The sequence below is a fragment of the Microchirus variegatus genome (assembly GCF_963457635.1).
Source record: "Microchirus variegatus genome assembly, chromosome: 2".
Classification (NCBI taxonomy): domain Eukaryota; kingdom Metazoa; phylum Chordata; class Actinopteri; order Pleuronectiformes; family Soleidae; genus Microchirus; species Microchirus variegatus.
Genome location: NC_139803.1, coordinates 16,219,317 through 16,363,495, shown reverse-complemented (window position 1 = coordinate 16,363,495; position 144,179 = coordinate 16,219,317). Strand labels below are relative to the sequence as shown.

Below are 144,179 nucleotides of genomic sequence, written 5' to 3'. Positions count from 1 at the left end.
TTCTATCGGCTCGTTTATAGCAACTAGGAGGTTTTTGACCATAAAAACAAGGTAATATATGTAAGTAGACCTCCATAACTAACATATATGTGCAACAGGACCACTCTATGTGAGCTTTAATAATAGATAACAAAAATGTATTCAGACATTATCTTCCACTTTGTCCTTTGAGGGACACTGGGTGGTTACACCCTGGACAGGATACCAGTCCATCACGGGACCAACCGTTCACGCTCACATTCACACCTTTAGTCGAGTCACAGGCTCTGCTGCTCAGCTGGACAGAAAACCCTCACAAGGCTTCTGAGCTGCCTGCTGATGCGCTGAGAAACCAGTTCACCGCACATATTAATTCACATGATTGGTTTGTTTTCATGATTTAAGTCGAGTTGCGTGTTGCGCCGCACATACAAGAGGGAGGCATAAGGCAGCCTCATTAAAAACACACTACTCCCGCTGTCTCTCGCCCTCATCTCGCCCCTCCTTTCACAATAGGCGATACGTCAACCTGTACAGTGCAGACTGTCAGTGGCCACATACAGTACAGCTGGAGCGGCGGTTCTACAACAACAGAGCCAACCTGCTTAAATAATTGAAACCTCGGGGTAGCATCAAACCCTCACGCAGCTCTCCATATGGAGCCCGAGTCAAGAAAGAATACATGATCACGCCACACTCTAAGAATTACTGTTCTATTGTTGTTTTTGTTGTCGGTCTTCTGGTACGAGAAGGCGAAAGAAGAGAGAAGAAACAGGGTTTCGCGCACAATAACGGCGGCAGCCACCGAGAGAGAGGTTGGCTCTGACTTGACCACCTACTGTACATGCTTTTTAAAATGCAGCTGTGTGCACAGTGTGGTTAATGATAGTGCTGTTCAGATCAGGAGACACTGCAATTAAGGATAAAATGGTATACTATAGTGATGTACCAGCTCAAAACATGGGAAAATGTTGGTTGACAGACTCCAGCAAATGTTTTATATATGTAAACAGCCAATGACCAATATGTTAATATGTCAACAACAGGTGGTGGTATTCTGTACTTAAAAATTAATCAGTGGCAGCACGTATTAATATTAACTTCAGCGTTTGTTTATCTTGTCACTCAGTCATCACACGGACGCTCGCTCTCGACGACCATGTCATAATTTAATTAAGTTTGAGATTGTGTTTGCCATTTGTACACACATAGTTATAGTAAAAGTGCCTATGATTTTTTTTTCACGTGCAGGTGCAGCGGTAATAAACTGAATAAATAACAAGGAAACAAAGAAAGCAGTTAAGTACGTTATTATACAATAAAATAAAATACACTTGTACACACTGCAGCATTTACGGGAGTATATTGCTCATTTTATAGTTATATCGCACTTGTTTAGATGTATTGCACTCCGCACGTCTTTATTATCGTCCAAATGACCAAACTAAATCAGGAAAGTATGGAAGACGGTTCATTTAAATGAGCCCCTTGTGGACTAAGACATTTGCTTGCTTCTTCTTTATTGCGTCTGAACCAGAAGTCTGGAGATTTGCGATTTGGCTGTTCGCCTGGGTTTTTTGAAAAAACCAACAAATTGTGTATCATTTTTCTTTCAAACTGGAAAGACTAAGTCCACTTTTTATATCCGGTCTGTGATCTGAGCTAAACAGCTAATTACAGTTATCTCTCTTAATCTGTACCTAAGCTATCGGCAGCACAGTTGATCCTGTTGATGCCAGCAAAGGGATAACGCAGCCCCAATGGGGGCCTATGGATGGTCATCGACTGCTTGACGGCTTAATTTCAGGGTGGTGTGGCTGGACTGTAAGACGCAAAAATGATCAGTTTTTGGCATTTATGAATTGTATCACATTTGCAAACTGTCAAATAATTTTTGCGATATAATTTTTTTGGTCCACATTGTGCAGCCCTACACAAGATGTATAGCAACAAACAAAATCCTTTGCTTCTGCATCTATTTATAAAGCAAGCTGCCTTGTCTGTCTGTCTGTGACAGGCATATCTCGCATAGATTGCCCCAAGACTTTGGATATGGGTTGAGCATGACCCGATGTATGTAAATTTTCGCTGATTTATCACGCTACACCAGGCAGGCAGAGGCTCATCAGCAGCAGCTGTGCTGTCTGGAGCGGGGAGGTGAGAGTGAAGAGGCTGTCCTCACGGTGGGTGAGACATTTTCACACGGTTCACCGCAGAACATGGTGTTATACCGAAACGACGAGGTGTCCATTCACCAATACGCAAGCACATATTTACCTTGCATTAGCATGCTACTACTTTGCGGCTAACTTGGTGAACCTGTCACCAAATGTAAGCTAGCGAAGCTACGATTTGCATTAGCTTACTAGGGCTAACATAATACAAACACTGTGCAACCTCATTAGGCACAACGCAAATGTTTTCATTTTCAATTAGCATTAGCGTAGCTAGCTGTTGTGACTGGCAGCCACGCCAGTGTTAGCCTTTATGTTCCTTATCGTGCATTACCATAACTGAAAAATCTTCTTCAGCTCCCACTATAGGAATACATACTTCCTATGGGCACTGCACAAAAGCACTAAGGTAGGAAGATAGAGTGTGTGTGCACAAGTTAGAATGAAGTTCGGTGTTTGACATCAGACAGAGCCACGATGTTGCTTTCAATGGTAGTTTAATCTTTTATGCCATTCAGCCAGCCAATGTCAGAGTTTAATTTCTGGATATCATTCAGGTCAAGGTCAAAAGCTGTCATTCGCTCAGAAGACAATTCCCCACCCTCTGCTGTCGTTTGCTGCCTGCTGGATTTGCCATATTTGAGTCATGTATATATGTGTTTTTGACTGCACTTTGATGGTGAAGCACAGTCATGTTTATAGCTCTCAGTCTGTGCGCCACACACACACACCCTCATTGTGCATCTCCCCAGACTCACAAGCGTATCACCACAAATAAATGACAGTTTTCTGCCTGTTTCTTCATCTGCTCAGACATACGGAGATGAGAGGCCTTTCTTCTGGCTGCACGGTGGAAGGGAAGCAGACGCACATTTATCAGGAATGTGTCAGGGCGAGAAGCTTTAGCTGAAGGAGAAGGTGTTATCTTATCTCAGAGTTACAGAAAAAATATGCTGTGCCTCTGCGACTTGGTGAACCTGATACATCTGAAGTGGCGTGATTAGAGGATCTGTTTGTAATTGCTAATCTTTGGAGCATGCATGCGTAAGTCAAATGGAAGGCATGGGCAGAGACAGAGGCAGATTGTTGCAGGGATTAGCATTGGCTGTATTGTTCCTCCAGGCACAGTAAAGCGTGATGCAGTGAAATGCAAAGTATCTCAAATTATTAAAAAAACAAATGAGACTAATGTCTCCCAGCATTATAGGAGGGCACTCTGTGTTTGTGTTAATGTTTGCTGCATGTTTTTGGAAATTAGTCTATATGCTAAATTATGGGTTTACCCCCATCTACAAATTTATGTCAGGAGTTTGAAAACAGCCAGCACACACACATATAGAGCTATCTATAGTTGTGAGGACACTCAGATCTACGGAATTCCTTAAACCATAAGTCCTGAGTTTAACACAAATACCTAAACTCATGTGGTAATACTAAATCAAGTTAAACATATTTGATATCACAAATCAAATCCCATTTGCAACATCTGGCTGAAAAATCATTGGCAGCACCACTTAAAGGTGCCATATATAAGAATGTGGCCAAAAACGGTTACTACATTCAAATTCAAATTTTAGGTTTTGTTTTCTGACGTAACTGGCAACCCGTGGTTGCTGTGCAGCTGAGACTCTACTTACTGCAATGACTGGTACACGGCGATAGGTAGCGCCACATGCCAAAACATGATTTCAAAACATAAACATGATTTGCAGTCTGCAAAATATTTTTTTTAATGTAAATATTTTGGCTGTACTGTTGTTGTTGGTGAGTTCAGTTTGTTATATGAACTTTATTCCTGAGTCTCTGTGACATATTAGGAGGATTTTATGACCAGTTGCTTTAGATTTATTACATAATGCACCTTTAACTATGCTTGATGAATAATGGTGATTGGGTACCTCGCTCAACTCTCGACGTGTCCTGGGATTTGAACCAGCAACACTCCAGATCCAAGCCCAACTCCCTTTCACTTGGCCATGGGCTGCCTAATTTACTGCGTTATAATTACTGTGTATTTAAAATGGTAAAGAACATAGGACAATCAAAAATGAAATGGTCATTGCAATTTGCTAATAGTGTTAAATTACAATTTTTATTTGAAAATGAAATGTTCACTCCTGCCACCTAATCATAATTTAATCAAATTATAATGAAAACCTCACTGAGGACAGATCGTGCACCCAGCAACACTGTGCACACCACAAAATGTCCTGCCAACGGAGGTTTTAACCCACAAATGTGGGTCCTCATGACCACAAAAAAGACACACAAGCAGTGCTCCATGCAGAGAAGCTTGTTGTTGAGCTGTCAGTGTTTCACTGACAGCCTCACAGCTCAAGTGGCAATGGGACTAAAGCATGAAGCTACTGGCTGATGGTGATAAGGATAACAGCTGACAGGAGGTAAAAAATCACGAGAGCTCTTCAAGTATGTTTGGAGCCTCGGAATGATCACGTCTGTCATGAGCTCGGAGGCTTGGAGAGGAAATGCGCGGCTTGGCTCCACGTGGGCAAAGATGATGAGAGGTGGAGCAGAGCAGGACAATTAAGAGGCTGGATGACATAGACTCCATAAAGGAGCATCTGATCGGTGCTTATCTGTGGTTACCTCACCACAAAGTGAGTGTTTATATTCTCCTTCTCAATACCTCCCCTAAACCTAAATGTTTGCCTTAACCCTAAATTGTGCGCGTTCTCGTGCAGGGGGGAGCAAGGGGGAGTGTGATTTTGCCGTTATAATCAACTCTCAAAATGTAATGGGCTCTGTTGTGGGCTTAAAACGAAGTGGAAGATGAAATTACCCATGAAGCTTTGCGAATTCAGCGAGCCGGCTGATTTTTTTCAACAAAGATGGCAGCCACATCTGCAGAGGAACAACTTTGTCGTTTTATATTATTCGCAAGTAAGCATGTTACAATGTCAAAATGTGTTGAAACATGTTGGTTGGTTATACATCCAAAGGACCATTGAGCTTTGAACACTAAATAACTGACGATTTAGCTAACTAGCTAGCTAGCAGCTATTTGCAGAGTGCTTCGAGAGAGCATTCCCGTCATGTAGAGCTACATAACGGGCATGCTCTCTTGAAGTACTCAAATAGCCGCTAGCTAGCTAGCACTGCTACATCTAGTTTTATCAGTGTTTTGGATGTGTGTACCGGCGTTCACTTGAACATGAATACCCTGGACTTGTGATATAGCGTTTAGGAGGATGGAGGAAACCAGCATAGATGGAGAAAAAACAAACACAGCCAACGCAACAGGCAACGCAACAGCTGGATCAGCCGTTATTTTTCCTTAATGAAAATAGTACCATGCTCCACCGGTAGGATTGTCAACATGTGACCTAGGTTAGCACGTTCGTTACTTTCACTACGCTAATTTGCATATAGTGGTGTCCCAATTCCTTCAACGACGGGAATTTACGGTTGAGGGCACTCCAAACCAAGTGGAAATTTTAAGGGGAAGAAATGGGACGGGGCCTATATATAGACAGCAAGAAATGCTTTGCCACGTATTCTATTCACCCAGCACAAGCAAATATAATTTTCCATGATCGCTATTGAATATTATAAAGATTTTTAGTTCTGCATTACTTCAACTCTCTCAACTTACTCACTGCTTGCAAGAACTTTACTCACCTCCTTCATTATCTCATTATTGCCTCTTTTATGTGCAGGAGTGGAGTAAGATTAATCACTGAACCTCCATTCACATGGGAATAATGTTAGCTCTAAACGCCGGCTGATTTACGCCCATTTCCGTGTTTGTCCCTTGTCGTCCTCCATCCAAATTCTCAGCCATAGCTGTAATCTCCGAACACAAACCCATGATTTGTATACGTTACCCTGGCAGAGACAGAGGAGCCCTAACGACAATGTTTCTGTGTGATAGAACATCCCAGTCACTCAGCAGGATGAATCTGCTTTCCAAAACCCCCGCACGAAACATTTTCAACAAATGCGCCATGAGCACAGCAAATCATCGACTCTTGTTTGGGGTGATGAACTGCTGGAGCTGGTTCGTGCAGTTACCCCTCTTCAAAATGTCCTCCACTGAGATTCGAGTTGTCATCCACGATAACGTTGCCAGAAACTGCTTTTTTTGGAGAAATTTTTATTATTTCTGAGCATTTTTTGCAGTTCAGCCACCCCAGTTATCCATCCTCTTTATGAAACCTGCACTTAGAATCCATTGTCACCACAGATGTTCAGCTTTTGTCTCTCGCTCTGTTCGTGCTACGTGGGATGGACAAGAGGGCGAAATCGTTATTACATCACATTCTACAAACTAAAAAAAAAAGAGCGAAATCTGTGATTGGATGGACATTTATATTAGGCTTTCTGATGTTGGAATAAAAGTAAAAGTAGCAGAGAATGTAATGGTTCTGATGGATGGCTTATACTTCATCCATCTCCAAACTAGAAAATTCCTGTCTTTTAGTTCACTGTGACCTTTAAAGTTCTGGTTCAGAGGCTTTTTTTTTTGAGTAAGAGGTACTAACACAGAGTCACCACTGATGCAATGCAATGCATGCCCTACTGCACTGAGGACCAGACACATGGTGGCTGCCTTGAAGGAAAAAAGGGTATTTTTAGCCACTTAACAAAAGGCTCACCTCATAAGATCTACACCCGCATGCGCCTGTGATATCTTAAGAATATGTTAATTACTTTAAGAAACAAAAAAATAGCAGACCACTCACGCCTTGTTCGGAGGAATTTTGTCACTTAGGTTAAATGTGAACCAAGGATTTTAAACACCTAAGTCATAAAATAAATTTTTTTAACTAACAGAAACATTTTCTCTACTGACTTTGGTATAGGGAGTGAAAAGGCTGTTAAATGGCAAGGTACAGCAATGAACATGTTCTGGCTTTTCATTTTATTAAGTGAGCTTTTTGTTAAAGCGGACCTAGACCGGAAGTTCCAATTAGCGCTGTTTTTTAGTGTGTATCTGCGTCTTTACCTTGTTTAAAGGTACAATGTGTAGTATTTATGGGTTTATATGACCCAAAATCCACTTTTTTATACATATTATGTGCTCCTGCATTGTCTAGTCGCTGTATAATAGTTTTTATTTCATTTTCGTAGTGTTTCAAAAAGTCATGTAAAATAACATGACCGCGGACCGCTGTTGCATAGCCACTGTTAGCAGCGAGACGCCATGTTTCTACCGGAGCCTGTAAGGACACACGCGAGAGAACAAAACAAGCGTCTCTTTACTTGTAGCGGAAGTCCCGCCTCCTCTCTCTCCGCTTCGTCTGCTACGGCCGCGGTAGCTCGCCCTCTCCCTCACCTCACGAACCTCATCTGGTGACACGGAGAAAGACGACGAGGACGACATTTGACCGGCTGCGGATACCGTAGCGCTCAGGGAAGGGAGGGGGTGAGCAGACCAGCAGGTCTTTGTTGTAAATTTCAGCCTCTCCTCTAGATGGCACTATAAACTACTTATTTCCCCTTTAAGAAGCCCTGAAGGTTCAAAACAAACAGTTCAGCCACCGCTGAGAACGCTGTGTTGTATTGTAATCTCGGGCTCAGCGAGATCTCTGAAAAAACCCGGTCCGGTTATGTAAACAATGGTTCTCCGGAACAGCAGATCGTCCTGCTCCAGGCACTAGTCCGGGCACATCCGGTTGCATACATTGAACCGCAGAAGAAGAAGAATGTCCGTTGTGGAGGTGTTTCACGAGCGACAGTGTTTTCTGACTCTGGGTCTGACTCCGGGTCAAAGTCATAAAAGGGACTGTGGCGGGGAGTCGTGAAGAAGCTATTTTTAAACATTGTTAAAACAATGTTTTGATAATGAGTAGCAGTGCATCCACCGTTCCAGAGGGGGGAGCTGTGCTTCTGACAGCGGATATACTGAATATTTCACTTCCGGGTATTGGCCAGTCACAAGACAGTTGGGAAACCTCTACAATGGCTGGCCAATCACAACACAGTCTGTCTTCTGAGTGTGAGAGTTGAGTCTCAAATCTCGAGGCTGGGAAACAGCGTCAGAAAAGAGGATTTCTATCGGCTCGTTTCTGGCAAGTAGGAGGTTTTTGACCATAAAAACAAGTTAATATATGCAAGTAGACCTCCATAACTATATGTGCAACAGGACCACTCTATGTGAGCTTTAATGTTTTGGTGTCCCTGTAACCATATATTCACTGTCAGCAAACCTCCATGTCTCAGGCTGGTTTTTCAGCATGTACAGCAAAGTCATCGCTGACTATGTGTCAGTATGTCCTACAGCCACATGTCAAAAAAAACCTCAGCGAGGTTGTCTGAGCCTTCAGTTTGACAAGCTAAACATGAAAACTCTTCCAGGAACCTCACGCTTCACACCAGGACCTGCTGTACCGAGAAGGTAGAATGTTTTCAGGTCCTGTGGAACTCCTCAAACACAATTCAAGACAATGAAACGCCAATGAATTTACAGCTTTTTAAAATAATCATGTGAAAAGGGGATTTAAGCATTAAATAAGTGACTTTTGATTGAAAATGGCAGAGAAGTAGAGTTATTTTAGACTGCGATCAGTCAGATTTTGTACTTGATCCAGATAAATTGAGAAAATGCTGCCTGAAGGTTTTTTGGCTAAGACAGTGAGGACAACTGCTTTGGATAAAGGTGAATGCCACAAATGAAGTGAAGTGTGCTGTGACATCTGGTCGTGTTGATTGTGCAGGCATGCTGTCAGACAATTACTTGACTGCATAACCTCTCCATGATAATGTCGTGTTTTTGGCTTAGGATATGGAGAGAGGATTACTGAGATGTGGTGGTGCATTATGGTTTCAGGATGAGACAATTGTCTTGTAATTTGTTTTAATGGACTTGGGTCACAATTGTCCAGAGGGCGTCACAAAATTTCTAGTGCATCAACTGGAAAATTGTGCGGTGTTGCGATTATGCTAACATATACCCCAGCGTGCATGAGGACGTGTGTTTTTGTGGTCGTTCTGCAACAGGCTGGTGCTCATCACACAATATTCAATCAAGAAAAACAATGATGATGGCGCGTGTGTGTGTGATCCTGCTTTGGCAGCACACAAAGAATCTTTTCAAAATTCAATTGGAGTTTTGATAGATTCCCCACTGAGTGGCCATCTGCTTCCATCCTTGTGTGAAATCATAAAAGCAAAATAATCACCATGGGAGAGCTTGAACAAAATCTGACACTGCACCTCCGCAGAGATAGTGCCTCCAGGGTTTGTGTTTTTTTTCTAATTGGGCTTCCCATCATCTATCCAGACATTTCATCTCGCTGTGATGGCACTGGCCTTCAGATGACACTATTTTGATCATTTGAATGTTCAGTATGTCAGATTTAGTGGCATCTTGCAGTGAAGTTGCAGACCTCTGACTCTCTCTCATTTCACCTTTACCTTCCAAGTGCGTAAGAGAATCAACAGTGGCCTTCAGATAATGTCGAAATCTTAAAGACCTAGTGTGTAGAAACAGAGTCAAATCCATCCATCCATTTTCTACCTCTTTATCCTCCACATGAGGGTTCGTGGACAGTTTGCCAGTCCATCACAGGGCCACATATAGAGACAAACGACCATCCACTCTCACACTCACCTCAAGTTAGAGTGTCAAAGTTGACCAAATCCCCATATTGCTTTTTTTTTGGACCGTGGGAGGAAACCAGAGAACCCGGAAAAAACCCACACAAACACGGGGAGAACATGCCAACTCTGGGGTCGCGAACCCAGGTCTTCTTGGTGCAAATCGAGTCAACAGTAAACTACCACGTATAAAATGTGTGTAGTCAAGTACATAAAGCAGAGTAAATAGACTTCTGCGTGGGTTTTGGCACACATCTGTTTATGTGCCTCTTGTCACGGCATTTTTTCACTGCAGTAAGTCATTTCCCCTCACCCAAAGGAAGTTCACTTTTCCATGAGCTTGTTTGTTGCAGTAGAGGCTCGATTTGCACTACATACGTGAAGTTCTCCCTGTCACCAAAACATGCATTGAGCTCTGTACCAACTGCAGCGAAAAGAGTGTCCAAACTGTTTCAAGGGCTAGTTTTTCAAAATCACCTGTTTGAGCGCCAGTCACACACAGAATAATTCAACAAGCTCAGTCCTACCAGCACATAATAATCAGACCTCTAGAAGCTCACACAGCTTCTGGTGCAGGGTTCGTGGCTGGTGCTGCTTATAGCAGTGGCTCCACTGCCAGGAGCCAATGTTTTCTGTTAGTACAACCTTCTTATGAACCATATTTTAGTCTTGTCAAAGGCTTACCTAAGCAGATGAAACCCAGGGCAAGTGGCCCAGTCCATAGTTGATAGCTTCGGCTCATACAAATGCCTGATGTACACAAAATTGCCGATACCAGGGTCCTCAAATGATTGACAGGCATCTAGCACATCATTCACCAACAAGAAACATTTAGAGACCTCCAAGATATCATTAACACCACTTTCACACCTATAGTTCAATTGCTTTGGTCTGCACCAGTCATACAAATGTTATAATGTAGCAAACAGACGTGGGTACGGTTTGCTTTCACATATGCATAGTTCTAAACGAACCAAAATAGACTGTGAAGACCATCAGCACCAGATCCAGACTAACCCCCGATTTCTACTGGGCACGTCACCGCCGCGGTAACCGGTTTGGTTGCTTTCATACCAGAGGAACCGTACCAAAGTAGAACAGATAAAGCTGTCCGAGACCACCCCTTCAGGCAGGTCTCGGACCGGTCGATTTGGTGCGCACCAAAGTACCAAGATTAAGTTCACACCTATGCAAACGAACCAAACCAAGGGAGCAAGGGAACACGTTTGGTGCGCACCAAATGCCATAGGTGTGAAATCACCCTTAGCTCTCTAAACATGATTCAAATTTAACATCAAAGTTATACCAGAAGGTGCTAACCAATCAAGTCACATTTGCTGTAAATGATTAGTCCAAAAACTACTTTGTGAAATATTTGCTCCTGAAGTATACATCATGAGCTCATAAAAAGCAAATTCAACAATAACTCTTTAATGTTGTGTGATTTATTACAAAAATGATGTGTTATTTATCTGATTTTAGATTCCCACCAATCCAAAACACTAGACCTTTCAAGATGGATTTTTCCACTGTCCTCGCCAAAAACTTCAAAGTCCCAGGTTCTCAATTGTTCATTTTTCTTATATGATAATAAATGTAATATATTCAAGTCTTGGACACTTACCCAGAGTTTAACACGTCACCTTGGAATTTTTCAGTATTTGTTGTCATTTATAGATCACAACTATTAATCAAGAGAATATTCGGCAGATTAAATGCTAATAGATGTAATAAAGGTAAGGAGGTAATAAAACTTAACTTCAGGCTCAGCAGACAATAAAATGCAGTTCATTCCTTTGCAGTAAGAGGTTCATTGTGTGAGTCATGTTCAAAAACAACTCTTTATATTGTTCACAAGTTCATTAGCCACTTTTTTTATGACATAAAATCTAATATCAACAGTAAGCACAGTACTGAGACCATGGCAACAATGAGAGCACTAAAAAACCTTTGCTTCATCATTGTGTCATACATAAACATGTTGTCGGTTTAATGATAGAGGTGGATATATTTGATATTATTAATACACAAAGGTTTTTTTTTTGGGAGTTTAAATGAGATAATAAATTGTTCTTGTCAAGAACAGCAACCATCGGGTTGCCAGGGTTTGTCATAGGAAATACTGTCTGTTTATGAAAGTATGGTCATGGGTATAATGACTGTCTAAGCTAAATGCCTCAGTAAACAGAGGGAGCTAAGGGGAAAACAAAATCCTCAGATCAAAAAAGGCACCATGGTTTGAAGAAAAAGAATATTATGAAAGATGATTTCTGGTTGCTCACTCATGAATTTATAGTTCCTGACAGCAACAGCACAGTCAGTATTCATCTTTAACCTTGACACGGGAACACCAGGGAGACCCCTGAGTGAGGATTACAGGGAATTCTTTAAATTTTTTAGATTGAAGTCCGGGTTCCTTCTACAAGAACATTAGCAGCTCATGGAATCAATGTTAAAGCAGCGAGGGAAGGTGAGAAGATGGTGGAGCAGGGAAGGTGTGATCCTTTTTTCCTCTGCTTTGAAAACCCGGACGCAGCATTTCTGAGCATACTGTTGCAATATGGTGTTGTCGCTGTATTTAAATCACGACAAGATTCAAGATTATTTTTTGTTATATACTCTGTAACAATAGAACATTATCACCAGTAGTGCAATTCTTTGTGCTCAGTGTCGCATTCGGCTTTACAAAGTAGTATGATGAGGTAGAAATGTAGTGAATAGAGTTATATTCAAGAAAGTATATACAAAATAGGTTCCAGTGCAAAAATAATAAATATAAACATTAGCTGGATATGTGCATGTGGTGATGGTGGTGGGGGATGTACAGTTCTAAAGCCACAAACAACATGAATCATTTAAACATTGAAATATATTGAGCAAATGATATATATTCACAGCTAACGGAGAGGTAATATTAGGACAAAACATGGTTCAGACAAGTGATCTCAAGTTTGTTATTAAAAAAAAAGTGCCCATGTGACGTATTTTAAATAAATCCAACCATAATTTGTAATTGCAGCTCACAACGTGAGGTTCTGGAAGCAGTGCATCTTCCTGTCTGCAATGAAAGCATCCACTAATGAAAAAGAATGTATATGCATGTCGACAGCGAATGTGCTACTTAAGAAAACGATGTGCAGTGGGGAGAGTCTAGTGAATGCAAACTCTAACAAAGTATGAGTATGTTGAAGGTTTTAGACTTGGCTGGCACCTGCTAGAGATTTATGACATTATATTATATGCTGCATGGCACACAATAGACACAAGCTACCATCTCTGACGTACTAAAAATACCTTAAAAAGCTTTACTTCACCTCTGGGGGCAAACATGAATGTTAATCCAAGGTAATCCAAAATAGAGCCATAGTACAGCCTATGTGGCATCACTGTGTCCTTGTATCTGCTGAAGAATGCACATAAAAACGATTGCAAAGTAACTCATCTTTATATCAAACAACATCTGCAAGTCAATATAATATGTGCAAACCACACCGCGACATTCATTTTGCAATCGGCAGTGGTCCCCGTAATGTCACCGTGATGTCAGACAGTCAGACTGCCTGGATGCATAACTGTGTACGTTACACACAGACACGGGGACAAGTCCGTCAGACACTGACGGCCACCTTGAACAAGTTTGACTGCGTGCCAAAATGTGTGAACACAATTCTGTGTGCGAGGACAGGATGACTTGCAGCTGTGACTGCCCCCCCCCCCACCCCCTGTAAAAGCTGTCACAGGTAACCTTGGAGAACACGGCCTTTTCCAGTTCTCCTCTACAGTACGTGTGCCCGGCAGTAATTCAAGACATTTCCCTCCAGTGTAATAATATTGACGATTTTGTGACGCATGTGTCTGTTCTCTAATTTGATATTGTCAAAGCGCATTATAATAATGTGATAATTATGTAGCTCAGCGATGTAGGAAGTAGTTTCTCTTCATTCTCTCTTCATCATCTCGGATCACCCAATAACCAATCAGCTATATGTGGACTCACCATCACTCCCCGAGTACTAGCCAATCTTAATTACACAGCATGTGGATTCCAGAGAAATGACATGCAAATGAAATAAAAAAGAAATTAGTGGCACCGGACTGCCTAATTGTTAACCATTAACATCTCGACTGCATATCACTGCTTTTAATAGATAATTTGCTCACCGATATATAGCCCATTTTCGCTTGTACATGTACACTGTAAATAAAAACACCATTACAGCATTTCAGATTTACATAATTATCGCATTTCCTTGTTCTAGTTGTTTGAATTTATGTAGAAACGACTTGGCCTGAAATGAGCTTCCCCTGTTTCAAAGACCAGGAACGCAACTGGTGCCAAGTGCTTAAAAAAAGGCTTCAAAGCAAAATGTGCTGTTTTGAATCACCACATGCAAAGAGGACAAGTGGTGATTCAAATTTCCAGTGTCAGGTTCTGCAATACAATTTGAAGGTATATACGCACAATAACGTGGCAGCGCTCTGTGTTCAGGGTTGTAAGTTGAGTGATGGTCATGTTTTTTGGAGAGGAAGTTTGCCATTTTTCATTTATGCATGAATAAATAAAGAAAAGGGGAGTGGGGAACACAAACTCCATCAAGATTACTACTGAGGTTTCACTGGCCTTTAAGGTACATCAAGCAAAGTGCAAGGAAATGAAGTAAATACAGTAATTGCACTTGTGGTTAGAATGTCACTCACCAGTATTGATCCATCATTTCCTAAAACCTGATAATTATTAACTAAATGCATGGCGAGGTGTTGAATTTCAAACCATTATACCATATTAGCAGCTACTATGTAATAATATGTTTTGATTTCTGGGCCTCAAACTTGATTTATTTATTTTTAGCTTAGTATTTGGTCTGTTGCGCCACTTTTTGGATAATCTAACTCTTCAAACTTTTCGTTTTGTGAGTTGACAAGCAAGTTGTATGAATGCCATTGTTTCCCATAAATCCTGCAGCAGCCCATCACATTCTAATTTGTCTTGCCACAGTTTCATCATGAACTCAATTTATTCATACTCACGGACATCTCTAACTTAATGTTTTGTTGCGCCGTTGCAATCACATCATCGAGCACTCGCACTGTCGACAGCCAGACTTTATATTTTCAGCTTCAACAGTGCATGTAAAGTTCCCTCTTCTCTTTCAATCTCTCGTCGATGCGCCTGTCATTCATGCTCGACTGCATGTGAGAGCGAAGTGACCACAGCGACCTGTGTGCACGTGCGTTCCCCCCCCCTTGCGCTATCGTCAAAGATCAAATCAGTTCTGTGGGAAACGTTTAAGTCATTGGCTTTCAATGGACTCACAGTTCACTGAGCTATTTAAAAACTGCTGTGTCACTTGTCCTACAAATCTATTGTTCAGTATAAAGTCAAGGTTGAATGATGCAGGACATGAGCACCAGTTATGCGACGACGAGAGTAGTGGGTCGCGTCAGTTCTGTGCCGACTGTGATGCAAATACTGAGCCCTGCAGATACCTGCAGGTGTCAATCGTCATATGTTGAATTTAGCAATAATATTTAGTTTAACAAATAAGCCAGAATTCTGCATATCTCACCTCAACTGTATGTTCATATTAGGGCTGTCAGTTGCTGAAAAATTATTGATTAGTTGAATAATTTAAGTAAAATTATTTTCATTTGGCATACATTAAGGATAAAGTAATTATACTTAATTTCCTTTGTAAGTGTTTAGTCACTTGATTGTTTAAATTGTTTTTCATTACCCAAGAATGAGCCTTTCATATTTACATCATCACCATTTTTTTAATTTTTTTTTTAACTAACTGAAGGTGAAATAGGTTCTCCAACACACATGGAAGGGAAGAGTAAGATGAGGGATATTGCAACTTCACCACTGTTATTAAATTTCACACAGATGCTTTCACAGCATCTTCGAGCTGAAACAGATTATCTCCTGAGAACTACAGATGGAACTTGTATGCACACACCTGGAATATGTACTCACATGCAGTACAATGCATTAATGTAAAAAAACAAACCCAGGCCAAACTGAAGAGCCATAAATGTCATTAAATGTACATAGAAAAAGAACGTCTTGTGTTCTCACAGTTAGCACAAACAACTGCATTCAACATTCACTGCTCACAGGAGTACTCAACTCTAATTTGGTGACACCAAATGCCAAAAAAAAATCCAAAATGTCCATCTCTGAGCTACTGGCATACACTCTTAGAAATAAGGGTTCCAAAAGTGTCCAAAAGGGCTGAGGTTCTACCCGGAACCATTTGCTTCTGAAAAAGCCTTTCCTGAAGAAAGGGTTTTAATGGTGAGAACCATTTTGATCCAGAGAACCCTTGAAAAACCCCTTTCCTGGATAAAGGGTTTTAAAAGGGTTCCAGGTGAAACCTTTATAAAAAGGTTCCACCTGGAGCCAAATAGGATTCCCCTATGAGGAAAAGTCGAAAAATATTATATTATTGTAATATTTGGTTCTACTTAGCACTTTTATTTCTAAGAGTGTACATACACTCCCTCTGTCAGGTCTGATAGTATTACTTCACTGCATCAGCAGCAAAAATCAGCAGGTGTGTTTATCACTTATCAATTAGACATCATTTTACAGTGAAAATTTCTAGAGACAATTATAGCATTGTTTGCATCCATCTTTACGTACACTGTGGGTACTACAACATTGATTACAAAGGAACACAAACAAACAAAAAACAGCTGAGTTATAACAACTCTTTGAAATATAAAGCATCCTTTTTTGCAGCAGTATTGCTCTCTGTAATTTTACAACCAAATACATTTTATCCATCTATTATTCTGGTTTATTTTTGCCTCACATTTACCTCTGACTGCAAACAAATTAAAGTCTGTGGGGCTGCCCCAGATTAGTGAGCGGAGGAACACATCATCAGGGTGTGCAGATTGCAGGAGCACTGAAGCTTGTCAGCCTCTCACTCTGAAACGGAGTAGCACAAACAAAAGCTTAACTGAATCCTGCTCAGGTCCAGCTGCAGCCGGTCACACTTGTTGTAGTTGTGTTCATCACAGCCTCTTGCCCGGCCAGCTAACTCCACCAGAGTGACAACTCTCTGCACGAGCAGTCACAGCCACTTTGATCACCAGAGTTGCTCTCGCCACAGTGTTGTCAGCTTGTGCAGCAGCGGCCCACACTGAGCAGACAGAGCTCATGCTCGTCACAGATACTCGTTCGCGCTGATGCAGCCGCAGTTTCCCAGCAGCCGGGCTTTACTGGGCTTTCGCTTTACCCGTGATCTGCCGTGGTCGCGGCCAGGGTTCGCTACTGCCAGAGACGTGCTTACCTCAGCCACAATCAGTCACGCTCACTGGAGTGCTACACAGCCTCAGCAGCTGGCGCTGTACGCTACACAGGACCAAGCAGCCATAGTCGGAGTCACACTTGCCAGAGGCAGCCTCACAGCTGCCATCATTTACACTAAGTGGGATCTTACTGGCCCACCTCAAAAAAACTCAGTACATCTCGCCCACAAAGTCTCACAGCAGGACCCAAAGCTGATCACAGCCTTATTCAAAGTCACACTCACCTCATCCCACTGGAAGGAGAGGTGATTATTATTTCGGGCAAGGGAGGGAGATGGAAAAAGCTTTGAATTTATTTCCTGTGCATGTGCTAACACACTCATAGATAAATATTTGAATACATCTTCTATCCACCTGCGTGATGTAATGAGACGGTAATGAAATATGATGTGTGTTTTAGGATTTTGCGGGATTCAGATTTACAACGCAAGGTCTCCTCCTGCACTACCTGTGCTTGGGATAAGATTAGATTTTTTCTTGCAATCTTAATGGATTTCTGCCAAGAACTCCGGCAGTAATATCCCTCTGTGTTACCCTCAGTGGAAATGAGTGCACAATTCTTGCCTATGGCAAACACACGCGATGACATATCTTAGCTCTGATAAGTTAAAACAGGAATTATCTCTTTGTATTTCAATGAAATGACAGCACAATGTTCAATATACAGTAGAGCAATCTAGTATAACATCTACTGTATGACACTGCATCTATTCACGCTGATTCTGAGCTAACAGTAACTGGTGTTTGAGCACAGATAGGCTGTCAATACGCTGATATTTATCACAACATAAAATTTTATGCATTACTTATACCCTCAACTATGAACATTTGCACCTGGAGTAAAAAACATACATGGTAGATACCAATATAGGCTGGTTTTCAGCTAAACATTAAATCAATTCAAAACATTGTAGAGTGGAATATGTAAAAACTCTACACATAACCATACATAATTGATAGAGAGGAAGATAAAGAGAGAGGGACCATGAGCTAACCGTGGCTGATTCCCAAGGTTATCCACACATGTCTCTTGAAGTTCCACTCCACTTTCAGTTGTGTATATTTCTATATTTAACACAATCTCCACAGCAGACCCTCTTCTTCTTCTTCTACTCCTCTGGTTAAGACATTTTTTAGAGGGGTAGTGAGGCTTTTTAGGTTTGGGTAGCATTCAGCATTTCTGACACACATTTGCATCTCTGTGTGTTTGAATAGCTCACTGCGCACTTACTCTCACTATTTCTATATAACTTATTTATATTGAAATATTTATTTATTTATCTCCGATATCATATCATTAACATGATCAACATGATCATTTAATGACATAACTCCACTTTTTCTTTCAGCTTCTCACTTTAGTTGTCACTACAGCGGATCATCTGCCTCCATCTTGCCCTACCCTTTGCGTCCTCTTTTGTTCCACCAAATGTCCTCATGTCCTCCTTCACGACGTCAATGAACCTTCTCTGTGGTCTTGCTCTTTTCCTCCTGCCCGGCAGCTCCTTCTTCAACATCCTTTGTCCAATATAATTACTCTCTCTCCTCTGCACGTGACCAAACTACCTTCATTGAATCTCTGACTTTATGTCCAAACCTGAGCTGTCCATCCAATATGATCATTTCTAATCCTGTCCATCCTGGTCACACCCAAAGAAAATCTCAGCATCTTCAGCTCTGCCACCTCCAGTCTTTCAGGGCACTTTCACACCTATTGTTCGATTGCTTTGGTCTGCACCAGTCAGCAAAATGTTACAGTGTCGCAAACAGATGTGGGTACGGTTTGCTTTCACATATGCATAGTTCTAAACGAACCAAAATAGACCGCGAAAACCATCGGCCCTTAAACCAGACTAATCCGAGATTTCCACCGGGCACGTCACCACTGTGGAACATAACTGTGGTCACCGGAGCTGATCGCTGGCTCGCAAGGCAGCGCTCATGGCAGCACTGCACTGCCGTACGTGCCCGATGGGGATTGACGCTGGGCAAGAGGACTGAGCAAAAAATGTTCCGCGCCGCTGACTCACCCGGTGGAAATTCAGGGTAATCCCCTATCTCATCTCCCAAAGTAGAGCAGATAAAGCGGTCCGAGATCACCGGTTGATTTGGTGCGGACCAAAGTACCGAGATTACATTCACACCTACGGAAACGAACCGAACCAAGGGACCAAACACGCTTGTAGGTGTGAAAGCACCCTTGGACAATGCCACTGTCTCCACTGTCTTGTAGACCTTCCCTTTCACTTTCGCTGCCATCCCTCTGACACATCACCACTGACACTCGTCTTGACCCACTCCAACCTACCTGTACTCTCGTCTTCACCTCTCTTCCGCACTGTCCATCACTTTGGATGGTTGACCCCAGGTATTTAAACTTCTAAACCTTCACTGCCTCTTCTCCTGGCATCGTCACTGTCATTCACACACGGGTATTCTTTCAATAGATTACATAAAGCTGCAGCTTCTAAGAACAACAACAAAGAAAACAGCAGTTTTGAAAATCCATATTTACTCTGTTTGTTGTTGCACTGGTTCAGGCAGGAGTTTTTCACTTTTATTGAGGTCACGCTGCCCTGCGTCACATCTGTCTCACATTCAGATGTATTCGATAATGTTGCCAACTGCAAGTGAGCTTCACTGCAGCCACAGATTAGATTCAGTTAATACACGCTGATACAGGAAACTGGAAAGCTGTTGCTTTTGAAAACCCAGCCCCAGACATCATAAAGATGTACATTATATCCGTGGGGTTAAACATTACTCATTCTTCAGTCTGGACATGGATATGAAAAACAAGAAAACATTCCAGCCAATTTCTGGCTAAGTGTCAAAGACAACCCTATAGAGCTTCAAGGTGAACCACAGTGGAGATGTTTGATTTATGGAGCAAATTATTCTGCTGGGCCAGTGGAGTCCATGTGCTGAACTCCACTGCTCTTTGTATAGTTATTACCAGAGAGTGAAACCTTGCATTCCAATTACAATAGGGCTGTATAGCTGTCATTTACGTTATCAATGACTATAGCTTCTGCTTCCACTAAATTACTAGCCTGCCTGAGAATAGGCTGTCTGTTGGCGTGATCAATAGCTCCAGGTCAAGCCACTTCAGAGATTCATTCTTAAGTTATGCATATATTCAGTGATGTTGTGATCCTCTTGTGACTGGGACAAAAATTTTGTATAAGCAGGATGAAATATCGAATGTTGCTATGCATGGTCTGAACGATTTTCTGACATGGATCTAGTCATTTATCAACATTTACTTTAAAGGGATACTTCAGTGTAGTCCTATGGGGTACTGATACATAGCATACTGATGCCTCTGGCTGACCTCTCTGTGTCAGGGACCATCTTGAGACACAGATGGGAGCAAAATGAATGATTTTACCCAATTAATTAAAGACTCACCTAATTATATCTATCTAGTCTACAATATATGAATACATATATGTTCCTTTAAGTCACTTTTTGACCTCTGCGAGTTTGTTTTGCTTTTAGAACCATTCACTCACAGGATATGTTGATCCATATGCTTGGATTTAGACAGAAAATGTAACAAACAAGTAGAGCTGCGGTCTCCATGAACTAAAAATGCCAATTTTCTGAATGGACTTTGGTGTGGGAGAGTGAGTGATTTACAAACTTCAGTTCTCAGCTGTCTAATAAAGAAATACATTGATGGACATATTCTCAAAATGTCTTAAACTTAAACAGGTGTAGATTTGTGGCCAAAGTTGTGCCTTCACTGAGCGCAAGTTCGTTCAAAATGTAAACTACCACTTTAACACTCTTATGACCATCATGCTAATCAGGCCGCCCTGGATTTATGTTGATTTTATGGCTGTAGTATTGCCAAACAATGTTCAGCGAGTGAGTGATTCTGTCTCTTTTTCCAAGATAACGTCAGCTTTCAATATCTGGCAGTTATTCAAGATTACTGTGTGTTTTGACTGTGCAATAACAGTTTAAAGGAATAAGAGACAAAATATGGGTTTGGATTTTTCAAGCTTATCACAAAATGGGAAGATTTACAATTTGAACTTTGAACTATTTTACATATGTACAAATATTTTTGTCAGTACTGGACTTTTAGTTTTAAAGGTGAATTATGTCGTAAATCTAAAGCAACTGGCCATAAAATCCTCCTAATATGTCACAGAGACTCAGGAATAATGTTCATATAACAAACTGAACTCACCAACAACAACAGTACAGACAAAATATTTGCATTAAAAAAAATATTTTGCAGACTGCAAATTATTTTTATGTTTTGAAATCATGTTTTGGCATGTGGCGCCACCTACCGCCATCTACCAATCAAGTTAGTAGAGTCTCAGCTGCCGAGCAACCACGGGTTGCCAGTTAAGTCTGAGCTACAATGGCAGAGAAAACAAGACCTAAAGACCTTGGTATTTTGAATTTGAGTGTAGTAATCGTTTTTGGCCACATTCTTACATATGGCGCCTTTAAAGTTTCTGCCTGTTTTTGGAGTCCATGTCCAAGTGTGTCCTGGGGACTCACTGCCTTGCATGCTTTAGATGTTTCATTGGAATTACGGTACTGAGAAGCAAGTATATAAAGACAAAGCTCTATTTCTCTGCTTTCCAGTAGTTTTAGAATTTTCTAGATGTCACAAACGGTCTAGGAGTTATGGTAATGAGAATTGCGCATGCCAAATCCCGCCGGCGACGACAAGATGGTCACAGACGAATTAAATGTTCTGCTTTTGACAGTCAAATTGGTGTTTATATGCAAAACAGAACGGACATTTCAGCCTAAACATCTAAATTTCTTCCTGCAAAAATATAATTATCGTGAAATTATTTTGAGCAATGACATGTCCGAGCTCTTTTCAAGATTTTCCAGCTTGCACTGAAGTGACAGCCTGACAGACACCGCTAACACTAAGGGACATGTTCATTCACTGGCCATCTTTGTGTTTGGAGTAATGCATCATGATTTGTTGAGCATTGGATTGACACGGATGTCCCATTGGAGAATAAATGGGTCATGTCATGTGACACCTCAAGACTTAACAGACAAGATGAAGTAAGACAGGTGTTTGCACTGTGCCCTGTTTAAGTTTCTCACCCCGTTTCTCTGATGACTTTGGAGGATTATTGTCTTGTGAATGGACCGCTGTGTTGAAATATTAATTTTGTCACGATTTTAGACTCACTTTATGACCTAGATATGTTTGATTTAAAGGTGCATTATGTAATAAATCGAAAGCAACTGGCCATAAAATCCTCGTAATATGTCACAGAGACTCAGGAATAATGTTCATATAACAAACTGAACTCACCAACAACAACAGTACAGACAAAATATTTGCATTAAAAAAAATATTTTGCAGACTGCAAATCATGTTTATGTTTTGAAATCATGTTTTGGCGTGTGGCGCCACCTACCGCCGTCTACCAATCATTGCAGTCATTAGAGTCTCAGCTGCAGAACAACCACGGGTTGCCAGTTACGTCAGAAAACGAAACCTAAAAGACCTTGGTATTTTGAATTTGAATGTTGTAACCGTTTTTGCCCACATTCTTACATATGGCACCTTTACGTCAAGTGTTGGAGATGTATTTATTTATTCCTGTGAACATTTCAGTGAGTAATGACTTTAGGATTATTTCTAGCTCTACTTTTTTAGGGATGAGTTGATATGATACTCATTATGTGTATTGGTTATGACATGAACGCTTCGCCCGACAAAGGCAACATGCTGTCAAGAAAGATATCCACCATGCGACACGGATGTGACAGAGGGCTGCAAATGTCTGCCACAGAGTTAGAGCATGATGTTTTTGAAATGGCTGGTCATACTTTGGTGGTGAAGCATCAGCACAAATGTCTGATAAACAGCTTCTTTTTTAAAAAATAATTAGTCTCACATCAGTAGCGATAGATACTCCAGGTTGCGATATCGGCACTGTATAAGTGGTAATGAGCCATCCCCACTATGTTTTAGATTAACCAGGAAGTCGGTGCCTTTCAGTTAATGAAGCCAACCTATTGGCTGTGCAAAGGACCACAAACTGACACCTCTTATGCTTGAGAGATGCACTATAGAGTCCATTAAATCAGTGGTTCATTAGCGCAGGGTGTGGATATCTTAGAAGACTAGTGAAGCAATTGGAAATTAAAAAGTATTTTGCATAATGCCTGGAAACCCCAGCGTGACATGGAGAGTTCATCTCATTAATAAAATGTAGAGTGTGGAAAGTTTAAATAGCCGCAGTTGCTTCTGGGCTCGTCTTAAGATGTCTTGTTAGCAATATGCTGTACTTTGTCGGATGCTAAACATGAAATATGAATAAGAATGTGCAAAGCAATTATTCCTTGTTTATAATTTATTGCATCTAGCCCCGAGGTCAGCGCTTCCAGGGGAGACAAGTGTGTGTCTCACGTATTGGACAACAGTTAGTTTGGAGTAAGAGTGATGGAAATATTTGCCTCAATAAACAAATTTAATGACAGGTAATTAGTCTGAGCATGTCATTGCTTTAATGATTTATTCAGATCATTTTCATGTTACATGAAGTGATATAATTAGCGTTTTACTTATTTGTCTGGGATGAGGGTGATTCTAAAGCATTGTGATGTATTGGTAAGTGCAGTCATCTTGCTTCAGACTTGTATCTGTGGAGTTTACTCTTTATTCTCTGAGGAAGTGCATGCTTCACAAAGGTGCATGAATGTCCATTTCCTGTCAGAATAAGTGCCATTAATGATATACGAACATCACATATTCTTGAGGTATTGTAGACTTTGAATTGGTGTAGATGGCAGCCATGCTGACAGTGAGGGTAAGCTACCTTTCAGACAGCAAGCTCAGTGTTGACTAAGAGTCAGAGCCTCAAACAACAAAACTATTATTTCAAAAGTCTTAAAGGTAGGGTGAGAGATCCTGGAAAAACACACAGAGCAGGCTACATTTTGAATTCAAACGTCCAAGACTTCCCTCCAGAGCACAGGAATGCCCAATGATCGTGATGATGATGATGATAAACAAATATCCAGTAGAAACAAGGCCACCATGTCATTACTTTGCAGCCCTTTCTGGGCTTTCAGTTGTTGCCACCGTTCAAACACAGTACTGATGTTCACTCTCGTCTTGGATTGCTCTGCATCAGCCTATTTCTTGGCAGTAGCTTTCCCCAAAAACACCTGTTGTTGGTCCTGTTGGATTTAGCAAGCTAGCATAAGCTCCGGCCCTGTCTTCTGTGCATGTGCGACTAGTGCACGAAGAATGGCAGTTTGATTGATGCATCACTTTCCAATTAATTATTTTGGGTCGTTCAATAATGATTGGATGTGGGTTTTCTTTTTTGCAGGCCTTTCCGTTCCACAGCTGACTGACATTTTTCATTTTTGTGACAATGCATTAATTAATTGGTTACAATCGGGGTGTGAAGAGGATTTTAAGCAATGCACTAAAAAATCCCACCTCACCTTTAATTTTCTGCAAGTAGCAGTCAAATTGACTGTCACCACTCAAAAACTATTCCTTTTAGATGACCTTCTTGAATATAAATATTAAATTGATTTAGAATTTTATAGAAAGGAGTCAACATTATGCTGCATGGCTCTTATCATCCATACTCTGAACTGAAACTCAACAATATGAGGTTTATGGGACCAGCCAACCCACATGCCTTTTAAAACCTGAACTGATGCAACAAGCATCCCTGATGGGATGAGTCAAATTATTTCGGAAAATGAATTAGGTGAAAAAAATCAGCAGGTTAATCATGAAACAATTACTGCCATGCAAACAAGTGCAACCTGCTGTTGCCCATGAATAATACAGACACCCTCAGGGTCTATTAGTGGGGTGCATCATCATTTCAAATGTAATTTCTGAGGATTCCAGCAGCCTGATTTTAATAAAGACGGCAGGAAATAATGTGGTTTTGCACACTTTGGCCCACCACCATGAGGGTTTCAACATCATTGTTTAATTTCCTCTGCTACAGTTCAAGCTACCTTTGAGTATTGTGTCATCTCATACTGATACCTGCTGTATGCTTCCCAAATGTCACAGTACTCCATCTTTTGTTATTCTGCAGTGGAATCGCTCGCTTTATCCGGTAGATGCGTTTCTGTGACACACGCTCATTTGTATTCTCAGAGCATCGTGACAGCAGCAGGTTACCATCCTGACCCTCCGCAATATCATTTCCCGGTGCACAACTGCGTTGAGTCAACGTCACTTGACTAATTGGATAAATACGTGTGTATGCAGAGAGACTAGAAAGGAGAAGTCTGCCAGTGCTTCTTCCTTATAACCCATGACTCACTTCTGTGCTCATTTTGTTCATTTAATCCAAATCCAACATTGTTTTGTTGTTAGTTTCACGAAAAAAGACAAGAGAAAAAGATAGCATTTACCGCCTTTCCTGCAGTCTGTGTGATAATAAACTGTTAATTAGGCCTGAACAATTAATCATGTTAAAATCAATATCGCACTTTGAACATTGTAATTAGACATTTGTAAAAGACTGTGATTTAATTGTTCTATTTTTTCATTCTCGCAACAGAGTAGTTATATCTCAACCACAAAATATACTGCACTATACTGTACAACAACAACACACCTTCATGATAATCCACCACGACTACGGCTCCCATTCACCAGATCTCACAATTAATTCCCTTCCTTCTGGTGCCCACTTCTCCCTCTTTGTAAGCCAGTGTGGTTACCCCCCCCCCCCCCCCCCCCTCCTAATGGGCAAATAGTTTGTTCCAGCTGTAATCATAATCCACTGAAGGGATGCACAACTTGTCACAGTCAGAACAGAGATATTCACTTTGCCGCCATGTGGGGCCCTGCTCTACTGGCCATGTAATGCTATCAGCTTTGAAGGAGTCTTGTGTGGTTAAGCCTTATGTTCTGACTTGATGTTTGATTATGATTTAAAGGGTGAGCATTTGACTGTAAAATAACTCTCCGTTATCTCGGCGCAGCATCACTTTCACCGTGCATTTAAAGCTGCAGTATGTAACTTTCAGTTTTAGCTGCCTCTGTTCACGCAAATGATTAGGGGCGGGGGAAAGCATCGGTTCAGGATGCATCGGGATTCAGGATTGGACGATTCTGAAGTTGTCACAACTCTAACTTACAAGTTTGTCTAACAAAATAATGGAACAAAAGTTGATGGAACATTTTAAAAATTTGAGATCTTTTGTTGGGCTGTAAACTCAAAAATTGATTGCATCAAGTTGCCTTGAATTTTTTTTTTTTTTTTACAGTGCATGTTGCACGTAATTTCGCAATTTGTTTTCAATATGTGAACTGTGATTCAACACGTTACTGCAATCTTTACAATGCAGTTCCCATTTACACATTTAATTTAGTTTCATAAATGATAATGGAATGATAATGGTGAGCGATCACAGTGAGACAAAGACGTTCAAAAGACTGATTGAAAGTGCTTCGACTCAAAATGCAGCGATAATTGTTTTATAATATAATTTAATATAATACATAATCATGAGGCACCTAAAGATTCCCACCCCTACAAATGATGTAGCATAAATTGAATGCCAAAGCATCTTTCATCTGAAAACGGGCCATTTCAAACAATACTATCAGACCTGACTGAGGGAGCATTTAAATGTATACAGCAGCAGAGCAGGGATGGGCAGGGGGTAAGCGATCAAACTGCAGAATGACCTGAATTTTTGAGCAGTAGAATTCACTTCTGAAAATGTGGGTCAGTGACTCTTTCATACTCCAACTTACTTGCAGTCATCTTGCTTACGCTAACGCAATGTTGCTGTTGCCTCCGACTGAGTCACTTCCTATTTGCAGCAAGGGAATGTTGTTACTGCTCTATTGAGGAACATAGAAAAAAAGTTTTGTGGCGCTGATACTTAATCAGCATTTTGTGGAGTTAAAGGTTTGACTGTCGTTTAAACGTAACCTTTAAATATTCAGATGGACTTACTTTCATTCTCTTTTATTATGACAAACCAAAACTGCTACTGCTACTTAATAATCTGAAACAAAAATAAAGCATTTAGAACGCCATGATACAAATCCAGCTTTTTCCAGAATGACTCACTGCAAATGTTCAGTCTCAATAGGCAGGTTAAGGTTTTTGCTATAACTTATCATTATGTTGATTGCACATGAAATAACAATTTTAGATTAGCTTCTTTTAAGCACGCAATATACCTGAGCCATAGAACAACTGCTACAACTGATATCCGATAATTGTTCGTTTTTTCTTTGTTTAAAAATGAACATCAGCATTAGAAGGGAATTACTTGAGCTTGCTGATGATTTTTACTCCCATTAACCCTTAGTGCTTACATGGCACAGATCTGTGCCGCAGGCGCACACTTGGTAAATCAAATTGCAGTGGGTATAATACACAATTCCTCATATGGACATCCTGGGTGTTTATATAGTTGGTGAATATATATATATATACATATATATAAACATATATATAAACATATATACATACATATATACATATACATATATATATATATACATACACATACATATATATAAACATATATACACATACATATACATATACATATATATACTGTATATATATATACATATATATATATTATATTATATATATTATCAGATTGTGCTGAAAAAAAAGGATATAAGGCACTCTATAGTTCACGTTCTTAAAGTCATATGTACTGTACGTTTAAAACAGTAATTGAAATAAGCAGCCGTAATGCTAAGGGTTAATTTGCACTCACAAATACAGAATAAAAAAAGGGGCTTAAACTGTCCTTATATTTATTGCTCACATGTGGCCGATTACTTTGCTCCCCTTTAGGTGCTTCTTACTGAGATGACACTATAAAGATGTGTCAACTTTAGGCCATTAAGAGAACGTTAAGGATAGAGAAAGTGTAGGTCTGCTGCCGACAGTGTTCATTGAAACAATGAGTCTCAAACATTGAAACAAGGACCTGAGGTGGTACGTGTGCACAGGTGGTGAGTGCTAGAGAAGGTACTGCTCCTCACTACAAATCCCTTATGTACTCTGACAGGTTTTGCCTCCAAGGTAAGCACCCTGTCCCTGGATGCAGCTGCTGTCCAGGTGTGTTTTGTTTGTTTTGGTAATTATGACTGTAGTAGTTTGGTGTTCTCTGTGTCTCTGATCATCAAACTCAAGTTGATTCATTCACACAAGTATTTCATTTGACCAAATGCCCTTTTCCCAATGCAATCGGTGTTATCCCAAGGACATTTGCACTTTTATAATACATGTAAGATAATTCGCTCAGTTACACTCTTCAAATTTAAATTATTATTACTTTTAAGGCTTTATGAAGTGTGGTTCTATGAGGTGCAGACACATTCTCAATGCTGCCTGTGGGACACAGGATTTTGGCTCTCCCTGAAAAAAATGGCTGTCAGGGAGAACACATGGAAAAACTGATGATTTTAGCCACTGAACAAACGGCTTGTCCATTACACTCTGTACCTACTAGAGTCTATAACCTTTTTATAAAGGTTCTACTTGGAACCCTTTTAAAATACTATATTAAGGAAAAGGGTTTTAAAGGGTTCTCTGGATCAAAATGGTTCTTACTGGAACATTTAGTGTTACCAAGAACCCTTGAAAAAGGGTTCAGGAGCAAATAGTTGCAGGTAGAACATCAGCCCTTGTAGAAGGACCCTTTTGGAACCCTTATTTCTAAGAGTATACATAGTGTTCTGTGAAGTAAAATTGTCAATTTTCTCTATGGACTTTGTCGTGAACAAGTGGTTTGCAAAGAGAAATAATGCGCTAAAATGTGTCCAGCCATGGAAAAACCATGAATAAGTCTCCCAAGGGGCATTTTGAGTTCTTTACAGGTTCTGAAAGTGTGGTTTCTAAGCTTTCCAACAATGTCTAACACATGGAAATCTGAAATATTTGAAGATGTGGCCATTTGAATGTAGGCACTCCTCAAACTGGGTTTGTGAGAATTTTAGCCTCAATGAATTGCACCGACCTGGGAAGCCAAGTGATCGTATCATCACATTTACATAGTCTAGCTGTCAGTGACAGCTGATATCTGTTAGCCCACAGGACAGAAACTACTGTAGTAGTTTGAACAATGGTTATCAATAGCAGGTCTAAGGACCCCGAGGGTTCTATGAGGTTACAGGGGGTTCCCAGAGAAGGGAATGAATGTAGTTAATTTTAATGTAGCGTTATTTGCCTTAAGCACTTCAGTGGACTACATAAGAAACAGAATTTACTTTATTGATCCACAGAGGGGAAATTCTTCTGTTACAAAAAGAGCTTAAATAAAACAAGGAAAAAAATAGATTTTTCTTTGTTTACCCGACTCGTGCTGGGCCGACTTGTTGTTGATGTTCTGGTGGCTGGTCGCATATTCTTAAGATATCTTAGACTTAACGAGTAGATTTTATTAGCCTCTTGTTAAGGGACTATTGCCAGTTGTTCCTTCTGTCTCTGCTGGCAGCCATGTTATCACGTAGAGACTGTCTGTATCTCAAGCTGGTGAGTGTCACTATCTCATACAGGTCTTTAAAGAACCTGAGCTACCACTTTAAGAGAAAGTGATTGTAACCTGCAAAAATAGTCAGTGAAAAATGACTTGGTCGCTTTAAAATATGAACCACCTATAATCATCACTATTATCGTGTCAACATTATTCATTGAGCTCATTTGGTCTTGTATTGTGTTGTGTACTTTGCAGATTTGATAAATGGATATAACGTTTCGGAGATTCAGCAGTATCTGTAGAGAATAAGCCAGCTGTACTTCGGTGAGTCACAGAATACCTCGTCTTTTCAACATTTTAGCTTGAGGAATGTTAAATCAACGCGTTTCGCCAAATGATCTTTATTCAGACAGAAGAGACTGTTAGAGCCATCAAACGGGTGTAAGGATTCAGCTCCCTCTCTTTGACGCACCGATTAAGAGCTGAAATAGATCATGCAGCCCAGGGAGCAGTTGTATATGATTTTCCATTTTCTCAGCAGCAAGCCACCATGATGTTAGGTATGTTTAAACTTTACAGCACCTGCAGGAGTCTCATGTTTCTGCCATTGTTCTATCACTTTACCATATAAATATAATATATATATATATATAAATTCTTAAAATGCCTCTGAAATTACTTTTCCTTACAGAAACACAAAGTTGGGAGTATTTTTTTTAGATATGTGAATGGAAATGTATTTGGTTCATATAGGTTTATTGAATATCACAAACATGGAATAATGTTGAAACAGAGGAAACAGACGACTAATGTTGCAAGAAAACATTAGCAAAAATAAATGTATTATTATTTAATGCCAGTGTCAAACTCAAGGCCCGGGGGCCAGATGTGGCCCGCCACGTGATTTTATGTGGCCCGCGAGTGATTAATTGGTCTTAAAAATCTGTGTTAAAATAGCTCTATGCGGCTTTAAGGCGTGCATTGACCATAAACTACATTTCCCACAGTGCATGGCGATTGCGTTACCCGCAAAGTGACAGCATCCTGCCACTAGATCGCAGTGTATCATTGTATGTGCATCATGCGACAAGTGAAATTGAGATTGAGACTGATTGGGTGGTTTGACCTACTTCCCTTTATCAAAATCCACAGGTTTTCCTTTCAACAATCTCTCTCAGTAAAAATAACTCCAGTTATATTTTTAAACAAATTAATTTATGCTAATGAACAACAGGAGAACGTTTAAATGCCCTTGCGAAAGTGCAGCCACAGGAAATTAAGCTTCAAAGTAGATGTTGGCAAAACCGAAAAGTTCCAGACAGCATTACTTCCAAGGTTTGCACTTCTAAAACTATTACACAAGTCACTTCACCTAAATTATAACCAGATTCAATAGATTTAGCTTTAAATTAAATTGGACAATCAGGGCCGTGTGGCCTGTCTTTCAGCTTATTTTATAGTGCCTGTCAGCAACCTGAGAATTGCATACTTGCTCTGAACATTAATTAGCTACGCCTTGGCACAGCCAATAGAAAGTGACAGCATGAAATTTATCTTCCTCCTGCCCTAACAGCAACATCTCATTATCACGTGATGCTGTGTTCATAATAGATCCAATGTACTCTCATTACATGTCTGTCAAAAACAAACCTAAATCTTGACAAATTATCACATGCAGTGATATAATAATAAAGGGCCGCAGTGGCCGGAGGCACGGTGACCCACAGGATCGCTCATTTGGTAGTGACACAAATATAATGGTTTTAATAACGCACTGACCCCAAACATAAACCTAATGTCTCCTCACAGCTTAGACGTCCACCTGTGTGCCATTAATTAATGTTTGTCAAAGTCTCTGATATTTTAAAACACTTGTTTTGGTCAAGTTTTATTTCTTGTTCTAAAAGCTCTTTTACGGAGCCCCAGACAATGTAATTCGTGCGCACAAAATGCAAGGAATCATTATTAGCAAGAGGCATTTAAACAGAATATTAAGAGCCAGCTAACTTTACAGGTAGCAATGTAACCCCGCCTCCGCCTCGCTGAATGCATGCTCCCACAGCAGGGGACACACATTTCGGCGCACCTTTGACCTATTTCGTGGAAATGAATTAGTATTTTGTCCGCACATTTTACTTATTTCATGATAACAAATTAGTATTTTGTGTGCACATTTTACCGATTTCATGGGAACTGATTTGTTTTTTGTGCGCACGTTTTACCCATTTCCTGGAAACGGATTTGAATTTCGAGCGCACCTTTTACCTATTTAGTGGGAATGAATAAGTATTTTGTGCGCACATTTTATTTGTTTCATGATAACAAATTAGTATTTTGTGCGCACATTTTACCTATTTCCTGGGAACTAATTAGTATTTCATGCACACATTTAACCTATTTTCTGGCAACAAATTTGTATTTTGTGCGCACGTTTTGCCTATTACATGGGAACTTATTAGTATTTCATGCACACATTTTACCTATTTTCTGGCAACAAACTAGTATTTTATGCGCACATTTTATCTATTTCATGGAAATGGATTAGAATTTCAAGTGCAGCTTTTACTTATTTCGTGTGAACAAATTAGCAGTTTATGCACACGTTTTACCTATTTAATGGAAACGGATTTGAATTTTGAGCGCACCATTTATCTATTTCGTGGGAGTGCATTAGTATTTTGTGCGCAAATTTGACCCATTTCATGTAAACGGATTAGAATTTCGAGTGCAGGTTTTACTTACTTTGTATGAACAAATTAGTATTTTGTGCACACGTTGTACTTATTTCATGGGAACAAATTAGTATTTTGTGCGCACATTTTACCTATTACATGGGAACAAATTAGTATTTCATGCACACATTTGACCTATTTTCTGGCAACAAATTAGTATTTTGTGCAGGTTTTACCTTTTTCCTGGAAACTAATTAGTATTTCATGGGACCAAATTAGTATTTCGTGCCCATAAATATATATTTTTTTCCCATGTCATGTCTGGGCCTACATACTTTTTGGTTTATGGCAAATAAAATAAATAAAATAAAATTTATCCATTACCTTTGGAATTAATCCATTAAAGTAAACATCTATGTAATCTATCTTGTTGAATTTATGTGTGTCGTTCTCTATCAGCCAAGTGGAAACTGGCATGTGTCGTTCTGTAAAGAGCTTCCCCCCAACCAAAGTCCATACAAATAAAAATCTGCAATTTTAAAAGTTCAAAAGTAATTATTTACAGTTACCAGGCAAACATATTCGTAAGATTAGTACTTATTATATTGATAAAAACGTTTTTGTGTGTGTCCCTGCTGGCACACATATTTCCAGCTATAGAGAGTGTCCTCGTCACAAGCTGGCGCTTTGAGGTGTTGCACATTGCTGACTGTCAGCCATATTTTCAATTATGTCAATATTATTTACAAATGATATGTATATGATATATGTGTTGATAAATTGTTTGTTAGTCCACCTCATTCATACCTTAATCATGAAAATATTCATCCTTCCACAGTAGCGTGTCACAGACTTCATTTGTATTTTTCCCCCCATTTGGTTTCACAATCTCTGCTTTAATAATGTGAATTTGACCATGAAGACCATTTGTCTCTGATATACAATGAAGGCAGATTGTGTTTTCACGTTGTATAACTGTAGAAACGAAGGGACGATTGGAAAAATAGATCCATCTGTGTTGCAACAATATTTTTAAATAAAGGAGATATCTTTTGACACCCAGATAAACCATATGTTTATATAATAAACTGCTCAGTGCTCGGTGCTTGACTGTTACATCGATACAGCCATGACAGGATTTTTGGTCTATTTTTAAGCAACAGCCGTTTGGATTATACGGCTATAGAGCTGTGTCCTAAATTTAACAATTACGGCATTGGATGACGAGGTCTCTCCTTTTGAGATGTTAGCTTTTCCTTGACATTCTGGTGGGCACATTAAACGCACTGATGTGTTTTATTCCTGTACCTTGAAGCTTCATTACAGTTGGGATTTTAATGGGTCATGACTGACAGCGACACGATAAAAAAAAGAGACAACGCAAACCCACACCTGACATGCGTTTGACATCTCTTTAGCTCCGACACTTCTTGTTTCAACATTTATTATCTGTGTTGTGCAGCAAATCCCTCGTCAGATTATTCTGCTAATTCAAAGCAAAGGCTTTTACAGCCTTTTTAATTCTGTCAAAAGTGATTATATTAATCAGCACATATGATTTTTCCTCCCCCCCCCTCCCCAGTAACAAAAGAAATACACAGACAGCAGAAGTGAAAATGTGAGAAGAGCAGGATATGGCGGGGTTCTGTAGGTCTGCGGTCACCTTGGGCACGCTATTTTTAATTTGCCAATAAATGCACTGTGTCTTTATTAATTCCCATTCTATTATTCTAGGTATTGGTAGGTCAGAATTGTTGATTCTGTCCAGCATCCAAAACAACTGGCTACTTGTCGTATTTTTATAAAAAAAGATATTTGCTGGCTCTTGTAAGCTTTCCTGATGATTTTTCACTGTTGCTCTTATTTGGTGCTTGTGTTGAGGAAACATGAGCTGAATCAACAGAGTGGAATAGAGATGCTATAGGAAATGTAGATGGAGCAGTGGGGGAAATGTCATCTTTTCCTTATTTTTTTCCTCTGTTGTCCTTTGAATCGTTTCTGTTTGTTTACTGAGTACATTAATGGACTCTACCACTATCCATGGCCCTTCTCTTATTAATGAGAACTCATCCTCCCCCTTTAACAACTGAAAACTATAATGACTCAGTGGTGAAACAACAGCGTGTTAACCGCGGGGCAAAGGAAAATCAAAGTGTTTCCAAAAAGATTTGTTCTCACTGGACATAAACAGATTAAGAAACGACACAGATGCGGTGATGATCCCCATTTGGAGGTGACTTGAAGAGGTTGGGCAATATGTCAGGAAATTAGTGATGCAATTTGCAGACAGACATTATAAAACAGGGGAATGATGCCCTCCATCTCCAGGCGGCATCCTGCACCTTTTATGGGGAGCATAACATTTTATGATAATGCATAATAATCCAGAATTCATTAATTTAATAAAATGGCCAGTTTACAAAATGCACTGGAGGAATCTACTAAATGATAGCTGAAAACACTGATAGCAATCTTGGAGCTGTAGGATTCCGTTCACCAGCATTCATCAAGCTTGGTGAGATTTGGCACGGTCTGGAACTTGGTCTGCCCTTGAGCATGACATCTGCTCAAAGGGAGATGAGGCAGAAAGAGGCACGGAAGTACAATTTGGCTCATAATGTGGTGACTCAATTAACTTTTGGAGGGTATTTGGGTGAGTGCAGGAAGAGAAATCTGAACAGTGTAGTGTTTTGGTAGAGATTTACAGGTCTAGTTAAACAGGGAAATGATAGCATTATACATGGCTATATGCTTCATTTATGGCCAGATGGACCCAGTAAACATGAAACAGCTTTTTTACGGCACCCCAGACATGACATGGGGAAAAATAACGTAATTTGTGCGCACGGAATGCAAGGAATCATTATTAGCGAGAGGCATTTAAACAGAATATTAAGAGCCATGTTACTTTACAGGAAGCAATGTAACTCCGCCTCTGCCATGCTGAATGCATGGGGGGTACAAACTACTTACGAATTAGTATTTCATGTGCACGTTCTACCTATTTCGTGGGAACAAATTAATATTTCAAGCGCACATTTTACACTATTTCGTGGGAACAAATTAATATTTCAAGCGCACATTTTACACTATTTCGTTGGAACAAATTAGTATTTTGTGCACACATTTTACCTTTTTCGTGGGAACATTAGTATTTTGTGCACACATTTTACCTATTTCGTGGGAACATTAGTATTTTGTGCACACATTTTACCTATTTCATGGGAACTAATTAGTATTTCAGGCACACATTTTATACTTTTTGTGGGAAAAAATTATTATTTTGTGCACACGTTTTACCTATTTCATGGGAACAAATTAGTATTCTGTGCACACGTTTTATACTATTTTGTTGAAACAAATTAGTACTGTATTTCGTGCACAGGTTTTCCCTATTTCCCGGAAACAAATTAGTATTTTGTGCTCTTGTTCTACCTATTTCATGGGAACAAATTAGTATTTCAAGCACACATTTTATACTATTTTGTGGGAACAAATTAGTATTTCAAGCACACGTTTGACCTAGTTCATTGGAACGAATTACTACTTCGAGCCCATTTTACCTATTTTTTAAGGAACAAATTAGTATTTCGTGGCCACAAATGTATAATTTTTTTTCCATGTCATGTCTGGGGCTCCGTATTTTTTTGTTTATACAAATAATTGATTTATCTAATACTTTTAGAATTAATCCGTTGAAGTAAACATCTGTTATCTAATTTTTGGTGTCGTTCTCTATCAGCCAAGTGGAATGTGACATTTGTGTCCTTCTGTAAAGAGCACAGTCTCCTCAACCAAGGTCCTTACAAAAATAAATAAATCTATTATTTTAAATCACAGCACAAGTACAATTTGGCTCATAATGGGGTGACTCACTTTTGTGCAGGAATAAATAAATCTGAACATTGTAGTGTTTTGGTAGAGATTTACAGGTCTAGTTAAACAGGGAACTGATTAGCATTATACATGGATAGATGCTTCATTTATGGCCAGATGGACTCAGTAAACCGTAAACATCTGTACATCAATTACACCTCATGCATCTTGGATTTACGATCCAGGACGACAACGCCCATTGATTCTTGCCAACTTCCGTGTAAGTCCATTGATTGGAATTGTGAACATTGTTTCATACATTATTGGTAAAGCAGTTACAATAAATTATTGCGGAGTTACATTTTCTATAAACCTGATCAGTCTATGTAAGTGACTGTGTGAGAATTCATACACAGAGTATGTGTAGCGAGTGTAGCCAATTTTTCCATTGAGGCTTTTTTAGTCTTTCTTCCTCTTTCTCAGACCATTGTTGACTGCAGCAGGAAAACACAGTGAACAAATCTGAAGCAGAAGGAAAGGCTTGTATGATGCAAAATATCATGGTGGTGTCTAAAGGCCCTGGTATACTTCCACGCACATGCTGAGAGTTCGCATTGCACATATTGCGGACCCTGGTATACTCGTGTGTCAGGGTCCTGTAGTATCTCACTTCACCATCGGGTGGCGGTACAATTATTAAATGTAATTTCCTGAATCAAGCATCAAGAAAAACGTTTTTACGAAACTGTAATTCCACTCAAACAAACAGATGTGTTGAATAAATACTCGAGTTACTTTCTCCCCTTGCTTGCTCCACTGGTTGCCACAGTAGATGTTTTTACTCTGCATTGTTGATTTGGCATAGATTCAATGACTTTAGCATAGATTTTTACGTTAGTCGTGCTTCCTTCCACAACCGTCTCGATTTGCCCATGGCTTGAAACCGTCAGCACCACCAAAACATATCCAGCCACCCCCAGGGAACACAAGTCTTGGAGCCATGTCTGCATCTGTTTTGCACGCTTCTGCGGTTTTCAATCCTAGCTATTCGGAAAAAGCTAAGTCTGATGTTTACTCGTGTGTGGCCGCTCACTCGGTCACACGGTCGTTTCCTTTTCCTCGCTTCCTCCCGGCGACAGTTTTCTCTGCTTCTTTTTCACCGACTCTGCCATGATGAACATCTAAAATGAAGCCATCGCTAGCAATTTGTGTTTCTCGCGAGACCACAGACTTTGTCAAACCTCCAGATTCTGAAGACTCTGGGTCGGTGGCAGCTGGTAAATTAGGGTAGAAATCCTACATATTTCTGCTTGTATTATACATATACTATATATATATATATATATATATATACATATACAGTACTGTGCAAAAGTTTCAGGCACCACCAGCTCTGTTGTTTTTTCTATCTGTCATATTCTGTGATCATTGGAATTGGAATGAAGTGATACGACTTAAAGCTGGTCTTATATATTAGCGAGCTGTCAATGAGTTTAAAGGTGCATTATGTAATAAACCTAAAGCAACTGGCCATAAAATGTTAATATGTCACAGAGACTCAGGAATAATGTTCATATAACAAACTGAACTCACCAACAACAACAACAACAACAACAGTAAAGACAAAATATTTGCATTAAAAAAAATCTTTTGCAGTCTTCAAATCATGTTTATGTTTTGAAATCATGTTTTGGCATGTGGTGCCACCTACCGCTGTCTATCAATCATTGCAGTCAGTAGAGTCTCAGCTGCCGAGCAACCGAGGGTTGCCAGTTACGTCTGAGCAACAATGGCGTTAACCATTTTTGGCCACATTCTTACATATGGTGGGTTTACAGCAGATATTTCTTTAAATGAAATAGTAGGACAAATACATGATTTACCAGTAACATTAATTAAGGTTCCACTCCAGTATTAACAGAGCTGTGCTATTGTTCAAGTGTAAGGGTAGATCAGGCTAAATACTTGACACCTGTAGAGGATGGTTTTTTTGTGTGTGTGTTCCAGTCAAGTGAAATAGAAATAATTATCGTCTATTGTCGTTATAGCGTTGCTAAAACAACAAATCTAATGGTGGCCTAAGACTTCTGCACAATACTGTAAACATATACTGTATATTATAACCCAACCCTACTAGAAGCATCATGTTATGACTCACTCACTCTTCTACCGCTTCATTCTCCACATGGGGGATGCAGGTGCCAATCTGACATAGGGCAAATAGGTCACACCCTGAAAAGGTCGCCAGTCCATCACAGGGCCACACATAAAGACAGACAAGAAACCTGCAGCCCCCATGGCATCACACAAAGAATTTTCAAATAACCAGCAAAATTCAGCGCCTAAGTCTCGCTGCCAGAGTCATGATGTATGGTTTTTCATTTAACTTGGTGCTCAGCTCACAGTCAATATCGAGATTGGCTCCCGATAAGTGTTTTAATCTCAGTGCAGCTCGAGAGAAGCATGGCATACATGAACGGTCACAGGCTGGGGCAAAATTACTGCAACTTTCTTTATTTTTTATTTTTTTATTTTTTTTCTACATTTGTTTACTCCTCGTGCAATGATCGGTGTTTTGCAATAACATGGGGAGAACAGTAAATCCCCAAGAAGAGTGCTTGTTTGATCTTTTCTCGCTACGGCGACAATAAAGCAGGGACGAATCTCACAACAGCACAATAAAAGCCTTTCAAGTATGACACAGCTGCTACACACGAGTGCACTCGAGTGTTCCACAGTCGTCTGTGGATTGTTTGGCCTCCTCTCTCGCTCTCATCTTGCTGGTTTTCTTTTTTTCTTGGCTTCGTGCGATAAAGCACTCGTGCCCATTTCTGAGTGCATGTATTTTTAATGAGGAGGGGTCATTTAATCTTTCCGTAAATCGCCAGACTGCCGCCTTCTTATAGTATTTACTAACAATTACAGTGCTGCAAATATGCAACATTAAGAGGGTGCAGATATAACACAAGGAAGCTGTTCCGCTGCAAAATGTTTGTGTCACAGCTTTATGGGTTGTCAGTTCATTAAGGTTCAGGGTGATTTTTTTGGCTCTAAGAACCCTTTTAAAACCCTTTATTCAGGAAAGGGGTTTTAAAGGGTTCTCTGGATCAAAATAGTTTTTACTGGAGCCATTAGTGTTACCAAGAACCCTTGAAAAATCCTTTCTTTATGAAAGGGTTTTTCAGAAGCAAATGGTTCCAGGTAGAACATCAGCCCTTGTAGAAGAACCCTTTTGGAACCCTTATTTCTAAGTGTCTGAGAAAAACCCTTAGTTTATGTACGAGTAAACTGATCAAACACACAAACTGTTAGACGTCATGTTATTATAAGACCTACTTTTTATTTTAAGATACTTATTTTAAACATAGTAGATGTTTTATTACTGTGTTGCTTCAAATCATACCAGATATACTTCATTGTTCCCACAGGGACTTTTTCCATGGCTAATAGTGCTTTTTTTTATGTTAGCATTTTGTGCTGCACCTTTGCACGGAAGGCTCTATATAAATAAAGTTTGACTGACTGATTATTTTGATACCACTTCCACCATCAATTCAAACTCACATGACTGCAGAAGGGAAACAAAAAATCATCACATCTCATCGGAAATGGTCCTTCCAGCCATTTCCTGGGTGACAATTGTAGATAGTCTTTGTTCTGTATGTGCACTGTCGTCTTCTCAATTTGATTGTGCTTAGATTTCAGCTGCGTTTTTCCATTACTTTGTTAAAGCATACAGTTTATACAGAGGCTATAAGGATGTGCAATATAGGGTGTCTTATATGTTTTTTTTCCCCAGCACAACCTATAGGCAATCAGATGAAACAATCTTTCTTTTCACTACTATATAAACTCATCTGAGCAATATGTTTAAAATCGTGAAATTTCACATTGTGAAATGGGGAAAAAAACGTCACAAATCAAAGTTCACTTGGCTCTTTTTTATGAGCAAAAACAGAAGAAAAACTGTCTATTTTTAAGACTTCTGCACAATTATCGCTACTTTATATCACTAATAAAAATGTGATTTAAAATGTATTTTAAAATAACTGTTTTTTTGTGTGTGTGTACAAATCCCCCCAATTTTCAGGAGCAGGAGCATCTTGAGCAGCTTTTGGGAACTGAAAAAATGCCAGGCCTATTAAATCTTAAGTGTATTAGAAGAGATTATTTTATTTTGTATGGGCAGTCCTTTCTAAATGGAAAGAGAACCTGTGTACAATTCCCCACCAGGGCAAGGGCTGAGGTACCTCTGAGCAAGGTACCCAATCCCCTTGACTGATTGTTTAAGGAATTCTTTACCGATTTGCATTTAGCTTTATATCACTAGAATAGGGGTAGTATTGAAAAATTGCACCTTTTTAAACCCAGCCATAGTGTGACGGAACCTCATTCCCAGAATGTAAACAGTGTCTGACATCTTTGTTAACAAAAGAATGAAGATATGTCTCATTTCAGGGGAAACTGAGGTTGGGAGGGACAATTTTTCAAAAATTCTACCCCTATTCTAGTAATGCATAGCTAAATTCAAATTGGTGAAGTATTCCTTTAATTGGACTGATGGACACGTGCATGGGTGTGAAACGGACAATTGCTTTTGGTTGTAAACCAGCAACGACCCTTGCGATGTGATGTGCGCCGCTTTGTGTCAGGTGTAAGATAGAGCCCTTCATTTCTCTTCGCTTAATTGACATTACTTGTCTGAATCTTTGACATTACACGAGTTACATTACCAGGCACGTTATCCAGGGTTTGTTTCGGATCAGCTGCAGGAGACTCGGAGGTGACTGTGCCCCCAAACAGACCACCGGGAAATATTAGAACCCAGAGCTAATTACTGTCAGAAAATGAAACAAGTCCGCGTGCAGAGGGAGAACAGCTGTGTTTGGAGCTGCACTATCCATGAGCTCGAGTTTTCTGTACAAGGTGAAATGGCTTTGTGCACAAAGAGATGAATATAAATGAAGCTTTGAGAGCATCTAGTTAACTGTGAGCTGTGGATGAAGTGTGTGTGTGTGTGTGTGTTGCAAAATCCTGACTGAATGAATAAAATGCTTGTGCATTAAATATATTATTTGCTAAAAACATTAATAAACAACATGTTCTTATGCACTACGGGCTAGTCAGCAACATATAATGCTCTTTATATGCTCTGGTTTGACTGTGTCTAATGTAAAATGTATTCTTTTTTTTCATTTTACCTTATTTTTTCTCAGGGGATTTTCTGTACAATGAAGTTCCTGAAATAAATAACCTGATAATATAATAATGTGTCAATATGTGTTTATCCGCTCATTACATACCAATTTCCTGTGTCTCCATGAATAAACCTCATGCTCTTCCACCCATGCATGGCAGCACTGCACTTAAATGACCAACGTTTTAATGTTATGTTAAAAATGTAACTTCTCGTCACTGAGTCGGACAGCACTGTTTGTCGTGTGTAGGCCGCGCTGACGGTCACACACATGTGCATTTGCTTGCTTGCTGTGGTTGTGAAAGAGTACGGAAATGACAGGAGAGGTTTAGTACATTCAGTCAGAATTAAAAAAAAAGGTACCAAAATTACTAAGCAGAGAGCAGAGTCAAAGAGAACAAGGGTCATACACTCGAGGCTAAATGGGTAAAATGCTGGGACACTAGCAGAATAATGAATAGATCAAGAGGCAGAGACTGACCGATGAGGGAAGACTACATGGGCGACAGTAGCTCAGTGGGAGACAGAGTCGTCTTTCAACTTGAAGGCTGTGGGTTCGATATCCAACTCCGTGTCCTTGGGTGAGACACTTAGGCTGATTCCGAATTCCACCCCTTCCCCCTATCCCTTGTTTTTGTGTGTTCATGTGAGGGGTGGGGTTGTCTCGTTTATCACTTGGGTTTAGGGCTAGGGCTATGTAGTCCTTGAAATGAAGCTTCCAAAGGACCGCACTTGAAAAGGAGGGTTTTGAGGAATTTCCCGGCATTCCACCACGTCACCCGTCAGCAAAGTTTGAAAGCCGGCCGGTAAATCTTTTTGGAAGCGATGGCTCAAGCAAAGGACTCGCACAAATTGCATTTTTAGCATTTTAATTACGATATAGGACACTATTGCGATCTTCTTAAATTATCTAATGTTAAAGGTGCCATATGTAAGAATATGGCCAAAAACGGTTACTACCTTCAAATTCAAAATACTGAGGTCTTTTAGGTTTCGTTTTCTGACGTAACTGGCAACCCATGGTTGCTCGGCAGCTGAGACTCTACAGACTGCAATGATTGGTAGACGGCGGTAGGTGGCGCCACATGCCAAAACATGATTTCAAAACATAAACATGATTTGCAGTCTGCAAAATGTTTTTTTAATGAGTCTCTGTGACATATTAGGAGGATTTTATGGCCAGTTGCTTTAGATTTATTACATAATGCACATTTAATATCCCGGTGTTCCTTTGGTAAGTGGTTAGCTAGCTGCTATCGCTATTTGTTTCGATGAGGTATCCCATAACACTTGACATGACACGTTAAGGTTTTCAGTGAAATTAGAACGCAGTGAATTTGTTACTATTACTACTCCTTGGTTGATTATATCGGCGCACTGCTTTGATATCGGTAGAGGACGCCATTTTTGGATTGTTGATGCGATAGGCTTGCCACCCCGATTGCTGACGTAGCAGTCCGTGAGCGTCAAGTGACGATGACGTGACGGTAATGGAGTGGCGTCTCATTTCCTAGGGGAACGTTCTTACCCCTAGTACCCTCAAGGGCCAACTCCGACAAAGGGGTAGGGGGAGGGCGCGGAATTGGGATTCAGCCTTAACCCCACGTTGCTCCTGACAAAGATGCAAATAAGGGTGAATGCCAAAACTGTAGCATAAAGAGGCTTGTTGTGAGTGGCCATCAAGACTAGAAGGTGCTATATAATTACAAACCATTTGCCATATACTATGCTGCAGCTGCTGGGTGTGGAAACGTGATAGGTAGCAAATGGAGAAGAACGAGGGAAGAATATGAAATGGCACAGGAAATTTCGGATACTACTGTTTTGTCAAGTCACTCATCAAGCTTTGTTGTCGTTCGACAGGAGTCTCCTATTCCTACTGATATGGCTGCTCTTTGGAAGGCCAAATCGCTGGACTTGGGCTTGTGGATCTGTCTCCTGCTCCTCAACCTCTTCCATCAGACCAGGTACTGTACAGATCACAGCATCTCTCCACCTCCCTCAATCTCTTCATCTCAGCTGGATACGAGCTATCTATCCCTCCTCTCAACAAGTTCCAATTCCTACAGCCTCGACGCTGCTCTTGATGTTCTTGCAATGTGTTATGTATTATATATCTGAGCTAATCAGACTCACTGCTGCGGCAGACGTCGTCATTTTAGCAGCCTCATTAGAGGCAAAAGTTCATCTATATTGCAGGCAGAGACGAAGAGAAAACACAGTGAGAAAGTCTCACCTGTGAGAAGAAAGAAACATGCTGAAATAATGGTCTTACAAAAAAAAGAACAAAATGAAGGTTTGCTTTAGCATTGGTGGATAAAGCAAACTACATGATTGATTTGTGTTCTTCTGTACTCTCAACAGACTTTGTTTTGACATCACTGTGACTTTCATATTTTCCCGACAGGGATTAAAATAGAAGCTGCAACCACCTTGTCCTACATTAGGCCAGAAATAAAGCATCATTACAACACAAAGTGAGCTTATCCTCCCGTCTCCTCTGCACCAGTGTAAATTTCACTGACTAGTGATTTCATTTGCATTGGACAGCACACCACACAGCGATGATTCTCTCATTCACAGCATATTCGCTCCTGCATCCTGTGCACATTTTTCAGTCTGTGTGTTTGCGTCAGCAGAAAAGAAAAAAAAAAGAATCTCTATAACAGTCGTCTGAATCGCGCCCCTCATGGTTTCAAACCGAGCGATTGCAAAGGATGCCTTGTTAGCAAGGTAGGATGTTACGGCGTGGATGAGACACGGTGCTGGAGAAATCACATTAAGGTTCTGCATGCTAAGAAAGGCCCACCAAACCTGTGAGAAAGCAGACTGAGGAGAGGTATCGGAACAGTATGCCAGGGATTAGCTCAGTTTGCTTTGTCGCGGTGTCACTTGGCTCTCCTCGCTTAATAGGAGCACACAGCACTTGTAATTACATAAAAATGTAAATGTGTACCCAGGATGTATGTATGTATATACTGTACTTAACTGCTCTTTTCCATTTAAGAGAAAGAGCACATAGTGTGTCTGAATCATTCAGGACAGACATGCATGTTCAGAAACACTAATCCTGAACACCCTTGGTCTAAGTCTTTGATTTTCATAGTTTGACATCTTAGTTCCAATGAAAGGAAACATTAAAGCGATAGGTTTGGTAGTATGTGGTCCTGACACAAATGCTGTTTCCATTATGGTACAGTTCGGTTTGGAATGGTAAAACCCTAGGTCAGGCTTGTGACATACACTCTTAGAAATAAAAGTGCTAAGTAGAACCATAAGGTTCTTCGGCTTGTCCTCATAGGAGAACCCTTTTTTGTAAAATCCTTTATTCAGGAAAGGAGTTTTAAAGGGTTCTCTGGATCAAAATGGCTCTTACTGGAACCATTAGTGTTACCAAGAACCCTTGAATAACCCTTTCACGAAGAAAGGGATTTTCAGAAGCAAATGGTTCCAGGTAGAACCTCAGCCCTTGTAGAAGGACCCTTTTTGAACCCTTATATCTCAGAGTGTAGAACAGTGCCTTTATCTGGTAGGCTGTCAGCAAGTCAGCAAGATACGTAGCATGACATCGTACCAGTGCCGACGACAATGAACAAAGACAACAAACAAACAACATTGAATGTGACACAGCAGACAACAAAGGAGTACATCCAGCAGCTCTTTTTTCCCCCTGCTTGGTTTGTGACTGCAGGCTTTGAAGAAATACCGGTCGCAAGGCAGTGACTTTTTGTTTGTTTGCTGTTGCCCAATCAGCTGACTGTCGTGGGGGTAGCCAGTCTTGCTCCACCCTAACCATATCGTACCATTTTACTCCGGTACCCCGAGGGAAGGGTGCCAAAAAATGAAACGGTAGAGGCTGGTTATTTTGGAACAATTGCTAATGGAAAATGCAATACCTTACTGTAACAAACTCTATGGAAACACGGCTATGGTCATTGCTGATTCACCATGTGCATTCCCGACACAGAGCTGTGCTATTTGTCTAGCTTATGCTACTTTTTCACATCAGAATTTGAAATTCTTTCTTTGTGTTTAAGTACGTGGCACAAACTAATCTCCTGTGACCCTGCAAGCTAAAACTGCTGATTTTTTGTTATTAGTATTGTCACCTATAACTAAATAAACTCAATGTTAAGACTATTATTTCTCACATTTCTATTATTTATTCCATACCTTGTTTTTCTACATTATCATAAAATGTGTAAATGCATGATATTAAAACCATCCCATGGTCGTTCAGTATGTTTTTCCATCATGAGTGACCTGAGTCACCTTGTCAGCTAAAAAAAAATTAAATAAAACCTGATAGTAATTTAATATATTCATTGTTAAAATATACTGCAAGCCTGACCTTGGTTTGATTATTCCACATGAGGCCATAAAAAAAGATAAACGATGGAAATATTGACATTCGTATTAAGAGTGTTAATGAGTGAAAATGTAGAAAATCATTAGATGTGATGAAAGTGGCACTTAATACTGGAAACGTATGATGTCTTCACACACATTCACATTCAGGGGCAAAAAAAAAACATCATTGTGCTCTTTCCTGCAGGGGTCAGTCAGGGGTCAGTCAGTGCAATTCATTATGAATGATAAAGATTTTCATAAAAGTTTACTTTTCTGCTTGAAACGAATGATGGAGAAAGGCTACACATTTTTTTAAAATTAGTTTTCTCTCAATAAAGCCTAGGAATAGTAATTCAGTTTGCATCCAAACTTGTTTGTGCATCAAGTATTTCAGTTGCTGAAGTCAAGAAATAAGACACGTAGCCTGCACATGCACCCAGAATATCTAAGAGTAGTGTCTCTCAGAGAAGTGCCGCCTCCCTGATTGCCACTGACACAATCAGCAGGCTCCAAATCGGCTTCACTAGAGTCGAACCTTGTCGGAGAATTTCGTAATGGATTAAGGTGTAACAGGAAAATCCTGTGGATAAGAGTCCGTCATTCTGCTCGCCACCAAACTCCCTCATTTCCTGCTAAGGCGTGGCATGATTAAGCTCCCAAGAATCCATGTATTCCATGTAAATGAGAAAGCTTTGTTTACATTAGTCTGGTGAATGTCTTTCTTTCCTTCAGCACTCCTTCCTCCCGGCTCCCACCTCTTCCCACGCTTAACAAGTGTGGACAGTCGGGCCATCTTGCTGTCTACTCTGTTTGTAATCTTTTGCCAAGCTGCCGGGCAACATGGCACATAATCAATACCTATAAGCATGAGCGTGCTATATGTACACTCTGTCAATGGATTGGCTCTTAAGTTGCCCAGCCCCGACTCGCTTCCTCGCCCCAGCTTGCATGAATTATTCACAGCCTGGCAGAGAGAGGGCATCACTTTGAGATGTGACCTGGTGAGCAGATAACATTCTGTTTCTGTAGTGTTGTCAAGGTTAATGTGTCACCGGGCCAGACAAGGGTAATGTATTCGCGGCTGAGCCACTTTGCTGATTGAATGAGCTGCCGTGGAAAGAAAGGAAAGTCAAAGGTTCATTGGGTAGAGGATACTGCGTTATCATTCAACACAGAATTCTTGATTAATTTAGAGTTCATTATTGGGCTTCAGGTTATTAAAATACTCACATTTTGGGATCACGGCTCTCTTTTTTTGAGCTCCTCTCATTAGATAAGCTTATCTCATGACCAACAGATCACCCGTGCAAATGTCTCCATTTCTGAATCTGCTGACAGTGACAGGCATTTTTTGGGGGTGGTTTATTGTCCCATCTCTCTTTTAGACTCCATTTTCTGGGGGTTTTCTTTGCAGAGCAGGAAGTTGTTGCCAAATGTTAACAGATGTAAATCGAGTGAGAAGTTGGGTCATATTCTAAAAGAAGACTTTCAATCTGGCTTCAGTCACAAAACCGAAAGACTACATCCATTGTTATATACATGTATATCTGGTATGGTAATTTAAACCAAAATCTAAGCCATGCAGGAGTGAACAAAAAGAAAATATAATGATGCCTGGTGAATGCATGTATCTGTATGGCTGGATTGCAAACCATGGACTCAAAGTGCAACTTCCTACCAGCTGAGCTTGGGTACAACATATGCCCAGGGCCGATTTCCTGTCCCAGTCTGTCCCTGGCCATAAATAATACATTATAAAACTGAAGCTGCAGACCCTACAAAATCTGGCTGTGGGCCGTGATTGGCCCCACTAACCAGACTTTGGACACGCCTGGTCTATGTTGTGGAGCAGCAATGATTACACCAAGTTGATCTGAATGCAGAGTAGGTGTTCTCTGAACTGCTCTTTGGTCCATAGGAGGTGTGCAAGAGTGATTCTCCTTCATTTCACTTCATTTACATTTTGTCAAAAGGTTATTATGGAATTATTGCTTGATAACGCAAAAATAAAAAAATAAATCATGCCAACAGCACCTTTAAGTAATACAGGGCAACACAACAATCCATCACAATTCTTTCACGGTTATAGTGACTGTTAATAGGATGAATGATTGCTCTAACGTTTCCACAACATCAGCATTTTTCCGACTTTGGCTGTTTCTTCAGCCTCTGATCCTGGACGGACCATTAGGTCCAAGTGCGCATGTGCAATTTTTTACATGACACAGCATGTAAGCGAGGAGAACGCCATGGCAGAGGCAAAGAAATCATATGAAATCAAGATGGCTTCTTCCTTCTGGATTAGTAAGTACGTGCTAACTTTACTCGCCGGTGTTGCATCAGAGCTGACAATCATAATTCCGCCTGGTTTGGTTTGTTTTAGGCAAGAAAAACATGCAATATGGGGATTAGGTGAATTGGTGACTCTAAATTGACCGTAGGTGTGAGAGTGTGAGAGTGAATGGTTGTTTGTCTCTATATGTGGCCCTGCGATGGACTGGCGAACTGTCCAGGGTGTACCCCGCCTATCGCCCAATGTCAGCTGAGATAAGCACAGCGCCCCCCACGAGACCCTCCGGTGGAAGATAAAGCGGTAGATATTGGATGAATGGAAGATATCTTTTGGTAAGGTATTTCATACTTTAGGTTTAAAAATACATATCTCTATTCAAGATAGCAAAGGTACTTCAAAAAGAGATCTGATGACTGTTGTGTCACAAGGGTGAAGGAAAAGGAAAAAGTACAGCAACATCCAGAACTACAGAGGTCCATTGTTGCTGTGAGGCTGCAGAGTGAAAAATGACTTCAGGAGTGCTGTTCAAAGACCTGATGACTCAATGTGCTTCAGGGTTGGATGTTCTGTTCCTTTTATTTCATACTCTAACTATAGTTGGCAATGAATTACCCTATATAACCAGTAGTAACAATAGTTTTAAGTTCAGTCACAAAAGTTTTATTGCTCCAAACTCCCAAATAAATGGTAAAACAAATGTGATTAATGGCACCAAGAAACGCTTACTGTATTTACTCGGAAAGTAGAAATAAACAAATAAAACAAAAGTTAACAAATTCTGGCAACACAATATAAAATATAACTCATTATATAGAATTACTGGCTAAAAGAGTGCAGCCTGAAGCCAGTGTACGTGTCCCGTGGATCAGGGATATTTATGCATTATTTTCCAAACACATCAGCTTGTAATGACCACCTTCACCCAGGTGGCCATGCTGTCAGCAAATAAAGTGTCTGCCCTGCTACTGCTGCTGCTGCTTGAATCCAGGCTCAGGGTTGTGGTCATTGTCTCTGCCTCTGAAGAGCATGTGCTGAGAGGTAAGGAGTAATCCTGAAATCCTCAAATTACAATCGGGCAGGAGCTCATTCGCAAACTCTACGATCTGAACACAAACCGCAAAAGTGGCGTTGCGTTCGCACTTTTTATTTCGGGTTTAGACGAGCGTCGTTGGGTGGAAATCTGCATGCACACGGTCACGCAAAAGTGTGTGAAATTTGATGTAGTATACATGCCGGCTAGGTGGCACTGTGAAGCACTGCCATACAACAACACCAGGAGCACGCGCATGTGTTGAAACTTCCTTCTACTTTTCTCTAGTAGCGTGAAGTAGCCCACAGATGAAAAAATCAAAACATTAACTCGGCGTAATTGCTGAAATGACTCCTGGATATGTATCAGAGCAGCTTAGGCAACTTGAATGTCCGACTGATGGATATAATCCGACATGTTTGTTGTTGTTTGGCTGTACTGCACATGGATCTGAGGTCAACGCGTACAGGAGGATAGCCAGCGTGAGCAGCTCAGAGCACACTTTTGCGTTTTCAATGCTTTAGACGTCCTTACAAATGGACAAAGTACAGCAAGTTTGAATAAAAAGGTCAAAGTAGATCTGTTGAACGTCTGTGGCCTGAGGGATATCTGACGCAGAGTCCCCGAGCTATTAAGTCTGTGTGTAAATTTTTTTTTTTCTAATTCTGTTGATGTTTTATTGATCCGTTCTCTAATCACCTCGACTTTCTGTCGATATCAACTGTTTATACAGAAAGTAAACACCTGGAGAAATCAGTGTCCTGTGCATACATCATTCCTCCACCAACCTAAATCTTTTAAAAATCTTCATTGATTTGTGCCTAATTATTTTTGAGTTCCACTCAATCTCCTATTGATACAGCTAGCATGTGGTCAATGATCTTCATAGTAACCATTAGTGGACATCCCCAGCAGGCATGAATCAAGCTGAAACATAAATGGATTTCCCACAGGGTAAACACACACACACAGCTGCAACCACACCACTCAGTTTCTAGAAATACACAAATGCTGGGTTAATGCATCAAGATGCTTCCACTCTGTGGATTTATGAGATAAAGGTGTTCATTTGTTGTTTTAGATAGCCCCAGTGGTATCCCTGTGTAGTTTTTTCGTGTTGGTTATCCTGAAGGAAAGGGCCCCAATTCACTTTACGCTGAGCATTGTCTATGCATTTATTCCTCATTATCAGCAACATCCTCCCCCCTTATCCCTCTGAAGATGAATCAGAGTCTGTAGCAAGGCTGCACATAAACAGACTCCACATTAGTGGAACCTAAAACTGTCATAGCGGTTGCACAGGCTGGCTCTCGGTGTGCTGTGAACAGGGTTTGTTCCGATTCTCTTTTGATAGAGATAAAGAAATTAAAATTGTTACAAGGAAAACTTACATGGGATGTTTGGTCTTTAAAATTGTCATTTAACCCTTTAACACCTACGCCTCAAAATGGCCGTCTAGACTGTTTTTTGCTTATTTTAACCACAAAAGGGCCAGAAAATGTCCTGTGAGTAAGTGCTTTTGTCCATTTTCACAGAAAGACTGTCAAAATCTGGCAGTTATTTATTTAGAAAAAAACTCTGTAGTTGTACGCAAACACCAGATTGTGCATGTTAAATGTCAAAGTTGAATGGTATAAAACATATCTAAAGTAACTTTTTTTTGAGTTTTTGTCTCAATATCCCAAAACAGGCCAATAAAATGGAAACTATGTACAGGCTTTTTTCCAACTCTCGACAAAGACGCTTATTCGCTGGCTTCCTGCAACAACCCAAGTGAAATTACCGTAATGACCACAAACCGTTGCATAATTGCAGTGATGCAAAGCGCGCTTGTACAAATGTGTCGTCTGCGATACGCTCCGTGTTAAAGGGTCAATTAAAGGTCTAGCATGGAAAACGCAGTTAAAAAAACAGGTATAAGCTTTACATCAGTCCTGGTGTTGTGCGTTTTGTCCTTGGCAAAAGTTCCATACCAGATTGTGTTGTGTGGAGTAAACCTGAAGCTTTAATCCCAAACAGTCAGATGGTGCCTCACAGACTGATATTACACTCACACGCAACAGCATTCTGTTGTAGGTGGCATGGACATGGTTTTGGATAAATGTGTTTAGCAGATGGTTGGACTTAATGTTTAAATCCTAGTGTAGCCTTTTTAATAAATACAAACATTACATTTTCTAATGAGTTCCCAAAAGGTCCACACAACACTCTCTCTGTGTTTTTCCAGCGTAGCAATGAAGTTTTGTGACATTCCCACGGTGAGGCGGAAGAAGCACACAGCGGGAGTAAAACACCAAGAGGTTCCCAAGTGGATTCTACTGTGAAAAATAAACCTTCATAACCGTATTCTTTATCACAATCACAATTGCTCCCCCAAAACAACTGCCTCTATCTGCCTGTGTGCATCACACAGTTTCCTGGATGTTGCGAGGACAAGTAATGCTTTGGTAAAATACAGAGAAAACAACACAAGTCAATCTATTCTCCAGGGTAACAATGGAGTCTTAAACCTGAATTATTCTTTTGATTATAACTAGAATTGTTGTGCAATTGTTTCATTTCAGGCTGCGATACATACATTTGTCTCATTGTCTGTTCTTCTTTTTTCTTTTGATTATGGCTACAACGATTAACCAATTGATTATTTGGTTTTAGAGTTGTTTATATGTATATTTATATGTATATTTATATATAATTTAAAAAAGGGTTCTTAAATGAGAATATTTTCTGGTTCCATTTCTCCGTTTGACAAAGAAATCATTGAAACTGAAATTGGTTTGTGGACAAAACAAGACGATCTGAGAACATCCTCGTTTTCAATGCATGGGAAACATTTTTCAACATTTTATGACATTTTATGAACAAAAGATTCAATTTAACAAAAAAAAAAGAAATGTTGCAGCTCTAGTTTTTATAATGGATGGTGTTGGTGAAGTTATAATTGCGGAGGAAGATATTTGGAACATGACTGAAAGGACAAGAGTGCAAAAAAAACTGATGTGGCCTGTCATCAGTGGAACAAATGGTGGTCTGACGGTTGAATATAAAACGTTCTACGTGCGGACAGGAATTGCAAATCACACTGCGCAACAAAATATAATATAAATCAAGCTTTAAAGAACAAAGAGGTGTGGAAACGCTCCCTTTAGTGACAAAATTGTTAATTTAACCGTCATCGAGTTGCTGCCTTTGTTTACAGCTAGGTAGTTACTACGTCAGCAGCACCATGGACAGCGCCAAGGCTGTATGTTTTGTCCCAGCAGCTATTCTAAGCATCGTATGGTTACACGTTACAACTTGGCTGACTGACTGATTGATGACGCGTGGTTATGAGGCCGGGTTAACAGGGGTTGCTGTGTTAAGGCTCAGCAGGGCAGCAGCAGGTTAAGTCAGGTCTCCCAAGAACAATAGGTTGCATAGCAACTGCATGTGCAGGCTGCTCCGAGGAACAATTCCTCTTTAAGCGGGAAAACTTTAAAGAACACGTTAATAGATCAGACTCGTCGCACTCGACAAAGCTTCTGTCTTGAGCTATTGCTTTAGTGAGCGTTAAAATTTACACACTTGACAATGTTACAGCCCTGGCAGTAACGTTTTTTTTCAATGGTGTATGATAATAAATCTCTAACAGTAACAGGAAAAAAGACTTATTGTGACAGCTTTGGGACAGTCAGTAATTTAACTCGTCTAAGCACGACGGATTGTGGAGGAGTCATGAAATATGGCAGATTGTGTCATCTTTGTCCTCATATTGGGTGCAGTCCAGTAATTAGCGACGTGTAATGACTTGTTTATTATTGATTACTTACAATATGACTTCTAAACATAAGAGTTGACATGATAAATAGTTCTGTTTCCACATACTGTAAAGGCTCAGAATTTCTAATGGGTAATTCACTTAGACCGTTGTGTTAATATGCTCTTAACTCTAAAGTATTGATTGTTGGAATGAAGCAATATATTATGAAATAGGAGGATAATGTTCCCTGCTAATAGAGACTAAATATGAGTGTGTAGCTGCTAGATTGCACTGTGATAGACCTTATTCCATTCCTGTTTGTTTCCGCAGCTCCACCACCTCCTCACAAGTGGAGGTGTGACGTGTGCTGCCAGCTTGACATATCGATGCATTTCCCGAAGTCAAGGCAGTGATTACAATCTTGCCTTCAAGCCTCTGACAGTATCCCAGGTGTGTGGAATATTGCTCATATGCCATTGTATCCGGGTTTACCGTCTACTTGGCCTCATTCCTGGGGTTTTCTTTGCCTCATTAATCCAGATCCTGGTACATGCTGCTTTCTGAAGTGACACTAAGAACATTTCCATGTCCCTGTTTTCATGCCTAAGAGTAAAAAGTCATTGAAGTTCAAAGAGAATGCAGCAAATCAAATGTATATATTTAGAGCTGCTGTAATGAATTAAAGCGACTGAAAAAAAAAAGGTCCAATATGGAACCTCTATTGCCCCCTGTGGACCTCTGAGTAATTACCAAAACACGGTGGTCCTGATTAAGCCTAGTTTGTGTAGAGCCATCTCAAGACAAAATAATAGATTTTTTTGTCAACTGGAGACACCACCATTTTATTTTAAACATACACACAGTAGGTACAGCATCATCATAATAATGTTGAGTCTTGATCCCAGTCTAAAGTATAGGATTACAACCAGGCATGTTTTAACTGATCAGGGATTGGAAATTACCTCAGTCACCTCACTACAATAATTTGCACAAGCTGCAACGCTTTCCACAAATACCGACTGTTGGCTCCTTATTAACAAGGAGCAAGTCCTTTATGTAGCTCAGCTGTAGGCTGCAACAGGGCTTCATAGAGCATGCAATCCCATAATGCAACGCATGGAACCAAAATTACACCGTTTTGGCAGGAAGTGGCGCTGTTCAATTCCATGGACATAAGTAACCAGCAACACAGATACCAGGCTGCACTCCAGGCAGACTCCTCTCTTCATTGGCAGTATTCATATTAAAGGGGACATATTATGCAAAATCGACTTTATAATCATTTAAATCCTTATACTCTGGAGGCCCTATCAGTTGGCAAAGTGTGAAAAAAGATGAATCGCTCATGTTTTTGTGTTCCTCCTCAGTCCAAGTACAGATGAAACATGTAATGTTGACTTCCACGCTCATTGGAACGTCACGATGCACTAAATTCCTGGAATTGTTGTCTCGCAGAGCTCCGCTTTTTCCTTAAAACACGCTGGAAAGGGCAACTGTATCCGAAAACCGGAAGTCCGTGAAGTCCGCAAAAAGTTCTATTCTTGGCTCCACAGTGCAGCACAGAGTTCTACACAAACTTCCAGCCTCAGAGGATTTATCTGTCCAGTGGATACATGTTATATGACAGCAATGTGCCTGCTAGAGCCTGCAAATGATCACTTTTCCAAATGCTAACTGCTGTTAGCTCCCAGTAGCCTCTGTGGCTGATGTCATTTCCTGTCCCTTAAGTTTCGTTTGACTTTTTTTAAGGTGGACCTAAAGAGATACTACTAAACCGAGCATTGTGAACAAGGCTGTTTTGGCAGGGTGATTGAACTGCTGTGGTGCTTCATCCTTATGGTATTTTGACGAAAGCATGTCACAGACATGTTCATTAGGACACCAGGGAACTAGGTTAACTTGGAGAAATAGGGTATAATAGGGTAAAGGGTATCCCTTTTAAGTAAAGATTGTGGTTAGCTGTTGTTGTGCATGACAGCTGGGGCAAGCAAACAGGAGAACATTTTACCAAATCACCATAGAATATGGAGTGACAGGAATCCACATGCAATGGCTCGCATGCTTTTGGTTTTTCAGGAACAGGGGTGATTTTTAAAAAAGTGGAAACTACTGCAGGTCTGGAATAATGTATATCTATGTAGGTTTTGCATGATCTATGTAGATTTAAAGTGTGGTATGACTCCTGGAGGCTTGTTCCTTTTTGCAGAACATATTCCTGCCAACATGTTGGCGTAAACAAACTGTGATGTCACTATAGGTCTATTCTCGGCAGATTCTTAGTGACATTTATTTCATATACTCTCTGTGTGCCTGTGTTTGATAGAATTGGTCATCTTTTAATACGATGCGTCTTTGGATCCATGCATTTTACGCTCCGCAATCGCTGTCACTCGAGTTAACGGCGAGGACGTGCGTCAAAATGTTTCTTCAGAATATAAGCGCTCGCCGATCAAACGGTCTGACAAAAACGGACATTTTGGTTGTAATTTACCAACATGCACAAACACAGCGTTGGAAGCTAAAAGACAGCCGGTGACATCCCCTGCCCTCTCTTTCTCTTTATCAGCATTACCTGCAGTTACACAGCAGCAGAAGCACAGACAGCTGTCTGTGACAGAGAAATCTTGTCTTCTTTCTCTTTAAACTTCAGTCGGCAATATTATTTATTTTACTCAAAGTACTGTGTGTACTGTGCATCTCTGTTATCTGGTAGTACGTAGAGTACACAAATAAGTATCAGATCAGGACTTCGAGAACAAAAAAAGCTGATTGGGACATCCCCAGTTAATTTACACCCCCTCCAAGAAACAATCAGAGATGAGCAGAGAGAGAGTTACTGAGATGGAAAACAATGGAAGGGATAACACCCCTTGTCAAAGATGTGAGTAATGAGCAATTGGAGCGTCAGTATTTTTAGCTTTTGTGCCACGGAGGACAAAGCATTGTGACACATGCTGCCCAGCCAGATGGGGATACATATGTCAGCAGTAAAACCATAAAGACACTGCTGTACGTGCCCTTTACCTGTGGATTCAGTGGCACTAAATCAAGCCGCTGTAGGCCATATACAAAGATACACAGCAGCACTCCCTGGTTTGCAATTACATGAAGTGTTGTATGGCCTTCGCAGCCTGAATTTATGTGTACATCTGCTACTATAAACTCAGCACTGTCCCTTTTGATGTATTGGATTCTCGTTGTTCTCCCGCTTCTTGCACTGAAATAACTCTGCATTCCTGGAAAGTTTTAATGAGATTTTGGAAATATTGACCTCAAGATCATCAGCTCTTGATTTGTTTTTAAACTATTATTGTTCCCGTTCCTTGTTATTTGCCATGATAACTGTATCTTAGAAGAAGTAACCCCAACCCATTGCACATGCATCCAGTGTAAAGTGAGGTGAGTTAGGCACCAGGAGGCAACTACACTGGTTGCAAAAATAAATCCATTTGAATGGAAGTCCGGAAAGTCTGCAAAGTCCGCAAATAGTTCTATTCTTGGCTCCACTGTGCAGCACAGAGTTCTACACAAACTTCCAGCCTCAGAAGATTTATCTGTCCAGTGGATACATGTTTTATATACCGACAATGTGGCTGCTAGAGCCTGCAAATGATCACTTTTCCAAATGCTAACTGCTGTTAGCTCCCAGTAGCCTCTGTGGCTGATGTCATTTCCTGTTTGTTAAGTTTTTTTGTAAGGCGAACCTTTTTAAGGTGGACCTAAAGAGATACTAGTAAAACAGAGCGTTCTGAACAGGGCTGTTTTGACAGGGTGATTGAACTGCTGTGGTGCTTCATCCTTATGGTATTTTGACTAAAGCATGTCAGACATGTTCATTAGGACACCAGGGAACTAGGTTAACTTGGAGAAATAGAGAATAATATGTCCCCTTTAAGTAAAGATGGTACATTTGCTACTATAAACTCTTGCAGTTTTTGACGTTTGTTAATGTATGGTTTTAAACCTTTGAAAATGTCTGTATGTCTTACAAAGTTCATCACAATTCATGAATGTTATCATGTCACACGTTCTTCTGTGACAGAAATACGCCGTTACATCTGGGATGGATGCCATACAATTGTACGGTAACAATTTAGATTAATGAACACAAATTCACCATTAACTAGTTGCTTACTACCTGCATACTAGCCCTTTATTACCTCCGCCAAAGAGGTTATGTTTTCGCCCAAGTTTGTTTCTGTCTCTTAGCAACATAACTCGAAAAGTCACAGACAGATGTGGATGAAACATTCAGGAAATGTCCACAATGGGACCAAGAATAAGTGATTACATTTTGGGTGTGATCCATTGACGCTATCACTGGTTACAACACTCGCTGTCTGACCCAGGCACGCCAGCAGGGTGTATTTTGTAGGCACAGAGCTACTGTCCAGTTTTTTACCAACTGCTCCTTACAGCTCAATAAACTACCCTCTGGAAAGGGCGACCAGAACAAGTATGGCGGACAACTCGAGTGTCTTTAAGGGGTTTTATTCTAAACACAACTTAATACACTACTTAATAGGTTGTAAACCGGCAAATCATACAGGTTCTGATGATCATTTACAGATGGTGACAAACAAATAAAGGATTTGCTACATACAAGAAGCACTTTGGTCATCAAAGCTTTGATGACGACTGCTTTGATGACAATATTCCTTTGATTTCGCACTGTACGCGCTGGGCACCTGCTAGAAAGTTCTACACCTCCCACTTGGCTTCCTGGTTCTTGAACCCAAGTAAGCCACAGCAACTCACCCAAACATTTGTAAAGATTACGACAATGCTAATAAGACTTAAGCAGGCGTAACATCTGCCCGAAGTACACAAAGTCAAGTCACTATCTACATCGACGCACTACACATTTCACGGGATTCGCATAATTAAAGGTTTGCTTCGTAGACAACATGCATACTGACACGTATTGATTACATTTAATTAATGTCCTCATGGTGTCCTTTACCGAAACACTCCACTAACTAGTGGAGGGGGGGTCTTGATCCATGACCGAAACACCCCACCGACTGGTGGAGGGGGGGTCTTGATCCTTGACCGAAACACCCCACCGACTGGTGGAGGGGGGGTCTTGATCCTTGACCGAAACACCCCACCGACTGGTGGAGGGGGGGTCTTGATCCTTGACCGAAACACCCCACCGACTGGTGGAGGGGGGGTCTTGATCCTTGACCGAAACACCCCACCGACTGGTGGAGGGGGGGTCTTGATCCTTGACCGAAACACCCCACCGACTGGTGGGGGGGGGGTCTTGATCCTTGACCGAAACACACCACGTGGTGAGGGCGACCTAGGAACACCACGTGGTGGGGACTGTTTATTTCTGCTCCTCCACTGGTAGTAGGACTACCAGCCGCCTGACATCCCTGTGGAGGATGGTGAAGGGACAGTTCTCCGTCCCCTGGCCTTTCTTGCAATGCCTGCCAGAGGCTGGGCAACTTTGGCAGGTTCTGACTTTTGCGTCCCGTACCACGCCTTTCGCATCGGGACATACTTCTGTGACTCGGCCCAGCTTGAACTGACCTCTTAACGCGTTCTGGTCGGCCAACCACACCAAGTCTCCAACTGCAATATTTCTAGCGGGTGTGTGCCACTTCTGCCGGACGAAAAGGCTCGGGCCCGCCAGCTGGCTCCACCGTTTCCAGAACTTGTTAACTTCAATTTGAATCGCTCTCAGTCTTACGATAGGGTAGGATGGGTACTCGAACTCTTGAGTGTCCCCACTAGGCCCTGCACGACCTAGCAAGAGCGTGTTGGGAGTGATAACTCCTACTGATTCATCTCGTACCTGGGCTCTGGCACCGATAGGCCTCTCGTTAGACAGATTGGCTGCCAGGTAGAGGAGGGTTTGGAACTCTAGCGCCGTCAGGTTGCCTTCCTCACCAACATTACTCAGTGCTCTCTTGAGTACACGGACTGCCGCCTCGGCTGCCCCGTTCCGGTGTGGAGAGTCTGCTGGGTGAAGCACCCAGGTCCAATCGGTCCCGGCGGCCGCTGCCTTTGCCTGGATCTGATCCTTACTGACACTATTTAGGAACTTATAAAGTTCCTTTAGAACTGGCCTGGCACCTACAAAGTTTGTCCCTTGATCTGACCAAAGCTTCTTTGGGTGGCCCCTGAGGGCTGTGAAGCGCTGGTAAGTCTTCAAGAACCCTTCTGTTGACAAGTCTTCTACGATATCAGCGTGTATTGCTCTTGATGCCATACAGCTGAACACTACACCCCACACTTTCATCTTCGTCCTTCGTTTAACAGCGTCCCTGATAGTGTAGGGGCCGAAGAGGTCGAGTGCTGTCAACTCAAATGGCGAGGCTGGTTCGGTTCGCTCAAGGGGGAGGTCACTCATTACCTGTTTGCACATTCTTGCTCTGGTTTTGCGGCAATGTACGCAAGAGTCGATGACCTTTCTGACAACCCTAGGCCCCTGCACCACCCATGCTCTGGACCTCACCCGGAGCAACGTTCCGGCAACGCCTTCATGGTTAAATTTGTGGGCTTCCTGTGCGAGAAGGGTGCTGAGCCAGGCATCGTAGGGGACTAAGGGTACACCAGGGGGCGTGCTGGGCCCTCCCTGGCTGAGACTCTGGACTCTGCCGTAGCACCGCAGCAGTCCTGAGGCCTCGTCCTTGCAGACAACGAGCCTGTTAAGTGTCGCTACAGGGAACGTGACTCCCTGTTGAGTGGCCAGGCACAGCTCCAGGAATGCGACTTTGAGTTCTTTCACTGTCAGTGTTGCCTCCCACTTTACTGGAACAGGGGCTTTCTCTGCGCAAGCCAGCCACTTCCTCACAGCTCTCCGGACGTAACCAATTACTCTGCAGAGTTTGGCGAGGGAGCTGTACCTCCCTGGTTCCACTTGGCTCGTGAGTGCGGCTCCCCACAGCACCCCATCGCAACCAGGGGTCAGTTTTTTCCCGTGTGCCGAGGGTCCTGCGGCCACACTTGGGGCCCCTCGCTCTCTTTTTACCTGGGCTCTGGTGAGGACCGCGGTGAAGGCTTTTCTCTGGAGTTTGTTGACTGTTTCCCTGGCTTCAGCTGCCACCTTTGCGGCAGATTTCATGGGCCACTCCGCAACTGGGCCAGAGAGGAACTCGGGTCCCTTTTGCCACACGGAGCTGCTATTAAGCCCCTCAGGCGAGCACCCTCTCGTGACTAGGTCGGCGACATTGACTTCGCCTGGGACCCACCACCAGTCAGTTGCGGGCCCAGCCTTTTGAACCTCCCCGACCCTGTTCGCGAAGAACGTCTGGAACCCATAGCTTTCCCTCTGAATGGCCCCGAGCACCGTCTGACTGTCGACGAAGTGGAACCACTTCTCTATGTCCAACCTTCCATGTTTCAACACATACTCCTTCAGGCGTGCGGCGAAGACGGCCCCACACACCTCCGCTTTGACTGCGTCGCCCTTCTGGTCAAGGGGGGTTAATTTGGCCTTTGATTCCACCAGGCGGGTAATTACACCATCCAAAGTCTCCCAGCGAAAGTACAGTACGGCACCGTAAGATTCGCAGCTCCCATCAGAGAACGTGATTCCCCAAGGTTTGCCTCTCCAGTTGGGGGGTGTGAGGCTCCTGCAGAATTTGATGCGGCTCAGGCGGGTGTATTCTTTGAATAGTTCCACGGCATTTGCTCGGAGCTCATCAGAGAGGGGTCTGTCCCACGTGTCTTTAGTGAGTTTACCAGCTTCCTGGAACGCTTCTCTTACCAAGATCACGCCTTTCTGCTTCACAGGTGTTACTAGGCCAATGGGGTCGTACAAACCGGCCACCTGGCTTAATAGGCCGCGGCGGGTTAATGGGTTAGGCGTGTTTACATCCACCTCTTCTTCGGTGAGATCGATGCCAGTCCTCATTTTCTTCTTTCTTTTTGAGAAATTGATGGAGGCCATTGCGAAGAGCTCGTCCTCCTGCACGAGGTAGCCGACACCTAGGGCTTTGTTGTCTTCTTCCCTCAGTTGGTTTGGTAACACTAGGGTCACCGAGTTGGATTTTGACTCGTCTCTCCTCCCACTTTGGCCCGACCGGACCCAGGGCTTAAGGTAAAAGCCTCCGACTTTTAGGATCTCTTCCACTCCTTTTAGGATCTCACCTAGGCGCTGTGAGTCGTTGTGGGAAACAAGAAGATCATCGACATAGGCATTTTCCTCGATAACTTCTCTTTCCTCCTTCATGTCAGCAAACTGGGGCAGTTGCGCGGTTTTGCGCATGGCCACTTGTGCGATGCATCCGGCGGGCTTGTCTCCCATGTTTACTCTCACGACGGCATAGTCCTCAATTTCGTCAAACGGCGAGTCTCTCCACAGGAATCGATGCAAGTGGACCTCTTGTTCTTCCAGCCACACTGAATTGTACATTTTTGTGATGTCGCCAATGGCCGCGTGCCTCCCCTCCCTGAATCTGAGGAGAACCGCTCTAATGGGGTTGAGGACGTCTGGGCCTTTGAGTAAAATGTTGTTTAAGCTCACCCCCCTGAACTCCTGGCTGCCATTCCAGACAAGTCGAACTGGTGTGGTCGCCGAGTGGGGGTTTGGTGCGACTAAGTGACTCACCCACCACACAGCGCCCTTCCAACCGTCTATCGTACCCTGGGTGAGCTTGACAGCAGCCCCTCTACCCACCATGTCGTGGACTTGCCTTGAGTAAGCTTCCTTCCACAAGGGGTCTTTCATGAGTTGTTTTTCTGTTCTCAGGAATGTCGCTTTTACAGCTTTCCTGTTGTTAGGGAGGGATGCTGGGTCCTCTCTCCAGGGGTACTTGGCGTCCCAATGAGACTGGTCGCTGTGAGCGTCCCTCTCCCTGAAGGTCAGACCGGCCCTTATTATTTCGAGCTCCTTCTCATCAGCCAAGGACATCTCCTTCCCGCCAGGTGGGCACTTTCCACAGCGACACCCCCCGCATGCGGGGGTGCAGGCAGCTCCGATACTGTCCCACTTGAGCCACTCAAGAACCCCTGAACTACATGCTGCTGTCCTACAATGCCTCAAGTGCTCTTCCATCTCCACATCCTCGAAAAGGGCTGGATGGGTTCCACTCACAATCTTGCCTAGGGGCCCGTCCGATAGCACCAGGTTACCAACTTTTTGTAGCGTATGGGGGGCAATGGAGCCCTCTCGGATACTGATCAGTAGATCGATTTTATCTGGGCGGGTTAATTCCTCCAGCTTGACGTCTGGGAAAAACTGCTGTAGACGTTCCGGTGCTATCACGTGCCTCACTTCGCATATAGTGTCCAATCCGTAGCAAATCATTTGGTGGAGTTTCAGGGTGCCCCGTGGAGTCCGTGTCTGTATTGTTACACGGTACCTTTTGGTTCCCTTTTTATTCTTCATCTTCATCTTATCGACCCCACTGATGGTCATTGAGGCTGGCGTACCGGTCAATCCAAGCTTTCTGGCGGCTTGGTGTGTGATGTAATTGGTGTCAGAACCAGGATCTACGAAGGTCCCGAGACTGACCCCACCTTCTGCCTTAGCGGTCACGAACATAAAAAGGCCTGGGTGCTCTTTCAAGTCATCTGGGTCACCATCTCCAGCTTGGTGAACCCTTGATGTCACTCTGCCTGTAAATGCTTTATGGGGGCCTAGCGCCTTGAGTTTTTTGTTAAGGGCTTCTATTTGACTGGATAATTCTTCCGATAGAGCCTGTTTCTCTCTTACGGTTGCATGCTTGGTGGCTGTGGGGCAAAGGAGGTAGTGGTGATCGACATTTCCTTCACTACACTCAGCTTTTGTGCAGAGGAACTTAGAAGTGCAGAAGCCATCGACCCCGTGGTCTCCAAGACACTTTGCGCATGCCATGGTACTTTTCACATGAGCCTTTCTTTCCGATAAGGTCGCCCTCCTAAAGGCCCTACAGCGGAATAAGGCTTTTCCATGTCCTTCCCCACACACTGCGCATGGCCCCTCAACGGTCGTTGCACCGGTAAAAGATTCCCTTTCCTTTTTCCGGCCGATTGGGTAGCCGCGGGCTTTAGGCCTCTCGTACTTGTCCATGAGGGGTGGCATTTCTCTTACCGCCATATCTAGCTCTAGGAACGACTTTTGGTCCTGTAGGAAATTTAGGAGAAGGTCCATATGATTTGTCGAGCAGACGTTACGGTTGCGAGCATATGAGAACCAGTCCATACGCATGCGGGGGGTTAGTTTGCCCTCTAACTCCGTGGTTATTAAGGGGTGGTTCATGGTGTCTTTATACCCCAGGTCTGTGAGGTCTATTATTGCCCTTTCCACGTCTGAGATCAATTCCAAAGTCTCTTCTGTTTGACCCTCTTGTACACTCGGTCGAAAATGTATTTCTCTCAGGATCTCTGCCGCTGTGATACCAACATGTCCGTATCGGTTTTCCAGTACTCTAAAGATGTCTCCCGCATCCTTGCAATCCTTTGTCTTGAGTTTATCTTTCACGGTTGTACTCAGACTTCCTAGCAAACTCTGCTTCGTGACGTCTAATAGCCCCGCCGAGTTTGCTTGTGCTTCTAACCTTTGCCATTCGGCCTTCCAACGCCAATAGTCTCTTCTGTCCCCACTAAATTTTGGTAAGCTCACTGGAGCGAATGTACATTGGATCGGGCCCACATTGAACATCAGAACCTGTATGATTTGCCGGTTTACAACTGTCCAGTTTTTTACCAACTGCTCCTTACAGCTCAATAAACTACCCTCTGGAAAGGGCGACCAGAACAAGTATGGCGGACAACTCGAGTGTCTTTAAGGGGTTTTATTCTAAACACAACTTAATACACTACTTAATAGGTTGTAAACCGGCAAATCATACAGGTTCTGATGATCATTTACAGATGGTGACAAACAAATAAAGGATTTGCTACATACAAGAAGCACTTTGGTCATCAAAGCTTTGATGACGACTGCTTTGATGACAATATTCCTTTGATTTCGCACTGTACGCGCTGGGCACCTGCTAGAAAGTTCTACAGCTACCATGATGGAGAGCTGCGATCTCCGAGTGCTTTTCTAGTTAGTAAATATTAAGCATGTATTAACACCTTATGTAGGAAAATAGAGGTAAAAAAAGGTTATGTGGACTAAGGTGTGAATAAGTGATTACTATTAAAGGGCCAGTATGCTACTGTAGTGTTACCAATCATGTTTTATATTTCTACATTGAGACATCTCATTATTTTTGCAACAGTATTTACTATTGTGTTTGACTTGTGTGAATCTTTCACGTCTTAGATAAGATTTATGTTTGCAGCCTGACAGTGGAAAGACATTTCTCTGTGCTCCCTATGACCTCGGTTGTCATGGCAGTGAATTAAAGCAGGGACAAAAACAGAGACGAAAAACTGGATAAATCCAAGATCAAGTAAGGCTGGGGCTTTTCTTTTCTCTTCTTTTTTTTTTTTTACAGCAAACGACTTGGGAGTTTAGTCTGTGTAGGAGGAGGAGGAGACATAATGTGTGTGCAGTGAACAGAGAGAGGAGTTCTTAAAAAGACAGTTCAATGTTGGCGAATTAAACACCACAATATATGATCCTGATTTCTCTCGCTTCTCTGAAATGTTATCTAAGAAGTGTTGAAAACCACTGTAAACACACTTTTGTGTGACTTCACCAGCTCAGACTTCTGTGCAGAGCTGGTACTCTAGTGCTAAAAGCATCCTATTTTAACTCAACACCATCCAACTACACGGCACAGAACAATAGTGCTGGGTGATCTGTTCAAAGTACCAGCTGGAAATTAACATTTTCAAATTGATTTTACTTTACCTCCTCTTGTGCCAGTGTCTGAGCAGATTGTGCTTGTTAAACACAGTCTTCAAGTTTTGGTTTCCAATGGTGATCAATGGGCCAAGGAGGCTCCAAATTGGCTTCTACCTCTTGCTTTATGTGGAAGTCTTAAACAGATGCTGGAGAGGATGTGCTGCCCTTGGAACTACTATTTACATCCTTTTCCCCCCCAAGTTGAAACTGTGGAGGCGACGAGGGCTGACGAAGATCTCTTGGCAGTGTCTGAAATTATGAAGTTTGTGCACTGAAGTAAATACTATGGGTAAAAGTCAACGCTCTGGAGGGAAGTTCTCAGCAGACGCATAAGCTAACTTGTCATGCAGTGCAAACACACATTACAAATTGTGTCCAGTGAAGGTGGTTCGGGTATTTTCTAAATATGTCCCCAAGGTGTCTGTCTTAGAAAGTGTTCCAGGCACTGCCGACTGGGTAAAAACCTTGTGGGACGACCCAGAACAACCAGCCCAGCTGGTATGTGTCGGTGAACCCCGCAGGGGAAGCAAGAGGAAGTTACCGGGAGGAGCTGCATTGATGGATGGGTGGGCATTGTTCAACTACAGCTCTACGGAGTAAAAAAAAAAAGTAATGGAAATTTACTATTTTGAGTTTTAAAGGAAGCCACGTTACATGTCACTATGTTGTACAATGAGTCTGTGATATGTGCTACAGCAAAAACAAATTTCAGCACTGCACACAGGAAGTAATTCCTGTCGTGTCAAAACAGCATTGTGCTGGCAAAGCAAAATGAGACAGCCGCAGCAGGTTGGAATGAGACTGAGAATGGCTGAAGTGCCCACTCCAAGTTGATTCAACTGCTGAAAACATTGAGGATACATTAAGTGACCGGCCTGCAAAAGGATGGTGCGAGATCATGTAGTCATCTATCTATAAAGCAAGTTGCGTCGGTGTGTCTGTGTGTCTGTCTGTGACAGGCATATCTCGGCATATCAGATCGCCCTAAGTCTTTGTATATCGGTTGAGCATGGCCCGATGGTGTGCATCCTTGATTTTCTAATTTTTTGGAGGAATTGTAATTTTCACTGATTTATCACGCTGCACCAGGCAGGCAGAGGCTCATCAGCAGCAGCTGCGCTGTCTGCAGCAGGGAGGTGGGAGTGAAGAGTCTGTGCTGACGGTGGGTGAGACATTTTCACAAGGTTCACCGCAGAACATGGTGTTATACTAAAACGACGAGGTGTCCATTCAATAATACTCGAGCACATATTTATTTTGCATTAGCATGCTACTATTGTGCTATTTACTTGGGGAACCTGTTGCCCAAGGTAAGCTAGCGAGGCTACGATTAGCATTAGTGTAGGGCTAACATAATACAAACACTGTGCAACCTCATTAGGCACAACGCAAATGTTTTCATTTTCGATTAGCACTAGCGTCAGCCACGCCAGTGATAGTTGTACCTAATGAGGTTGCACAAAGATGACGACCACATAGCAGCATCTGAGGCACTGTCTCTGCACTACATTTCATACAAATCCATAGAGTTGTTTTGAAGAAAGTTAAATTGTGAGAAAGGCACAGATAGACCAATTCATATAGCACTACACTTTTAGGAAAACGTCTTTTTCTGTCTGACGCTGTTAAATCCACAGCAGGCTGATTAAACAACGCTAGAAAAAATTATTGTCTGTTGAGTTATATCCACAGGTTATTAAAATTCTCTTGAGCATTTTTTTCATTTTACACTTTTCAATTTCTCCATCCATGAAACTCTACTGATATTGACGGGTATTTTTATTTGTTTATTGTCTGACTCTCGTCTACCATCTGTAGTTTTTTTTTATTTTTATTTCTATTGCAAAGTTGGCATGTGTTGCTGACTTTCTCTCCATGGGCCAGATTTTGCAATGGCTGTAAACAGAGAAGGAGCAGTAGTGTAGTTTTCTCTCTGACCGGTTCACTTACATCACGGGTCTCAAACTCGAATGACTTGGGGGCCACTGAGTGTTTAGTTTGGTCAGTCAGGGCCGGTGAAGTCAAATAAATGCCAACTTTTTGAGAAAAAGACAGGGAAATAATAATATTTATGATGGTATTTCACAGAATTTCACATTGAAGTGATTGTTTTGATATGGAAATAAAGAAAAGTTGACTATATAAACTTATTTATGATGCAAATTTAATATAGTATTAAAAAAATACAGAAATAACTAATTTAGAGCTGCAAATAATGATTATTTTCATAATGGATTAATCTGTCTTAGCTTCAAACTGATTACAGATTATCAAAATAGCTGACGATTAATTTAGTAATCGATTAATAATCTATTAATCGTTTCAGCTCTAAACTCATTATAAGTTGATATAAAATGGTGGGCCACATGCAATTAAGTTTGAGACCACTGATTTACATGATGCTGATAATTGTGTCCTCCTAATATGTCACAGAGACTCAGGAATAATGTTCATATAACAAACTGAACTCACCAACAACAACAGTACAGCCAAAATATTTGCATTAAAAAATATATTTCGCAGACTGCAAATCATGTTTATGTTTTGAAATCATGTTTTGGCATGTGGCGCCACCTACCGCCGTCTACCAATCATTGCAGTCAGTAGAGTCTCAGCTGCCGAAGCAACCACGGGTTGCCAGTTACGTCAGAAAACGAAACCTAAAAGACCTTGGTATTTTGAATTTGAATGTAGTAACCGTTTTTGGCCACATTCTTACATATGGCACCTAAAATGTGTGATATAAAGTCAAGTGACGATATTAGAACATTTACCCTGGATGCTCGACTGTAGATGAGGTCCTCAGCCTCAGCTGCTGGACTCTTAGCTGTTACTGAATGCCCTCCCCCAGCTCCTCTGCTGTACACATTATCTGCTCAAAACAGGCATGTGGAACTCGGAATGGAAGGCACAAACAAAGACAATTCAGTCATATTGAAAAGGTTTTTCAAAGATACAAGGCGTCCACTGGTAACAGACAATATTCCGAACAATGTGCTGCTGCATAACATTATCAGAATTGCTGGTAGACGTGGAGACAAAGTGAGGGGGAGGATCTGGCCCGGGAAGATTATTTATGTTGTGAAGGTTAACAAATGAGTTCAAGTTTGGAATTTCCTATTAATCAATCAAGCATGTACTAATTAGACGCCTCCCTCCCCCCTTGCCTTCTCCACCTATTAATGGATTTAGTTGGGAGGGAGTTGGAATGTATTATTTGTTGTCACATATTATATATATATTATAAATGGACTTGTGTCACTATTACTGCAGCTAAGAAAGTCATTGACTTTTAATATGCATTTCCTCCCAAAAAACTGACTAATCTCCTGCATTCAAATGTGGCTGCTGCCAGCATTCAGCAACAACATAATTCAGTGTGTGTCTATGCACTGTATTGGTGTTATGCATATCAGGACTCCATCATTCCAGAGGGAGCACTGAAGCCGAGAGTACGATTTTAGGTTTGTCCGAGACAAAAGATGCCCAACATTGAACAATGGTGGTGATTTCTTATGGTTCTATATTGATCTGTGATATAGGTTCATAGACATCTGCGCTAACAGCCTTGGGACCAAAGATAGCTCGTGAAAACATGATAATGTTACAGTGGTTACAATTTTTTACAACTTTAAATCACTGATGAAATTTGTTGATGAAATAAATGAGTGACAGCAATATATGTCAAGTTTTGGAAAAAGAAGGACTGCTGGAAACATTGTTGCCAGATTGGGCGGGGCTACTTTTGTTTAACAAAAAAATACTTTGGGCGGGTGAATAAGGGCACTTTCACTCCTAAAGTTCGATTGCTTTGGTCCGCGCCAGTCTGAAAAATGTTACAATGTAGTAAACAGACGTGGGACCGGTTTGCTTTCACACCTACACAAACAAACCGAACCAAGGGACCAAATAGGTTTGGTGTGCACCAAATGCTGTAGGTGTGAAAGCACCCTGAAATTTGGGCTGCTTTTGTCCACATTTGTCATTCTCATACAGGTCAATTGTGATGTAAATAATTACTTTATTGGCATTATTACTAATCTGGGACTGGCGCTAGGATGCCAGAGGATCATTTTGCAATTTTTGTAGCCTATGGTTGATTTACTGCACTCTTGTTGGTTGCAATTTGCAAAAACCTATTTATCCATCATTTATGTGTGGTTTTTTCGATGCAGATATGAAGCGCTGGGTGTGTTGTTTGTCTATTGCATGTGTTTTGATTTTACAGATTTACACAGGCGTCTGGCAACTTCGTGGTTTTGGTTGGTTTTTATTGGATTGGGCGGGTTCTAAGGTGGAAACTGTCAATCTGGCAACACTGGCTGGAAATGTTAACAGCCAGAAGATGAGTGCACATAAAGCAGACAAAGACGAAATTAGAGAGTTCACCTGGGAGTCATGTTCTCCCTGATGCTGAATGGAACTGGGGCAGATAAAAAACATTCATGCCTGTAAGAGTCATTCGAGTGAATGTCAATTAAGAGTCATTTGAGGGAATTTAATTGGGAAAATGTGGCACGGTTTGTGATAACACCGAGTCAGAAGGGACGCCAATCTACTAATTCTGACTGCTGGAGGAAATGCCAGGCCAATAATGACAACCATTATCACATGTTATGGTCTTGCCCAGTTTCACAATGTTATTGGAAAAGTGTCCATCAAATATAAGAACGTGTGTTCAGGATCACTCTTCATCGACACACTGTATTTATATTATGTCTCACACAAGATGAGTTCCAAAGATAAGAACCCCTCATGATAATTGTGCGGCATGTGAAATAGCAGTTACTCAAACGTTTTATCATTACTCAATTCCTTTCCTCTACTCAGCTCTTGTCAGTTTTTTGGTGCACTTAGAGGTGCTGAAAGGGTTAATAGGGATGATATCTGTTATTTGGTTTAGACATCCTTGTCGATCATGCATTATGTATAAACCATCATTGGTTCCATCATTCATCAGTCGTTTGAGGGAATGTGGACTCAACGTATTCCCACTGATGGAAAAACTCATTAAAACCCGGTTTTTGTTTGTTTTTTTTTACCTGTGGGAATGGGTATCAGTCTAGCTTTTCTGTGCCTCCTCTTTCCATGACTCGGGTCTTTTCTTCTTTAGCTGATTAATGAAATGCATATTCTGCCACATGTACAAAGCAGATTTTCCTAAACATGCTCAAACTGCTTTATATATTCAACTAACAGCAACAATAGGATAAAATAAATCACCATCAGCTCACGTTGCACCTTCATTTCACAGTCCCACATGGGGCAGCTCTCATTACTGCTCCCTCGTCTTCAGCTTCCACACTCTCCACACCGCCTGGTTGGCAGCAGGCGCCCATTTTTGCCCTAAGATCCCACCACTATATTTCCTACGTCCTCCCTGGCCAACCCTGCAATCCTTCACCTGTCAGACTGGTTCAGAGCACTAACCGTGGACTGGAGCCAGCCCACTCACTCTAGTATTTGCCCATTCCACTAACTCAGCAGGCTCGGCCCACACACATTTTGTTCCCACCAGCTCGCAAAGTCTTTAACCACACTTCTTGCTCTCAGGCCAGTCGTCACAGACCTCACAGGAATATGTGGGAACATCAAAATATTTTCACAATAAAAGTGGGCTATAAAGGCATAGACAACACAGGTCTTTGCTTTGACAAATAATGCTTTTGACTAGTGTGCGCTAAAAATGGCAGACATTTGCATGTTTGAATATCATTATCATATTTTTCAATCTCTTCTCTGCCTCTCAACTTTAACTAATTCCTAGCAAAGACCATTGCATATCCACTTCATATAAGAAATGGGACTAAGCAATGAGTAGAGTTGTGTTATTTAACACATCTCCACTTTTCTGCCCCTTGGTCGAGACGTTTTTGAGAAGGGTACCGACACTTAGACACTATTTAATGTAACACGTTTCCTCAAAATCACATCATGGCCATTTTGTGTCTTAATATAATAGGTTTCTTAGATAAATCACATTTAAGTGGTTAAAATCAGTTTTTCCTTGAGACCTCACTGGGAACTATGTTTTCAATAAAAGTGACGATGGCTGTCTTATGCTGGCTCCCAGCACTGGGTGCACCCTTCCCTTGCGGTACCAGAATAAATTGGTACAGTATGGTCAGCCCGGCTCAACCCATGATAGTCAGCTGTTTAGGTGACAGGAAAAACTTCAGCCTCTTGTGACTGGGGTTGTAAATATGGCATTAAACTTGAAGCAGTTTTAAATAGCGTTCCACCACTAAGAAGAAGAAAAACAAAAAAAGAAGAAAATACCAGCAAACAGCAGCCAGCCATTGTTGTCTGTTGTGTTGTGTTTAATATTATGCTACGTGGTAAATTCAATTTCTGCCCAACACCCCTTTCCTAACACAAGATACCAGGTCCTTTTGTGTATTCAAATTAGGATGTCGAGACACAACATGCATCTAATTACAACATCCTGCAGGGGAGTCGACTCCGATACCTGCAGTAGACAAAGAGTTGTGAAAGCACGACCTGGAGGGGCAGACCCCTTCCCAGAAAAAGAGATCTGAAAAGGGATGTTCCCCAGGTATAACTGTGGTGGTCTCACAATGCTCTGGGTCTTTCTCCAGCTAGGACCACTCGTGTGTAGATTGACCTTTTCTTTGTAAAGAAATTAAAACCTTGTCGGCCGGCAGAAGTCTCTATTTCATTCTTCACCAGCAGCAGAGATTTTCCACAACACATCTCACATCAGGCATAGCACCTACCCTGTCTTCCTAGTAAACGTACTGTCTCAAATGAAACGCAAGCCTCACCTAGGGCTTAACATCTAATTAAATCAAATGTTATCCTACTGATATCTTGTTTGACTTGTTTGAATAACACAACTAATACGGTTCAAAATCAAATTTACATGTGACAATGGCTCAAAAATTGGCTCATGAGCATGCATGGACATATACATGGACATAATTCAGACCACACATCTGAAAGACACTTTAAAGAGAATGTCAAAAGACTGCTTCAGTGACATTTAACATTACACACCAACAAAAAAAAAACAATTGCACTTTTTGTTCCAACCAGCCTGAGGTTTTTGTGCACTACTCAGTGAAGCATGACTGGTTAATTTTGGTACTTTTGGAAAATGTCAGACTTGTCAGATGGTCAGTTTTTTTGTTAAAGAACATTCTTGCTGCACAGAGGGAGAGTGTTGCCTCAAATGTACGTATAACAGTACAAAATGTTGCCTGCTGAAAAATATCTGCTGGCTACTTTGCTCACTTTATTTTTACTTTTTGTTTCATATGATAATAAAAAGGCCCTCCAAGCCTTTAACTATATGAGTGGTACTTCCATCACGTAGATTGCGGAGGATCTTATAATCCAGCATTTCAACATTTTTATCACAGCGAGTGAACCATCCAGGTATATCAATGCCTGTTGTTGTATTATACCAATAAACAGCTATCTGTTATAACATTTTGTATATAAGTGATAGCTCAGTTTTTCTTTGAAAGTGGTTGCATTAAGAACTAACACACAGTCAGTGGTCACTGTGTTGCGCTGAGAACCAAACTGAGATTTACACTCACTCTCACTGAGAATGTGGCTGCCAGCACAGACATGAGGGAAAACAATGACTTTATCCACTCGACAAAAGTTTACTTCATAAAATAAACACCACATAAGTCTACAGTATACTTGATATAGAATGGTTTATTCCTTGATCAGATTCCATGAGAGAAAATCTGCCTTTTTAGCTTCCGAGGGACAAGGGAGCTACTAATCTACTGCTACCTTATTTGATATGTTTGTGTCACGTGAATCCAAACAAAGAATTTCAAACACCAAAGTCACAGAGTAAAACATTTCAACTTATTGACAGAGGAAGCAGAGGCTCAGTTACCACTTTGCAATGGGAAAGTGCTGATTATGTACCAGTACCTCATACAACCCACACAAGAAAATGCTTGTATTTACTGTGATTATATATATACACACATATACATACATATACATATATATATACATATACATATATATATACATATATATATACATATATACATATACATATATATATACATATATACATATACATACACATATATACATTTATACGTATATTAAAGGTGCCATATGTAAGAATGTGGCCAAAAACGGTTATTACATTCCAATTCAAAATACCAAGGTTTTTTAGGTTTCTTTTCTGACGTAACTGGCAACCCGTGGTTGCTCGGCAGCTGAGACTCTACCGAATGCAATTATTGGTAGACGGCGGTAGGTGGCGCCACATGCCAAAACATGATTTGCAGTCTGCAAAATATTTTTTTTAATGCAAATATTTTGGCTATACTGTTGTTGTTGGTGAGTTCAGTTATTCATGTTATATGAACATTATTCCTGAGTCTCTGTGACATATTAAGAGGGTTTTATGGCCAGTTGCTTCAGATTTATTACATAATGCACCTTTAACAGTTAAGTTTTCGCCAGTAACCCCTTATATCTGTCTGCTTTTTCTTTCTTCAAGGCGAAATTCAGACAAACTTTGGACATTATCAATTATCAAACACAGAGCCTGTGTTTCCGTTTAATCTTTATATTTCCTTATGTGTCACAAGTTCAGACTTAATTCAACGACTGTTCTGGCCTTCTTAAGTCTCTATTTGGGTATTTAAAACACTTGTATTGAGACAATAAATAATGAAAGAGACAAAGCGATACAAGCGGCCGACACGATTACACAAAAATGATTCTGCATTCAATCCTCATCGGTGAGTTTAAACAGCTGGCTGATCCAGGAGTGTGTGTTTGTGTGTGTGTGTGACTTGGTAGATAACTACTTTGTTCTACTGAAGTGGAGGTTTTAGTGAGAGTCAGAACGGCGTCTTATAGGGACAAAAGGTTTCTCATTAATTTTTGAATTTCCACCGGTTATAGGCAGGGAAGCCTTTTTGTTTGATATATGATTCATGTTAAGTGAGATATTACCAATGGAAGCGAGTCCCACTCACAGAGCTTTTTGTATTTGGTTATTTTCTGTGTTCCTGAGCTGCCGCGCATGCCTGTCAGCTTTTGAGAAGCCAGAATTGTGTTGTTTCTTTTCAATATTTATTCCATTGTTATGTTCTAGCACGTTCTTTGTCAGATCGTTAATTATACAGTGAGTTTCCTATTAGACAAGCGGAATATATCAAACTATGCCCTATTCAATAAGGTGCGAAATGTGAGCGGAGTGTTAAAAAGGCTCAGAGTCAGTTGACTGCACTTCGAAGATAATAAGCCTCAAATATCAGACATCATGTGTCTAATCATTAAGACATTCTTCTTTGCATTCTAATCGTCAGGGTTTCGTCTTTTAAACGCCCATGGTCACCTTGGTAACAGGCAAGTGCAGTTCAATATGGGAGCAAATACTCTTACAATCTGCATTTTTTTTTTTTCATTAATGATCTTACATTTCCTGCAGTTTCTTCACAATAAACCCGGGTTTTAGCCAGTTGAATGCCTTTAATGTGAAGCAGCAGATGCAGGAGGATGTTGTTTTTTGGATTAGCAGAAACATAACACAGCTTTACACCGCAGAGTCAGAGGAGAAAATAGTAAGACCGAGGCTGTTGTCATTTGCAATTACACAGATTAGCACCGCATTACATCATCGCTGTTGGTGTGTTGTTTGTTTCTGAAACACTTATTGAGGGATGGTTCAATACAACACTTTTTCTTGTCCAATTCAGACATCACAGCCTTAAGTAGAACTACACATTTGAACTTGTATATTTACTTGTGCTCAGAGAAACAACTGTGTCATTGAGGGTTTATGTATTGTATCATGATATAAACGTGTTTATCGAAATTATAGACAACTACAACTACTACACTAGCTCTCATGTACCGGAGTTTAGGATATTTGACAAAAAATACGATTGAATATTCAAATAGCATTTTTGGATCCCTGTCACAAAACCTCTTGTACTTCTTGTAAACTTTTCATAACATTTCAAAGACATGAAACTCCAAAAATATTCTGCTCCATTAATGGTAGAAATAATCAGGCCACAACATAACTCACTTAACTTGCTGCTGCTGCTGCTTTTTGTTCCACATAACTTTTTTCCTCATTTTTCTGCCTTTTATCCATCTGCTTTTCAAGACTACTGCATTCTTTATCGATAGTTATCCAGATGTGAGGATTTCAACAAATTACATAACAAAAGTGAATCAGAATCAAATAACCATCTCAAGCTTTGATCTCCAATCCAGGCAAATCTATATGTTGCTTAACCGAACAGAGATTACTGATTGGATATTGCAGAAACAAACAAACAAAAACTCCATAAACATATAAGTTATGCAAATCTTTAGGGTTTTGGAACTTCAGAGTAAATTTTTGTCCGTGTCTGTGTTTTAACTTGCTTTTATTCAAATAAATGCACTTTTTGATGGATCATAAATCTTCATGTCCTGGTTTATTATGTTGTAAACCATGGGATCTATTACAGCACAGGGGAAGCAATCTCTGGAACATGAGGGAGTCCGGAGGCTTGATTGATTTTTATTTATAGCGCACATATGCCCATAGAAGACCTTAGAATACCAGCCCAAATGTCTCAAAAATGATGATGTGCATATGTTGCATATATTGAAAGTGACCTTCACGTATCTAATGGCTGCCAGGTCTCCTTGAAATATCAGGTTTGTGCATGTTGCGCATTTTCCCTCAACTGCTAGTTTAGCAGATTGATATTCAATTGTCAGTTAATCAATAGTAGAGATGCACGTCAAATGAATTATGTAAAGCTCATGTAGCGAGCACCAACAGAAATAATATCCTAATAAACAATGAGGGGAAAGCTGCTCGTGTCAGCAAACCACACACCAAACACCATTGATAAAATCAGTAATGTTACATCATGGCACACAGGAGCTGTTAATCCACTGACGCCTCCATTAGTGAGTTCAAATATGTTATCTTGCAACTTCAATGTTTGAAATCCTTTGTTTGGATTAACCCAAGTGACACCAACTGGCCAAACAAGGCAGCAGTAAACAAGCAGCTTCTGTGTGCCCACAAGCTAAAATCAAATATTTTCTCTATGGAGTTTGGTGCAGAAAAGTGAGTGGGTTTATAAACTTCAGTTGCAAAAAAAAGGCTAAAACAGCTAAACACATTCTTAATATATTATAGACTTGAGCAGGAGTTAATTTTATTAGGTGAGCCATCAGTTAAAAGCTGTTTTACCTTCTATCCCCGCTGGCAGCCATATTATCAGTGAGTGTGGCTCCATTGGTCCATGGAAATGGCGATGCCCTCGGCAAAGTCGGCAACAATAATGTCAGTCTGTACCGCGAAAATAAAAACTGACCTATCTCATATGCAAATGTTTAGGAATGTAAACAAGTTATTTTGGTATAGAAAAAAGTTCTATTCTTGGCTCCACAGTGCAGCACAGAGTTCTACACAAACTTCCAGCCTCAGAAGATTTATCTGTCCAGTGGATACATGTTATATATGACGGCAATGTGCCTGCTAGAGCCTGCAAATGATCACTTTTCCAAATGCTAACTGCTGTTAGCTCCTAGTAGCCTATGTGGCTCATTTCCTGTCCCTGAAGTTTTGTTTTACTTTTTTTTTAAGGTGGACCTAAAGAGATACCAGTAAACTGAGCGTTCTGAACAGGGCTGTTTTGGTGATTGAACTGCTGTGGTGCTTCATCCTTATGGTATTTTGACCAAAGTATGTCACAGACATGTTCATTAATACACCAGGGAACTAGGTTAACTTGGAGACATAGGGTTGTTGTCCTTTAAAGGACAAATAAAGTCACATATAGAGTCATGTGATCTCGTGCAGTGCCTGCAAGGAGCGCTGGCTTCTCAGTAACCAACATTTAAGTCAAATTGGGGTCACACTTTAAGCCCTAAATGTCTTAAACACCATCTTTATATCAAGCAGCATAAAGCAGCCTGTGTGCTTGTGCATCGGCAGCACATGGAGTGGTGGTTGGAAGGGATTACTTGGATTTAATAGGTCAGTTGCCCATGTGGATTCTAGTTTAATTAAAGACGGTACTCATTAACTCATCAGCGTTCCACCTACACTATAGTGGCCTTTTCATCATCTCCCCCCACCATATTGTTCTGCAGGGGATTGGGGGCCATGTTAATTAATAACCAGTGACTTACAGCATATGATGTATTCTCGACCAAAACCACGCAGAGCATTTTCCTATTTTGGGAAAGAATTTATGATCGTGAATTTACCGATGTTTGTTTTACTTCATTGTTTTTGGCTCCAGTCTGTTTCGAAGAAGAGAGAAAAACAAACACAACCAGGCAGTCATTATCGAAAATATTGATTTAAGCCCAAGGTTGATCACTGGCATTAGATCTTTGCTGTGGGAGAATTATTAAACAGGAGGCGAGAAGTCAAACCCGATACCTTCTCACGCACATACTTTATAAATAGTAAATAATATTAAAATAGAATTATATGCTGCATTAACATTTGAGCAGGAAATATTTCAAGGAGAATATTAATATTATTATTTTTTTTCACTGAAACAATGACGTTGGAATGGAAACGGATTTAATTTCTTTTCAGTTTCTGCTTAAGCTTCTTACTGTCTGGATCTGCATAATCAGTGAAACCAAAGTAAAGGACATTTAAACCATATAAAAAAAACAGCACTGCACTAATTTGCAATTAACACAGTGTATACTGTCAAGTGCATAGTGTCTCCATGATGTTGTTTTTTATTCTATATTCTATATTTGACCTACAGTTTGCTTGTGTTCACACGTCGTGCAGCCCTAAATTAAGTTATTTAAAATAGTTTGTCCGTAATTTATTTAAAAAAAAGCAAAACTGCAGCCGACCATGTTCCATGTTCTGTATGTGGCGAAATCATTTGCAGCACACTCTCCAATCTCAAGCCTCTCGATGCAGAATAACACTGCTGCCATAACATTTATAACCGGAGACTGCACAGCACAAAAAGGTTAGGTGGCAGTTGCTGTCACTCAGCTGACGTCCTCGCAACTACAGATTATTTTTCGCTCTGCGCGAGCAGTAGATTACAAGATAATCTGACTCTTACAAACCAATATGTCAACGCTGACATGGGAAAACATCCATTAAAATATTATGCGCCACAAAAATGGACAATGTAAGACATGCTGGACGGAGATAATGGTCTTCAGCCAATGCAAACCACCTTAACAGTCACAATGTACGTGTGAGTGTTAGGGTAATTGCTGGATTATTGTCGATATTATATCTTTGTTGTGACATGAGACAAGATAACGGCTTAGATTTCAGATGTTGTGAAATTGTAATAAGGTATCTATGATGACTTTTTCTGGTTATAAAGGCTGTTGTATTGAGAATCATCGTATTTGTTATGTCGTATACATGAAATACATTAAGTATTATAGGTCACACAGGGGAGCACTTAGCTAGGAAAAAATAAGCTTTTTTGTCTTCTTACCCGTTGTTAAGACAAACTATTTTTTATCACATTTTTAGTCGCAATATAAAGTAGCAATAATAGTGCAGAAGTCACAAAATAGACCGTTTTCTATGACTTTTTGTTCATTAAAAACAAGCCAAGTGAACTTTGAACTGTGGCGTATTACCAAATTTAACAAATTCAATAAATTTTGAGTTCTTTTTGCTCTGGTGTGTTAATGTACACTCTTAGAAATAAGGGTTCCAAAAGGGTCCTTCTACAAGAGCTGAGGTTCTACCTGGAGAGAATAACCGTTTTGATGCAGAGAACCCTTTAAAACCCCTTTCCTGAATAAAGGGTTAAAAAAGGGTTCTTGGTGGAACCCTTCAAAAGGGTTATTAAAAAGGTTCTACCTGGAGCCAGAAAAGGGTTCTCCTATGAGGACAAGCCGGAGAATTATGGTTCTACTTAGCACTTTTATTTCTAAGTGTAGTTTTGCACATTCTTATAGCCTCTGTATATACTGTATGTTTTAATATAATGGAAAAAAAAGTAGCCAAAATGCTCTGTGTTCCAAGGGTTAAAAGCCAAAGAAATAAAATGAAGGGCAATAACTGTATTTTAAGCATATAATACTGATCATAAACAGTAGATATTTTGTTTTAGAATGCATTTGCAGTGTATTGTCATTCTCCTTTGAGAAGCCTAAACATCTCAAAAGAAAACATTTCAGAGAAAATAACCAGTATGCATACCCTAAAGATATTGAGACATTATTTATAATCACATCACATAGCCTTTGTAGGCACTTCCTTTGACTCTTTCCTATCTGCTCGGTACGTTGTATTGCTGTAGTTTATTATTTTTGTCCGTTTTATCTTTAAACATGATGCTGATTTACACGTAATGGTGCACTTGCTCTCGAATGGCCCGGCCCTGTTCGAAATGAAGGATGATGCAATTAAGTTCACCTTGAATTTGTTATAAAGGGACAACTTAACGTCAAATTATTGTGTAGATATAAATGGTGTCAAAGCCGGACGTTATTTTCACACCACCATTCGCTGAGGCTGCGTCCGGGCTTCGCTTATAGAACAATACATCAGTGTTTTCAGTGCTTCCCTGTGTGCTTTCCTGCCTTTTAAAATCTATCTTCCTCTCTGCATGTTCTTCCTACAGGGCAGTAGTTGGACACAGAGAGCCGCTGCCTGATGATAGTAAAGACAATATCACTATTTTCACCCGAATCCTAGACAGGCTGCTGGATGGATATGACAACAGGCTACGTCCGGGGCTGGGAGGTAAGCAACAGTTTGTGTTCCATAAATCAGAGACTCCAACAGAGGAAAATATCACAGTGTTAGGATAACACACTACAGGCAATGTTAGACTCTATACACACACATACATCCTCTTCCATTTTCTAAAATACAGTGTTATGATTTTTTAGCATTTAAATTTGACTAACTAAATTTACTTTATAATGGTGCCAATCGAAAATACCGTAACAGGGCCGAGCTGCAACTTCAGTTGTTCTTTCATTAGATTTTATTAGATTTGACTGTAACTAACGATTATTTTTTCATTTACAATTACGCAGCTGATTAATTTCCTTAAATCAATCAGTTGTTTCATTCATAAAATGCAGAAAATGGAGTAAAATGTCATTGGGTGTTTTGTAAATCTAAAAGCGAAAATCTTCTGTTTACTGTCACTGGAATTAAGTACTGTATTTAAAAAGATAACGGGCCCACTCAAATGATTATGTGATGATCAAAATAGTTGATTAACTTAACTCACTGGTTAATTACTGCAGCCCCAACTTTTCTTCACACACTGATCCCTGGACATTTCACCAAATTACTTTTCATGGACGGAGTAAATCTGTGTTAAATCCACTACAAATAAACACCCGTCCATGAATCAAGTTAGAATTCTCAGGAGGAAAACATGGTGGTCCTTAAACTTAATTAAAATGCATCACGTGTGTGTAGGTTTTCTTCCATTTCAAAGAGCCGAAGTGAATTTAGCTCATGGGTTACTTCACATTAATTTATATTTAAATCCACAGCTTTCAGATTAAATGTCTTAGCATTACAGGAACTTGGGGGGAAAAAAAAATCCAAAGTAAATAAAAAATAATGATGCATGTCCATAAATGTTATAAATGATTAAAGAGTGAGTGGCGATACATCTTGTTTTGCGTTTCAGCTGCACGTATAGTGGGGAAAAAAAATCATATACTGGTTGCTTTGATACACTCTTAGAAATAAAAGTGCTGTGTAGAACTATATAAGGTTCTTCAGCTTGTCCTCATAGGAGAACCCTTTTTGGAGGGTTCCACCAAGAACCCTTTTAAAACCTTTTATTCAGGAAATGGGTTTTAAAGGGTTCTCTGGATCAAAATGGTTCTTACTGGAACCATTAGTGTTACCAAGAACCCTTTCTTCGGGAAAGGGTTTTTCAGAAGCAAATGGTTCCAGGTAGAACCTCAGCCTTTGTAGAAGGACCCTTTTGGAACCCTTATTTCTAAGAGTGTAGATACAGCAATTGGGATATGATTCATAATTAGTTCTGCAACTAAACTGTCATTTATTTTGGGGAAAAAACACACCAAAACCTTGATTATTGGTTGTCAACAAACCAAATCTATCATCTCATTTGAAGAATAAGCTTTTCAGATCTGTCACTTCCCGCAGTACTGCAGAGTTTTATTGTTACGCTGTTTTGACATTTATGAAATAATTGGATGTCAGTTTTGAACGTGTTACATAACGATAAACTGTGGAATCCTAAAAAGCGTTTGCACATTACTGTAGTGTACTGCGATTGTTTCCTTGGTAGCTTTGGACCTCACGTCATTGATCACTCACTCATTTGCTCATTGTAGCCTGTATCCAATTCCAGTGGATATTAAGAAGTCTGATGACTCATACAGAAAACACAATAAAACAAACCGCACACTGAAGTCGGGTCATTTTCTGCAGCACTGGAAAGGAAAGCTGCCTACCCTTGGGTAGAAGTTGTTGTTCAGTCATGCCCAAGTGGCAAATAAGCACATATGTCAGTGCAGAACTTTCTAATTGATGCCATTCCATCTAAAATATGTATCCCCATGGACAACAAACCTCACAGCAAGCTCCAGCAGGCAGGCCCCATCTTCAGACAACCAGCTGGAATGGTCATTTCTGCTCTGTTGCTTGCTGCGAAAGCCAGGAGCATGGCTACCAGGACACGGAGCAACCAGGCTGGTTGAGACACTGGATTATCAGGCTCAGAGTCATGATGATGATGATGTCAGTTTTTGTTGAGCAGCCACACAATAGGTCTTGTTTTGTTCCATCTACATTGATCTTATTTAAAAATATATACATAAGGAAAGCCGAATATAAATGTGCAGATTATGGAGTTTGAGTTACGTGGGATCTGAGCTCTCTTGAGAGCAGCAAAATCGCACCACTTTGTAGGGGTTGCCAAATTTACAGATAATGCAGAGTTCTGAATTTAAAACTGTAGTGTCTATTTTCAATATAAACAAATGTCTGTTAAATTCAAACCACTGAGTAATAGGTTCATGCCACGTTCAAGTTTCTGTTTCCATGGACGAGGTGTGGATGCTGTTTAAGGGTGTCCAACCCAGTGGAAAAACCCACACATCTCAGAGTTTAAGTGAAGAGCACCCTCGGGATGTTTAAACAGCTCAAGACACTGTCTTGGAAAATGTCAAGGGGGGAAGTTTATTAAAAAAAATGGACTCAATGGCTTTTCAGACTTTTAAGAGCTTATTACTCATTTCTATTTTCATCTAAACAAAACAGTATGCCTATTCTCTCTATTACTCCTGTACTGCACTGTGTTACTATGGAAATGGGAATTTTTGGACCATCAAGGACAATTCGACATCACAACTATTTGTTTCTTAGTGTTTCTTGGTCGTTGACCGGTGACACTGGACACAGAAAGTGTTTCATGACCAGCATCTCCATTTAAAATAACTAGTGCAGTGCCCGTAGGAAGTATGTGTTCCTATAGTGGGAGCTGAAGAAGATTTTTCAGTTATGGTAATGCATGATAAGGAATGTAAAGGCTAACATAATACAAACACTGTGCAACCTCATTAGGCACAACGCAAATACAAATACACCTTGTAAAGAAATTCCATTGTGGCTGACAGTCACAAAAAAGCTAGCTACACTAATGCTAATCGTAGCCTTGCTCGCTTACAGATTCGTTAGTCGCAAAAATAGGATAATGCTAAATATGCTCGCGTATTGGTGAATGGACACCGACTTTGTCGTTTCAGTATACCATGTTTTGCGTTGAACCTTGTGAAAATGTGAGGACAACCTCTTCACTCCCATCTCCCCTACCCAGATAGCGCAGCTACTGCTGATGAGCCACTGGTGTGCCTGGTGTAGCGTGGTAAATCAGCGAAAATTAAAATTCCTCCAAAAAACGTGAAAATCTAGGATGCACACCGGGCCATCGGGCCATGCTCAACCCTTATCCAAAATCTTAGGTCGATCTGACTATCAGTCAGCGAGAAATGCTGGTCACAGACATCCAGACACACACAGACACAACTTGCTTTATAGATAGATGTATTTGTTTACACATAATACAATGCATGTGAGTGGCCTCTTCATCAGCTGGGGACCATTATGACCAGTAAGCTCAAAGACAGGCGATTCTGTCTGGAGGAAAACAAGACAAGAAGGAGAAGTCTTCTTCTGGCAGGCCACCACCCACATTCCGAGCCTGAAACAATCATGTGGTCTCAGGTCTCAGATGGGATCGAAAAAGCTGGAGAACCCCATTTTGTTTTATTTTCCAGAGCCATCTATTCGCTCTGCCCTACGCTCTGGTGCCTTGTTGTAAACAGGAATGGGGCAACGCCATTCCGCTCCCCCCCCCAACACCTAAGCGCCTGCCATGCAAACTGCTGACTATAGTGTTGTGATAATCACGTATTTGCGAGCACTATTTGTGCCGCAGGAATGATTAATGTGGATGTGGATCTTTAATCTCAGGGGGGCCCTTTGCCAGAGGATTGGAGACTTCACCTGTGGGTGGTCGCCGAGATCTGGGACAGAGTTAGAGTCGACGATGTGTTCACTTTCGGAGAAAAGCCTCATCACTCTCGAGTCGTTGCGCCACTGGGAGCAGCTATTTGTCTCACCAACAGCACAAAAGCCTATTTTACACATTTGCCCCAGAGGAGCTGATTCAGGCCACATGGAGGAGGGCAAAATATCACTCGTCATCACTCTCATATCATGCTCTTCTCTAAAGCTATATTAAAAACCCTGTTATTCATTTCAGCTCTACTTATTTACATATTTTAAAAATGTTTTGACCTTTATTAGGGGTATCAGGAATAATCTCTGGCCATTTCAGCACCACAAACACCATTGATGAGCTTCTAAAATCCAAATATATACAGAACAGAAGAGTCTCAACAACACCCGTGCCATGTTCACACTAAGTAGTCTACATCAGGTCTAATAAAATTATAATGTATGTATGTGTGCCTATTAGTCGAGTCAAAAATAGACACTGACTTGTGCTGCTGCAGTTTATTACCAAGCACGAAGTCCCTCAGGGTCAGTTAAATGTTTGTGGGGCAGTCCAAAATTATTTTTTAAGGTCAAAAGGGATGTCTTCTCTCCAAAGATACACACACAAGCCTGGCCTAAAGCTGATTTTATGCTGTAGTGGACAGAAAAAGGATTAGACAAACACACTGTAGTTGTACTCTACAAAAGGCTTTCGAAAGCAAATCCAGGAATAATTATTTTACCCCTGAAGTGAGGTTGAAAACAACTCTCTGGGGGTCATCCACATGACAAGATTAAAAAGAAACTGACTTAAAAATGGTCCTGGTCCAGCACTTGTGTGTCTTCATAGTGTGACACTACCAGTGACGTGTTCACATGAAAACAGATAACTGAAACGCTCGTCACGAAATCAAATAAAACCTCGTATTATGGACGAAGCCTTTGGCTCCTGTACCGACAATCTGTGTATGACACAACATAAGAGTCCAGGTACTAATCCGTCCAGAAGTAACAAATTACCTAAACCTTCAGTTTGAAAGAAAATCCTCTCACCCTCGATTACAGCTGAATTTTCGTGTGAAGCAGCTTAGTGAAATGCCATTGGGCAAACTTCACCAACACGTACGCAAACAATCAGCTTAACGAAGACAGACGTGAAGCCAAAGCAAAGCGTTTTGTAAACAGACTCCACTGTGATGTCTCCATTTTGTCTTTTTTCCCCCCTCAGAGAGCGTGACGGAGGTGAAGACGAACATCTATGTGACGAGTTTTGGCCCGGTGTCAGATACAGACATGGTGAGTATTTTTTTCTTTCTCTCCACGTTCTTCGTGTTCCGCCTCTGCTGAAATCAGCGCTGTGAGTCATCAAGTCTCAGCAGGTTATTTGTCTTTATTCCACTCAGTTTTAGTTCATTCATTCTCACAGCAATTACTTAGAGTTTGTATGAGGTACTGACACATAGTCAGCATGCCCCCTCAGCACGGAGAACCAGAACAGTCACTCACAATGAAAAACAGATTTAACCTATGCCTGTTTAAGCCTACCATTTTAGACCGCATTTATGATTGCAATAAAATGTTGTGCTTTGAAAATAACTCACTCCCGAGTCCAAAGAGAAAACGCTGACTCCATCAGTATCTTCAAAAAGTGTTACCCTGGATTTCCACTGGGCGCGGTACAGTGCACCGTGGCACGTCTCAGCAGCGTCCCAGAATTATCATTATCATTAGGTAGCAGTTCTATTTTTGCCGTTGCCATTGCTGAGTCGCGTCAAGCTCAACAGAGCAGCTCACACCAGACAGCAAGTCCGACACAGAATCAAAGTAAAACACTTCCACCCCCCCCCCTTTCAAAAAGAAACACAATACGCAGGTCATATAGCCAATAGCAACTTCACATCAACATTACGTCGTAACCGGTGCTACCAGGTCAACAGTCAATTGATCAGAGCGTCTCAGAGAGTCATAATGTTACGACGAGAGATTGTTGAAGTGGAGAAACATAAAATCATTTATGACACCAGATCAACAGTTCTTCCACGTCAGAGAATGAAAGAAGCTGTGTTGTTGTTGTTTCTTTTATGCACACAGTCTATCGCGTCCGTTCAGGATTACCGTGTGATCTCCAGTGAATGCCGATGCGCTGCCGTAACGCGCCCGGTGGGGATTGAAGCCGGGCAGAGGAAAACCGCGCCGCTGACAGAGCAGCTGTCAACGTGACCGGTGGAAATCCGTCTTTATTTTGTGACATCCTTCGTTCAGACCAAATGAGGCAGCAGTAAACCAGCAGCTCCATATATTTCCTACCGTTTTATCCTCCATACGAGGAGGGCAGCCAGGGTTTACGTTAGCCGGTATATGCCGGCTTTTGACCGTTGTCACGTGAATTTGGCCAGCAAAAACAAAGACAAATGTTTCCGTAATTGATGTCTATAGATGTCAATTAAGTTTTCCGCCGGGAGAGGGCGCGAGACACTCTGGCGGAGCTTGTCCGTCAGTATCAAACCTGTAAACTAAGTAATGATGAATTGACCATGTAGGTGGCAGCACTGCTCTTTTTGGATGAGCAATTAGCATATATCATGAGAAGAAGACCCGAGATGAGGACTGAGGAGGGATGTGTGAGGTGGCGAGAGGTATCATGGCGATCATGAAAGGGAGGAGTTTACGGAACCGTGCGCTTCAAAAAGGATCCGGGGCAAAACGGCGAGAAGCCGCATTTCTCAGTTTTTTGGTCAAAAATGTTGTTTTTGGCGAAATCAGATTATTTTCTAATGCCGATTACCAAAGAACGAAAAAAGGTTAGAAACACTGTCGCCGTTTACATAGTCATAGAACACAATATTCTGTGGGTCTCGAAAAAGATGGGTCAAAATGCTCGAAAACGGCTGACAGTATGGGACTTTGGGAATTTGTTAAGGGTCCGTCCACACGGTGACGGTGTTTTAGGACCCCGAAACCTCAGGGCGTTGTGTTTGTAGATTGAACATCCATAACTTACAACTTGCATAATTTTGCAATCATTAAAAGTTTCCTCACAGTTACTGCAACAGATTCATGTTTCAATTTAGCATCCTGTCAGTGTTTATTAGAGCTAAATAAATGAAGACACACCATGGCAACACTGAAGTCATTATAGTTTTCAAGTAAATATCAGGAACAGACAATGGTATGATGAAGATGATTATAAAAGCAAACAATAAATATACCTGAGGTGCATGAGATAATTATTTTCGAAGTAACAACTCACCAAAGCAAAAGTTATTTTCCACTGTCACAATCTGAGAGACGCTTAATTCAAAGCAATGTTCCGAGTGTATGCTGTTCTGTGGATAAGATGTTCTACCTGTACAGATGATGTTGCTCCTGCACATTTATGTTGTGCACAATTATTCTGTCAGTGCTGCTTTTCAGATTTTTATTTTTTATACACTGTTATCTGGCTAAAGCAGCATGTTTTCTCTACTTTAATGCTCGTAGCATTCCGCTTGACTGGCCTTTTACTCCTATGCTTGAATAAATTGTAAGAATATCTGAAAAGAAATATCTAATAGGCAATGTTGTTCACATACTTATTAATATTTTTGGTGAAAAATGTCATTAAAATAGCTGATTAACTAAGAAAAAAATAATAATTTTAGAAAATTATGTATTTTTCTGGTAAAAAATTCAATCACATGGTGTGAATGACTACTTTTAAACATCTATTGCAGGAGATGGTTTGTGCTTCGTCTTGAGACCGTATGCAGCGTTTGACGTACTTGATCATGCAGCTCTAATTGACTGCCTTGAGCACCCGGTAGTTTCTGTGGCTCAGTTTCGAGCTGGCTGTCAACCCGTATGACAAAACAAGATTGTTGGGTTTTTATTTTTTTTAGAGAGAGAGCCGAGTTGAGTTTTTATCGTCTCACCAGGGGGGTTCTCTTTTCATTTTTAGCATCAGCGTCTTTGAAGCAGCTTCCCATTCAGACTGTCAAACTCTACAAAAGCTCATCTTTACAAATCATCCGACACCGTTTTAAACTCTTCCTCCCCCCCGTCAAGCCATATATTGTGAAATTGAAATCTGTATATTTTGTGTTGTGGTAATTTTATCCCTTTATCTTGAGATAAATCGCCTTCCCTCTATTGTGATAGTGCAATTGTAACACAATCCTGGAATTGGGTATGAGATGGTCCCTACCAGGAATATGTATAACATTCATTATCAAAATCAAATTGACCAATCATTCCATTGTTTTCCATAAATGTCAGAAAATGGAGAAAGTGTGGATTGGTGATGTACAATTCCTTCAAATAATCCTCTCACGGCCAAACTGTACCACCCAAATTTGAACAAAGAAAACAGAACATATTCACCTTTAAGATGCTGAAATCAGATAAGAGGTGATTAATCGATCATCAGAATGGATGGCCAAATTAGTATTTAGAGTGATTAATAATTGATCGGGGGAAAGCTACGGTCGGGTGACCAAAGTGTGCTGGATTTGCTCTGTGAGGCAGAGTGTTTGCGCTCTTTCTTTATCACAATAGACAGTGCTTTATCTTTCTCAGCAGATATCACCTTTGGGGTCTCGCAGGGCTCCATTCTCGCTCCCCAATCTTTTATTCTCTTCACATTCTCCACTTGGCAACATCATGAATCAGTGGCAAACAGCACAGAGACGACAGACTGCGGCAAAAGTGATGGCTGGGAAGGCCAAAGAAGCACACTTGTGTTCCGTGTGTTTTGATGGAAGCCACAGTTAGCGGGGCCACAACAAGTGCTGTGTCTATGTCCTGTCAGATGCAAGAGAATGGTTTGCACAGGTCTGCACAGCTACACACTGCAGTGAGTGATTTCCATTCATTTAAACAAGCCAAAACAAAGCCTTATCCCTAACCTTTAGACAAGGTTTTGGTCTCCATGAGGAATGGTTCTGGCTATATGTCAGTGTGTATGCTAGAAAAGGACCTAAAGAGGTGACAAGTGCACACACACAACTTCATAGTATAATGAAATAAGGTGTTTTTCCAGATGTGGAAACTGAGCATCAACATTATTTTGTATTATTATTTTATTTTCTACATTGCTAAATCAGATTTATATTTGATGTTAGATCAGTCCGGCCTCAGGTTACAATATCGTCTTGCTCTATATGCATACATGCACTGCAGATAGGCTCCATGCCATTTCCTTTCTCTAAATAGATGCACTGTAGTAGGGCTGAACAATTACTGGCTTTCAAATCAAAATGGTCCATTTGAAATGAATGGAAGCAATCTTTTCACATCCTTTGCTTTCAGAATGTTGCAGTTTAAAAAAAAAAAAAAAAAAAAGTGTTGTTTTTAATTCTTAATACAGTAAATATTGAAGCTTTACTTTGAAACATTATATTGTGAATCAATTCATGCACTCTTATAAATAAGGGTTATTCTACAAGGGCTGAGGTTCTACCTGGAACCATTTGCTTCTGAAAAACCTTTCCCGAAGAAAGTAAGAACACTAAGGGTTCCAGTAAGAACCCTTAGTGTTCTTACTGGGGGCAGCCTCACTGCTCCCCGAGCGCCGCTCACTGGCATGGCAGCTCACTGCGCTGGGTTACATGTTCTACACCTCACTGTGTGCTGTGTGTGTTCACTAACTCACTGCAGAATTGAATTTCCCCTTGCGGGACTTAAAGGGTTCTTAATCTAATCTAATCTAAGAACCATTTTGATCCAGAGAACCCTTTAAAACCCCTTTCCTGAATAAAGGGTTTTAAAAGGGTTCTTGGTGGAACCCTCCAAAAGGGTTCCAGGTGCCAAAAAGCCAAAGCGATACCTGGACCCAAAAAGGATTCTCCTATGAGGACAAGCCGAAGACCTTATGGTTCTACTTAGCACTTTTATTTCTAAGAGTGTAGTTGCAATTTCTCTCGCAACTATCGCAACCCTAAATTGCGTACTCGTGTTTAATGTTTAGGATTGGTCTATACCAGGGGTCACCAACCTTTTTGAGACAGAGAGCTACCTTAAGGGTAAAAAATAATATGGAGGGCTACCATATAATATTTTTTTGTTTGTTTACCATTTAAATGATTAATATTATGCATTAAACTGCATACACATTAATTCCAGTGCTTACTCCTAACGATTACCAAGTTTTATAAACAATATCAAAGATATTTTACTGAGCGATCATACGGATACATGCAAGTGAGTTGAAGTGAAGTGAGCCCGCGGGCACCGTATTGGCTGCCTGCGGGCTACCAGGTGCCCGCGGGCACCACGTTGGTGACCCCTGGTCTATACAGTATGTTTTGGCATAAGTCAACAGCAGGTGCACTAAATTGTGTTCCCTTGAATTCAGTACTATTCTCATTGGTGTAATAAATTGTAGCAAATGGAGGACTCATCGGCAAAGACGACCAAAATGCACATATTGAGTTGACGCTTAAAGCCTGTGGTATACTTCCACGCACATGGCACATCACATATCGCAGACTATGTATAAGTATACTCGCATGTCAGGGTCCTGTAGTATCCCACTTCACCATTGGGTGGCGGTACAAATCTGGACGCAGAGCATACGAGGCATTCCCAACCAAAGAAGTAGAGGAGGACAGGTCCACATGAGCCAAGAGCTTCATTCTGTAACCATGGCAACATGGTACAAACAAGTTTGATTATATTCTTATCGAATCATATTTAATAAGTAGTATATTCAAAATCGCTAACAACATATGTGGACAATGTATTTGCATAATTCAGATCAACATTTACAGAGATGCACTGCTCATTTCCTTTAAACTGCAATAAGTCCCTTATTTAAAGAGCTTTTGTTTGGGGCAGCGGGTCATCACGACAAGCTCTGGGGCTCTTTAAGCAGAAGAGGGAATGAGAGGACAACAATGATGATACAGTATAATGACCAAATGCTGATAGTAAGCTGCAACAAATAACTGGAGCTTGACTCTGGGCTTCAATAATGAGTCGTCTGCCTGCTGAAACTGGTGTCCATTTTCAAAAGAGAGGGCAAGATCTGAGAGTAATTAGTTGGGATGATGGCTCAGTTTTATTGTTCGAGTTTAGAGAATAGCAAAGGACTGTTCTATTCAGCGAGCAGAGAGGAGGACTAGGTTTATAGGCTGGGTAATTGTGTGACCGGGGCAAGTGATTGTAATGACTTTGGTAAAGAATATATTTGAGCTTTGAGCACAGTTTGGAGTTCCGTGCACTCAGAGCCAAGGAAGACAAATCTACTGTAGGTCAGCGCTGTGCGATTGCGTTTTCTGGTTCATGACTTTCCAGGCGGGTGCCGAGTTTAGGAAGAGTGCGATGAGATGACTGAGTGTCGTGTAGGACAAGCTCAAAGTATCGAGCGCTGCAGTAAAAGGATCAAGGAGGCAAAAACATCAAAGTTCTTTCTAGGTCAGTTAAAAGGAGAGGAAGTCACAAATCCTGGCAGTATTTCAGAGGTGGAAAGAAGCTTTTTTAAGAAACGTCCTCCATGTATTCAACAAAGAAAACTTCTTTTTTTGGAGTCGGTTCATCAGAGTTTAGCAGGCTAATTTGGAGCAGCTGTTAGGACATTAAAGTAAAAAGAGGAAAATTAGTTGCATCCTGGTAAGATTTAAAAAAACAAAACAAAAAAAGGTCTACTTCTTGTTGTTATTTTGTCAAAGCTAGTTGTTTCCCGCTGGATTCCTTTAATAAATTATGTAAATAACCTCATTAACTCTTTAATAAGATTTAAATTGATAGTGCTTCATCTCAAACTAATATACCACTCTATGGATACAGCTGCTTTGAATGCAAAACAGGAAACTGAGCTTCGGATCACCCCTGCTGGTTTAAGTATCTCGCTCACTCAAGGAAAGACATAAACACTTCATATAATGTGAAAATGAAAGCGAGGATTATAAATGTTAATTTTTGGCATTAGTTACCTTGGAGCTGTGAAAAGACACTGGAAATGTATTTAAGGCTTGTGTTTTGAATTAAAAGTTGCACGTTTACAAAGTAGAGGAGCTGCCTTCAGCTTTGGAGATCATGATAATGAAGTGTTTGAAGATGCACATGAGGTCCAAAGAGTCCACTTCAGGCTTTGGCAGCTCATTGTACAGAGAACAGAGTACTTAATATTGGTTAGGATACGTGTGGTTTATACCTGATGCTCAATTCACTTCATGTAATTGAGTTGTAATGAGTTACCAACAATTCAAAGCTACAAGTAGCAAAGGTAACTGGATACTTAATGGTGGTGTATCAGTGGTAGAGTGAGTCGTCGTTCAATTTGAAGGTTGTGGGTTTGATTCTTGCCTCTGCTGGACACTTAACCCCATGTGTCTCTATATTTTGTGTGTAAAGAGCCATTTATATTGTATTTAGTGTTTTTGGATCGCATCATAACTCTATGTATTTATTTTACATACACAAACGTTCAAAAGTTTGGGGTTACTTAGAAATGTCCTTATTTTTGAAGGAAAATCACTTTTTTTCAATGAATATAACATTAAAATGAATCAGAAATACGCTCTACACATTGTTAATGTGGTAAACAACTATTCTAGCTGCAAAGGTCTGGTTTTTAATGCAATATGTACATAGGTGTGTAGAGGCCCATTTCCAGCAACCATCTCTCCAGTGTTCTAATGGTACATTGTGTTTGCTAATCGCGTTAGAAGGCTATTGGATGATTAGAAATCCCTTGTGCAATGATATTAGCACAGCTGAAAACAGCTTTGCTGCTTCTTTGACGAAACGGCAAAATCATTATTTCTAATCTTGTCAATATCTTGACTATATTTTTTGTTAATTTTGCAACTCATTAGATGAATAAAAGTGTGAGTATTAATGGAAAACACAAACAAATTGTATAGGAGACCTCAAACTTTTGAAAGGTAGTGTACATTAATCCAGTGATTTTGACCAGAATTGGGCTTACGTTGATACTGAATGTCATATAGGCTCATTCCTGACACCAAAACGTTAATTTTGCTGAACGATATTGTTGTGTCAACAGACGGTGTGGGAAAGAGGTGATGCTCGGGAATGTTGGCCACTTCATTAGCAGGCAAATAACACACTTGGCGCAGCAACACCCACACCGACCCGCCATCTGGGCTATTAACGTCTCTTGACGCCCTCTAAAGGGATTAACATGCTACAGCATAGCACTCTCAAGATAACAGTGGCATCACTGTACTAGAACACATCCTTCTCAATAATTTCCTTTTATGTGACGTACTTTCTCCATCAGATAATTTGATTTACATTATGCTGAGGGGTTATCATGGAATTAATAATCATCCATCCTTCTTCTACCACTTTATCCTCCACATGAGGTTCGCTGGTGCCAATCCCAGTTGACATAGTGAAATGCGGGGTACATCCTGGACAGGTAACATAGAGACAAACAACTATCCACTCTAACACTAACACTTATGGTCAATTTAGAGTGTCCAATACCCAAATTTGTTTTTTGGAGTGGAGAACCCAGAAAAAACACAATCGAGTCGCAAACCCAGGTCTTCTTGCTGCAAAGGCAATAGTGCTAACCACTACTCCAACCATGTGGCCCAATTACTGATCAATAAAGCCAAAATAATCCCACTTACTATACTGTTAACATGACACATACCTGCCATTCTGACCAGCCAAGGCAAAACCAGGATGTGAAATAATGGTTCCAAAAGTGTTTTACAAGGGCTGAGGTTCTACCTGGAACCATTTGCTTCAAGGGTTCTTGGTAACACTAATGGTTCCAGTAAGAACCATTTTGATCCAGAGAACCCTTTAAAACCCCTTTCCTGAACAAAGGGTTTTAAAAGGGTTCTTGGTGGAACCCTCCAAAAAGGTGGAACCTTTATAAAAAAAAAATGTTCACTTTTATTTCTAAGAGTGTAGTACGACATGATTCAGAGATGCTGCAGACCAGCCGCCCCTACCAACTACTTTTAACACCCACACATGAACCATGTCAAACAGTAGTGAGAGTGGATGAGAGCTACCTAAGAACAGTCAAGTATTCAAAACCAACCTCGTTCATCTAGTGCACAGCATATGTAGTAGAGTTACAAAGACATAAGTATATTTACACTGTTGGGAAAAGGTACAAGCAACAAAATATCCAACCCCCGATTTATTACTCTATAGATTGGAAGAAAATAAATCCACCTTTAAAGTGTAACTAACAGCTAAACCACTTTTTCAGGTTTAAATCAAAGTATATGGCTATCTAGTAATGTTATTTGTTGATCCAGGTGCAAATCTTCACAGTTTAGTGCCAAGTATTGAGTTATCAGGTCTACTGTCTGTCTGGCCAAACACCAGCGACTACATTCTGATTTCGCCATTGACTATTTTAGTACATGCCAGCAAACGATGCAACAAGCTTTCCCCTATGTAAAGCACGGAGCACCTTGATAGACAGCAGCAACTCAGATTTCACTACCAGACCATGTCCCCTCACTGCTCCATGCTCTCCCCCACTCAGATCTCAGCCCACTTCTTGACATTTTTTCAAAATCAAGCATTGGGTGATGTTAGCTACAGATGAGGGGGTTTAGCTGGCAAATACAATCTTCTTAAATATGTTATGTTTATTGCCTCATGTTGTCAAAACAATAAATTACTTCATTTAGCAGTTTTGTATTTTTTAGAGCAGCGTTGTTATGACAAAAATGAATATATGTGCCAAAAACTCTGAGTTTAATTTAAAAAAAAAAATTGTTCTGTGGCATCTTGTGAAAAGAAACATGATGTACCTGTTGCTGTCATTTCCACACAAAAAAATATAGTCCATATTAAAGTATGCCTGACCTGCTTTCAAGTTGTTCCCGACCTGCACATGGATCATATTCTGACAGCGGGGAACATGATGCCCTGTACGACCGGCGAAAACAAATAAGCCCTATTTTAAGAGTGTAGATTTTTTTATTTTTTTATCGAAATATTGCTGGTAATTTGAAGTTCCGTGCGTCTTTAATGGGGTTTGCATGTCATTGAACAAGGACAACATGACTGACTGCAGAATCCAGGAGTTCATTTTCAAATATTAGTACCACAATAATTACTCCATCTGTGCTCTTCAGAAGATCTTGAACTGCTCAGACACTCAGGAGTTTGAGTCCCCTGAATATTAAGCGATCGGCTGTTTGCTGAAAATGTCACATATGACACAAATGTTTACCCCCCCAGAGATTGTGCAAATCTTTCAGATCAGCAAGCTTTCAGCACAGTACCTGTGACGGCCTAAATCGCTTCCCGTTTTCCTGTGAACAGACCTGTCAAAACGAGGAGACGGGTAACTGTGAATGGATACTGCATGTATGTGGATGTGATAGGACTACGTAATCTCCCCCGAGAGAAACAAAACTACATGACGTGAGAGAAGGGTGGAAGAGATGAGATGCAAATTACTTACCAGAGATCAGCATCAAGAGCAACCCACATTCTGGGTCTTGCAGCGGTCAGACACAACTCTGAAGGAGGTTAGCATCGTCATTGGCCTAGTATTGCAGTTTCACTCCAGTTATGCAGTTATGCTTCCCTCCTGTAGTTATAGTAGGACGATAAAGGCAGATGTGGCGTATTGGGGTCCAAGTGAAGGCTGAACAACTGGCCCTTGGGGTGAGCGAGACGGAATCGTTTCTGGGACACTTGATGCTGCAGAGATGGGTAATTGGACCACTGGGTGGATGCAATATAAACTATGAGATGCCTGGGGAAGAGAGTGTGCTCTGTCTAGGAAGTTTTCAGTCGTAATAGTTTCTCCTTTAATGCCCCACATTTTAGCCACGCTAACGGAGTGACTTTAGGGAAAGCAATATCAACCAGTCAGCACTTTGATCCAGACTTAAATACCTTAACTGTTGAAGTTATTGCCTTACTTCAGACATTAATTTTTCCCAGAGGAGTCCTAATAACTTTAATAAGAATAATTTCCCATCTATTTCTAACCAACAAATGTTCACTTATCCAATGAGATATCGCTGCATCTTCAAGATTTCCTACTGACCGTAATGTTGTCTTGCCTTGTCCTCAAGCTGCATCAAGAGGTTGACATAACGGGGTCTTGGGTGAAATGTGTCAACAATGAACTGCCATGGTATCTGGCATTGTCTTGTAGTCGCAATCTAAGTATAGGAGTTTTGCAAGGCCTTTGCTGTGCCAATGGCAACGGAATAAACAACATGAAATGTCAATGCACAATGTCTTAACATATGAACATTTCCTTGTGTGGAAGAACACCAAGTGTCTTCCATATGACATAAAATATTGCCTTAAGAGTTATTTGTAAGATAAAAAATAAAGTGTCTCTCTGCAACTGATGCAGGACAAGAACACAGCATTCGGAGTTGTGGAGTTGCCTTTACAATTACAATTTGTGACAACACTAGAGTTACCACGTAGGTCGCTTGACAGTAAAAGCCGGAGCTGTTCAATATCCGTAGAGCACTTACTGTTATCTTTAACATTAAACTTCACTGCAGGAATGTACGTGATAATACTCTGTACATCACGCTGCTCTGCTGCTGCATGGTGCAGACACTTTCACTTCATGTGGGGTACTACTGAAAGAAACCATGTGGAAATAGAATAGAATATTGCAAGATGTTTGCACCAGTGGGAAGGTTATGTAATTAATGTGTGCCCTGTGTCACTTGCTTAGATACAGGGCTGCACATTAGCGCTCAATATCATTAAATGTTTTTTATTGCAACTGCGATTTTATACAACCCTCCAGTCCCAGGTGACACAGGGTTGAAAGGTCACGAGTTCATCGCCGGGACCACATAAACTCAAACAACCATTCACTCAAAGAGTGACACCTACAGACAATTTAGAGTGTCCAATTAACCCCAGCATGTTTTTTGATACGTGGGACATGCTCCACACTTTTAGAAATAAAATGCTAGAACCATATAAGGTTCTTCAGCTTGTCCTCATAGTAGAACCCTTTTTGGTTCCAGGTGGAAAATTTTGTAAAGGTTCCACCTGGAACCCTTAGTGTTACCAAGAACCCTTTTTAAACCCTTTCTTTGGGAAAGGGTTTTTCAGAAAGGGTTCCAGATAGAACCTCAGCCCTTGTAGAAGAACACTTTTGGAACCCTTATTTCGAAGAGAGCACAGTGCGATTTCATTTCAGATATTGTTTTAAGTCTCTGCTTCAGTTCAAAATTGCCTGCGTTTTACATTTAAAAAAGAAATAAGGAATCACCACATGTCAACGACAGCAGGGATAAAGCCTTAAAGATGTGAAAAAATAGAACAAATATATTGCAGCCTTTACCATTTCATTCAAATTGAGATTTCAACATGAAAATCATGAACTGTTCAGCCCTGTTGCAAGTGATGGAAAATGATCTTCAAATATATGTTCTGTCATTTTCCTAATCGGAAACCACTGGTGTTTAGTTACAGTCACACTAATCATGAATTAATAATTTATACATATATCTATTCTTTTGTAGTCTGTTCTATTCTATTTTCCCAAGAGCCATTTAAAATAACCCTCATTGAACAATGCTTTTTCTTCTTCTTCTTCTTTTGGCTTCTCCCTTTAGGGGTCGCCACAGCAAATCAGCTGCTCCCATCTTGTCCTCTCCTTTTCCGTCCTCTTCTATTACACACCCAACATCCATGAACCCCCGGCAGCTCCATCCTCTACATCCTTTGTCCAACATAATCACTATCCCTCCCTCTGCACGTCAGCAAACTATCTTAACCTTGACTTCTCCTACTTTATTTCCAAACTGTTCAGCCTGAGCTGTCCGTGTCGCAAATAATGGAAAATGGTCATTGTTATTCTCCTCATGGTTGAAAACCACCTGAGTTTAGCAACAGTCACGTGTTTATTATATATTTCATGGTGAGCATTAGACCAAGGTCTATTCTATTGTACTCTATCCCCGAGAGCCATTTAAAATAACCACCATTTAATAATGTATTTCAGATTTTAAAAATGAATTCAGATTTTTAAGCCTTTAAGTTATTACATAAACCGTGCTTGTATTTGTGACGCAGCTGAAGTGCTCGAAACATGTTTATGGCTCAGAGCTGCAGAAGCCACAGAACAATGAAGATAATTGGAGTCGGTGTGGGATTCACAGCTCATTGCATGTCTCACACAGGTTGTGAAGGTGATCGCAACACTAGATGAGAAGCGAGAAAGAATAATTGACAACCGGAGAGCGAGCAGGAGTTTGTAATTAAAGCATTAATCAAGTCTTTGACTAATCATTACAAAGCCCAGAGTGTAAAGTTCAAAAGTGCCGGGTCAAATGAATGCGCTGCAAGCCTCCGAGCAGCAATACTCACCATGTTGGCTAAGTAGATGTTATCTATGGATCGACTGTGCGCTGTCAAAAACTAGATTTCATAACGCTCTTTATACCAGGTAACAATTTTCATCAGTCATGGAGGAAAACGCAATATTCGTATCCGGACACGTCAAGAACATTAGACGACCCGCAAATGTCTTCATCATCATTTAATCCGTCATAAAACGATGTTCTCAATTAATCAATTTGGTTTTTGGGACATAAAATGTAAGGAAAAAAACCTGTTGATGAATGAATGGTTTCCTAATCCCTCCACATCACAACATCCTCAAACTGAACAGATTATATTATGATATGTTTATATATAGGCGGTATTTCATGTAGTAAGCAATTATTAATCCATTCATCTTCTAACCCTCTTAGATCTACACTCTTAAATAAAAGTGCCAAGTAGAAGGTTCTTAGGCTTGTCCTCATAGGAGAACCCTTTTTGGCTCCAGGCAGAACCTTTTTATAAAGGTTCCACCTGGAACCCTTTTGGAGGGTTCCACCAAGAACCCTCCTAAAATCCTTTATTCAGGAAAGGGGTTTTCAAGGGTTCTCTGGATCAAAATGGTTCTTACTGGAACCATTAGTGTTACCAAGAACCCTTGAAAAACAATTTCTTCAGGAAAGGGTTTTTCAGAAGCAAATGGTTCCAGGTAGAACTTCAGCCCTTGTAGAAGGACCCTTTTGGAACTCTTCTATTGATGGACATCAGCAACTTGTTCGAGTCACTGTGCCTTCACGGCATATCAATAATTGTTCTTTTTATATTTGAACTGCAAACAAATAAAAATATCATTATGTCAAATATGTACAACAGTGATCTTTAGCGTTTAAAATGTTAACTGCAATCCCAGTTCAAAAGACATGCACGAGCACGGTTCAAGTGGGTTGCCAGATTTGAGATATTGCCAAAATTAGATGCTGCACTTGTACCCAGCATGATCTTGCACAAACACATAAATAACCGTCCCACAGTCTGATTTATGTTTTAGAAACAGTGAAGCTGTTAATTTTAGTTTGCGTGATTGAAAGTGCAAGTGTGTCTGCTTGAGAGCAGCATCGGATTATCACATTATGAGAGGAGACAACGGGGCGACAATAACAGACTGTAAAAACATTATATTTGTTAAATATTCACTGAGAAAGTGAAACAGGGAACAGGGTAGGGAGGGTGTTAGCTAACCTTGGCGGAAGATACCACTTTTGCCTCCCTATGTGTGAAAAAAAGAATCCACACATGACTAAACATCAAGCCAGTTCTTTTTTCTTTTTTTTGTCAAATGACAAGAATTGAAAAACACAACAGCATGAAAAGCAGCATGGACATGGACTGCACGGTTTGTGTTCACTGGCTCTGTTGAATGCACATGGCCACGAGGGGTGGAAGGGAGGGAGGACGGGGGGGAGTGAGTTCTGACAACAGTGAGGATTAAGTAGTAGACAATGGATGGAATGGAACACAAGTGGCCTTAAACTCAAAATGACCCAGTGAACTTCTAGTCTGGTCAGGAGGGGGCCAGTCAAGTGAAAAAAGTTGGGAAAACAGTTCTGGAAAAATTGTATTTTGAGTGAGTAGAAATTAAAATCATATCTTGATTATCCATCATGATAATTACAATTAAAAATATTGGGAATTATATTCAACGCCATTTCAAAGTAAAAGTGTTTGTTTTGATATAATGTTAAAAAACAACAAAAGACAGAATCATATATACATATAGATATACAAATATATATATACATATACATAAACATATATATACACATACATATATACATATACATACATAATATGTATGTATGTATATATATATATGTATATATGTATGTGTATATATTATATACACATACATATATACATATATATATATATACATACATATATATACATAAATATATAGATATACATACATATATACACATACATAACAACTTAAATATATCACCTTTAACACTTGTAGCTAGATCAACCAGATAATACAGTGAAATACAGTGGGGACTCTGTAAATGTGGTGTGCAAAAACACAAGGGATCATATGTTCAGATCTGAAGAGTGAAAAGAAATGAAAACTATCAAACGAGATGGAAGAAATGGTCAGACCTTAATTAGCTCATTAATTTCAGATTAAAGGCTGCATTAATATTGTATCAGATATTAGACACAACCTTCCTGTTATTATCATAGAACCAGACGATGTCATTTTTTTTAACATCTAGGCTCATTTAGCCGAGTCTACTCTACATCCTACTTTAACTACCAACTTATCAGCAATTTTCTTTCCTCATTTCCTTTCATTCTTATCATTTTTATCCTCCGTCCTGCAGCACTGCTGTTGGCCTCTTCTCTCCACCACTCTTCTTGCACATGAAGGAGAGGTTTCTTTGTGTTCCTGACCTGTTTGTTCTTTCTCCCTTTTTTAATGATCCCAGTTCTTATTGGTTTGCAAAAACACTAGTGTGACAATCTCACAGTATCTACTGACAGTGTTCAGTTTTGCGACATGTTTTTTGATGTTTTCCTTCCTCTGTATACTTCTCTTGACTTCAGCGTTTAAGAACCATTGATTCAGTGAAACTGATTCACATAAACATAGAATTACTTTTACTTTGTTTTAGTGTACTTTACATTGTAAGACAGACCACCTTCATTGGACATTACCTATCAAAAAACAAAAATTATAATAATAATAATCAGGCTTTTTTTGTTGTCATTATCAATGTTTATACAAGCAGTCAGGTTTGATTTAGCCTGATTTGACCAGTTAAAACACCTCCATCTCAGTGATGCAGTGCTGAAATAGTTAAGTTAATGTTGCCCTTAAAAGTTACCTTTGCGATGCTCATGGACAGAAAATTTAAATTAAAATAGCAGTACTTACGTAGCCCAAGTATCTCGTCATAATTAAACAATTCATTGCAACAAGAAAATGGAAATACAGCGAGACGTGGCCAAGCAGCATACCAAGCCAAACTGGGAGCTGAATATAGATAGCAGCTATAGCTGGAGTTGGAGGAGCTGAGGAGTCAGGAGGTAATTCTCAGTGGGGCTGACCCCATTTACAGTACACACAGTCTTTTGATCAGCTGTTAATCTAAAGTTATTGATTCCAGCAGCAGCTTGGAAGTCATTTATCAAGCTAAACATTTGCCTGTTCTGGCTTTTTAAATGAGGATCTGCTGCTGTAGTGCCTTTATGTCAATGTAAACTGCTTGTTTTTTTACTACTGTATTAATTTAAAGACTATTATAGATAGGTCTTATTAGTATTAGTATTATTGGATATGTTCTGGTGCTGTTTGGTGAACCCAGCACAACTTATCTCCCACTTATTCCATCCAAGGACAACCAACGCTTGACATTCCCCACATATCATGCATCTCTGCCCTCTACTTTCTAATAAAGGCATGGTGCCAGAAAAGAGCATATAGGCTTATAAAAGAATAAATCCGAGCCAGTGTCATTCAGGTGCCATGAAAGTGTTTTAAAACGTCATTTAAATTACATTTGTCTACTACTGTAAATCCATTCTTGATCCTCGCTGCTATAAAAAGAGATCTAAAATATATGGTTGGGCAGTTCTACTCTGTCTCCTCTGTCAAGGAGAAATCAATCCGTCAGTCCCTGGAGGAACATGAGCTGGCACTCAAACCCACTGTGCCATTTTACCTTGTCTGAAAATTGACTATGCTTCTTTTTTTTTTTTTTCAAGACTCCTGTCTTACAATTTATATTCATTTCCAGTGTTTACAGGAGATTTCAGTTCGAAGGATGGGAAATCATTGCGCTGCCCAGCTGGGCCAAGCACACCATTATCTATTTAGGATGTACACTGAATGGAATGAGATTTGGCATCTCATAAAGGGAAAGTCAAGAGGAATTAAGTGAATAGCATAAAGGTAACCAGGATGATGATATTAGAATGGACCTGGCTCTTTCTGTGCCAGGGTAGAACAAACTTTCTTGGAGTGTTACCAGAAGGGTTAGGTCAAAACACAAACAGGAACACTGAGCAACAGATCAACACATAGTTAAGAGCTAAAAATAAACCTGTTTAGCATTTATTTGCAGTGAAAGGAATAGTTTTTCTTTCTTTTTCTTTTAACTGTGGTTGGACAAAAGTACTGACTCAGAGTGGTCAGCACTGACCGTAACTGAGTCTTTCGGGGGAAATGTGGCAGCCTTTGGGGACACGTTTTTTTTGACAGCTCACGCTACCATACTGATGTACATAGAAAGAAATCTGCATTTTTAGCTTCTGGGGATGTCCTGTTTGTGGCAGTTGCATCTGAAACAAAAAACGAAAATGTTTCCTATCCCACATATGAGTTTTGGAGGCCTACTTAGGTACGGTTCCTCTGGTGTGAAAGCAACCAAGCCAAATGGGAAGAAGCGGTCTGATAAAATGCACGCATCACAACACCACTCCGTTTATCCGCGCGCCATGAACTGACAACGACGCAAACACGTCGCCTTCCCCTGACGTCACACCCGTGCGCCGCTTACATTAGCTCTGTTTAGCAAGCTTGCCGTTTGTATGACAACTTCACAACAAGAGTACACCTCTCTGTATTCACAATAAAGATGAAAAACATGTGGCTAGGCTATGTTGATAGACCAATGGAATACCTGAAGGATCTGCTAGAAGATCGCAGGCTAGTAATGAAATGATCATTCAGGAGGAGGGCATGTCTCGTCTCCCTGAATTGGGGTGCAATGCGGCAATCGGCGAGTCGAATAAATCATGAAGTTTGTTTGGATTCGCAGCCCAGAATCATGTCCTCAAGCAGATGTTTAACAGCTTATGAAGTGTCTGGTGCTGGTTTCAACAGCAGCAACAGAATGAGAAGGAGGCGCTGTTCAGAGGAGTGGTGAGATCTGCTAGTTACGTCACGAGCAAGCACTTTTCAGATCCGCTTCGGAGAGCTCAGGATAACAATAAAAACCCTGCGTTCTCAGCAGTGGCTGAACAGTTTGTTAAGAAACTTTAGGGCTTCATAAATTAGGTAATGACGCAGATGCACGCACAAAAAAAGCAGCGTTAATTGGAGCCTCTGGTCTATGTCGACTTTAAAATGTACTGGTGGAGGCAGCGGTGAATCAACAACTCCCATGAGCCTTTCATTGATGGACTTTGATGCAGGAAGTTAATGGTTTACAAAGCATAACAAACTTCAGTTTAGGGAAGGAAAAGCCTATTTGCTGGCTAGATAAAGAGATGAATGTATTGTATATTGTATAATATCCAACCACACAACACCTAAACTATCCGTTTGTGTGCACTGTTGCATAGCAGACGCAGTACAGTTGTTTCCAGGTGACTCTTGCTAAAAAGCACAATCACATCAATTAACAGACATCCATGTGGTGCAGTTTAGAGAAGCCCTGTCGATGCGTTGAGCGGAAGCTGTGCACCTCTCCCGCAGACGACGATGGCTTCCTGTGGTTTAATCCGCTGAGAAATGACTTTATCACTCTTTCCCTGCCAGTTACAGCCGAGTGATAAACACCTGCAGATCCCCGGGCTCATCCACTGTACGGGCAAAACTCACAAAAGAATGTCAGAATCAAACGCACGCGCTGTGCTTTTATTGATCACCAATAATGTGCACTGTTGTGTGGGATAGAGACAGCATCCTTCCCCCTTACTCTGTTCAGACAGCTGCAGCGAGTCTGCACCACTGCTGTGTATGCAGCTGATGAGGGAAGGTTGTTGCTAGGACACCGCAACAGGGTCTTACTGAATGAATAATGCGAGATGAATTCTTTTCGACTGTCTGTTTCCCCCCGAGTTCATTTTATTTACTTTTCACGCATCGATGACAACACAAAAATACTTTGCTGCTGCGGATGAATAAAAAAATGAAACGCATGTATTGCAACGTATTTTTTCTTCTGAGGCTTATTTGCGTCTCAGTCCTTTGTTTGAAGTTTGAAAGTCAAACTTTGATAACAGAGCAATCTCCCGACAAAGATTAGCAAAAAAAACCAAACACTGTATAACCTAGTATTTTTGTATCCTTGTTCTGTTAAAGCTCTCAGTGAGTTATGCTTACGATAGACTGTGCGATTTCAGCAGCTTTATAAGCTCATTATATATCGCATGATATGATATACTAAATTTGGCCAGAGAACATCGAGTATGATGCACCTATTGGATAGTAGGTCACTATGCAAGTCATCAGCTACGTCATCAGCCGCTATGTTAGCAATGCCATCAGCTGCTACGCAAGTTAGCTACATCATTAGCTGCGATGCAAGTTGGCAACTTCATCAGCATGCACTAGTTGTAAACTCTGGCATTAGTTTGTGTGTGGAGATCCAAAATTTCATCCTTCATACGGACATCCATGTATGTTTTGCCTCCACTGATTAAAGGTGCCATATGTAAGAATGTGGCCAAACACATGTTACTACATTCAAATTCAAAATACCGAGGTCTTTTAGGTTTCGTTGTCTGACGTAACTGGCAACCCGTGGTTGCTCGGCAGCTGAGACTCTACTGACTGCAATGATTGGTAGATGGCGGTAGGTGGCGCCACATGCCAAAACATGATTTCCAAACATAAACATGATTTGCAGTCTGCAAAAGATATTTTTATATGCAAATATTTTGGCTGTACTGTTGTTGTTGGTGAGTTCAGTTTGTTACATGAACATTATTCCTGAGTCTCTGTGACATATTAGGAGGATTGTATGGCCAGTTGCTTTAGATTTATTACATAATGCATCTTTTCATGCTGCATTTTCTTTGACTAGTCCATAGTCCACTAGTTATTTTAAATACATTTCCATGATTTACCATATGCCTAATGTCAGTATTCTTTGTATTTTAGGCTCTGAAGTTTTATTTATGTTAATTAAATTTTTTATATATATAAACAAGTCAGTTGTATGGGACCACGAAGCAGTCCTTACATTGTATGCGTAATACAGTGTTTCTGTTACAGATACAATTCAAATTTTGAGCATATTTAAATATGGAATATCTGGGAAAATCATCATTGTCTTCTATAGTCATACGACTTGTCTTCTAACTTGACTTGCTTGATTCTTGCAAGTAAGACTTCTGACTTTCTTGAGCCTTAAAGATTAAGACCTGAGACTTGTTTGTGACTTCTATATGTGTGACTATCTCCCATCTCTGATATTTTGTCTATATTTTATATTTTAAGGTGACATTGAGCTGCTGTAGCACAAAAATACCCTTGTTTTGGGATCAATTAAGTACATATCTATAGGTTGGAGATCATTTAGGTTTTTTTCCTGATATCAGTGCTTAAAGCATACTTTTAAAACAGTGCATAAACTGTGCAACAACTGCAAATGTGAACTTCAAACTGGTCACAAACTTTTCTCTCAGAACTGTACTTCGCAGAGCAAACAAGGTGATGCATTGAAGCAGCAGGTCATGAAACAGGTCAGGCCTTAAAATAAGGAAATTAAATTGTGTTGTGAACTGGTCAGGTAGATGGTATAGAAAGTGTGCACCGTGTTTCCGTGCTCAACCCTTGCATCTGTAAACAGAACCATACACTCTCTCTCCTCAGGAGTACACCATTGATGTCTTCTTCCGTCAGAGTTGGCGAGATGAGAGGCTCAAGTTTGATGGTCCCATGCAAGTTTTACCCCTCAACAACCTCCTGGCCAGTAAAATCTGGACCCCTGATACCTTTTTTCACAACGGAAAAAAATCTGTGGCTCACAACATGACAACTCCGAACAAACTGCTACGACTCGTTGACAACGGCACACTCCTCTACACAATGAGGTGAGTCACTTTTGGCAAGTACCACTTAGCCAATAAACCATTGTTTTGTTTCTTTCTTTCTTTATGGGACTGAACATATAAGCTATAAGCATACTACTGAAATAAGGACAACACCAAAGTAGTTCCAAGGCAGGGTTGCCATTGTGTTTCTACCTCGTATGTACGAACCAACAAGACTAACTATCAGGCCAAGATTTTATATCACGTAATGAAAATGATGCAAAATATCTGACTGCTTTAAATCAATAATCAATTGCAATAGGATGTTCATATGAAGCTTAGACAACACAAGTTTCTCTTTCATATCCAAAATTACTTCAAAGTTCAAATTCAAACCTTAAAAACCCATTCATATTCAAAACATACAGCCTAGAAGTGCACAATCAAGCAGAGGGCACCGTATTCATTGCATCATTTGAATATCTTCAGAAATAAATTTCACGTAAAAGTCAAACTTCATATTTAGAAAAAGTGCTTATTCTAAGGGTGCATTACTGGTCATTTACAAATAGTAACCATGCAGAAGCATATCAGGGAAAGTCAGCGCAGATAGTTCAAATATAGTTTTTGCAGCTTTACAAGTTTGTAGTGAGTAAAAATAGTTAATATCAGAACAGCTCTACCCCACAGGCAGCCAGACCTCATCAGTTTCAGCTCAGTCTTGCAAGGTATAGCCTTAAGAGCCTTTGCATGATAAACCACCAAGTTTGCAAAGCCACTTTTATGTCCTCCTATACTCGGAATGTCAGCAGTTTCTCGTTACATTTGGTTGGAAAAAACAAAGTCTGGGGACAAGGTGATATTTTGACCTGATGATAGTGCTCGATAAAAAAAAAAAAAAAATTCTTAAGCAATCACCAAAGTTATTACAATTCATGCTGAGTGAAGTATGAATAGCTGTACCAACATTTCACAGCAATTCATCTTACAAGCCCATATGTCAACCTCAAAAACCTTGGGATTAAAACTGTAGTTGTGGGGAGCTGATGCAGCAGCTGTTAGATTCATTTCATCACTCAGTGTCAGACTTGGAGCCACTCACGCTCAGAAAATAATATCCACTTGATCAAAGTATTTCCACTATGTCAATGCTGTGTCCAAAGTACACTGTGAAAAGCAGCATCAGCTACCGAAACTGTCAAAGTAAGGGAATATCTACATGACTGATAAATAAAACCTCCTTGTGTGAAACAGTCTGGTACTGGTCTCTGTAGCTGGACTGAGTCTTAAACTGGCTGGAAAAGAGACGTTTTTCATGGTGTCACCCGTGAGGTCACTATTGATTTTTTTTAAGGGTGAAAATTAACTGGGGAGAGTTTCATTTTGTGGTTTCCACATGAGTGGATTAAATCCAGGGGTCAGTTCTGCCAAGGCTGAGAAAGACATTCGATGTCTAATGGAGTGTTGCAAGGACACTTATATTTACAAATCCAACTGAATTGATGTGAAAAGATGATAAAGAGATTGCCTAATGAAGCAGAGGAAGATTAACCACCCAGAGACAAAAATTTTACTCAGCTACGAGAAGATATTTTACAGACCCTGGCTCTGCCTCCTCCCATCATGTGAGGACACACATCACCGCTCTGCATGGAGGATACACAGCAAGGTTGTTACAGTATATAATAATGAAAACTTCAATTGAAAAAAACCTTTTCCTTAACTGAAACTAAAAATCGAGTTTGGAAAAAAAAAAACGATATACGACTGCAATTGAATTGTGTGTTCATAAAACAAACTAAAATTGTGGTGAAAATGTAGTTTTCATCTTTGTAAATGTATTTCATACATATACAATTCACACTTTAGGGTTTATATGAAGTGTATTGTATATATATCTATCACATACATACATATATATCACATACATATATATATATATATATCACATACATACATATATACATATATATACACATATATATACATATACATATATATACACATACATATATACACACATATAAACTCCATAAAACAAAATGATGCAGAACACAGCTCAATACACGACAGATCCAGCATATTCGAGGTGCATTCAGTGAACCTTGTAATTGTATTACTGTTGCAAACACACGTTCATATTTTTATTTTTATCCATGCTATCATTTGTAAAACATTGTTCACTTCCTCTATCTTTTTAATATTGTAATTAATAAATGTACTCTTTTTTTTTTTTTTTCCTCTTCTGGTGTTTTTGACGTGTCTTTATAAATCTAATATTTGTCGTCCTCATTCGTGTTACATTTACAATTCAAACGCTGTGCTTTATTTATGCTGCTAATCCTATATTATTTCTTTTAAATTATTCCTCTTTCAACTGTCACAGTACAAAAAGTATGCCTCGTCGTCGGCACTTGAAATGCTGCAGATACTGATAACTTATGTTTCTCAGAGCTCATTTCAGGTTATTATGTGCGTAAGGGAAGAAATCCATCAGTTTTTATACGACGTTAAGTGTGAAGTACATCACTGCAGTACCCCGTGTTGACTGGCACTCCTTAATAAACAGCTGCTCAAATCCATTTAATCAGCACGTCTACAGCATCTGAACTGACAAATCCTGCGAAAGCCTCCACTCTGCAGGATTGCATCATTATTTTGGATCCAGGGAACTTGTATTGTGTGCCAGTGCTGCTGCAGTCCTGTGTTTGGTTTCCCCCTGACAGAGACTTCACAATTGATGATAAACTTAAAATACTCCCAGAAGACAGCAGTCTATGTGTTACTTTATTTTTCTTCTTTTTTTTTTACTTCGAACTTCTCGCATGAATATATTCATCCCCAAACTGCATTAACAGCTTTTCAAGCAGTTAAAAAACAAACACAATGCAGAGACATTTTTGCAAAATCCATTTCAGAGTAATGAAAGCAATTTTTCAATAAAATCCAGATCCACTGTGTCCCATAATGCACAACTCACTCACTGCTGTGCAACCACAGTTGGTGCAAATCTGTCTTTGTGGGGGCTAATTAAAATACTGCTGAATTCTAAGCGTAAATATGCATCAAAGAAATATACATTTACGCTTGAGGCTATAATACTGTGTGATCCACAGTTAGCCTTACTTTTGTGTGTGTGTGTTACTGATCAATAATTCCATAATAATGTTTCGGTATAGTGTAAATCAAGCGAGCTCAGCTTTAAAAATCAATCGAAACAGAGTTCATCAGAATAATATATCTTATGGCTGTTCCACAGCAATAACTACTCTGAAGTCCCTTCAGTGGAATGATTGCTCTTCCAGCAACTTCCTTTGCTGCAAAAAAAAAAAACCTTAAAAAAAAGAAAATAATATGTCCGTCTGTGCTCGTGTGATGTGAAGAGTTCAGGACAGAAAAATGGTCTGTATAATATTGAGGTTTTCTAGTCTTGATGACCACTCAGAGCTGCCATACGCTACGCTTTTGCCGTTCACCCCCTCACACCCATTCACTCATACATCGACGTGCAGCACATTTTCTATGACACCTCTTTTCATTTTCATTTCAAAATTCCCATCAATTTCAGTTGTACTTTATATCTTTTTAAGCCTTAAAGGTGTGTGTGTGTGTGTGGGGGGGGGGGGACATGCCAGGGAACATGCCTTTTTTGCCGTACTAGAATAAAGTGTAATTGCATATCCACATCCAAAAATGTATGCACTTTAAATCTTTTCTGACTAAAAAACAATGTTATTAAATGTATTCTTTGTTGAACGTTGATCTATATTTTGTTTTCTTATTGTTAATAAGCATACAATGTTATGCATTGGTGTAGTTATAACAATTTTTTAAATTAATTGGGGGGGGGGGTGTTTTCTTCATCCTAACGTTGGCATAACGTAATAATTAATAATGTAAATAATTGAGAAGCACTGCCTTGAATAAAGATTTTTAGGTTTTTGGCATTTCATTTCTCGAATATTGTATCCTTTTTTTCATGCACATTGGTGCAAAATGTATGCTGGGTTGTGCATTTTTGAGTGTTCGAAATGTTTTTCATGTATTCTTGTTATTAATATTTTTAGTCTATTGTAAACAATGTCAACTAAAATACTCACACTAACACACCTATGTAGAGCACATTTTGGTGCCCTAAGTGTGTTAACGTAACTTTTTTGAAGGCGCATCTAAGTTAAGAGCTCACTGCAACATTGTGCCACATTTTGTTGTTGCACACAGTTAAAAAAGTTTATTTATCTGTTTCTGATGACAAGGTAATTCCACTTCTAGCATGTGTGCATACAGCTTTTAGTCCTGGTGCAGCTCAGGAATGAGATGAATTTTGTCAATTAGCTGTCAGCGTAAGCGCTCGGATATATGCGGCAGTGTGTTTCTCACGTGTGATTTATGTCGTACTTTGCTAATATGTGTAGTTACTGAGACACTTATCAGTAATGAGGCAGCACTGGAGAGCAGTCAAGAGGGTGGAAAACAATGGGCGCACAGGGTTGTTACAAGTGCAGCACACGGCTAATTAGAAACAGTCTGACTTTGGTCTGTGGTCCTGCTAGTTTTATTACTTTGGCTGCAATACGTTTTCTATATCATCTCCATTGAACGCCATGGTAAAAGAATCTATACAAATCTATTTAAAGCATCTAGATTCAGTTTATCCATCAAGTTATACATTAATTATTACTCCCAAACCCATATATACTTGCTCAGATTTTCTGCTCCAGTCCCAGTTGTTCAAATAACCCATCTTTGGATGTATGCCTGGTCTATAAATGTTTTAAGTGAGTTACAATAACCCTGTTTGTGGTCCACTTAATAGCAAGTCAGTCCACAGTAGGGTGTTTTAATGGGCTGCAGTTTTGTTTGAACTCAGCAAATTTAAATCCCTGCGCTGATTAAACATTTATGAGTGACATAATAATATGCACAATTTCTCTATTTATTTAGGGCACTTTGTGGTTCTGCTTCCTGGCCAAGTGAAATATCTACTGTTCTCAAGAGATTATGTCAGTCAGCTGAGATTTCATTACCACTGACAGAATGCCCAGCCCACTATTTATTTTTAATATACAGTTCCTGGCTATAAAATAAGTTGGAGTTTTAAAAATGTAAGAGATAGTTCATGTTTTTGTTTTAAAGTATGGTTGCATGAAGCACTGTCACAGTCAATGCCAAAGAAGCCGACTTCACCGTGCATGCTCCCAGTGTGCTGCCATTTACTGGAACCAGCCTGAGACATGGATTCTTGCTCTCCCTGAAGGGGGTAGGCACAAAAATACACCTTAGCCACTTAACTGAAGGGTCAAATTGTAAAATCGATTGTCTGCTTAAGTTTACTTTTGCCCTAAGCATGTGCTCCACAATTTATCTCATGGCCAGACAGCCTTATTATCATTTTGCACTCCCCGCACCAAACTCCGCTGAGAGAATCCGCTGAGAGATTTTACATCACTGCGCACGGAAGTTGTTGTTCCAGTGCTGCCTTCATCGCCGAGTTCAAATGTGTTATTTTGTGATTAGAGTTAAATGATGAGGAATGAATTCCATTAAAGATTATGTCCCCGGTGCTCTTTATTCAAGCATTATTTTCAAGTCGCTCTCCCAAAGAGAATGAACAGTCACTTTAAAGTGACTTTGGTGTCACAGTGGCATCCGACATTTCGATTTTGCTAGAGATAATGTCAGTGTCTGGAGGCATTGATAAGAACTCTGACACTTGTGAGAGGAAATTCTAACCTTCAGCCAACTTTAAAGGGGACATATTATGCAAAATCAACTTTTTAATCATTGTATTACTTATATTTGGGACTCTGGAGGCCGTATGAGTAGGCAAAAAGATGACAGACTTTTGTGGTCCGCCTAAGATAAAACATGCAATGTTGACTTCCGCACTCATTGCTACGAGTGTTTTTTGGCTGTACAGTGCAGCACAGAGTTCCACACAAACTTCCAGCCTCAGAGGATTTACATGTCCAGTGGATACGTTTTATATATGACAGCAATGTGCCGGCTAGAGTTGCTTTTCCAAATGCTAACTGCTGTTAGCTGCCGGAGCCTCAGTGACGCGGACGTAGTTTCCTGTGTCTCATTTGCATTTAAAGAGATAGGGACTCAAAACAGAGCGTCCTGAACAGGGCTGTTTTAGCAGGGTGATTGAACTGCTGTGGTGCTTCATCCTTAAGGTATTTTGACCAAAGCATGTCACAGACATGTTCATTAGGACACCAGGGAACTAGGTTAACTTGGAGACATAGGGTATGATATAGGTCCTTTAAGTTGAATTGCTCACATATTCTTATAACCAGACCTGGTGTTCAATATAAACAGCCATAACATAGGATAAGACACAAACTACCTGCCTTTCAAGGTTCCCGCACTGGATAACAAAGCACCACCATATGTCTTACTCTTCAGATGTCAGACATTGTCTCAGTTCTCCTTGGATCTGAGCTGTCATCAATAAAATCTTCCAACTTAACTCATCACTGACTCCAGATGTTCCATCATTGGTCATCTTAACATCTCCATAACAACAACGAGTGCTGGTTCTGTAGTTTGTTTTTTAGTTTAGTGTGTGATGTTTGTAAAAGACGCGTCAATCACACTGCAGCCTCACCTGTGATATCATTGTCTCTCCCTCTGTCCCTCCTTAAGACTGACCATTCATGCAGAGTGTCCCATGCACCTGGAGGACTTCCCGATGGATGCGCACGCCTGTCCCCTGAAGTTTGGAAGTTGTAAGTCAAGCCAGAACCGTCACTGAAACACAGAGTTTTAAAATAATAAAACTTTACTGCAGAAGCAGTGGCAATTTTTCTGTGCTGGTTTTATTAGTTTTCCCTGTCTGGAAAAGGACTTGAACCTGACTGCACTGTAGAAATATAACAGTGTGCAATAACTCTTATGCTTCGAATTGTTTCTTGGGACAAACACAGAAAAATAAGTCAACCATCGGCTTGAAGCTAGAGTTCTCTGTAGAATTAACTCATTACAAATTAATGTGTCTCCAGATACAGTATGAGTGGCGCCAGATACAATATGTTGGCCATTAAAGACATTTGTTTGGGATTATTGATCAATTAATAATAATATTTGGCATAATCATTTTGATGAAAGGAGCTCAGGAGAGAGACCTGTGATCCTAAAATGTACGGATTTTAACAAACTGCAGATGAATTTCATAGATGTTTTATAGATACGTTTAGATTGGACAAAATATATCAGGTTTGTGATTTGACTGGCTCTATGTTCAGTTTTTTTAAATATGGCTCCCAGTAGACAATAGATGCTGTTAATCTAAATGCTAGTATACTCCACAGAATTGACCATGAGACCATTAACTCCTCAGGAAAATGTCAACTGAAGTTATAAATCAGGTGAAAAATAGAAGCTGATTTTCCAACAGACTTCCACTCGGACTAAGTTCCAGCAGTTTTGCCATTTAATACATTTTTACTCCTCTCTCAGGCCTCAACCTGCAAACCAGAACACTATATTCACTTTTATATATGAGATATGGCTGCATTGGCACTGGCGTTAGTGATCAGTATTAATGAACAAAAAAAGTTCTGGTCCGATCAGAGACATCATTCTGAGTTGTTTGCTTCAGTTGAAAAACGTTAACTTGAGCGAGTCTGGTGCAGTTTAACAGTCAATAAATATCTAATATTTCCTCTACACGCTTAGAAATAAGGGTTCCAAAAGGGTCCTTCTACAAGGGCTGAGGTTCTACCTGGAACCATTTGCTTCCAGGTAGAAGCAAATGGAAGCAAACCCTTCCCGAAGAAAGGGTTTTTCAAGGGTTCTTGGTAACACTTATGGTTCCAGTAAGAATCACTTTGATCCAGAGAACCCTTTAAAACCCCTTTCCTGAATAAAGGGTTCTTGGTGGAACCTTGGGCCAAAAAGGGTTTCTGATGACCTGTGAGGACAAGCCGAAGAACCTTATGTGGTTCGACTTAGCACTTTTAATTCTAAGAATGTACAGAATGGTTAGATATGAGATATAGGAATAACAGAATAAATAGTTGATCAATTTCTCATCCACCTTTCTGTTGCCTAGATGCTTACACCAATAATGAAGTGATCTACCTGTGGACCCAGGGAGACGAGAGGTCTGTCGCTGTAGCCGAGGACGGCTCAAGGCTGAACCAGTACGACTTACTGGGACACGTTATTGGCAAAGAAACCATCAGTTCTAGCACAGGTAAGAGGTTACGTTCCATCTACAGCTGCAGACCTCAAACTACTTTAGACTTCAGAGTTCAAACGGGCCAAAGGTTGACAGTCAGAGTGCCTAACACCTCACTGCACAACTTTTCTGGCTGCAGTGTGAGTGCACAACAAAGTGTTCACACCAATTTATAGTATTTGGACAAATTCTATTTTGTTGGAGGATACTGCAGTGGAACTGCATTGTTGGATTTAAGTCCAACCTTGGAGATATAAAGTCAGTCGTTTGAAAGCGGACATTTCATAAATTGCCCTCCTTCCTTTCCGATGACACACGGACCTCACTGTATAATGGCTTTCCTCGGTGTGTTTTCATAAAGTAACAGTCTGCACTTTCTCATAGTTTCTGCCTTTTTAGATGCAGCTTTCATTATCCGCGGTTCATGTGGGAAATGATGGTTGTTATCAGTTTTTGGGAAACAATTCAGCATATTTACAGAGATGCTGTGAGGAAGTGTGCCAGAGGTGGAGATCTTCTCTCCATTCTGTTTCGGGCCTAACGGCTCACAGTCAACTCAATCAGCGCAGAGTTAAAGGACAAATATGCAGGTCCATATTGTACTTCCAATTCCATATTTCATCCTTTTTTTTTTATTTGCCCAGAGAAGGACTTAAAGTGAAGGTTTTTTGAAGTGTGGTTGTATGAAGTAGTGAAAAATTCTCATCCTCGAGCACTGACTTTGCTGCTCCAGAATATGCGAGATATGGACACAAGCCTTCCCTGAACTCACAGTTGCCAGAGCAGACACAAGGAAAAAACGGATTTTAGCCAATTAATAAAAGGCTGAACTGATAAAAATCACCAATCTTTCTTGCTTTTTCCCCATTCATTATATTATAGCCTGACTGGAAGTCTGTCTCGCTATGTAAACCAACTCTCTGCACAGTGTTTTAAGCTCATGGAGTCACAGTGAGACAAAAGTGTCTCCTACTTTGTCTCACTGTGAGACAGCATTTTCTGACTGTATACTACACAGTCTCCTGTGCCAGTGTCCACAGAGAAAACTGCTGTTTTTAACTCAAGGAGATATGGGAGCTGCTGGTCTACACTCTTAGAAATAAGGGTTCCAAAAGGGTTCTTTTACAAGGGCTGAGGTTCTACCTGGAACCATTTGCTTCTGAAAAACCCTTTCTTCAGGAAAGGGTTTTTTGTAACACTAATGGTTCCAGTAAGAACCATTTTGATCCAGAGAACCCTTTAAAACCCCTTTCCTGAATAAAGGGTTTTAAAAGGGTTCTTGGTGGAACCCTCCAAAAGGGTTCTCCTATGAGGACAAGCCCAAGAACCTTATATGGTTCTACTTTGTACTTTTATTTCTAAGAATGTACTGCTGCCCCCTTTGGCAAGGTTTTTCTCGCCATCTGAGCAAATAATTTAAACACTAAAGTCTCAAAATAAAATATTTGAACTTTCTGATTAGAGGCAGAAGTGGATCAACAGCTCCTGTGTGCTGTGATGTAAAAAATTTCGAATTTCTCATTGGACTTCTTAGTGAACCCTTTGTTGTGCAGCTAAAATCAGTTTCTCCTGTGTCCAGCCCTGTTTTTGGCGAAATGCAAAAGTGTCTGCTGACTATTAGCACCGCCACACAACCTTTAGTGTAACGCAGCACTCAAAATAAAGGCATAAAAGACAACAGGCAACAGCCAAGGACTGACAGCATTAGACAATTCATAGCAACATAATGTTCTGATAGAGATCTATCAGGCAAATAACATTCAATTTAGATAACGGGCTTAACAGAGCAAGAAGATGGGATAGAGTGCAGGAGTTCTGATTACTTCTAAGCCCAAAGATAAGAGGTTGCTTCAATGGGGCAGTAGGTAATTACTGAAATAAATAAACAACGAGTGCATAGCTTACAACTGAGCCACACAGACTTTCCATTTTGAGAGATTTACCCTCCACGGTGAAACTGTTTGCTCATGCGGCTCTCAGGAGGTGAGCAACAGAATCTGCCTGACTTCAGTAGTGTTTGGAGACTAAAGCACAATGAAACTGCTTTGTCGGATGGCACTCAGCCCGTTTCCCTAGGAAGTGTTAAAAGCTGTCGAAATAAAAGCACTTAACTAGAGCTCTACAGGGAACACTTTTTTCCACGAGCACGTCTTTTGTCTCGGGCTCTTTGGTGGTTTGAACATGCTCGAGCAAATTTTGGGGAGATATTTTTTGAAGATCTGACTCAAGCGGGGACTTCAAGTATGAAGAATAGTCAATGTGGAGTCAACATAATTCCTTTCATGAACTGGGTTAAATATGGGGGTGGGGTTTGGTAAATCACTTTCCTTTAGATTTTAAACATAACAGGAGAACGGTGAGCCCAGGGAATTTAAGCCAGTGCTGGGTAGATTCTGCTCATATAAAACCCCCTTGGGGGGGGAATGAAAGGCTGTTTTTCTCATATCTTTGCACCACAGATTACAGACATGGCAGTGAGAGCTGGTGCTGAGGGCAACTGTGATTTCACCATTAGTTACAAAATCTGAGCTAAAGGAAGAATGTCGTGAATGGAGAGGTAAGATGTCTGAAGACGTCAACAGAAAGATGAGTTCATAAGAAGTACGTCACTGATGATCTACAACATGAAGGTGAAAGGCTTGACATTAGCTTGAAGGGTGGCTCTGAAAAGCTCGTAAAGCCCCATCAACGAGGAAAGTGTTTTTTGAAGTGTTGTTGACGACCATCACTCAGCCATGTCAGGGAACAGAAATAACTAAAAGCCCAATTTATACTCTGCGTAGGTTACGCAGAGTCCTCTGCGTCGATGCAGAGCCTGTCGTAGAGCCTCTGCGTCGTCTCCGACTGCACAAAATATTTTTTAAGTGTCCATCACTCCGTCAAGGGACAACGGAGACGGCGCACCGAGCGTCCACAGACGCGGGGCTGATCACCGCCGACAATGTCGCTGCCAAACTAGAAATACGTCATATCTTAACACACACAGCACACGTTTAGACTCTAAATGGCCAATTTCTCGCCGCAAATTACCTTAAAACTGCGTTCCGTGACACAGAAAAGTGAGAAACGGCCACTGTTTCAACAACAACAGTCTCTTTCTCTCTCGGACGCCATTGCTCACTGTAGCCAAAAGCACAACAACCTTGCGCAGCGACCCCTACTGATTGGGCATGAAATTGCAGCGCGTATCCGTCACCACACGACGCAGAAATATGAAGGCTCAAGGGGTCTCCGTGGTGACGCAGTCGGATAACGCATTACGCAGTCGGAGAAGTATAATGTGGCCTAAAGTCATCGCTTTCTCTAGTTCACTGTAACTGAAGTCAACTTTTACTGTTTTATTTTCACATCAGCTCATTTGGTTTTCTCTGTAATGAAGTTGATTGTCACAGAATGCTCCTTCACCGACTTTCTTTTAATAGTCGGTGAATAGTCGGTTTGTTGAATAATTAGCATTTATTCAACAATAAATGCTAATTATTGTTGAATAATTAGCATTTTTGCCAATCATTTCAGATTCCACTCTTCCATTCATTTCCAAAATGTGTCGCAGTCTAAAAAGACGTCAAATGACATTTTCTGACCCTTTTTATACAAAGATTATATCACAACCACCATTTTCTGTTTTGATGTGGTTTGGTGGCTCATGCACAGACTGAAGAGAAAACCTGTTAACAGTCAAAAGTGTAGAAATCAAACATGAATATTTCAGCTTGTGGTGCGTAGCTGTGTCAATAATTATGACCCTGTGTGTGTGTGTGTTTTCTCTCCACCTCTGTATATGTTTCTCTCTCCCTTCCCTCAGGAGAATATGTAGTGATGACAGCATATTTCCATTTGAAAAGGAAAATTGGCTATTTTGTGATTCAAACGTACCTGCCGTGCATCATGACTGTCATACTGTCTCAGGTCTCCTTCTGGCTAAACCGAGAATCGGTTCCTGCTCGCACTGTGTTCGGTGAGTGCCGTCTCGTGTGTTCAATCAAACTGCGAAAGAAAGAAAAGAATGAATGAAAGAAAGAAATTATTAAATGAACAGGGAGAGAAATCGGCACATTTCACAAACAAGTGAAGGGTTTTTTTAAAAAAATGCAGGTTTTGAAAAGGTCTGATTAAAAAGACATTTTACCAAAAAACAAACTCTTGAATATGAAAGACTAATGCATTTTGTTCCTGATGCTCTTTTCCACACTAATGATTTGTGCCTACTTTTACACCAGCAAAAAAAACAACACCACAAATGAATCAGAAGTTAAAGCAAAGTGTGAAACAAAATGGAAAAATGCAGTAGACCCTACCGAGTCGGGGGGGAAACAAGGTGCTGCATCTGTCAAAGAGGATGTTTGCCTACTTTGTCAACAAAGAAACAGCCACCCTGGTCACGTCACTGAAGTTGCCCTGGTGCAAAATTAATCAATTCATTTTAAAGCAACTGTCTGCTGATTAATTAGCCAATCATTTAAATCCATGTTAACAAAAAGGAGACAAAAACCTTTGGCCATATACAACCTTTCTTGAAAATATTCTATATGAATGCTAATGGATTTATTTAAGAAGATGTAAGCCACACACAATCCTTTTGATTTTATTTGACATTTTCCCTTGTTGCATATGTGCCACTTCACTGTGTTATCCTCCCTTTGTACTGTGAATAATAATAGACTTAGAGCTGCATAATCTATGAAGAAACCCCTGACCTGTGTTTGTTGAATAATTAGCATTTTGATATGGAAATGGCACACGTACGACATATGTGAGGTAGCACACACACTGCACAACACGCATTAAATGACATGCAAGGCAAGAGACTGTTTAGGAGGGGGAAAAAACACTTGTTACAGCATCCTATTACCATGCATTTGAATAACCAATGTTCCCTCTAACACAAGAACATTTCCCCTCAACATCATGTGAAAATCATTTCAGTCACACAATAAGGTCCATCTGTAGAATGGCGATTTCCCCTCACACGAGGAGAAAGGTGCTGTAATCAGTGTCACTTTCTCACTGGAACAATTGAAACATTTTCTGTGAAGGACACAGTTCACAAGAAAAATCATATTTTTTTCCACGGAGTTCGTGGCGTCTCCTTTTCATCGGGAACTTAACTGATTCATCATTGTTTTGTTGCCTGCGAGGAGTAAGGCTGAATGTTTTTGATGGGTTTTCAAGGGTTTTAGATTCTTATAAATATTTGATGTATAGTTGTGTTTTCTTTTAGAAAAATCTCACTGATATTACAGGCACGCTATACCGCCACAGTTACAAGGATATTTTAGGTTTTTGGTTGTGCGGTTGTACAAGGTACAGACATGGGATCTAATTGAAAGCATGGCCGCCAGTTGGCAGGCAAGGAAATACAGATTTGGGCCACTAAACAAAAGGCTCACCTGATAAAAATCTTTCTTTGGAATATACCAACCAGCAAGTCTATGTGAGTCCCATAAGAGTCAAATTCAGGCTGTAAACATGGGTCACATTATTATTTTCTCTGTAGTTTCCTTGGTGACCCCACCCATTGGGCTTTTCATGTGGAGCCCACGTTAATGGAACCTGCCCAATTCCCACTTAAGGCCATGGTATACTTCTGCATGGACCCAACATGCACTGTGCACATGATGCAATTTGCATCGTCAACGCGCAATACGCAGGCTGCAACTCAGACTTTGGAACTATATGCAAAGACTGCGTTGGTTCCACGTGGACATCGCATACGTGAACTGAATTTCCATCCCGACTCGTAGGTGGAGTATTAAGCCCTGCTCACCAAGCAGAAAAAAACATTTTGATGATAGAAGTAGTCGCCAAGGATAGCCATCCAAGCTTCGACCTGGCGTCTGACACCCCGACTCCCCTGCACGATGACCCTTTCAGCTGTGACCCGCTCGAACCAGATGTGTCCGAGGGAGATGAAGCATCGCTCTCTTCTTCTTTGGTCGGAATGCATCATATACTCTGCGTCCAGACTCGTACCGCCACCGGATAGTGAAGTGAAGAAGAACTTCTACTACACGACCCTGACGTGCAAGTGCAACAGGATCTGGGAAGCGTGCGGCATGTGCGCAGAAGTACTAATATTATTCATTACATTTTTATAGCGCTTTTCTATACACCTTAAGCGCAAACAAATTACCCATTATTCATTAACACATTCTCACTGGTGGTGGTAAGCTACGTCTGTAGCCACGGTTGCTCTGGAGCAGACCGACGGAAGCGTGGCTGCCAATGTGCGGATCATTCATAGAGACAAACAATCATTCAACCCTCACTCTCACACCAATTTACATAATCCCCATATTGCATGTTTTTGTGTGGGAGGTAGCTGGAAAAAACCAGATGCACACACAGGGAGAACATGCACTCGATCCAATCGGGGATCAAATTTGTTCCAACTGGGGCTCAAGCCCAGATCTTCTTGCTGCAAAGGCGAGAGTGCTAACCACTACACCAACCATGGGACCCTTTAGTACTCACTTAGCCTTGAAAGAGTAAGGGCTCGTAGTGGACAAACACAGGAAGGGCCTCCATGGAAACCATGAACAAACCCGCATGGGACCCATATTGTCAGGCCGAATGTAACCCTCTATAGGGCCCACATGGACATGCTGGCTTTTATCGCATTATCTCACCATTAGACACACTTTTCCAACTGGATACTGAAGTTTGTTTCGCATCATAAACTGCTCACTCTCTGCAACAAAGTACATCACGTGAGACACTATATGGTGAGACACTATATGGGACCGTTAGCTTTTCTAGAGATTTATTTCCCATTGATGGAAAATAAACTTACATACTTTCACATGCATTAGTCTTGTGATGGTCCACTCAGGAGGACAGTAAAGCTTGTTTTTCTCTTCCATTGTCAATGCAAAGTAACAGCAAACGTCCCTGTAGTCTTCTTTTGAGGAGTAAAGAGGGCATGGATGCAAGCCAAGCTGCGCACACCACACTCTCTGCCATAATAGACAACTTGGTCACTACTTCACACAGGCTGAAACGCTTGTGGGCTGCATATTTGTGGACCAGATTACAGAAAAGAGCGGAACCCAAGTTTGAATGTCCGAATTTCAGACAAAAAGTGGCAGCCCTACAGCACACGGGAGTTGTTGAATCATTGCTGTGCATTGCATTGATGTGTTATTTTGTGACTTGCTTGGAATTGCCCAAGTGAAACAAACTTATCACACAAGACAGCAGTTGCTCTGTCCCCGGGAGCTAAAAATGCAGGTTTTCTCAATGGACTTTGGTGCGAAACAGTGAATGGCTTACAAATTTCAGTTTCCAGTGGCAACATAAAGTAGCAAACATATTTATGTTATATATCAGATATCATCAACAGGTGTACATTTTGTTATCTGGCTTAAATCTTTTACATATTGTGCATATCTTACATATCTTTTCTCATCAGTTGAAAAACTGCTTAAAATATGTTCCATTTCTTTTTTTCAATCCTAACAAACGCTGAAAGTTAAGATGTGACATGACCTCGTAAGGTTATAAGGGTTTCACACCAATGGATTCATCTCCATGTTAATTCCGAACGTCTGTTATGCGATACGTCCTGTAGGAACCAGGGGGCTGACCTTTTGCACATTATCTTGCAATAAATATATAATATACGAGTATATAACAATGGTTCATTGCATTGAGAGACAGTGAACCGACAAGACTGACTCAGCAAACCTCCAACAGTTACGCACCACTGAACTTTGTTAGTGGTTGAAATTTCTTCTTTGACACAGCAGATTATGTAAAGTTGATGCTTTGCAGTTCAGTGGGCCAGAATTTTGAGTTCATACTTCTTTTTTAAAGCCCCAAAAGAGCAATTTACATGATTGAGCTAGATTGGACAATTAAACTCGGCTTAACCTTCTGTTACGTGGCCCGAGTGGACACTTTAAAATCTGTGCCCTGTGTCCTGGTTTCCCAAAAAAAAGGAGAAATGTTATTATAACCGACATATCGTTCTGTAGAAGCTGTAAGTAAATGAAGTGTCCTTGTTAAAAAAAAAAGTACCTGTTTGCTAACTTTTTCATTTCATCCTCAGGGGTCACCACTGTCCTAACCATGACCACCCTGAGCATCAGTGCTAGAAACTCCCTTCCTAAGGTGGCCTATGCCACTGCCATGGACTGGTTCATGGCCGTGTGCTATGCCTTTGTCTTCTCTGCCTTGATTGAGTTTGCCACAGTCAACTACTTCACCAAGCGCAGCTGGGCGTGGGATGGGAAAAAAGAGGGCATGGAAATAAGGGTGAGTCATTCTTATTTGAAAGAGTTTAACGTTTGAAAAAAAAACAAAAAAAATGTACGGACATGACACGCAAACATTAAAGAAAGGATTTTGTTACCTTTTTTTTTTGTTTTTACACAAAGAAAATGGTTAACATACTTAAAAATGTAGTTCAGTTGGTAACACCATTTCATGAAATTCAATACAACTTGTTTCACCAACCAAAGTCAATTTCTCAAAGTTGTCAACCATTTTTGTCTTTTCCGTGTACTTAGTTTTAATTGTTCTGGGGTTTCAAGTCGCTTAGAGAAGTCCTTCGGTTACAGGCAATGAGGGCAAATTGCACTTTGAAAACATTGATAGAATATTCCTCCTTTAATGCAGCCTGGAGTCTTCTATAAGACTATAAAGAGAGTTTTTATTTATTCATCAACAGCCAAATGGAACAGGGAGAGTGGGGTAGAAAGCAAAAACAGAGGTAAACTCCCAGAGACACTGGCCCCGATTTATGACGGCAGCATATGTTCAAGTCTCATCTTAAAGTCACTGTGAGCTCATTGTCCCCCGAACGAAAATCTACTCTGCAAATTATGAATGCATAAATAGAGAATAGAGCGTGCACCTGAAGGTGACACAAAACGAGCTAATTCACGGCCTACAGATTTGTGCTTTGGTCTGTAAGATGGTGAGAGAAGATATATATAAAGAAGAAGCTTTTTCTATGAACTTCTAATGAAGTCATGAATAAAAAAGTGATTAGTGTCTCACGACTGCCTCTGTGCTTTAATTATACATGATTCCTGTGATGTTTTATAGTTGATCGTGTCATATGAGATAGATTAGAGGCATGAGGCAGTATTGGAACACAAAGAAGCACTTGCTGTATGTATGAAATATCCATGTTTCTCTTGATTAATTGATTCATTGCAAGTTGCATCATAGCGTATACTTCAAAATGCTTTTTTTTTTCTCCGGAGATGAAAGGACAAATGCATCTAGCATTTATGCACAGATTTAATGAATGACAGAATAAGGTCATGGCAGTTTTAGCTGGCATAGGCTAGAACATAAAACGCTAATGCTTTTTTTTGTTTAAAAATTAAATGTCTTGGTGTTGTCGAGCCCCAAAACAGAGAAGTTTGAATATGCTGCTGGCTCTTGGTAGTGTTTTAGTCTGGTCTCGTCTTAAGCCCAATTTATACTCCTGCGTAAAGTGCTCTGCGTAGCTACGCAGAGTCCTCTGCGTCGACGCAGAACCTGTCGAAGAGCCTCTGCGTCGTCTCCGGGTGCACGGAATATTTTTTAAGTGTCCGTCACTCCGTCAAGGGACTACGGAGACGGCAAGAGCTACGATTGGTCCTCAGGACAGGCCGAGCTAAGCTGCTCTGTGCCGGCTCTCAGTGCGCTCCGGGAGTCCTGACAGAGGCGGAGCTGATCCCCGCCGATAACGCCGCTGCCGAACTATAAATACGTCATATCTATACACACACAGCACATGTTTAGACTCTAAATGGCCAATTTCTCGCCTCAAATTATCTTAAAACTGCGTTCCGTGACACAGAAAAGTGAGAAACGGCCACTTTTTCAACAACAACAGGCTTTCTCTCTCTTTCTTTCTCGGACGCCATTGCTCACTGTAGCCAGAAGCACAACAACCTTGCGCAGCGACCCCTACTGATCGGGCGGGAAACTGCAGCGAGTGTCCGTCACCACGACGCAGAAGTATAAATGCTCGAGGCGTCTCCGTGGTGACGCAGACGGATAACGCATACGCAGTCGGAGAAGTATAATGTGGCCTTTAGTCTTTACAAAGTTGAACACAGTTTCCTGCATTTGCTTCCTGATTGGTCGTTATCGGCCACGACTGGACTATCGACTGTTGAGGAAAAGCTCAAAAGTTTTCAATTTCAGTTTCTTACTTTTCAACATTGTTGTTTTTTGCTAGTAGTACTTTCTGAAACTAGGCAAACAACTGCAGAGGAGAAAGTCCACTACCTGTTTACATGCATGCCCTGTAAATGTGAATGGTGACACACTATACATTTTGTGAAGGCTGGGTATTCCCTAAATCTTCATCATACGCTACACTCTTAGAAATAAGGGTTCCAAAAGTGTCCTTCTACAAGGGCTGAGGTTCTACCTGGAACCATTTGCTTCTGAAAAACCCTTTCCAGAAGAAAGGGTTTTCCAAGGGTTCTTGGTAGCATCCAGAGAACCCTTTAAAACCCCTTTCCCGAATAAAGTGTTTCAAAAGGGTTCTTGGTGGAACCCTCCAAAAAGGTTCCAGGTGGAGCCAGAAAGGGTTCTCCTATGAGGACAAGCCAAAGCTTATATGGTTCTACTTAGCACTTTTATTTCTAAGAGTGTATCGAGAAGCGATGACGTACAACATACAAACAAAAAACAAATCTAGATCGACTTTTGGCAACTTGAGTGGCGTCTATGTCTCAAGACTACATCTCTACATCATTTCATCATTTATGCAGCACCAAGTTGTATCTCATGATATTGCCTTTAAAGCACAGCTAGGGCTGGGAAATATGTTCAAAGACACTATAACATTTCAAACCAGTCAATAATCAGCTAACTACGGTATAAGTTTCGTTCCTGAGTGAAAGTTGAAGACACCGATCTATTATTATTGAATTATTTTGTAGCCCTAAGCTAAGTTCTACTTTTTATGTGTGTTTTTATGGATGCTGAAACACTCATTAATCTAAAAGCCCAATTTTCAAATAAAAAAACGTTGTAGTTTGGACGTAGACATCTGGTTTGTTGACTATAAAATGTTCCGTTTGACTGGTTGGTACTATTATTTTCTGAGACGAGCTAGCCCTGGTCAATTTGGACTGTGTTGAGAATACATCAAACAACAGTTTCATATTGAAAGGTGCATTATGTAATAAATCTAAAGCAACTGGCCTCCTAAATCCTCCTAATATGTCACAGAGACTCAGGAATAATGTTCATATAACAAACTGAACTCACCAACAACAACAGTACAGACAAAATATTTGCATTAAAAAAAATCTTTTGCAGACTGCAAATTGTGTTTATGTTTTGAAATCATGTTTTGGCATGTGGCGCCACCTACCACCGTCTACCAATCATTGCAGTCAGTAGAGTCTCAGCTGACGAGCAACCACGGGTTGCCAGTAACTTCTGAGTTACAATGGCGGAGAAAACAAAACCTAAAAGACTTCGGTATTTTGAATTTGACAGTAGTAACAGTAGTTTTTGGCCACATTCTTACATATATTCTTAAATAGCGCAGCACAATATGCTATATATGCTATATATGCTATAATATAAGGACACATGCTTTTTTTTTTTCTTCCCCCTTAAGGGAAACTGATTTTCTGACAGCTAGAGAGCTTACAAACTCTTTGATATGCTTGCATTAAAAAAAAAAGAAAAAAAAGTTGCACCTCCACCTTCTTCCTTCCCTCTGTTTAACCAGGTAAAAGTCTCACTGAGTTTAAGTAAAGTGACTAGGAAGGTACTGTGTTTTATTGCTGCCAGGACATTAAAAAAAAGAAAAGAACAACATATATTTATTTTACTGCGACAGAAGCTTCGTTTTCTGCTATTTATGTACAAAGTGTTTGACAGAATCAGTACAGTGTTTCCACTTCTACAGCTTGACATTTGGTCCTTTGAGTGATTGACAGGAATACATATTGCTGCCGTAGAACTGTTCAGTCATCGGGGATAATTTGCAGCAGAGTGGAGCAGAATTGTTTTTTTATTTTTTCCTTGATGTCTCCGCTGAATGGCATCAGCCCGAGTTCCCTTCTCGGGGGCTGTGCTGAGCACGCGGTTGTCATGATAGATAAAAAAGAACGGGGGTCACAGCGGGGGGAGACGTTACACCACCATAACACTCCCTCTCCGCAAGAATGAGCTACTGGAAAGCAACGGCAATCACAACACACACGTGTCTTCATTTTCAACATGAAATTTAATGAAGAGAATCTAGTGGAAGATAACTTAAGTGTGTTTCAGTAAAGGTGTTGAAGCTCGGTGCATCAATTTTGAAAAATAAAGGCTCCATATGTGAGGCAAGGCCACTACTCTTACCCTCATGTAAGTAAGATTGCCTCAAGGGTTTTTTTATTTGAAATGAAAGTGGTAGATGAGTCGATGCACAACTTATGCTGCTGGTTCTTTCTCTCTTTTTTTTTATCACCTAACATTATGTTTGACAGACGATGGCGTGAACTAATTAGCGCTCCCTCACTTCACCAGATAAAGGTGTGCTTATTGCAGTAACTAGCCAGCGGGGAGTTCGGTTGGTCGGAAATGAACGCTTGCTTACGTAATCTTGACTCGCAGTGACAAATGATTGGGAAAATGAGCGCGTGAGATTTATTAAATGCAAAGTTTCATCAGCAGAGACCGGCTCATTGTGCAGTGGGGGGGGGGTTCATTGCCAGAGCCAGGGAATCTCAGTTACTAATGTGTGTGACTCATAATCTTGCACATTCACACCCACTGCATAGCTGACAACATCTGCACAAATTTTGAATTAAAGCCGCAGTAGGCAGGAATTTTGCAAGACAGTTAGGCCTCATTCGCGTGAAAGTAGAAATCTTCCTGTACGATCTATTCTTTCTCGTTTTCCTGAAACGCGGCGCTGTTTCAGGAAATGACTTCATCCACACGAAACCCGCAAAATTACTCTCAATGCCAGGGTGACATTGAAATTTTAACACAAGCACAAGAGAGAGGTGGGACTATGACATCATAGTTTTGACATCAAGTAGTGTATTAGCTGTATACACAAAAATGCAAGGGTGGAGTTTTGAGGTTTTATCACTCTGGGACCCGTTTTTCCAAAAATATTGTTCCTAAAATGCTCGTTCTTTGTGGATTCAAAGGCAATAAAGTGAAAGTGGATTCACCTATGAGTGTTTCATAAGGCTGTCACTATTCACAAACATAACTTGACACACTGTACTATCGACAGTATTCAAAAAGAGATTAGGATCTCCTTCAGAGAGACATCAGTTGGGTTCCACGGGCCACATCTTTTAACATGTCATGCTTAGCGATTGACGAACAAGTACTGCTGCATAGGGGCCATTGGCCACATCTTGGAAATCTTGTTTGGGTCTGGATTATTGGCTGGAGAATCGTGTAAGCTTAAAGCTCAGGACACAGCGTCCTGACAGTCAGCCATCAGGCAGTTGATGAACAGCTAAAGCTCTCATGTCAGCCTTTGCCGTCATTGACAGGAACCCCCGCTGAAAGGCTTTGTGGCAAATTCAGCACGTTAAAACGAGTTGCTGTCCCTTCAAGAGACAGATCCTCGTGGTTGGCTCAGAACATGAGATATCCTCATCATATCATATCATACTTTTCTTATTTAATTTGGACATTTGGATGATAATACTACTATGACAGGGCCATCGTTTGACCAAATGGCAAGATAAAAAATAACGCTTCTGAATAGGTCTTCTGGTTTTTCAATAACAAAGGCAGACTACTGCCACCTGCTGGTAAGCCGGTGCAGAACATACTGGTAGCGCATTGGCTATAGGTGATGCAGTGTGTGTGCAACCTTTTCCCCCAACAAATTGGTCAATCTAAGGCAGTGTTGCAGTTGGTGGTCTGTCTTTACTATCAGTGGACTGTTGGGGTGATAACTGTCGTGATTAGATCAAGCTCAGGCCATGTGTATAATTACCAGATTTACAAAACGTAAATAGTAGAGCAAGTTCCTTGAAGGCATTTTCACATACTTGAAGCTACTGAATATGCTACCACCTCATCTCCAGTCCGAAACATGGACAGACTGTCACAAGGTTCAGTTTTATGCTACGCATGCGCACATGGACTCACAATTACCTCCAGGGAACTTAATCATACTTGTAAAGCAATTGTGACGCATCAGTTTGCAGAAGTAACAAAGACAAGGTCAACAAAGATGCATTGTGCAAAGATGCCTGCAGCTAGCCAAATGACTTTGAAGACTCTTTGGTCAGACGTAAATTATGTGCCGTGTTGCATTAGGTTCATAAAAACATGCGCGCAGCACGAAGCCACATGTGGTTTCTCCAATAATTAGACCATATGAATTACTGCAGAGGACAAGCCAGCTGAATAGCAGCACACAAGTGTTCTGCTAGGCTTTTGTCGTCAGGTTACTGTGCAAAGAATGGCCCCACGATGCCAAGGAGTTAAGAGTTTAGGAAGCTATGATTACACTCATATGACACATTACAGCAGTCACTCTCTTTTCCTGCTGATGTCAGCCATCACTGTGATAAAGGAGTCTCTGGGTGGTGTTAGAGGAATCGATATCTTGGGGAAGTACCTGGTTATCCACAGGGCATCAGTACCACTCTCTCACCCTATATTAATTGACTCGAGATAGATTCCCTTCAGGGAGTGACCCACCATTTCTCTGTTTAATGCAATCAGCCGCCTGTGAGCTTCTTCTTTTTTCTCTCACCCACAAGCTTCACTGTTTGTGCTGAGTTTGGAGAACTCTCGTCCTCCGGTAGTCTTGCTCACTTGAGGACAGAACACTGATCAAACTGAACATGTTTACTCCTCTGTTCTGCTGCCTCCAGGACATTGGACTGTAAGTCTGTGTACTTAAACAACTACTTAAGTGTGCCCCTGGCATGCCCCCTGCATTGAAAACCATCTTGAGACACTCAATGAAATTAGCGGGGACACAAGGAAAACTGATTTTAGCCACTTCATAAAATACTCAGCTGCTTGTGTAAAGGTCCAGAATGGTTTGGTACAGTATTCTTGTGCGTTTCCATTAGGAATAGTACCAAAATAAACAGGCTCAACCATCCCTTGGGGTAACAGATTAAAATAAAAGAAAGCTAGACAAGCTTCCCCCATGAAATCAGCTGATTGGGCAACAGAAAAACAGCACTCTCTTGCGACCCGTGTTTCTTCCCAAAGCTACAAACCAAGCAGGAAAAAAAGAGCTCTTGTTAACTGTTGTGTGCTGCGTTGTTGTCATCGTACAACATCACACTTGTTGATGCGGCCATTGTGCACAGCCCACAGCCCGTCCACCTGGTATAAGTACTGTTGAAACGCAAAGGCTGACCCAAGGGCTTTACCATTTCAAACCCATGCCGTACTGTACCAAACACAGCATAATGGTGCGAGAGCAGATTGCAACAAACAGAGAACACCTCTGCTCACTTTCCCAAGTACATCGGGGGAATACAGTGGCAGAAAGTCTTTTCACAACTCTTTCACTTTCTCTGCCATTTCCTCCTTCTATTTTGTTGATTTATTGATTGGGTTTATGTGGGCTTAGCATTATTCTTTGTGAACTTCATCTTCAATACACACTCTCGAGCTGGTTGGTCTGTTCTGGCTGCTGTATACAAACAGCACAGACGGCACAGGATGCTGACCGGCGTAAAGCAAGACTTTTGCCTGTAGTGTATATACTGTGTAAGACTTGCTCTAAAGCAATGAAACCAAACAGTGTTTCTTTTGAGGCGATTATACAGACTATCAATTATATGTATGAATTGAAAGTCGACAGCAGCAAAGGAATATGTTCACAGATTTAGTTTGCTGTTAGACAGCCTTTTCTGACAAGAAACTGCTTAACCAGTCCAGTCACTTGTTTGATATGGTCTATAAATAATGAAGAACATCCCAACCATTTATAAATATGCAGCTATGTTTGGGGGTGTTTTTACGCCCTTACTCAACTTTCTATGCTTTTCTATCACTTATCCATGCACTTAGCTGTTTTCTGCTGCTCCACTTAACATGGGGTAATGCTGGGGGAGCACTTGATTCGATGCATTTGGTGTCTCGATTCAAAACTCAAAAAGTCACGTCACTCTTTACATTTCAAAACTTATTACAACTGTCACCCAAATGTTAAAATGTACTGAAAAGAATGCTTAGACTCTAACTTTCCTGCAGACTATTAAAAAAAAAAAAAAAAATTTCATTACAGACTCCATTTTCAAAAGGCCAAAATGTTCACATGCATCACTTTTAAATTTGATGTTGCCCACAGCTTTTAACAGCACTATATCCGCATCTTGATAGAACGTGACCTCCTCCGTCACCTCTTTCCATCATTTGCTGCTTTTATCGTGTGGTGTTGTTTTTTTTTACTGCTCTAAAGCATCAGTCAGTGATTACTCAGGGCCTCTGGAGATGCACAAAATAGAAACCAGAGTGAAACACTCTCACCAAGTTCAGATGCTGCCGATCGGGGTAGGCGAACGCAGTTGTTGCCCACAGAATTGTCGACCGTCTCCCTTCTAAGTTCACATTAATATGCTTTCCAAACACCAGCTCCTCCTCTATCACCAAAGCTAAATATATCGTAGACAGTCATTCTGCTGAACATATCGTGGCTCTGCGTTGTTAAACAGAGTGAAACGGAGAAAACTCAGCGAACATCTGTTTCTGTGGCTTTGGATGTGAGCACCTGCCAATGCAGCAGACAGTTTGGAGCTGAATGAATGTCAAACTTTATCCACGCAGTAACTCGTAACCACTCTTCCAGCCCCTCATCGCTGCTGTATTATCCACATTACATTGATGTAAGCACACAGAAGTCTGAATATCTCCTCATAAGCAGCGTTGGGCATGTAACTATTGGGTTCCTTTTTTTTTATGTTAAAATATGTCAAAGGATTTTTGGAAAATGGACTTATAATAAAACTGAATATTAAAAATGTTTAATGAATGAAATGGACACTTCATAGAATAAACAATTAACAGAAAACATTGTGCACTAATCGACAATGTTGCTGTGGGACAATGTGAGACATCTAGTTTTACGTTGCTGTAGATGTTATCTAGACTATGTCTATAATTGTAGAACAATGAAAAATAAACCTCTAAATCTAAAACCTTAGAATTTGCAGAGCTCACCATCACTGAATGTGTCTCTCGTTTGTCTTTGTGTGTGTTTCTGTGTCATGCCCGCCCAACTCTGCCTCTGATTGGCTTACCGGGACATTTTACTACTACCTTAGCCAATCATCGTTTCTTATGCGGTTGTCCTTCCTGCGGTTGCCCAACCAAATAGTAAAATCCTCCTAATATGTCACAGAGACTCAGGAATAATGTTCATATAACAAACTGAACTCACCAACAACAAAAGTACAGACAAAATATTTGCATTAAAGAAATTTTTTTTACAGACTGCAAATCATGTTTATGTTTTGAAATCATGTTTTGGCATGTGGCGCCACCTACCGCCATATACCAATCATTGCAGTCAGTAGAGTCTCAGCTGCCGAGCAACCACGGGTTGCCAGTTACATCTGAGCTACAATGGCGGAGAAAACGAAACCTAAAAGACCTCAGTATTTTGAATTTGAGTGTAGTAACCGTTTTTGGCCACATTCTTACATATGGCGCCTTTAATTACAGTAATGTGCCACATTTTATTGTCATTAACAGTAACGGCATTAGAACAGTAATTCGATTACCCCATTACTGAAGAAAATAACACGTGAAACATGTATAACTTATTTCTAATTGCATTTTTGACCACAAAGTTGTGGGATCCCACTTTAAAAAACGAACAGATTAGCCTAAACTAGGGCTGAACGACTTTGAATAAATATCTAATTGTGATTGCGATATGATTCGCGATATCAGAGGGAATGGTAATTTTTTCACCATTATTCTTATTTTCATTCAAAAATAAGAATAAGATTAATATAGATCAAGGCAACAATTCACCTAAAATGACATTTTGACACATTTTGGCTTGAACAAATATTGCCCCCCTCCTGCGATTTCGATTAATTGTTAGCCCTAGCCTAAACACATTTGAGTACTGGTCTACTCAAGATACCGAGCAATCACACAAGACTTTTGTTGCGTATAAAACAGGGGTTTCAAACTGACGGTCCCGGGGCCACATGCGGCCCCCCCAATCGATTACATGCAGCCCCCCACTTAATATCATGTTATAATGAAAACATGGCCCATGACCTCACTGTCTTTTAAACACAGTGTGTAGCTGAGGCACAGCTGCCAGCGAGGTGATAGAATAGAATATATGATGTTTTTTATAACAGTAATAATAAGACATATGGTCATAATTATCCCTTTATTAAATGTATCATATACAACATTCAGTTGCATAGATAAATACGCTTGTTAGGGCCCGAGCCACGAATGGCAGTGGCCTAAACGGCTCCTGGTACGAATTTTAATTACAGTTGTCCACCCTATTATTTATGTAATTTCAAAAAAAATTCTGTTTTTTATATTAATACATTAAGTTTGCATCATAAATAGTATTATTAAGTATTCGTGTGATTCCCCCCCGACCACAATAGATGTGCATTGGCCCCCAGGTCATTTGAGTTTGACAGCCCTGGTATAAAACCATGTTATGCTTCCATTTGTGAGTGTCTCTGTATATTTAGAGAATGTAGAATAAAAATTAATAAAAATAAAACCCTTGGTAATAAGCCGAGTGCTGAAAGGATCCACAGTGAAGCTTTGAGGAGGACGGGGCAGGGATAGGGCTCAATGCTATGCTAATTAAAAAGACGGAGTGGAGGGAAAAGAAACGGATTTTAAATGAAGAAGAAAAAGTAGAACAAAAATTTCAAACAGGGGCTCAAAGCAAAGTAATGGGGCAGTGAAAGTACGTAGTTAGTCACTGTGGACTGTCCTTGTCGGCTACCAGGAACCAGCTTGAAACATGGTGCTCGGTCTCCCTGAAAATATGGCCGCCAGTGGTAACAGATTATCGCCACTTAACAAAATGCTCACCTAATAAGATCTACACGCTGTTACATATATATATATATATATATAAGACAGTCCTTTGCGACTGCAAATCAAGGTTTGTAAACCGCTCACTCTTCCACACCAAACTCCAATAACACAGGTACAACGGAGCTGTTGGTAAGTTTGTGTCACTTAGGTAAATTAAGCACCAAAGTCTTTTGGCAGGAGTGTATCATAGCAAACTCCTGTGTGTTTTGATGTAAACTCATTAATTTTCTCCATGGACTTTGGTGTAGGGAGTGAGCAATTTTCAAAAGTTTCGAGTCACAAAAGGCCGTCTAACGGCCAGATATATCCGGTCACATATTCGTAAGATTTTGTCAAATTTACTGGGCCTACACATTTATCAGCTGAGGCTTTTGTTAAGTGGCTTAAACCTGTTTTTCCTTGTGTCCCAGGAAGCTGGCAGCCATGTTTTCTGTGAGAGTGAGCGTCCATGTCTCAAGCAGGTTTGTGTCAGTACTTTATACAACCACAATTCAAAACACCTGAACTTGACTTTAAAGTGGCCACTGTGAGATTACTCTCCGACACATAGGAAACCGCCTGGCGATTGGTGCTTTTTACATGTACACTGCTTTCATAGGATAACACATGCAGGATCTTGGGTGATGTTAGTTTAGTTATTTGATAGGACCAATTTAACAAAAAAAAAATCCAGTCTGCCTTTGTAATTTAAATATAAAAGAGAGTGATGATTTCTCTACAGTATGAGGAAGAAACCAGTGGCTTTAGAAAGCCTAATCATACTCAGCCTTTGTTGTGCTAGTTTTGGCATAAGCTGCTTTTGCCTGAAGAGCCTGCTGCAATGCTCTCATTGATACAGTTTGTCAGACGTGGTTTCAGGCACTGTTGTTTTGCTTCTTTTTTTATATATATATATAATCCTGCTCTGTGCTGCAACTGCTAGCAGTATCAGATGCCAGTCCAGCCTGGTTCTGCAGTGATCATGAATGCAGTCTTCCCACACTCAATTTTTGTCATGACTATTTTTTTTTTTTTTTATATCATGACTGTTTTTTTATTTTTTCCTTCTGCAATCCACATTTAAATGGTGCAGATTTGACTTGATAATATTTATAGTGTAAAAATGTTCACACCTAGTATCAGCTGGATAGTAATGAATAGAGTATGTAAGATGGGGAATTTTAATATAATTGGTAAACTTTTTTTCTTTTCTACTTTTCTTTTCAGGAACCGTTTCAGGCTAACATGGAAAGGATTAAAGATATGGTTAGGCTTTTGTTTTGTTCTTGTGTGTGTCGTGTCTCGTGGTGTTGCTTCTATTTCCTCTTTATGAGTTCAAATGGAAGTATTGGTAAGTCTGGTGCTTCGCTCCTGACAACCTTTACTTTACTGCCTTCTTCCTTTTCAGAGAAGAGAATCGGCGACTCTGTCCAAAAAGGCCAACAACACCTTCAACATTGTCGGAACCACCTACGCCATGAATGTAGCAAAAGACCAAGGTCTAACAACCATTTCCAAGAGCGCGCCCAGTGCATCGACAGCCAAACACCACTACCTGCAAAGGATGGCAGACCCGTACACGGAGGCCAAGAAGTCCTACAACCGTGTCAGCAAAGTGGACAAGATATCGCGTATCATTTTCCCAGTTCTGTTCTTCATCTTCAACTTAGGCTACTGGGCCACGTACGTCAACAGAAAACCCGCTATCATGAAGGCTAACAACCTAAACTGAATTTGACCAAATGCTGGGCCTGATCTGGTTTGGTTCAGAAGGTAGACAGGTTTGCAGGAGGCCAAGTCCATTACATCTTATTGTGTATGTGTGTGTGTATGCGAGAGAGAGAGAGTGTGTGAGAGAGTGTGTGTGTTTGTGGATGTGTTTTGTGTATCTGTTTTTTCTTAAGAGTTTGATATTTTGCACGTCTCTATAGATGGAAGGCGAATTTGAACATACAATAAATTCACATGTAGTCATGGACTACGGAGGGAGCACATACTCACATCAGTCCGTGTTTGTGTAGTTTTCTTTTTCCCTTCCCCTCCACACTTACTCTAACTCTGGCCCTGTTCCCATTTTCCGTGAGTAACTTTAAGTGCTCCTTTGCCGTTAACCTTGCTCGCTTGCCGTGTTTTTTTGAAGAGTCGTCAAGTTGTGTTCTCACTCATGTTCGAATATGTTTGCACTTCACTTGTGATACGCAAGCTTGTACTGGAGTTTCATTGTCGCTCATTAGCAACACTAAAGCTGTAGTGCGTAAGCTTTAAATGTCAACAAACGTCAGTTAGATTCAAACTGTTCTCAAGTGAGTTGACCTACACTCTTAGAAATAAAAGTGCCAAGTAGAACCATACAAGGTTCTTAGGCTTGTCCTCATAGGAGAACCCTTTTTGGCTCCAGGTAGAACATTTTCATAAAGGTTTTATAAATCTGTGCGGCATATATTAAATGTAAACATAGACTGGTGTCACTGCAGTTAGTGTACATGGCTGTTGCCCCGCCAACCCATGGCCTAGGGGGCTTGGGCACAGAGTGTAAAATTGAGTAGAACCATATAAGCTTCTTCGGCTTGTCCTCATAGGAGAACCCTTTTCGGCTCCAGAGAAGGGTTCTCCTTTATAAAAAGGTTCCACCTGGTACCCTTTTGGAGGGTTCCACCAAGAACCCTTTTGAAGCCCTTTATTCAGGAAAGGGATTTTTGAGTAGAACCATATATGATTCTTCAGCTTGTCCTCATAGGAGAACCCTTTTTGGCTCCAGGTAGAAACTTTTTATAAAGGTTCCACCTGGAACCCTTTTGGAGGGTTCCACCAAGAACCCTTTTCAAACCGTTTATTCAGGAAAGGGGTTTTAAAGGGTTCTCTGGATCAAAATGGTTCTTACTGGAATCATTAGTGTTACCAAGAACCCTTGAAAAACCCTTTCTTCGGGAAAGGGTTTTTCAGAAGCAAATGGTTCCAGGTAGAACCTCAGCCCTTGTAGAAGAACCTATTTGGAACCCTTATTTCTAAGAGTGTAGTGCTGATTACGCCCATCAGCTCTGCACAAATCTCTCTGTGTTACTAAGGGCTGGGTCGTACTTTCCACATAAATCTTGCAGGTGGTTCATGCAGACCTTATGTCGACAAATCAGCACACGCCTCTAGTTTGAGTCCACGTGGACCATATGCTCCAACTGCACATGCTGACTATGGCACAACACTTCCAGTCTAGTTGTTGGGCTTCGTCTTAGTTTGGCCAAAAGAGTCAACGAAGAAGACAGTAACCATTGGAGAACGTAGCTTGAGTGGCACTGGTACCCACACATGTACAACTTCAGGGTCCAGGCTCACGCAGACCCTCGTTTAGTATAAGTACAACATCGCACATGCAATGCGAACTGACTGCAGACACGGAGCGCGCCAAGTATGAACGGCCCTTGACATAGTGGTGTTTAAATGTCGTGTTGACCAGCGAAATTCCTGCGCTGCACGCAGGAAGTGACAGAGAGAGGCAACATCGCCGCTGTACTGGTAAAGTGAGACAACCCCGTCCGCCCAATGCAGTGCCTGATGAATACAAACAAATGCTCAGTCAGGTCTGATACTATACTGCTTGACCGAGCCCCATTTTCAGATGAAGGACGCAGCATACGAATTATGTTACATAATTTCTGCTTATGAAGACCAAACAGAGAAAAAACAACAACCAATATCAACAAAAGTTACACACTGCAGCTTTAAGGCTTCGGCACATCCATGAAGTTAACAACATGCTCGCACACACAAACACACACAGATGCAACAGAGAAACGCCAGTGGAGCCATTTGTCGGTTGTTTTACTGTACTCTGTTAGCCAGGGGCAGTATGTATAGTTCCACAGGAGCATCATTAATATTCCTCCATGTCTGGGCTTCAAGCTCACGACGAATACCAACAGACTCGATGCAGTATCATCTGGAATTGCTTTCACATCCCATCGGGCTGCCTGTACATTTTCCAGTCCAGTGGCTTTCATTGTTTTAACTGGCCGACTGTTCAATGACAGAGACGCTACGTGCCTTGGTGAACACATACACACATTTTAAAAGACACCCCCCCCACACACACACTCGCAAATGTGCGAAACCTGTGTGGTATATATTAAATGTAAACATAGACTGGTGTCACTGCAGTTAGTGTACATGGCTGTCGCCCCGCCCACCCATGGCCCAGGGGGCTTGGGCACAGAGTGTAAAATTGCCCATTAGTGTGGAAAAGTTAACAGACCTCTGCCTGTGAAAAGATGAAGCGAAGAGATTAAAGGATCCCGCACATAGTCCAGGAACAATTATCATGTGCATTTATGTTTGGGCTCATGGTGTCTCAATGAGCTGAGAAGTCATAACAAAATACAGCCATTACCTCAGACAAGTGGAATTCTGAAATGTTTAATACATTGCATTTATATATACACATGGACATATATTGATATATGTATACATATACATATATACACACATATATGTATATATATATACACATATGTACATACATATACACATATACATAGATACATATACACATAATATGTATGTATATATATATATATACACATATATACATAGATACATATACAGATATACATATATACACATATGCATGTATATATACACATATATACATAGATACATATACACATATACATATATATATGTGTATATGTATATACATACACACATATGTATACATATACATATATACGTGTATATGTTTATATAAATAACTTTTGATGTGTGCTGCTGCCTTTCTTGGCCAGGTCACCCTTGTGAAAGAGATCTTGATCTCAATGGGTCTTTTATCTGGTTAAATAAAGGTTAAATAAATAAATAAAAATAAAAAATAAACATACATATATATACACATATATACATATATACGTATATATACACATATATATGCATTAAAACCATACGAGACACCCTTTCTTTCTATAAGTAAACTGTGCCCGGGCACCCTGGTGACATTATTTCTGCCTTTTTCACTGTCACTGTAGCTGGTTTTAGCTTAATTATTTGTCCACATTTCCGCCTCCTCATGAAAAGTGTCATCATGTTGTACTTTTGCTCCTTGTGTACATTATTGGGTGTATTGAGTACACTATGAAAGCAATCAAAAAGAGGTTATTTTAGAAACAATATTAGTAACTGAAAAAACGAGTGATTCCACAAGTGATGGATTCATAGCTGAGAGTCAGATTTGCCATTTGTTTCGTATGTGTTTATGCAAATGTCATATTGATTATGAAGCCATTTCTGTGGATTTCTGCTGGATGCACTCTGGACATTTCACATCACCCCCTCATCGAGGACTCTGTGGTGAAAACCGCATTTGTCAGTGGATCTCATCAAACTGTGTCATTAGCAGTGGTTACAGGAGAACAAGTGAACGGTGTCGTGGCCTCTCTTAAGATGTGTTAATGACACAAACCATGCACAGTGTATCAGTCATAGGTTAATGCATGACAATCTGTACACGCATATGTCTGCAAATGCCAGTAATGGCACGTGTCACATTGGAATAGGGCTTAGCGTTTATCGTTCATCACAGTTACTCATCAGTGCTTCAGCAACATAAACTTCAATTATGTTGTGGACGGAGATGTGATGTTGATAAATTACAGGTGGTTCTGGAAGTGTTTTTTACCCTCATCTGACATTAAAAATATTAGGTTAATGCCAGCATATACTAACACAAACACACAGAATGTTCTACATCCATTTGTATCGCGAACATTAAAATGCCAACTTAAAGAGACGTCAGTATGGAGATGTATGACTACACAATCCTCAAAAAGTAGTAAATACAGGTTTGGTCATGCTGTTATATGGAATTTTGGAACACATTTTGGATTTATATTGTTATATTTTGTTATATACCAGACACTGGCTGTTCATTTATTTTATTATGATCAAATATTCAGTTATATCAGCTTCATCAACTTCCGTCTTTATCATCTATTTTATCTTCATTTTATATTATCTTCGTCTATTTTATTTGTTTTTTGCATGTGGGCCATATGAGGACATGTTGTTCATTTCAGCCACTCAGAGACCTGGAGCACAAATGAACCGCACCGGGTAAATCATTTTAATTATCACACTACAAGCACTCACAGAATGCAAACCTTCTACCAATCTCTGCTGTGTCACAAGGTTAACAACTGTTTAAAAATGGAAAAGTCCTAAATCTGGATACATAGGCAGATCCCCACCAAAATCTAATAATTTCTCCCTTGGCTTATAACCTACATCAGCCAAAAAAAAAGTCAACCAAATCTCTCTCCTTTTCCGACAGCTTTTTGCTGTTCACTGGATTAGGTAATGATGTACTGTTTAGTAACTCAAACTTAAATAATAGTCAGAAATTCAAAATTATAAAGTCAGGATTATCATTGCAAATTTGTCTATTGTGACAAGCAATTTTTACACACATATATATATATCAACACTATAGGAAACTGGAGGCATGCAACATACTGCACATACTGAAATTTAATAGGTTTCATGAAATTGATACTGTGAGGCGCTCTGTCTAAAACAAACTGATTGATGACACACATCTGTTGTGGGTGTTAAAGCCTGCTGGCTGCTGCTAATTCAGGATCTGATGATAGTGGCATGCAGAGCTAATGTTTATGTATGATTCCTCGGGAATAATACCATGGAGGTGCTTTGTTTAAGCAGTCCCGTGCAGCTGCTGCCTAGTATGTGAACAGGATTAGTGAAATGACGAAGACAGTAAGACAATATCACCTTATATGATCGCACACCTTCAGCCTGCTGACATGATCACGATCTTAGTAAGCCAGTTTCATCCATGGATGAATGTATGTATTTATAAAATGATGTAATATTATCATGAAATTATTACAGTCATATTATTAAAGTAAATCTTCCCCTATTAAAGTAATGTGGACTATATAAAACTAATATGTAGTAGTGCTATCTGATATGGTGTTCTGGGAGATGGATTTGTGATTTGACAAGTGAAATCAACAATGGCGTGTTTCCGTGTTGCTACGATAAACACCCTCAGAATTTGTTCACTTCGAAAACGCCATGATGGACGCCAAATCCAAAATGGCCGACTTCCTGTTGTGTCAAGGTTATGGTCCCATTGCAATATTTTTGTTCGTCTTGGGCCAAACCACGTTCCCATCAAATTTCGTGAAATTCGGCGCAACTAAGTTTCGGCCTGCTCCAAAGGGTTTTGACCTGAGGGGGGCGCTACTGAGCCATTTTGCATTGTTTTTTTTACATTTCCATTATTTTACAAAATGTTTCGCCAGTTCTGATTTGCGATTTATATGTCTGTATGATATATGATATGTATGATATATATGTCTGATTTATATGTGCTAGCTCATATTTCCTCTTTGTATTTATTTAATCTTGAGTATGATGGATAGGATAAGGGCAACCCATGTGGAAAGGGAATTTGGCTCATAACAGTAGGGTTTGAATCCCAACAGTGCCCAATCCCCATTGCTCCCCATTGATTGAGTTAATTGGACACTCTAAATTGATTCCAGCCACAGTGGACCACATCTAATCCAAAGCCCAGTTTAATTAGGATGGTTGTGTCTGGCGACCCCTTGAGAGGGAGACGCTGCATGGAAAAAAGCTAAAACAATTGATTACCTTTGAATCAATAATAATCAATAACTTGTGTGTTTATGAGTAGAAAAAGAGGGTGAAGGAAACACTTCCAGAGCCAGAAAACCACAGTGTCTGGGAGAATCTCTGCCATCACCATCTGCTTGGACTGATAACTAAAAGGTCATAAAAAAAAAACACATCCATCTTGAATAGAAGAAACTGTTTTTTAAAAAAAGAAGGTGTTTTTAATTTATTTGCATGTATAAGTGGCAAAGCAAAAGTTGGTTGTAAGTTAGGATTTTTTTTATTTTTACATCGTGATTGTATTAGTCTTATTAGTCTTTTCCTTACAGGGCCAGAGTTAACCTTCAGCAGAAAACATGTCATCCTATAGTATATAAGTACAGTATATATAAGAGTATATGAATACATTTATGCTATTCAGTAAAGCATTAAATATTCTATGTTTTATACAACATTAACCTCTACAGAATTGATGCAAATCTATCAATGGTAGAAAACCATAGACTAATAGATGAACTAAATAAATTAAGGAAAAAAAAAAACAACAACTCTAAATGCTCTGAAAAAGTGTTTCCAAGTTGTGAATTTGTAGATATTGTGAAATCAATTCAAATAGTTTTTTGTGGATATTGATATGTCACGTCATTTATTTTTACATCAGATAAGTACTGCCGTCTTGCGTTGAGCTCTGTAACACTACGTGTTATGGTATTGAATAAGACGTATGTGCACTAGAGATAATATCCATCGAGCTACTTACATGATCCGTACCCATGTGTGCACTTTTCAGACTTAACTGTGAATAATCTGCAAACAAAGAGTTGTACACACTGTGTTCTCTCTACTGCAATTTCACTGCATGTCCCTACGAGGCATCGAGATCTCAAAGACTTTCTACACAAAGACAACTCCAGGATATTAGGACTGTCTGTGTTGGAAGATTGTTCTCTATATGCTCAGTGACTGGACTCTGTATGTCGCCCTGTCTCGTTCATGTGCTTACTGTATGAGATGTAGCAAATGGAAATGGGGATTAAAAAGGACGTTGCATTTTATCTTTGGAGTCCCTTCTTGAGCCTTATTTTCAACACGGTGGATTTATTTGATTTTCCCTTTTAGAGGCTGTGTCTGTGCAAGCAAGTCATTTGGTTTATGGTGTTTACACTCGAATTCTGTGAAGGAAAGAACACTGTGGGGAGAGCCCACACACAACATATCACATTATACTCATGCAAATCAATGCACAGCCATCTGGAACCTCCTCTGATAAACACACAACTAACAATCTCTACAACTGTTCCATGCAAAACAGTCAAGCCATTCTGACAATCATGGCTGCCTTCCGAGTTTTGGCTGAATGGAAGATTTTATCTCGCCAATTCATCCTTTAGTGTGAGGGGTTAACAGACGCTATTTTAACGTCATCGAACACCTAGGAGTCTTAGCGATTTCAGATTCAAGTTTAAGGGCGCTTTCACACCTATAGTTCGATTGCTTTTGTCTGCACCAGTCAGAAAAATGTTACAATGTAGCAAACAGACGTGGGTACGGTTTGCTTTCACATATGCAGAGTTCTAAACGAACCAAAATAGACCGCGAAGACCACCGGCACCAGAATCAGACTAACCCCTGATTTCCAACGGACGCGTCACCGCCATGGAACGTAATCGCCACGGTCACCGGAGCTGATCGCTGGCTCGCTGAATACGGCTGGCTCATAGGGCTCCGTATCTCATCTCATACCCATAATGCATTAAACTATACCATTTCGTCCCATTTGGTTTGTTTGCTTGCACACCAGAGGAACCGTACCAAAGTAGGGCAGACAAAGCTTTTGATTTGGTGCGCACCAAAGTACAGAGATTACATTCACACCTACGCAAACAAACCAAACCAAGGGACCAAACACGTTTGCCGCACACCAAATTCTGTAGGTGTGAAAGTCCTCTTGAGTATTTGTAGTTTTACCACATAAAGGCCCTGGTATACTTCTGGGCACAGTGCTCATGGACCCAGCACATACTGTATCGCATGACGCAAATTGTGGCATAAACGTGCGTCCCACCCCAGATTGTGGTACGCGCATGGACATGCTTGAACTGAATCTCCGCCCCATCAGTAGGTGGAGTGTTAAGCCCCTCTCAAAAAGCAGAAAAACCATTTGGACAGCAGAAGTAAGAGTCGCCAAGGATAGTCATCCGAGTCTCGACCTGGCGACACTCGAACCGGCAGACACTCCGACGGGCCTTTCAGCTGTGAGCTGCTCGGACCAGACGTGTCCTTTTTTGAATAAAAAGTTAAGTCACTGCCGAAGTGCATGGATCGCTTTCCTGATTTTCAAAAATTCATTAAAAATATTCTTCAAGAGATATGCAAATATTTTCAACAGATTCTTGTTCAGGGCATGCTTGACTATGACTGTGTACAATTTTAAGACATTCCAAGATACTTTTGGGGTCTTTTTTGAATAAAAAGTTAAGTCACTGCCTAAGTGCACAGATTTCCTGATTTTCAAAAATTAATTAAAAATATTCCTTAAGAGATATGCAAATATTTTCAATGGATTCTTGTTCAGGGCGTCGTTGACTATGACTGAGTACAATTTCAAGACATTCCAACATACTTGGAATGTCCAAGTGCATGGATCGCTTTCCTGATTTTCAAAAACTCATTAAAAATATTCTTCAAGAGATATGCAAATATATTCAACGGATTCTTGTTCAGGGCATGCTTGACTATGACTGTGTACAATTTCAAGACATTCCAAGATAATTTTGGGTCTTTTTTGAATAAAAAGTTAAGTCACTGCCTAAGTGCACAGACTTTCCTCATTTTCAAAAATTCATTTAAAATATTCCTTAAAAGACATGCAAATATTTTCAATGGATTCTTGTCCAGGGCGTCGTTGACTATGACTGAGCACAATTTCAAGACATTTCCAAGATACTTTTGGGGTCTTTTTTGAATAAAAAGTAAAGTCACTGCCTAAGTGCACAGACTTTCCTCATTTTCAAAAATTCATTAAAAAATATTCCTTAAGAGATATGCAAATATTTTCAATGGATTCTTGTTCAGGGCGTCGTTGACTATGACTGAGTACAATTTCAAGACATTCCAACATACTTGGAATGTCCAAGTGCATGGATCGCTTTCCTGATTTTCAAAAATTCATTAAAAATATTCTTCAAGAGATATGCAAATATATTCAACGGATTCTTGTTCAGGGCATGCTTGACTATGACTGTGTACAATTTCAAGACATTCCAAGATACTTTTGGGGTCTTTTTTGACGAAAAAGTTAAGTCACTGCCTAAGTGCATGGATCGCTTTCCTCATTTTCGAAAATTCATTAAAAATATTCCTTAAGCGATATGCAAATATTTTCAACGGATTCTTGTTCAGGGCGTCGTTGACTATGACTGAGTACAATTTCAAGACATGCCAACATACTTGGAATGTCCAAGTGCATGGATCGCTTTCCTGATTTTCAAAAGTTCATTAAAAATATTCTTCAAGAGATATGCAAATATATTCAACGGATTCTTGTTCAGGGCATGCTTGACTATGACTGTGTACAATTTCAAGACATTCCAAGATACTTTTGGGGTCTTTTTTGAATAAAAAGTTAAGTCACTGCCTAAGTGCACAGACTTTCCTCATTTTCAAAAATTCATTAAAAATATTCCTTAAGAGATATGCAAATATTTTCAATGGATTCTTGTTCAGGGCGTCGTTGACTATGACTGAGCACAATTTCAAGACATTTCCAAGATACTTTTGGGGTCTTTTTTGAATAAAAAGTTAAGTCACTGCCTAAGTGCACAGACTTTCCTCATTTTCAAAAATTCATTAAAAATATTCCTTAAGAGATATGCAAATATTTTCAATGGATTCTTGTTCAGGGCGTCGTTGACTATGACTGAGTACAATTTCAAGACATTCCAACATACTTGGAATGTCCAAGTGCATGGATCGCTTTCCGGATTTTCAAAAATTCATTAAAAATATTCTTCAAGAGATATGCAAATATATTCAACGGATTCTTGTTCAGGGCATGCTTGACTATGACTGTGTACAATTTCAAGACATTCCAAGATACTTTTGGGGTCTTTTTTGACGAAAAAGTTAAGTCACTGCCTAAGTGCATGGATCGCTTTTCTGATTTTCAAAAATTCATTAAAAATATTCCTTAAGCGATATGCAAATATTTTCAACGGATTCTTGTTCAAGGCGTCGTTGACTATGACTGAGTACAATTTCAAGACATTCCAACATACTTGGAATGTCCAAGTGCATGGATCGCTTTCCTGATTTTCAAAAGTTCATTAAAAATATTCTTCAAGAGATATGCAAATATATTCAACGGATTCTTGTTCAGGGCATGCTTGACTATGACTGTGTACAATTTCAAGACATTCCAAGATACTTTTGGGGTCTTTTTTGAATAAAAAGTTAAGTCACTGCCTAAGTGCACAGACTTTCCTCATTTTAAAAAATTAATTAAAAATATTCCTTAAGAGATATGCAAATATTTTCAATGGATTCTTGTTCAAGGCGTTGTTGACTATGACTGAGTACAAT

General features: G+C 40.5%; 1 protein-coding gene across 1 annotated transcript; it reads left to right on the top strand.

Moving 5' to 3' along the window:
• Positions 1–43,049: 43,049 nt before the first annotated feature.
• gabra3 (gamma-aminobutyric acid type A receptor subunit alpha3) lies at positions 43,050–133,689 on the top strand (the record flags this gene model as incomplete). The annotated part of the gene is made up of 10 exons (XM_083903994.1): positions 43,050–43,132; positions 78,915–79,036; positions 84,021–84,088; positions 104,637–104,857; positions 111,449–111,531; positions 112,857–113,012; positions 116,791–116,943; positions 121,036–121,241; positions 133,185–133,223; positions 133,366–133,689. The coding sequence occupies 10 exons, from the start codon at positions 43,050–43,052 to the stop codon at positions 133,687–133,689; spliced, it is 1,455 nt and encodes a 484-aa protein (XP_083760120.1).
• Positions 133,690–144,179: the final 10,490 nt, after the last annotated feature.